Genomic DNA, 121,896 nt, shown 5'->3' with positions numbered 1-121,896 from the left:
AAATTTTGCTATAGCTTAATCTAAGTGTATATGTATGTGAAGCTCCCTCTTAGAGACTTGACCCTGATCGTTGCCCTCCACACCTCACAAGCACTTATACTTGTAGAATGATCATTGCACCAAGGGTGTGCAGTGGTAGCACCTAACTCTTAAATATAAATAGATTTAATTTTTTAAAAATTTTATATATAGTCAATATTTTTTTTTTTTTCATTTATACAAGTGGGAGGCCAATTTTAGGGCTTAGTAGCATCTCTTCTATGTCAAGCATTTGTTGAGGTAACATTGAAGCAACATTTTTGGGTGTTGAAATAGTAAGAGTATTGAGCTTCTACAACACTATGCATTATTACTGAGGTAACAAGGAAAACATTATACGAGTGAGAAAAACATGATACTTAAGGGGTTAAATATTGTGAACCTTTATATGTTTATATTGTACTTACAATATAAATTTACATAGTTGACGAATAAAAAGTGGCAAATGTTGTACACATTTGCTAAAAGTGGTAAATATTATACATTTTTTTGCAAATATGTACAATGCTTGCCACCTTTATTATCTCTATAATGTAAATTTATATTGTACCAGACAATGTAAAATAAGAAATTCTCAAATATTGTTAAAGATACATGGTCCAAGAAGCCCAAACCATTGTCCGTTCATGTGCTTGTAGAACAAACAAACTAATCGTGACTTAGTTTAGGGTTAACCTAGAGTAGTTCTCTAGTATATAAATCCTACTATTGATCTTTGTATATATAGGAGTTTAATAGTGTTAGGGTCATATTATATGTAATTGGCTAATCCTTTGACAAAATGTATGTTACTTGTAATTGGGTAGATATAATATGAGTTTAATATATCAAGAAATATGTTATTCAAGCATATCAAGTGTTCGTATTAAAAGACATGAAGATTGGTCCAAGAAACAAGTAAAGAAAAGATGTTCATTAAGTTTCGACAAATTGCTTGACAGATGCTTGCTATTGAGACTTAATAAGAAGCTTAATAGATAGCTCGACACCAGCATGATCTATTAAGAATTACGATTTTAGAATTTGCAGGTCTGAAATTTGGCCTAAGCTTATGTGTTTGTTTAGGGTTTCTTTTCTCACAACGCTAGACATATATAAGACTTATTTTAAGAGCCGTCTCACACGGATACAAAGACCAAGGGATTTATTTTCTCTACGAGAAGCTACTGTGTTTGTACACCATAAGATTTTATAACTAAGTGCTTCCTGATCTTCATTGTTGATGAAGTGAAGAACCTTGCAGTCAGCAACATCATTTGAGTTGCTGGAGTTAGTTATCAATTGGGTATTGAAGTGAATGTTGAACTGTAGGTTGGTATTTTGGGATAGGTTAGGGTAATGGTAAGATTCCTTGTACTTGTAACCGCTTGATTGTTGATTAGTGGATTCTTGGGAGTGGTGACCTTAAAATCACTCGATAGGGTTTTTGCCTTGCGAGAGGTTTTCCCATTTGTTAACAAATCACCGTGTTAAATTTATTTTCTACTGCATTAAGTACTTTTGGTGATTTGTTGGTGCCTCCATGATTTGCATGTAATTTAACCTAATTAATCAACTTGGTTAATTTAATTAATTAATCGGTGTCAAGTTATCTTAACTTAACAAATTGTAAAGATGTTAGGTTAAAATTTTGCTTTTGCTCTTTTCTTTTTCTATACTGTTAGGTTCTAAAAGTTTAGAACGATTGGCAAATCGTGAGTATAAACTTGTCTAGACATAGATTCCTAAGTCTATAGGTATGATTAGACAATGCTCAAGGTGTTGCAAGTTAGAATAAAAGAATAAGGAAGTTGTAAGTTTAGGAATTCGAAACATGCCAGGTTCGGCTGATCGAGAAGAAGGCTCAACAGATCGAGACACAGATTTGCAGAATTTTAATTAAGCCCATCAGCCTATTAAATCCATTAAGTGATTAGGGTTTCAAATCTAATTCACATAGTATTTAAAGAAAACCCTAAGACATGTTTTAAATAGAGAGAGAAGAGTGCTTCTTGTGCCTCCTATAGTAGATTTAAGGTTTTTGTGCCCAAAACTCTCTCAAATCTTCTACCAGTAATATTCTTTGAAGAAACTCAAGATCTGGTGTTGTAGAAGTTGCTGTCATTACTAGTCATTTAAGGTGCTAGAGATCTAAACCTTCAAAGGTGGTCTTAAAGGCACAAACTGGAGTATTTATGTGCAACAAATTTATAATTGAAGAGTTCGTGGATTCGGAGCTGCAAGTGGTCACGTGAGTAAGTAATACATGAGGTAGTTGTAGATTTAGAGTTAAGTCTAACTTAAAACTTCCATTCTATTAGTGAATTGTTTCCTTGTGGATTGTTTAGGTTAAATCCTCCCTAGGTTTTTTACCTTGAAACTAGATTGTTTCATTGGTTTTTGTGGGTCATCATATCGTTGTATTCTTTACTTTTCTGTTGTTTATGATATGATTGATACATGGTTAACCAAAGTCCGATTAATAAACCTAAGTAACAACTTTATTAATATATTAGGTTAAACATATGGACAAAACTTAGCTACAGTACCTTAGGTGCTGTTCCTTAGGTTCTCATCTTAAGAATCAGCCATGTGGCTACTTAACTAAAAAATACACTTTTATTTTATGAGAAAAAATCTACATGACAGAATTTTAAAAGGAGAATCTAAAGAACAACACCTAAGTACTGTACCTAAGTCTTGCTCTAAATATATTTTGTTTTATAGGGTTCTAAAATCAAACATATACTGTTCTTTTTCAGTTAAATTTGATCTTGACCAAGCCGTGATATACCAAATACCACAACCCAAAATTTTAAAATCTCACAGCCTTCTTAGCCACTGCCATCAACTAGCCCTCAACATGCAAGGCGGCAAGATTGCCTTTGATCACTGTTGCCAAGACATCACCTGCAGCCACCACCAACAACTTTGTTCTCCTCTACATCGGCTGACCCATTAACCTCAGCAAGCGCGCTATTATTCATGTGGAACCTCTCAATAATGTGCCATACATCTACACCGCTCAACTATACTGCTTTATTACTGTTAGAGACATATTAGCCCATTAGCATAGGCCCAAGCCTAATTCTACTTTGTGTGCAAGCCAAGTCTCCTACTTGTACTAGAAGTCTATTAGTCTAGGGTTTAGTCTATTATATATACACATGTTATGATTCATCGTAACACAGGATTTGTACTACACTCTAATATATTATTGATGTAGCCCTTTAGGGTTTCCTTCGTGGATGTAGGTCGTTAGGCTGAACCACGTATCCCTTGTGTGTTATTATGGTCTATATTTTATGCTTTCGCTTCCGCATCCATAGTAGCATATTCAACATGGTGTATCAATGCTAATATTTAACATGGTATCAGAGCCACCTTCCTGTGGCCATGGTTTTTGTCCTTACAGTATATTTAAGAGCAATCTTTATCTTCCTCGGTGTTTTTTTTTTCGCTGCGTTCATCTTCTTTGGCTTCCCACTGCTGCCGTCAAAACTCTCCGGTATATTCAAGCCACCGTTAGAAGTCGCATCAACACTGCAAGACCATTGCCTTCCTCAAACTACCGTCACAGAACCAAACTTCATTCAAGGGATCTTCTCAACCTTATCAAATCTTAAGATTTCATCAAGCTTCCATCTTGAGTTTGAGAGTGGGTGTTAGAGATATATTAGCCCATTAGCATAGGCCCAAGCCTAATTCTACTTTGTGTGCAAGCCAAGTCTCCTACTTGTACTAGAAGTTTATTAGTCTAGGGTTTAGTCTATTATATATACACATGTTATGATTCATCGTAACACATGATTTGTACTACACTCTAATATATTATTGATGTAGCCCTTTAGGGTTTCCTCCGTGGATGTAGGCCGTTAGGCTGAACCACATATCCCTCGTGTGTTATTATGTTCTATACTTTATGCTTTCGCTTCCGCATCCATACTAGCATATTCAACATGGTGTATCAATGCTAATATTTAACATTGGGCCTATGCTAGTGGGCTAATATATCTCTAACAATTACATATATGTGCTAGCAAAACAATGTGAGGTGAGAACACCAGAGCATGTACTGCATTTGAAGTAGAACTTGAATATATTTGAATACCCAAATACGTGTCACCCTTGACATTCTCCTTGTGGGAATTGAACCTTGTGCCTTAGTATATATAGTTCTTGATTAGCTAGTCCTTCCGTAGTCAAGTAATCAAGTTGATGTGAACCATAGGGGGCTGCAAAACACATGGGTTTTTAAAAAGAAAAAACAAATGAAAAGCCAATGGCATCACAAGGTGCTACGTACCATGTTAGCCCCGGACACACATCTACCATGTCAAGCTATGCTACATGTTGATAGTTGACATAGGATCCTATATTGCCACATCAGCAGCCATACGTAAGTCCAACCTACTACATCGCAATTTATATGACTATTTATGTTATTATTTAAACATGTCATATGACTAATTAAAAAAAATCACATGACTAAAATTACACTTGAAAGATCTCTTCAATTGCCACATAAATTGGTGGAAGATAACTCTAAAGTGATATAAATCTAAACTTTTTCCATCCAACTTTTCATGAAATGGTTGACACTTGCTGTTGGTTTGTTATATCGGCAGTTCGTTTGGGTTTTTTTCGATACTATTTGGGTTTGGACTTATGGGTTGCAGTGTGAGTTGCAGCGTTTGTGGGTTGTGGTGTGGTGTGATGGCTAGTCAAGCAAATCAAGTTGTTTTTGTTTTCTGATTGGGCACCATTGGTGGCTTTTTTGCTGAAGATGCTGAGGAACATTGTACTCTAGGAGAGAACCCTATATGATAAAGTTGTTGCTGATGGATAGGAGAGAGTTATGGGTATTAGTTAATTGTGTTTGCTATGTAGATGGATTAGATTACTATTGTTAGGTTCTAAAAACTTAGGATTTTATGTATTTAGAACTCTAATGTGTATTGTTGGCAAATCATGATCAAAACAAGATGTTTAGTCGTGTTTAGACTTGCTCAAAGTTGGTTCATTTATGTAAAGTTGGAACAAGCTAATGCAGAAATTATTATTATTTCTAGGCCTGGTTCGATCGATCGAAGCTTAGGCTCGATCAATCGAAAATCGGGTCAGATGCATTTTCTGCAGAATTCCAACTTAGCCCTAGTTTGTTTTTAAAATGTTTAGGGTTTTGTAATTTGCCCTAGGTATATAAGGCAAACCCTAGCCACGTTTTATTGTTGCTCATATTGCTATTTGTGTAAATCTCTTGTGAGATCTGTGAGGAGCTTTCCTTTACACAAGCTTAGGATTATCAAGAAGGAGATTTCTTCAAGAGCTTGATGATCGTTCAGTTGCTGCCATAAGAACTTAAAGAAACACAAGTGGGTGTGCTTGTACTTGCTGGAGAATCCAAGAAAGAAGGAGTCCGTAGTTTCGGAGCTTGCGTGTGGTCGTGTCAGTAAGTTTCTACTGGTGGGTAGCAATGGGATGTTAGTGGTCTAAGTCCTGTTGAACAACTTCGATTTTTTCATAGTGGATTTAAGTTTATCTTGAGGATAGCTAGGTTAAATCCTCTCCAGGTTTTTTACCGGTTTGGTTTTCCTAGATGATCATATCATTGTGTTATTTATCTTTCCGCTGCTTTGCATGATATGATTGTTTGATTGTGATAACCTAGATTTGGAATTTGGACTAAGAAACAACTTGGCTAATTATCTAAGTTAATCCAATTGTGTTTTTAAGGGGTCTAAAAACTATCAAGTGGTATCAGAGTGGGTAGCTCTTTTGTTTTAGATCTTTTGATCTAAGAGCTAATCCTTGACCCCTGTTATCATGGATAATTTGAAGTGTCTTTCTGATCATGTTTCTGCTCATGCTTCCATTGATTTTATTGATGCTTGTGAAACTCTTTGTAAGGAATTATTGAAATCTATGAAAATTGCTAAGAAATTCAAGGAAGAGTTAAAATTGGCTAATCTTGAAAAAGAGGAATTGATTGTTAGATTAGATGAATCTAATAAAAAGAATGAATTTTTGAGAAATCAAATTTCCTCTCAAGATGAGAAGATGAAAAGCTTGGAACAAGATTTAGTTGAATCTAAAACTAAAATTGAAAATTTGACTAGTACCAAGCTTGCTGTTGATAACAGAACTGTTTTTGTTTCTTTTAAGCCTAAAGCTGAAAAAGTTTATATCCCTCCTTTTAAGAGGAATAATAAAGAAAAGGCTTATTTTGCTAGGTTAGACAAAGGTAAAAGTTTTGATGTTGATGCTGAAGTTTCTAAACCTATGTCTAAACCTACTGTTAGAGAGCATAATAAATCTGTTTTTGTGCCTACCTGTCACCTTTGTGGTGTTGTTGGTCATATTAGACCAAATTGTTTTTTGTTGAGGTAAAAACCAAAATCTGAGACTAGATCTGTTATTAGAAATACTGATGTTCCTAAATTTGTTGATGTTTGTCACTTTTATGGTGTCTCCGGTCACATTCGTCCTAATTGTTATAAATTGAAATAAAGCTTTCTGTGTTTCAGTCTAGGATTTGTGATGATATTTCTCCTGCCATAAGTCCATATAAATTGTTTCATGTTCTTTTGAAAATTTGAGCTTGTTGGCTTGTGAAAGGAATTTGCAGGATTTCAGTCTTTCTCAGAAGATTGGTGTAATTCCTTAAATACACTTTGCTTCTCATGGTTTTTCACCTACAAAGCTGAAGACTTGTGCTAGATGGGTGAGAAAAGATTCTCTAAGGTAAGTGTTGCTGACTTGTCCCTGATTTAATTCTTTCAATTGTTTGTGGACATGTTTTGTTTTTGTTTTTGGTTGTTTTGTTTTTTAAGTTTTTTTAAATAAAAAAAATCCAAAAACATTGAAAAATTTTCAAAAAGACAAAATATTTTATTTTGAGTCTTGTTTTATTTTTCTTGAGGATTACATGAATTATGATATCTCTCTCTTGATTTAGAACATACTTGACATTGTGGAGAAACTTGGATAGTATGTGTTATATAAGTGCTAAACTATTTCTGATTTTGTGTGAGTATGTACTAGTTTGTACATGTACTCAAGGGTTAATTAAGAAATTGATATTTCTTGTTTGTATACCCTCTTTAGCTTAGTTAAGCACTGTCATGCATTACTTTTACATTGTTCATTTAGCATAATGTATGCTTTTTGTTTTTGGTCATAAATTTTTTTAGACCAAAAAGATTTTTGTGTTTTGTATTTCACATCTTGGATTTATAATCAAGGATTGACCATATTATCTTTACATGACAAGTTTATGTACCTTGTTTAACTTTGATGAGCTTACTTATTGCACTTTACTAGTTGAAGCTTTGTAGTGCATGTTGTGTGGGAAAGATGTTTATGGTTTTGATCACTTTGTCTTGATCTTGAAGTCACATGTCTTTGATTGTCAGACTTGAACTTTTAGAGAAAGGCATAAATAACCATCTCACCACTGTTCACTAGCCAATCATGAACACCTTAGTGCATATCGTAAGATTTTGTACTCGAGAAAGTGTAATACATGCACAAAAAGAACATAAGGTGTAGCCTCAGTTTAAATGTTAAAATTGGTGTGTATATTATTGGACTTAATGTTAAATCAATCAAATAAAGTTGGTGTATACATTATCCCGGCTATTTTAATAAGTTTTTGATCAAATAAAATTGGTGTGTATATTATGAGGCAAATCAAGAAACTTACATAATTGCAAGCTTGTTTTCTAGGAGATGTGGGAGTTATATGATGTAATTCTTTAGGTGATAGTCTCTTTCAAATTCTATGTGATGAACTTTGTAGAAATTGATAGTCTCTTTTAAATTCTATGTGATGAACTTTGTAGAAATTGTGATTGATTTCTATTTACATATCACCTCATATGTTTTTCAAGTTTTTGCTAGTTGCACACACTACACAATTTACTCTTTGCTAAACTTGGTACATTATATTGTGTGTGATTTTGTTGTGACCATCCAAGATTAAAAGTTCCTTGATTTTAATGCAAAATGTGTTTAAAGCTTGAGAATTTAAGGTCAAATTGATTGAAAATCTTGTTTTTGGAAGATCTGGGTTGAATTCAAGTGTTTTTGAAAAACTTTTCATTTCATACTCATGTATTTTATTCATAACACAATGTGCTTTGAGGAGTTTCTGCATTAACTTGCACTGTTTTTCAAAATTTCACTTTTCCAGATTTTTGATCGATCGAACCTGTTTCTCGACCGATCGAAACTGAAAAATTTTCAGTTTTTAAGCATTTGACCAATCTATTTTTTCATGCATCATTTATGTTTAGGATTCACATGCATTGCATTGATTTTTTTTTTTTTTTGTGGTATCCATCTTGCAGTTTTGCAATCATATCTCTCATTGTTTTCACACATAACATGCATACACTTTGCTAAATTGGGTACTCAACTTGATTTAAAAATTGATTGATTAATTTTTGAGTTATGTACTTTTTAGTATATGCTATTTTTATGTGTGAATTATAGAAAATATTTTTCTTAAGAGAGATGATGGATAATCAATGTGCAAAAATTTTCTCTACTCATGTAACTGTTTATGGGTCACATAGTGTCAAGTTTGCATATATTGAAAGAGAGAATATTTTTCTTCAAGTGAATCCTCATTTTTTTAGTTTGGTTTGTGTCTTTTTATTTATCCCCACCTCCTAAATTTTTCCCCAAAACTGTTTTTCCCAAATCTTGTTTTGTTTTTCCTATTTTTATAAGGGGAGAAGCTTGTTTTTAATCCTTGTTGTTCATAGGGGGAGTTGTTGCTCTTCATAGGGGGAGTTGTCTCTATTTTCTATAGAGTTGAATTGTTTTGTGTTCCCTTGATATTCTATTTTCTCTTGACCTTTGTTACTCTTTATTTGAGTTATCTTTGTCAATTCGTGACAAAAAGGGGGAGATTTAGATGAAATGTGGGAATATGTGTGGAAAATACATATGTGTGGAAAATACAAGAATGTTCTGTTTAGGGGGAGTTAACATTGTTTTTGATGTATCTAACTTAGGGGGAGAGTTAGTTTGCATATTTGTTGATTTACTGTTTTTGTTTTTCTGTCACACATGATGCATTTTGTTTGAGTGTTTTAGGAAATATACAGGTTGATTCAATTGAGCTGCTGTCTACACTTGCAACTGATGGATAGTAGTGAGGATTGAATTTGTTTTTATGAGCATTATTTTTGTAAAGGACTTTTTGTAAACTTTGAGCTTTCAGTTGTGTTTTGTCACGGATTGCCAAAGGGGGAGTTTGTTAGGTTCTAAATATTTAGGATTTTATGTATTTAGAACTCTATTGTGTATTGTTGGCAAACCATGATCAAAACAAGATGTTTAGTCGTGTTTAGACTTGCTCAAAGTTGGTTCATTTATGTAAAGTTGGAACAAGCTAATGCAGAAATTATTATTGCTTCTCGGCCTGGTTTGATCGATCGAAGCTTATGCTCAATCAATCGAAAATTGGGTCAGATGCATTTTCTGCAGAATTCCAACTCAACCTTAGTTTGTTTTTAAAATGTTTAGGGTTTTGTAATTTGCCTTAGGTATATAAGGCAAACCCTAGCCACGTTTTATTGTTGCTCATATTGCTGTTTGTGTAAATCTCTTGTGAGATTTGTGAGGAGTTTTCCTTTACACAAACTTAGGATTATCAAGAAGGAGATTTCTTCAAGAGCTTGATAATCATTTAGTTGCTGCCATAAAAACTTAAAGAAACACAAGCGGGTGTGCTGGTACTTGCTGGAGAATCCAAGAAAGAAGGAGTCCGTGGTTTCGGAGCTTGCACGTGGTCGTGTCAGTGAGTTTCTACTGGTGGGTAGCAATAGGATGTTAGTGGTCTAAGTCTTGTTGAACAACTTCGATTCTTTCATAGTGGATTTAGGTTTACCTTGGGGATAGTTAAGTTAAATCCTCCCCAGGTTTTTTACCGGTTTGGTTTTCTTGGGTGATCATATCATTGTGTTATTTATCTTTCCACTGCTTTGCATGATATGATTGTTTGATTGTGATAACCTAGATTTGGAATTTGGACTAAGAAACAACTTGGCTAATTACCTAAGTTAATCCAATTGTGTTTTTAAAGGGTCTAAAAACTATCAACTATTACTAATTATTTGTTTTGGTTTTGTGTATAAATTAATCATAATATGACATCATTAATTTAAAATGGATGCATTTCATATTTCAATTTAAATATTATAAACCTAAACTAGTTACAGGTCCATGCATGGCACAGAAGAATTTTTTGGGTTAAGATAGCTTGACCCCAATTAATTAATTCAATTACCCAAGTTGATTAATTACGTTAAATTACATGCAAAACGTGGAGGCACCAACAAATCACCAATTAAACTAAATGTAGCGAAAATTAAATTGACATGGTGATTCGTTGACAAATGGGAAAAACTTCTCACAAGGCAAAAACCCTACTGGGTGAATTTAAGGTCACCATTCCCAAGAATTTATTAATCAATAATCAAGCGGTTACAAGTATGAGGAATCTTACCACTATCCTAGCCTATCCCAAAATACCAACCTATAGTTGAACTATCTCTAATACCCAATTGGACTTGATCTTGTAGTAGCCTTTTTTCCTTCGATGCACAAATCTCCAATCTGTGACTAACTCCTTTGCACAGATCCCAATATAGGACTAACTCCATAGCAACCCTTTTATTGTTGTAGTTGATTTGCAATAGCTTTGCATAGAAACACCAATAAAATCTTCAATGTTGGTGCTAGAAATTTGCTTGGTTGTAGAACCTAAAGGCGTACATAAAAATGCAGCAAGAACTCTTTCTAGGGTTAGGGTTTTCTTTCTCCACCTCCTTATTTAAATAGGAGCTTAATGGGCCTTATAAATAGGCTCTCTTATTCCAATTAGGTTTACACAAACCATGGTCTTTCCTAGTCCCATAAGGATTATAAAAACTCATAAACAACTAGCCTTTTAGAATTAAAACGTTGCAGGCTATATCAAAAATAACTTAAGCTCGATAGATCGAGAGGTATCGAGACAATTATCGAGCTTTAATAAATTTTGATAGATCGATAGGTATTGAGGAGGTATTCGGACCTGCAGATTAAGCTTTTCTTGAGCAGTTCTTGAGTAATTTTCATGTCTTCAATGTAACTACTTGTAATGATCATCTTGAATCTACTTAGATTTACCCAAATACAAGTAAAGTGCATTTTATCATAGGATATGCCAATTACATAAAAATATGAACCTAACAAATTTCATATAATTATGTTTTTGAATTCACAGTGGTTTATATCTAACTTGTTTCTTTTTTTTTTTTCCTGAAAAATGTTTTAAACTTTACTTCTCAATTTCTCATACAACAACTTCAATAAGCGTTTCGATGTAAGAGATCTAGCTATGAATTGTAACAAATATGAGTTGAATATGGTATTGACAAAACATTCATAAGAATCAAATCATAGATAGAACCCCAACCCCATAGGATGAAGTGAGAACAACAAAAAGAGATTGACAAGAATAATATACCACATACCTTAGTAGTAGTTAGATGCCTTTGTAGTTATTGGCTCTAGAAAACCCTTAAATCTAATAAACAACTAAAAAATATTTAGAAATTAGTACCGACCAGATAAGATGAGGTCAATAACATTAGTTCAACCCAAGCATACTTAATTATATGGGTCACACCGTTGACTATTAAAAATTTCCTAATGAGGACAAAGTCAAGATATATACATGGGTCCTTCAATCATTTCAATGTTAAATATATGTACTATGAACGTAAGGTTAATTTGTGGCTTGGAAAAAGCAACACAAAAACTACACAATGGCATTGAAGTGGTCCAATTTGATTGCTTTTCAAATTGTGTATAGACTATTAGTGTTTAAAGAAAGGTTCAGCCATTAAATAAGAAATTAAGAGCGGTTGAAGAACTACTGAGTCTTATATGCTCCATTTTTGAAAAACTTAGACAGGTTCACTGACTCCTCCCTATAAATAGACATATTCCCATATACTTTGTTCCCATCTCTCACCCAAGCAAGAATACGCGGAGTATAAGATATGATAGAGATAACATAACCTCAAATATGATGAAAGGTGTTCCTTTCCTTGTTACTGTGGCCATTTTGGCTTTGACATTTTCCTTTGCTTCTGCCTATGACCCTTGTACGTTTTTAGACCCCTTAAAATACAAGTTGTTTAATCTAGTTAATTAGCCAAGTGATTACTTAGATAAATTATTCAGATCTAGGTTAACACATTCAAATTATATCATGTAAATAATGCGGAAAAGTAAATAATATAACAATATGATAACCTAGGAAAACAAAACTGGTAAAAAACCTGTGGAGGATTTAACCTAGCTATCCACAAGTTAAAATAGATCCACTATGAAAGAACTGAAGTTTTTACAATAAGACTTAGACCACTAACATCCTATTACTGCCTCGAGTAGAAAACTTACTACCACAACCATGTGATAGCTCCGAGTCTATGGACTACTTCTTTCCTTGATCCATTGCAACCACAAGTACTCCCACTTGTGACTTTGAGACTCCACTCAAAGGTTTCAGATCTCCTTTAAATTCTTTATGCAGCAATTGACACGATCACCAAGTTCTTAACATGAATCTTGATAACCCTAAGTGTGTATGAAGGTAAACACCTTTAGATCTCACAAGAGATTCAACACAAAACATATCCACAACATCTATAACGTGGCTAGGGTTTTTCCTTTTATACTTGGAGTAAAATATAAAACCTTACACGTCAAACCGGGCTTGGGCCGAGTTGGAAAAATTTGCAGAAAATTAATCTGGACGAGGTTCGATTGATTGAACCTTGCAGATTTAGCCAATAAACCTTGCAATTCACTCGATTCCAACTTTACAAATAAACACACTTTGAGCAGCCTAAATCTAGACTCTAAGTTTTGATCATGGTTTGCCAGTACATTACACATTGAATTTCTAATACATTTAGTTTCTAAAATCTTAGAACCTAACAAACTACCCCTTTGACAATCCGTGATAAAACACATCACAAAACTGAAATGCTCAAAGTTACAAATAGCCTTTTTAAAAAATAACATGCCCAAAAACAATTCAACCTAACTACTATCTATCAGTTGCCAGTGTAGATAGTAGTATGACTGAATAAACCTGTATATTCCTGAAACACTCAACAAACACATAAACGCATGTGTGGAAAATACAAGTAAAACAAAAATAAATTCTTGATTTTACAATGCAGAAAATAAAAGATATATATCATGAATAACCTCATAATATAAATCAATAACCAATGTATCATATGTGAAACAAGAAACAATAAAACATAAACTATAAAAGAAAAGTGTCTCCCCCTAACATATACAACTCATAAACAATACATCATCACCAAAACAAATACATCATGAGCCAAAATATTAAGCTCCTAGATACAATCTAAAAAAAACTCCCCCTATCTCCTTGCATAAACCAATATGTACTCCCCCTTTTTGTGATGAATTGCTAAAGGGAAATCAGGATTCATCATCAAAATGAGGTGGTGGAGAAGACCGTCGAGCACCAGCCAATTCAGCACGTAAAGCCTGAAGCTCCGTGAGCACATCCAACAAAATCTGTCCATGTGCTGCCTGAACGGTCATTACAGTATCCAACATAGTCCGAAGGGATAAATCACTCGAAGAAGAAGGTGGAGGATTAATAGCGGTGGTGGGATCGACATACTCCTCAGCAGTAGGGTCACCTAAAGAAGGGGGCTGAGATGCATCACTTGTGGAAGACTCTACTCTAAGGCGTTTAGAGCTAGCTTTCATCTGAACCGCTCTTTGCCTAAGGAAGGTGGCACTTATAGGAGCAATAATATGGATAGGCTCGGATACAGGAAAATCCTCTAAACCTAAGTCTAATAAAATCTGATGAATGAAAACAGGAAAGAAAAGACCATGAGATTTAGCACTACTCCTATTGGTTCTAGAAAACCATTAAGGGTCCGTTTGGATACAGCTGAAAACTGAAAACTGAAATTGAAAACTGAAAAACATTGTAGCAAAATAATTTTTAAATGTGTGAATAGTACCGTGTGACTCATTTTTAATGAAAAAGTTGTTGAAAAGTGAAATTTGTGGGTCCTTGAACAGTACACGATGTGCACTGATTGGCTGAAAAAAATTTGAAAAGTCAAACTTTGCGGCTACTGTTCATTGAACAGTGCATGAATAGTAGCCGCAAGTCTAAAAAACGCATGAAAAAAAAAAGGGAAAAATGTAGACGCGCTGGAAATCAGCACAATCCAAACGTACTCTAAATCTAACAAACAACTAAAAAATATTTAGTAATTAATACCCACCGGATAAGATGAGGTCAAAAGATTAGTTCAACCCAAGCATACTTAGTTATATGGGTCACACCATTGACTATTAAACATTCCCTAATGAGGACAAAGTCAAGATATATACATGGGTCCTTCAATCATTTCAATGTTAAATATACGTACTATGAACGTAAGGTTAATTTGGGGCTTGGAAAAAGCAACATAAAAACTGCACAATGGCATTGAAGTGGTCCAATTTGATTGCTTTTTAAATTGTGTACAGACTATTAGTGTTTAAAGAAAGGTTTAGCCATTAAACAAGAAATTGAGAGCGGTTGAAGAATGACCAAGTCTTATATGCTCTGTTTGCGAAAAACTTAGACAGGTTCACTGACTGCTCTCTATAAATAGATATATTCCCCATATGCTATATCCCCATCCCTCACCTAAGCAAGAAAAATACTACACAATAAGAGAAAGAACATAAAAAAATATGATGAAAGTTGTAATTGTGGCCATTTTGGCTTTGGCAACCACCCTTGTTTCAGCTTATGACCCTAGTCCATTGCAAGACTTTTGTGTCGCAATTAACAACACCGATTCTGCTGGTATGCACATGCTCTCTCCTTTTTAATTTTTATTTTGATGAACTGCAAATCTACATGCTCTCTCATTATTAGCAGTACGTAGTAATGTTATCGTCACCTACGTTCTTTCGAGATCATTATAGTGAAGTTCTACACATTAATGAAATTATTATCATCACCTACGTTATATCATCTACATTAGATTTTTTTTCTCCTACATGACATGTTATTGTCCATTGTTACAGAACTATCTACTTTGTGACAATAACAAACTTTTCTTTGTGTAGTATTTGTGAATGGAAAATTTTGTAAGGACCCAGCGACTGTCACAGCCAATGATTTTTTCTTTCCTGGACTCAATATTCCTGGAAACACAGCTGCAAGTAAACTCGGATCAAGTGTCAATCTTGTGAATGTCGATAAATTACCAGGTCTCAACACTCTAGGCATATCTTTGGCTCGTCTCGACTTTGCACCATATGGCCTGAATCCTCCTCACACTCACCCTCGTGGCACTGAGCTTTTGGTAGTCATGGAGGGTACTCTCTTGGTTGGATTTGTCACATCCAACCCAAACAAACTCTTCACCAAAGTTCTAAACAAGGGAGACGTCTTTGTATTCCCAATTGGTCTTATTCACTTCCAATTCAACATTGGGCAGACCAATGCTGTTGCCTTTGCTGGTCTCAGCAGTCAAAATCCTGGGTTGATCACCATAGCAAACGCAGTCTTTGGGTCTAGTCCTCCAATCAATCCTGATGTTCTCGCCAAGGCCTTCCAGTTGGACAAGAATGTAGTTGATTATCTTCAGAAACAATTCTAAGTCAACTACAATTTAAGAAAATATTTGTAATAGGAATAATTTACCGCTATATAGTTTGAATAAAGTTTACATTGTTTCCCTTGATGTAATGCCATAGAAATAATTATTTTCAAATAAAATGATTTATGATTATTTAATTTTTTTAGTGCAAGCCATTGTATAATAGGAAAGGCATAGCAATTAGTGCACGAATAAATCTTGATTCTTCCTTGGATCCACAATGTTTGAAATTACTAGCACCTAACTATTATATATAAAAAGATTTTTTTTTTTTTTTTGGAAAAAATTATACAAGTAAGAAAAAAAATAATACTTAAAGGGTTAAATATTGTGGACCTTCATATATTTATATTATACTTCTTATGTAAATTTACATTGTAGACACACAAAAAGTGTAGTGGTAAATATTGTGTACTTTTTGCAAATGCGTACAATATTTACTACTTTTTGTATCTTTGCAAGGTAAATTTATATTGTACCGGACAATGTAAAATAAGAATTTCTCAAATATTGTTAAAGATGCATGGTCCAAGAAGTCCAAACCATTGTAAGTTCATGTGTTTGTAGAACAAACAAACTAATTGTGAGTTAGTCTAGGGCTAACCTAGAGTAGTTCTCTAGTACATAAACGTACCCTACTTTTGATCAATTGTAAATTAATACAAGAGTTTAATGGTGAAGATCTCAGGTTAAAATATTGCTTTTGCTCTTTCCTTTTTCTATATTGTTGTTTTTCAGTTAAATTTGATCTTGACCAAGCCGTGATATACCAAAATACACAACCCAAAATTTTGAAATCTCACAACCTTCTTAGCGATGCCATCACTAGCCGGCAGCATGCAAGGCTGCAAGATTGCCTCTGATCACAGCCGCCAAGTTCATCACCTATAGCCACCGCCAGCAACTTTTTTCACCTCTGCAAGCACGCTGTTCTTCATGTGGCACCTCTCAATAATGTGCCATACACCTACACCGGTCTACTATACTGCTTCATTACCTGTACGTGCTAGCAAAACAAAACAAGGTGAGAACACCCGAGCATGTGTTGCATCTGAAGTAGAACCTGAATATTTGAATACCCAAATACGTGTCACCCTTGACATTCTCCTTGCCGGAATTGAACCATAGGGGGTTGCGAAACACACGGGTAGTTAAAAAAAAAAAAAAAACGAAATGCCATATGGCATCACAAGGTGCTACCATGTTAGTCCCGACCACATATCTACCATGTCAAGCTATGCTATGCGTTGATAGTTGACACATGATCCTATATATTGCCACATCAACAGCCATACGTCTGTCCAACCCACTACGTCAAAATTTATATGACTATTTATGTTATTATTTAAAAGTCAAGTGATTAAAATTAAAATTGTATGATCTCTTCAATCACCACATAAATTGGTGGAAGATAACTCCAAACCGATATAAAACAAAACTTTTTCCATCCAACTTTTTATGGAATGGTTGATACTTGCTGTTGGTTTGTTATATCGGCGGTTGGTTTGGGTTTTTTTCAATGCAATTTGGGTTTGGACTTGTGGGTTGCAGTGTGAGTTGCGACGTGGGTTGTGGTGTGGTGTGATGGCTAGTCAAGCAGAGCAAGTTGTTATTTTCTGCCTGGACACCATTAGTGGCTTTTTTGGTAAAGATGCTGAGGAACAAATTGCACTCTAGGAGAGAATCCCATAAGTTAAAGCTGTTCCTGATGGATGGGAGAGAGTAATGGGTATTAAATATTAATTGTGTTTGTTATGTACATGGATTAGATTACCACTACTACTACTTATTTGTTTTGGTTTTGTGTATAAATTAATCATATAAAGAATACAAAGATATATGGTATATTTACAACTTGGAGAACTTTATATATATATATATATATATATTCATTAGCTACAATGGGAGAGGAGGAGTTTGAACTACAAATGTCTTTGTTGGAAATATTAAAAAATGTCAACTGAACGAAAAAATTTGTATAGTATGATATAGACAGCTTAAATGGCATAATATGATTATATATGTATAAAATAAAACAAAAACTTATAGTTTATACACTTCCCTAGCATTTATTCTAAATAAAGTTTTCTTTTCTATTGTTTAGTTGACTAATGTAAACAACTCATGTTTTCCTAGGAGCCCCTAATAACTAAGAAAATAATTCTCTCCTTTTGAAATGGACTGATTTCACGGTTCAATTAAAGCCGTACATAATATGATTTTATTTAAAATGGAGGCATTTCATGTTTCAGTTTAAAAGTTATGAACCTAAACTAGTTGTGGATCCATGCATAGCATGGAAGAATTTCATATAATTATTTTTTTTTGAATTCACTATGGTCAATATCTAACCTGTTTCTTTTATTTTTTATTTTTGTAAAATGTTTTTAACTTTACTTCTCTAGTTCTCATACAACAACTTCAATAATCGTTTCGATGTAAGAGATCTTGCCATGAATTGTAACAAATATGAGTTAACTATGGTATTGACAATACATTCATAAAAATTACATCATAGATAGAACACCATAGCATGAAGTGAGGACTGAGAACAACAAAAAGGGATGACAAGAATAATATAACACATTCCTTGGTAGTCAGTTGCCTACGTAGTTATTGGTTCTAGAATACAGAGTCAAGATAAGATGGGGTCAATAAGATTAGTACAGCCCAAGAATTCTAATATGGGTCACACCGTTGACTATATCTTAAACATTCCTTAATGAGGACAGAGTCAAGATATATGCATGGGTTCTTCAATTATTTTAACTAGAAAGTATATTAAAAAACAATTTAGACCTTTCAGTGGTAATAAAGTAATAACATTTTATCTATGTTTGCCAAGGTCAAATACTGATCCGGTTTTGGCTGTCATAGTTACTAAAATAAAAAAAGAGAACCAATATGTGAAAGAGTTATGATATTCTTAGAAGATTTAGTTACTCGTATCCTTTAGAATTTAAAAATTAATAGCTAAAAAGCATCAAATTATTGTAGCAATATTACTTGGTGAACCACTATGTTGAAAACTTGATACTACTGAAAGTTTTAAGATCCTTTACATACTGGAGTTGCTAGAAACCACAACAATGCACATCTTTATAGACACTCTAAGCCAAAGGAATGAAAGAATTGCCTTCTATAAAGAGCATTTGAAGCACTTAGAAGATTCATTATCTTGTGAACCATCAAAAGACCTTTCAAGAGTAACACCAGCTAAATTAGAGCATTCGATGTCTTTAACTATAGAGCCATCAACACAATTAACGCTATTTCTAGTACCTGTATGAAATAGCAAAATCAATATCAGCATACAACATTTTTTTTTATATATAAGTAATATCAGCATCTAACTTTGAGGCATAAATGTGAATAAAATAATATTAAAAAAGGAACACGTTTATACATTACAACAATTTCTGCAAATGCACATTAGTGATAGTCTGGAACCTAATTTGGAGTATATTAGCCACATGATTGTAGTACCTTATGAATAAGGACTATCCTAACCATACATATATAATCGCATTAGATGGCTTCAAGTCTTCCACAACAAACACAATGGCAAAAAATGAATTACAATAATTACAATCTTAGAATTTCACTGTCCTCTTATTATTCATCAAGCTTTAGCTTTAGTAGTCTAAGAGTATAGAGAAAATTGAATTCATTAGAGCAGATTGCTCTATCTAATACCATGTACATTTAAATTAGGATGATCAGTTCATCCAACAATCTGGCCTTGAATCTTAGTCTCACAATTTCAAACTCTATATATGTCCATGACCATGGGTGTCATCTTCTCAGGAGAATAAGGAAGATATGAAGCATTCTTATTAACTTCCTCAAAAAGTAACAAATACCATCCACCATTGTTAAATTTGATCTTCCTCAAAACAGTCTCATAAAGATACTAATGAATGAAATCTCATTAACTCTATAACCCATTGCTCATTCTATAACTCATTGCAAGATACCTTAAAAGTTGAGTCAGTATAATACCAAGATTAAAGGTAAGACATTATTTTATTTCTATAATACCAAGATTGTACCATATATGATTAATTGGCAATAAAAATGAACTCAACAAAATATGACCTATACCCTCTGAATTCATCACCTTATCCTTTCATTCTTTAACAGGATAAAAAAATTGAAGAAATTGAAAAGCCTTCCCTCCACAGAGATTCACGTTACTACTTCTATAGGATTTGCATTAAGGGAAAACTCTCAATTTACTTTTTCCTTTGTCTAGAATAATCTCCTGCTCTATTTCAACATTCAAATTGTCCAAAAGAGACTGAGACTCGAAGTTCTTTAAATCCGTTCCCCTGTGTTTTAACCCAGACAACATAGATAGATAAACATGAACAAATTTAACCCAAATAACTTAATCATAACCAAATATAACATAAAGACCTAAACTGAAACCAATCCAAACAAATTTAAAAAGATTGATCCTATTTAATGCACAAACTGAAAAGCTAATAGAAAAACATAACTTCAAGTTAAAGACCTAAATCAAAACCACTCCAAATAAAATATCAGTTTCTGATCATATTTAATGAACAAACTGGAAAAAAGAAACACATATTAGTATTGGTTCTGGCATGATGATGGCAGGAGGAAATTCATTTAAAAATAAACACCTCATATTGACTTTGATCTTTGGTTTTTTTATTTGTAGTTAGGCAGTAAAAAACAAAAAGGAAATTCATTTAAAAATAAATGCAATAGAGGATAAAGTGGGAATCACAACTTTGCATCAATCCAACATGAGATCAAAACATGCATGAAAGGAAATAAAAATAATACATGAAGAAAAAATAACTATAGTTTCTATTATATGACAAATTGACAATCGTAATCAAAATCAATTCAATTGAGTACCAAAACTTAAGCCTAAATCAAATCAAACGTTTAAAGCAATATTTACTTAAATAATACCTATAAAGGTTTTAGGCGGCCTGACCCAAGATGTCAGATTGCTCTCTTTCCAACTTTTTTCACATGCCCTTACCAACACTCTCTTCGAATAGCAAACGTTAAAGAAACAAAAAATAGAGACTACATCAATGGAGGTACGGTTTGATTGGGGCAAAGGGTGGATGTACTACAGCACAGTTTAACCCAAACAATCAAAACAGAACCACTTATAACTCAAATACCATAATGAGAACCAAATATAACATAAGGACCCAAACAAATCCAAACCAATCCAAACAAAATATCAAAACCTACTCATAATTAATAAACAAACTTAAAGCGAAGATAAAATCTCACCAGTAGTGGTTCCAGCCTCTCTCTATCTTACCCTGCGTGAATAGGAAAAAAAGGGGGGGAGGGGGGGGGGGGGGGGAAGAAGAACCCTAGAAACGTAATTGAATAGGAAAAAAAGGGGAAAAAAAAATCAACATCTAATTTCCTGTTTCTATTGAAATGAATTTGTTATATAAATGGAAAAAAAAAATGGAATAACTTTCAAAAATATGATCTGTTTAAACAATGCAAAGAAATTTAATAGTGATGGTTGTATTTGCACTATACATTTATTTTAATTCCTTTCTAACCTCGATTACCCAAATACTCAAATCAACGTATCTAACAAAAATATGCAAAACCAAACCAATTCTAACCCAAATACCTTAACATATAAACCAAAATCTAAAATCAAACCTGAATTAAAACCAATCTGGCCAAAATACTCAAAGCCAAAACCTAACGAAGAAAGAGAAAACTTTACCAATAGTGACCCTCTGATCTCTCTATTCGCACCTTGTGGAGTTTATGTATAGTGGTTTTGGTCGTCTGATAGGGGCGTTAGGGCGGTATAATCTCTCTTTGAGTAGAATTTGTCATTCCATTTTATTTTCAGTATTTTATTTTTTAAAATAACCTTACCCATAATGGCTCCAGAGGTATGACGGTTAGGGAAAGCCAGTTTTTCGGTGGCTGCAGATGAACGGCGGCACCGGCGGCGGCACCCTGAGATGTCTCTCAATCCCTCTCTGCGCCTTACAAACCCTCAAACTCTCTGTATCTCAAGAACCCTAGAAAATTAAGGGGAACTGCTGGTTTTGAATTAAAAAACATAGAAATATTAAAGATTTAAGATTCTAATTCGAATAGGAAAAGCCATGGTGAGGAGTTTCAATCTTTCAAACTACAAAAACAGTATTTGAAGAGGAAGGAAGTACGCTGACCTTCGGTACAAAAAAAATAGAGACCATACCGGTGGAGGGTACGGTGGTCTGATGGTGGCTAAGCATGACTTTCTTCTCAGATTTTTCTCTCTCCACCATCGATGACAGATTGAAGTTCTTTCTCTATCGTTCTCTTTCTCGGTTCTCCTTTTCTTTCTGCAGCGTATGTCTGTTTTGGGTTTTTATGTTTTTTTTTTTTGTTAATAAGCGCGTTGGGTTTTTATAAGACTCTCCCAAAACATTGCACCGTACGGGTCATTTAATTGTAAAGGTGAGTCTCCAAACGCAACGTACGGTTTTTTAAAGAAAAAATTGTAAACGTGGCAGTATTTTAAGGGGTCATTTTTCCTAACGTGGCAACACCTCCTTAAAGGCTTCTACTATTATATATACTAGTGTTTAACCCGCGCGATGCGCGGGATCATTTAAAATCTCATAAGTAGAAGAAAATACAGGTAATTGCCTTACACATATATTATACATTGTTAAGACTCTTAGTCATTACAACTCTACTATGTATAGCTATAAAAATGGTTTCATTAGAAGTAATAAAGTTGTAAGAATTAGATATTTTTATATTTCTTTTAAAATAAAAAGGAAGAGAGGAAAAGAAATGGAAAGAGAAATTATTTAATTTTTTATATTTCTTAGGTAAAACTCCATAGTGTTTTATTAAGCAATTGAGAAGGAAAAATAGCACAATTGACATTATAAGGGAAATTTTGATGTATTCAAGTAGATATATAACTGATCGAAACAGCCATAGTACAATTACATACACTATATTGACACACGTAACTTTTTACTTTACAATAACAGAACAATAGGGCAAAATCTATTTATTTTAATAAAGCAAATCCTGTTGTCTACATTCTTCATTCAGCTTATACACTTTGAAATCAACCATTTTGGGCCATCACAGTGTCTAACATACCAAATTGTGAAATATAATTACATTTTATAGTAACATTGTTCTAATTTGTCAGCTTTAGTCAGTACATTCAGTTTACTCTTCTAAAGGCAAAAAAATAAAAATTAACAATACTATGAAATACGTAAAGATTCCTAGAGTAAGGTAGTATATACAATAGAGTTCAGTTTTTTTTCTTCTTTGTAGCAATTTGCTTAGTACTTTTTTGACGTTTTTGAAGCATTTGGAGCGGCATTCTTTCAGGTCTTTGAACAGATGTTTCTCCTATTTCTATTTTTTGATTGGCTGTGTACTTGTCCTTCCTTGATTTTCTTACAATTTCCTCCATTGTTTCCTGCAATAATTTGCATTGTTATGTATCAGTTAGATATGTAATGTAGATTATGTGTAGACTAATCTTTGAATCATATAGTAAGCAAGTTGAAGTAAGTTTGTTTTAATCACCTGATGTTCTTCAACTTTACTTGAGTCTTTTTGCTTATGTAAAACTTCCATCTCCAAAATTTTTGAGACCGTGTAATTTTCTTTTCCATACTTCAAATTATATTCATCAAGATGCAGTTGGAACAAATATTCATTGCCAATTATTTTTTGAATCTCTTTTGGTAAAGTATTCTCATTTAATTTCAACATCTGTATAAACAAAGTATCATTCTATTAGCAATATATATAAATATACATGCAACATTGGTAAGAAACACCTTAGGAGGCTTGATGTCAAAGTTTTCATATAGTTCATTGCAGAGAGTTCATCTGCCTCTCAAATCTCTTGTAAACCACTTATGCTAGTGTATGATTCTAATAGAGCCATCTCAATCGACTTGGACATAACTAAGACACTAAAACACTAATCAGCCTTAACATTGCAAGTAAAGTTGTGGCCCACTCTTAGAAGATATTTCTTCAGGGAGTAAGAAAATCAATTATGACTGTTCTGCCTATTAGAGTTTCTCAACAAAGCAACAAAATAAAAGCATGAGATGTTTCAATATTAATGGTTTGAAAGTATATTTACGTTTTTGGTGAGCTAACAATAAAGAATTAGATAAAGGAAACTAAATGTTACATACCTATTTCTACACCCCCTGTTCTGCAAAATGCCAGAATAGCCATTAAGATTGCAAATTGTTCACTTTAAAATGGCTGGCTTTGCAAAGTAACCCACAATTCAACCAATAATAGTCAAATTCACAAATTCTTGGGAGCATATCACACTCTTAAAATACAAATTGACTTTAGAAACCAATAATAGACAAACTAAAAGCCAAATATCTAATGTTGAATTGACTTTACAAATTTACATTAGAAGTCAAATTGATTTTAAAACTGAATAAAGGTTAAAACGATTCAAAAAAAAAATCTAATGTTGGCCTTGCCATTGCCATCTACCCCATCAATCTCTGCTAAGCATTTAAAACAAAAGCACACCCAAACATAACTCTAAATGTTAACAAAAAGAATATATCAAGTATTGAGCACACACTTCACACTTAAATTTTTTTGATGATATTATTCTTTCTTGAAACTTGATTATCCAATCAGTAGCTGTATTTTCTAAATTTGTCATAGTTCTATTTTCTCCTAGGCCTTTCCTAAACACATCTATTTTCAATAGGGCGATACTCCCAGTGCTATTAAAAAAAAAAAAAAAGAAGTAATGATGATATTTTGAGACCAAAGAATTCAAAGAAAAATACTAAAACCCATCTTTTTTTAAACTGCTTTTGTTTAAAGTTTTTTTTAATCAAACATTAACGAATGATAAAGAGATACAAATTAAAAAAAAGCAACAAAGGAAAATTAGGCTGGCCTGACCTTTATATTTAATCAAGTAGCTCTTCTTGAATAGATACCAACTGTCTTATAAGCCAGAGCAGAGATGATAGATCTACATTAGCACGTGAGGGAAAAAAAGTCATTGAAAATACAAAATTACTGAGAAGCAACAATGTAAATGAGGCCCTCGAAAATTTGGCATATTTATGAATTATTAGTACTTGACAGGAAAAACTCAGCGAATCTGAATTTCAACAAAGAATGAAAGGGTAAGAAGGTTTTTTAAACTGACAGAAGAGAAAGATGAAAGATAGACACACACCAAACAAATAACCAAAAAAAACGATGAAGATGTGAAATAAGAACTGAAATTAATGATTACATAATATTCACAAGTAGAAATTCAAATCCTTCAAAACCAACATAATGTAATCATTGAGCTACACTGAATAGTAAAATTTCACAAAAACAAATAAGCCAAAATTAATTGCAAAGGAAGATGAAGAGAGACTATAAAAGAAGCGGATGCAAACATTGTAATATGGTTTGAGTTGCAAAAATTTTAAAGATTGTTTTACTTTTTAATAAGCTATTGCCTATTTCCAATATGATGATGGTAAAGAATTTGGCTTCCATTAGCCAAGGATATATATAAATAAATATTTAAAGCACATCAAACCGTAAAACTTAAAGCAAAATTTACATTATATTTTGTAAATAAAACATAATAGTTCAATGTCATATGACCAGTGACTTTTATGAATAAGTAAACTTAGTATATATTTACACCCATTCAAAATAACAGAAACAACCAGTAGCCTAAGGTAAATTGTAATTGCCAACTTCTAAATTTTAGTATGTATTTACTGCTTCAAATTAATTCCATGAGCTTACAGATAAATATAGTCACTATTTTACTAACAAACGTGCAATTAAACAATTAGGAAGCAAAAACATTAATACATCAAAACAAAGAACCATAAACTTTGCATATGAAAAAGAATCCAACAAATTTAGACAATATTTATACATTTTGGTGAAAACAGATTCAGTACTTCGGAAATATAATCTTGAACAACATTGAACAAACAATTTTAATTTCAATCAAATGTTTGATACCCCTTTGCAGCTTCAGTTTTGTGGTCATGCCACATTGGCTGCTGCACATACAATCTTTGTAAGTATTCTGCACTATGAAACTCAAAGAAAAAGAGGTGTGCTCCAACCAAACATGATCTACTAAATGAATTACAAACAATTTCTGTCAATTTAATAGTAATTACATTCATTGTTTTATAAATGAAAATTCACCTACCAGCAACCATAAAGTTACAACAACAAAAATACATTACACTTTCAGATTTCAAAGTCTTACAATCCAATCTAACCAACAATACAAATATACATCAGAATTGAATCTCACACCAAATCCACAAAACAAAATCAATTATAACCCAAACACCTTAGGTTTTACGAATTAAGTTTGTACCCATATAAAATTATATATATGGCAAGCCACAGTATCTGAAACTTGAATTAATATATCACATTCATCAATCACAGCACACAGATTTATCGAACAATAGTTCTTAAACAAAATTATGCAGGAAAATTCCTGCAGAAATTTGAACAATCAAACCTCACAACAAAGCACCAAAAGGGGAAAAATGAACACAGAGAATTAATGCACTCAGTATTTCGTCCAATTTTCACAACAAAGCACTCAGAAAAGGTAGAATGAACAAACAGAAATGATGCGTACCTTTCGTCAGAATATCGCCAATCTCTAACTCCGTATCTCAAAACGTATGAGGCGTTTGATCGTATTTAGCTTTGACGGATGCCGATTGTGATGCTCTAAGTCCGGCAGAGTATGGCAGTGGCCGGCCGTACGAATATCCACTAGTTCGCAGAGTCTGAAGAGAAGATCGATAGGGTTTTAATCGCTAAACAGATCTACAATATTCCGTAAATTGACGGAAACAGGAGAAACTTATCCCGAAATCACAGAAAAGTTTCAAAACCGAATCAAAACAACAAAAAATCATAGAGAGAAGGAGAGGGAGAGGGAGAGAGAGAAGAACGTACCTGGAAAACTCAAAAGGGGATAGCGATGATCACTCGAATCTCCACTGTGGCGCAAATCTTTTTTTTTTTTTTTCTTTTCTCGTAGCGGAGTTTGATGTGAAAAGATCGCCTCTATCGTAGTATGGCTAGGGTTTTTTTTAGAGAGGAAAAAAGTTAAGAAGACTGATGTGCAGAGAGTAGGTTTTTCCCCTTTTTCCCTTTCTCTTTCTCTGTATCGCAATATTGGCAGGGTTTTTTTATTTTTTTATTTTTTTATTTTAAAGAAAGAGAAAATGTTAAGTAGTCTGAAGAGATAGGCAGATATTTTAAAATTTCTGCGTTTTTTTTTTCTTTTAACAGGTTTTTTTTTTTTTTTGGTTAATATAAAAAAGTACAGCCAAATGGTATTAATATTTTGAAACAATATAATGTATCGCTTTTTAAAGTTACACATGTCTGAATTTTAAGTAGAGACTTTTCCTATTTGTCATTACCTCCTTAATTCTAGGAACTCATTTTCTCTCAGCTTCTGCAATTATATATATATAGATATATAGATATAGATATAGATGTTAAATATACTATGAAAGTAAGGTTATTTTGTGGTTCGGCCCAACACGCAAACTGCACAATGGCATTGAAGTGGTCCAATTTGATTGTTTTCAAATGTGTACAGACAAGTACTGGTTAAAGAATGTTTCAGCCACTAAACAAGAAATTCAGAACTGTGGAAGAATTACCAAGTCTTATATGCTCCGTTTGCGAAAAACTTAGACAGGTTCACTGACTCCGCTCTATAAATAGGCATATCACCGTATACTTTGTTCCCATCTCTCACCCAAGCAAGAATACGAAGAGTACTATACCATACGATAGAGATAACATAACCTCAAACACGATGAAAGGTGTTCCTTACCTCGTTACAGTTGCCATTTTGGCTTTGGCATTTACCCTTGCTTCAGCCTATGACCCTAGTCCTTTGCAAGATTTCTGTGTTGCAATTAACAACACTGATTCTGCTGGTATGTACATGCTCTCTCCTTTCTTTATTTTAATTTTGATGAAACTGCAAATCTACATGCTCTGTCATTATTAGCAGTACGTAGTAGTGTTGTCATCACTTACGTTCTTTCGAGATCATTATAATGAAGTTCTACACATTAATGAAATTATTATCATCACCTACGTTATATCATCGACAATAGATTTTTTTTTTCTCCTACATGACAAATTATTTTCCATTATTACAGAACTGTCTTCTTTTTGACAATAACAAACTTTTCTTTGTGTAGTATTTGTGAATGGAAAATTTTGCAAGGACCCAGCAACTATCACAACTAGCGATTTTTTCTTTCCTGGACTCAATATTCCTGGAAACACAGCTGCAAGTAAACTTGGGTCAAGTGTCAATCTTGTGAACATCGATAAATTACCAGGTCTCAACACTCTAGGCATATCTTTGGCTCGTCTTGACTTTGCACCATATGGCCTGAATCCTCCCCACATTCACCCACGTGGCACTGAGCTTTTGGTAGTTATGGAGGGTACTCTATTGGTTGGATTTGTCACATCCAACCCAAACAAACTCTTTACCAAAGTTCTAAATAAGGGAGATGTCTTTGTATTCCCAATTGCTCTCATTCACTTCCAATTCAACATAGGACAAACCAATGCGGTTGCATTTGCCGGTCTCAGCAGTCAAAATCCTGGGTTGATCACTATAGCAAATGCAGTTTTTGGATCTAAACCTCCAATCAATCCTGATGTTCTCGCCAAGGCCTTACAGTTGGACAAGAATGTAGTTGATTATCTTCAGAAACAATTCTAGTCAAACCACAATTAGTAAAAATATTTGTAACAGGAATGATGAACCATTACAAAGCAGAGTTTGAACAAAGTATGCCATGATTCCTTATATGTAATGCCTTAAAAATAATTATTATCAAATAAAATTTTCATATGATTTTTTTTTATGTGTCATGGTGTCCAAGTAAATGCAGTGCAATTAGTGGATTACTGAATCTTGATTACATGTTGGATCCACAATGATTGAAATCACAAGCACCTAATACAAAAGTTATATTAAAAATAGATAGCTAACCACTGCACACCCTGGGTGTGATGGTCACTCCACAAGTATAAGTACTTGTAGGGTGTAGGGGCCCAGGGCTAGAGTTCAAGTCTTTAGGAGGGAGCTTCACACACATATACACTTAGATTAGGTTAGAATAGAATTTCTATCTTGTATTAAAAAAAAAGAAAAGAAAAAGATGGCTAAATTAAATTGTGGGCTCAATAACACTAAGTTATGTTGAAAAAAAAGTCCTATAGGTAATTAGGGGAAGAAGTTGAGAAACATAATACTTTTTTATCTTTTTATTTTGGATAATTTGACTTTATGGGTGGAGAGATTCGAACCTTAGATGTTTTCGCTGGAAACACTAGAAAGTGACAACCAATTGAGCCATAAAGCTCTTAGTGAGAAATGTAATACTTAAGTGGTTATATATGATTATTTGTGAAATTTCACAAAAGTCCCAAAGTTTATCTCCTATTTCAAATTAGGTATGTTTGGAAAATTTAGACCCTTGATTGATCATTTTACCGCAAAATTAATCAACTTGTTAAATTAACTAGTTTTGAAGCCATTTTGATTTCTAGGTTAGTTACCATAGTAGTAACATAGACCATTTGGAAAACAATAAACAAAAAAATAGCACATCATATGGTGATGCAATGGAAAATTGATGGAAAAATTATTTTGAAGGAAAAACCACCGTGAGATTGCGAAACCCTAAGAAGAAATCCACTAATAGAATTGAAAAACTTACAATTAATTGAAACAAACCCATGTTCCTGATTGCTACCTTCATTAATAATTTACTCATGTCACCACATGTAGCTTGAACTTGATTAGACTCTTATTTTGAATTCCTTCACATGAACCATCCAGTCGGCGACTTCAAGTACCATCTTGAAAATTCTTCAGAACAAGTTGACTATATAGGCTTTGTGGCTTCAAACTTGATATGCACTATTGCAACAACACATCACAAAAAAACTAAATTTGCAATTGTTGATCGACTGACTACTCTAAGGCTTTCATTTGAGCTTATTTCAATTGATCAAAAAGATATCAAGCTTGGTGTCGAGATTCCAGAAATTTCTTTTCCTACAACTGATTTTGGGTCTCTATCTTGGAATTAAAAAAAAAAAAAAAAAACACCTCATAACTATACAAGATTCAAAGCTTCGTTCATAGTTTGCCAACAGTCAATCTATTGATCCTAACAAGATTTAAGTTTCTAATTATGTCAATTAAAGTTCCAAACTTATAGAGCATTTTTTTTTCTTCAATTTGAATCCCCCTGCCCATCCCTGTTATTCATTTATGTTATTCTAGATAGTAATAGAGTAGTAAAAAATTGAAAATTGTTGAAATTTATTTATTTTTTGTTTTATTTTAATCAATTTTGATATTCTAGCAATCATATTCTCCCTTTAAATGAAATTTTCTCAATCTAAACAAAGCGTTTTCTCTTTGTTCAATGATAGAAAAAATCGATTTATAACAATGCCTCAGGTGAAACATAGAGTTTAACTTTAATCAATAGTTTTGTGCTTTTATATGTTCTGTTATTGCTCAGAATTTCAAAAATGAATAAGGAGATTGAATTTAGCCCCTTAAATTGAAACAATTAAAAACTTTTGGTCTTTAATTGAATAAATTAAAAACTTTTGGTCTTTAATTGATTAAATTAAAAACTTTAAATCTAAAATGAAACATGGTAAATTCTATAAGATTAAATACCCTCATCAATTTTTATCTAATTTTCCCTTTTTTATTTTGTATATACTACACTAATTGTTTAATTAAATCGAAAGCTACTTAAAAAAAAGGTTGAAAGTTGAACAAATCATGATGAAAAAGCATTATATACTTCACGTTTCTACCACACATGAGAATGTGATACTAATGATCTGTTTGGACTGAGGTGGAGGAAAGGAAAGTAAAGTAGAACTAGCTAAAAATTAGCGTATTATTGACCAATTCTAAACAACAATTTCAACAAGAGTTTCGATGTAAGAATTCTTGCCATGCATGAATTGTAACAAATATGAGTTAACTATGGTATTGACCAAACATTCTTAAGAAATACGTATCATATGAGTCAAAAAAAAATTTACATCATAGATAGAACACCATAGCATGAAGTGAGAACAACTAAAAGAGACCGACAAGAATAATGTACCACATTCCTCGGTAGTCAGATGCCTTCGAAGTTATTGGTTCTAGAAAACCAATAAGATTATTTCAACCCAAGTATATATACTTAATTATATAGGTCACACCATTGACTATATCTTAAACATTCCCTAATGAGGACAAAGTCAAGATATATGCATGGGTAATGGGTGCTTCAATTAATTCAATGTTTTTTTTTATTATTATTGAGAAACCAATTATTTCAACGTAAGGATAATTTGTGCAACACGAAAACTGCACAATGGTATTGAAATGGTCCAATTTGATTGCTTTTCTAATGTGTACAGACTAGTAGTGGTAGAATAGTTCATCCATTACGCAAGAAATTGAGAATGGTTGAAGAATTACCAAGTCTTATATGCTCCATTTGTGAAAAACAAAGACCAGTTCACTGACTCCTATCCATAAATAGACATATCCCCATATGCTATATTCCCATCCCTCACCCAAGCAAGAATACACAGAGTACTAGTTATACCATAAGATAGAGATAACATAACCTCAAAAAATGATGAAAGGTGTTCCTTACCTTGTTACTATGGCCATTTTGGCTTTGGCATTTTCTCTTGCTTCTGCTTATGACCCTAGTCCTTTGCAAGACTTTTGTGTCGCAATTAACAACACCGATTCTGCTGGTACGTACATGCTCTCTTCATTTTTTTTTTTTTTTTGATGAACTGCAAATCTACATGCCGCTCATTATTAGCTGTACGTAGTAGTGTTATTATCACCTACTTTTTTTTTGAGATCATTTTAATGAAGTTCTACACATTGATGAAATTATTATCATCACCTATATTATATCAAAATTAGATTTTTTTCCCTACATGACATGTTATTGTCCATTGTTACAGAACTGTCTTCTTTGCGACAATAACAAAGTTTTCTTTGTGTAGTATTTGTGAATGGAAAATTTTGCAAGGACCCAGCATATGTCACAGCAAACTATTTTTTCTTTCCCGGACTCAATATTCCTGGAAACACAGCTGCAAATAAACTTGGATCAAGTGTCAATCTTGTGAACGTTGATAAATTACCAGGTCTCAACACTCTTGGCATATCTTTGGCTCGTCTCGACTTTGCCCCATATGGCCTGAATCCTCCTCACATTCACCCACGTGGCACTGAGCTTTTGGTAGTCATGGAGGGTACTCTCCTGGTTGGATTTGTCACATCCAACCCAAACAAACTCTTTACCAAAGTTCTAAACAAGGGAGATGTCTTTGTATTCCCAATTGGTCTCATTCACTTCCAATTCAACATAGGGCAAACCAATGCCGTTGCAATTGCCGGTCTCAGCAGTCAAAATCCTGGGTTGATCACCATAGCAAATGCGGTCTTTGGATCTAATCCTCCAATCAACACTGATGTTCTTGCTAAGGCCTTCCAGTTGGACAAGAATGTTGTTGATTATCTTCAAAAACAATTCTAGTCAAACAGCCATTGGTAAATTATTTGTAATAGGAATGATGACCATTACAAAGCAGAGTTTGAATAAAGTTTACCTTGATTCCTTATATGTAATTTCATAAAAATAATTAGTATCAAATAAAATTGTCTTATGATTCTTTTATTTATTTATTATTTTTTTTTTTTTTAACATGTCATGGTGTCCAAGTAAATGCTGAGGAATTAGTGCATTACTAAATCTTGAATATACATTGGATCCACAACTATTAAAATCACAAGCACCTATTAAAACTAACAAAAATTGTATTAATAGCTACTTAAAAAAAAAAGAAAAAAGGCAAAAACACTATTTTGGTTCTTACGTTTTGGGATCACAGTCAATTTAGTCCCTATATTTTTGTAGCAGTCGATTTAGTCCCTATTATTTTCAACACTTGTGATCAATTTAGTCTTTGTCGTTATCTCGCTAACAAAATATGCTTACATGGCAAACGGATTGTACACTTGACACACTTAAGTTTACGTGGCAAATAAAATAATACTAAAAAAATTTATATCAAATTTAAATAATGCCATGTCACCATTTAAATTAAAAAGAATTTAATTTCTTAATTTTAAAGGAGAAAAGAAAGGAAAATTTGAACAAAAAGGAAAAATCATATTCCATTAAAAAAAATCACAAAAAAAAATAAAGAATAGAAGAACCTGAACCCAAAAGAACAATGAACCCAGAAAAATTAATTTCTTAAATTAAAATTAAAATTAGAATTGAAGATTTGAGGTTAGAAAGTATCAACTTTATTGGGTTTGCTAGTAACTCATAGCTTCTTGGATTGACTTTGCTTACTATTGTGATTGAAAAAATAAGAAGGAAAAAAGCAAAATTATCCAAAAAGGAAATCCGAAGAAACGGAAAAAATCGAAGAGACCACAAGTCAAATAGCTCAAGTGGGTCCTCAAATTTCAGTGGAAATGGTTGATTTTCAAAAAGAAATATTTGCAATCAATGAAAGAAGTAAATCAGAACCAAATACCTATAGCATGTAGCAAAGTGATGCATCTTTGACATACTGAATTTATTTGCTTAACTTTGTGGACCTATGTTTTCCTGTCTCGTAAATTAACAACAACAAAAAGGTAAGGTTTAATCAATTTGATGGACGAAGGGATTCAAAACATTTCATCAAATGGTTTTCTTCTTCCTAGTTTATGGTTCAATTTGGTGAGCTGGCTTCCAAGGTAAAGGTTTTGTTTTGCTCTAAGTGGGTATGGGTGAATCAAAAGAGAGAGAGAGAGAGAGAGAGAGAGAGAGAGAGAGAGCATGTTCTTACAAAGATGATGATTGGTGAATATGATTTTGTGTTTTGGTGTTGGTGTGTTTGGTTGCTACAAAAATGCTAGAAAAGTTGGGAGCATTTTTACAAAATTTTTTCTTTCTTTAAAATTGAAATTTTAATTAATTAAAATTAATTTTTAAATTTTTAAAATTTAATTAATTCATTTTTACAATCCTTTTGCCATGTAGGCATATTTAGTTAGTGAGATAATGACAAGGACTAAATTGACTGCAAGTTAAAAATAACAGGAATCAAATTGACTGCTATAAAAATATGGGACTAAATTGATTGTGACCCCAAAGGGACCAAAATAGTGTTTTCACTTAAAAAAAAAGTTGAAAGTTCAACAATTCATTGCAAAAATGCATTATATCTTTCACGTTTCTACCCTGCATGATCAGTATGTGACAGTAATGGAGAAACAATTGTGCCTAAATTTAAGCTTTATTGATAGTTGAATACTCAGGAAAAACACCTTTTTTTTTGGAGAAACAAACAAACACATATAAGATAGAGTGTTCGAAGTACTTCTAACACAAAGACACACATATGAAATGAACTTATTGTTAGGTTCTATATGTGTATACGATAATTGGTAAACATGTGACCACAAACTTTTCTATGTATAGATCATAATGTCTACAAGATGGATTAATCAATGCTCAAGAAATTGCCAAGATAGTGTACAAGAACATGAAACTGTAAATTCAAGGAATCAAAATATGGCAGTTTCGATTAATTGAAGCTGTTATTCGGCCAATTGAAACTCGATTCTACAAATTTTGTTTTTTAGTCCATTAAGCCAAGTAAGTGATTAGGTTTTCAATCTAGTTTCAATTAATACTTAAGGGAAACCCTATGTTTTCAAGACTTGGAGAGCCACTCTTTTGAGATCTGAAGGGTTTTGTGCCTTCTACTATTTTAAGCTTCTACTAGAGATCACACTCACACACTTAGTATTGGTGGAATCAAGTAGCAACCCAAGCTTCAGCAATCAAGTGTACATGAGATCTAAAGCGTGAATTGGAGGTTCATGTTGAAACAGATCTATATCAAAGAAGTCTGTGGGATTCAAAGCTAAGTTTGTTAACTTTATTTAGGTTTACTATAAATTGATTTTTTGACTGTAAATCTCTATCTAATAATGGATTGTTCTTCTTGGGATTAGTCCCCCCAGGTTTATCCTTTGGAAAAGGTTATTTTATAAGGTTTCCTAGGATTTTTTTAGAAAATAACTATAAAATCTAAACAATATCATTAGTTAGCAAACGTTTCAAACTATTTTGGTTTCTAACAATTCGAGTTTATTGGAGTCGATTTGTGGGTTGTAAAATCGAGTTTAGGATACTCGATTTTCCTTTTTTGCAGTGACTGGCGTGGGAAATGGGCGTACAGAAATCGAGTTAAATAAACTCGATTTCCATGCTTACAAACCGAGTCCAACGAACTCGGTTTTTACACATGGAAATCAAGTTAAATAAACTCGATTTCCATGCATACAAACCGAGTCCAATACACTCGGTTTTTACACATAGAAATCGAGTCCATTGGACTCGATTTCTGTGTTTAAAAAACGAGTCTATTAGACTCGGTTTGTATAAAATCCGAATCTAAGTTGGTTTTTGCCACACGTGTCTCTCAACAAAACTGAAAAAAAAAACTCTCATTCAAAAACAGTCTCAAAAAAACTCAGTCCTCCCCACACTTACAGTACTCTCAAAAAAAACTCTTTAGTTCAAAAAACTCTCTCATTCCCTCCCACACTCACAGTGCATCACTCAAAAAACTCAGTCTCTCTCTCTCTCTCACTCTCAGTCCTCTTCAGCTCCGTCCTTCTCCGTCGCCGTTCCGTCGCACTCATCCCTCTCTTCAGCTCCGTCGCCGTTCCGTCGCACTCATCCCTCTCTCCGTCGCCGTCGGCCCTCCATCTCGCTCCGGTCTCTCACTTCCCGTCGCCGTCGCCGTCTGGTTTTCACAAACAATTTCCATTTAGGTACGTTTCTATTACTTCACCGATTTCTTATTTTCTAACTTTTTAATGTCAAGTATTGGGCTTTCCCTCTGTTTGGCAGCCGAGAAACTGCAGGAAAGCAAAAGAAAATTAGTAAGAAAAGTTTGAGTCTTATGTTAAAGTATTTTTTTTTTTTGGAGTTTTTATCTCAGCGAAAGCATTGGTTGAGTGGTGAGTTTTGCTTTTTGTTGTGTACCAAAATAATGAATAGCCTTGGATCATGTTTCTACTACGATCTATCATCAAATTAATATGGGGTTTCATTATGTTGATTTGTCATGTGTTAGAAACGATTCATGCTTGAGAAAATTATCTGTGTATTCTTGTATAAAGTATGAGTACTATATGTTTGAAGAAATGTTTAAATGAATAGAATCTATTTTATTATGACTTGTACCTCAGAGAGCATGATTTAAGTATTTGTATATGTGTGTACTTTTGCGATTCCTTTATTATGTTTTTATATGGTGGTTGAAGTAATTTGCCTGATAGAGGTGCTGAATGCTGATATTGTCATCCTAAACATTCAAACTGGTTGGCATCTTCTAAGATGGATGTTGGCTCCAAGTATAGCATAATATGTTGTTAAGTTTAAACGTCTTGTAAAATGGAAAATTGGGTTGGAAACATTAGATAGTGTTATGAATGTAGACGTGTTAGATGTTTAATTGGTGTCATGTAGTTACCTTGTGCATCAATTTATTATACTGTTTATAATAGTATTGTTTTGGCTGCTTTGTGCTTTTTGTATGTAGTCTTTTTTTCTATAAAATTATTCTTATAAAAAAAAGGCTCTCCTAAATATTACAATATGAAATTCATCATATATATTAAAATGTCTGTCTAGAAATTTATTTTCCTTTCTTCCTTCTTTATATAAGCATAGAAATGATGTTCATCCATATATATACATATTTGAGGTGCTAATTGCATTTTATACCTTGCAGGAATAGGCTTGAAAAGGCTTCACAACATAAGCTTTTAGAGAGGTAGTTGCATAGTGATATTGCAGGTAATGATTCTACTATGTTGCTGCATTTCAAATCTTGGCTGCCATGTTTGCTTTGTTACCTTTGTTCATTTGCTTTACTATATACATTGCTGTTATTGAAGATTTTTTATTTATTTATTTATTTATTTTTTGTCCTGGTATTTAAATTTTGCATTATATTGTCTTATTTTTAACATCTGGTTCTTCACTTCTTCTGCATAGTTTTCACATGAATCTACACAGGCAATGCTGCAATGTTGAAATGATTTTATGATTTCTTACATTATGTTTGGTAGGATGAAGTGTAGAAATGAGATTTTTCGTACCTACTTGTGTTGGGGTGGTAGGGTAAAGGCTTTGTTCACCATTGTACCCTGGTTTGGATGTTTTGTTGTGAGTTCAGACAATCAATTTTAGAAAGTCTTTTCAGAACTCACCCCACAAACTCCTCCCCCCTTTTTAATTTTTTCAGATCTTTTATGTAGCACGTAACTGTAGGGTCCATTTGGTAGGAGGGAAAATAGTAGGGCCAACTATGTGGGTAGCCCAAATTAATCAACGCGGATATGATTTTCCTTCATTCTTTTTGTCACCTTTTGTAAAACTTCATTGTAGCCCAAATTAATTTTATGAGTAACGAGGACCATCTGCTTGTTGTCAAAATAAACTGAATCATTTTCTTGTTCATCACTTTCCTTGCCAATTTAACATGTGATTATATTACTCTTGACTCCCTAAACTTCGTGCAGTATGGCTGCTGTTCCTGCTCAGCTCCCTGATGAGTTTGGTCCTGGGCCCACTGACGATTCGGTGTTAAGGTTTATAAAAACACATCGAGCGTGCGCTGTTTGGGAAGGCAAGGTAAAAATTAAAACCGACCACCTGCTGAATATTCTCTTCTTATCCTTCTACATTATGTTGATTTTTTTTTCTTCCCATTTCTGAAATTTTAAGTGTCAATGGTATTACTAGCTTTCAATGCATGGTCATGCGCATTAGTTGGGTTAAGTTAGATTGGTTGATTGTTAGTGTGGGTGTACATGAACAAAGCAATCCTAGGTTCATAAGAGTTATTTTTGTTTGAAGCAATGTGACCTGTGATAATTTTATTGTTGCTTGGCAAGAAGTTGTTCAGGTTGTGGTTGTTGCAGTAATTTTTATTGTTATTATTGAGAACGCTAGCCTTTGCCTCTAGTTTCTTTTACTTTCCTCTATTTAGGTTGTTTATTTTCCATATCATGTCAAACAGATATGATCCTTAGGTTCCAAAAGCAAAACATAGAAGTTTATATTTAGGAATCCATTTGGAATTACAACTTGTGTAACAAACCTAGCTTAATGAATCATATTGAAGACAAGCTTTTGTCATAAATCAAATAAAATCCTTAAGGACCCTTTTCACTTGAGTTTCTTACTTGCATTAAAATACTTAGTTAAGTAAATTCAAGGGTTGGACAACAACAGAGCTTAAGGGAAAACAAACACAAATCAGCAACTATGACAACGAAATACAACCAAATTCCAAGATAGTTACTTAAAGCTTCTTAAATTAATGAAATAGCTTTAAGAAGCCTTTTGACTTTTCCTGGTTTAGAGGCAGCAATAGACTGGTCGCATGGGAAGCCTTTCATTACTAGACAAATGTATAAAATGCATTGCATCCTTTTATTTTTCTCCCGTTGTTGCTTTTTTTTTTGTTTTTATTTTTTCTTTTTGGGGTTGATATTTTAAGGTCCCTTCATAACTGCTTTATTTTTGTTTTTTGGGATCAATAACTACAATCATATATACAAAGGTTATGGCATATTGCATCTCATCACCATAGTTCTATCATGTGCAGGATCCAGGGCCACTGAAATGCCACGGTCGTAATGACGAGTTCCGAAAACGACGCCGGATAGTGGTGGATGCTGTTGTGGGGATGCTATTGGATGGGAGTGCTGCTGTTTGATGGAACTGATGCTGGCAGTTTTAAAAGGAAATCAAGTGCAAAGGACTCGGTTCCTAAGCCTGAAAATTAAGTTTGATGAACTCGTTTTCAAAGAGTGGAAATCGAGTCCAATGAACTCGATTTCCAGGCTTTGAAACTGAGTGCAAAGGACTCGGTTTCCATGCTTTAAAACCGAGTCCTTTGAACTCGTTTTCCTTTTAAATTTTAAAATGAGAACAATTTCGTTCTTCCATTTATTTTCTATTTAAAAGAAATTTATTTACACGTTCTGGATCAATTTGATTTATGTATTTCTCTCAAATAGTTTTTATTTCAATTTGGTTGTAGTGAGATAGCTCAACATTTGTTGTTGACTTGTTGACCAACGTAAATAAATTCTGAACAAAAAAATAGATGAAATTATTATATGTTAAACATTAAAAGACAAAGATAGGATAGGATTACATGTCTAAATGGAGTGTGTACGGATTACATGTCAGATTCACGTTTATGTTGCTGCTGTGGGGATGCTGTTGGATGGGAGTGTTGCTGTTTGATGGAACTGATGCTGGCACTTTTAAAAGGAAATCGAGTGCAAAGGACTTGGTTCCTAAGCCTGAAAATTGAGTTTGGTGAACTCGTTTTCAAAGAGTGGAAATCGAGTCCAATGGACTCGATTTCCAGGCTTTGAAACCGAGTGCAAGGGACTCGGTTTCCATGCTTTAAAACCGAGTCCTTTGGACTCGTTTTCCAGGCTCAGAAGTCGACTTCTTTCAACTTGATTTCTCGCAATAATAAAATAAAAAACCCAGGAAATCGTCCCCTCTGAACTCGAGTTGTTATATTCCAAATTAGTTTCAAACGTTTCCTAACTAATGAAATAGTTTGAGTTTTGTAGTTATTTTCTGAAAAATCCCGGTTTCCTAGGTCATCATATCTTTTGTTATTTATTTTTTCACTGTGCATGATATATTTGATTATTTCTTTAACTTAAGGCTCGCATAATTAATCTAATTAACAACTTGGAGCTAAAATTGGTTAAACACTTTTTGTTTAGAGGTCTAAATCTAACAATTACCTGTTAAGATAATGGAAAATTTGATATCAATTTGTTGTGTGGACAGTGGAGTTATTTATAGTGGACTCATGCAAAATAGAAATAGAATATATAACCATCTAGAGAAAACAAAGATATGGAAAATTAACTGCATTGACAACTTTTTTTCTAAAAAAAATAAAAAAATCAATCGCTACAATAGGGGAGTGGGAGTTTGAACTCTAAACATCTCCGTTGGAAACACTAAGAAATGTGAATTGATCTACAAAACTCCTAGGTACAATATGTATATATATATATATATATATATATATAAATTGTTAGCATTTATTCTACATAAACTTGTCTTTTTTATTTTGAGTTTTTTTTTTTTTTTAGAGGATTTTTATTGTTGAGTTGACTAATCTAAAAAATTCATGTTTTCCTAAAAGTTCCTAATAAATAAGAAAATAATTATCTTTATTTGAAATAGACCTATTAGGTTATAAATTGACTTCGGTTAATTATTTCAATTATCCCAGTTGATTAATAATTTAAATTTCATGCAAATAATGTGGAGGCACAATCAAATCAACCAAACTAAATTAGATGCAATGGAAAATAGATTTGATCATGATGAGGAAAATCTTTGCAAAAAAAAACCTCATCGAGTGAATTTTAGGTCACCACTCTAAAAAAAATCCACTAATAAAAAAACAAGTGGTTACAACTTACAAGTAAAATGAATCTTACCCCATTAGTCTATCCAAAATACCAACCTATAGTTGAACCTATTGACCTATACCAGTATCAGCTCCAAACCCAACTGGAATTGTTCTTGTAGAGACTTTCCTTTGCATGGATCCTAGTACGTGACTAACAAAACAACAACTTGATTGTTGTTGTTTGATGCAAAGTTCTTCAATATCCAAACTTATTGATCTGGAAGTAGCTTGGTACATAAACCTAATGTGCACAAAAAGTCGCAGCAGCTCTTGTAAAGCGTGTATCTCAATATGAGTCTCTTTGTCTTTGAAAAAGGCTATAAAATATTGCTTTTATATCCCCTAGAAACCTAGAGCCAAAAACCTGAGAAAAGCCTAGTCATCATGGGATCGAAAACAGATCTAGAATTTTAAAATTAAAGAATCTCGATAGATCGAGATGTATCAAGGTTCATTTAATCTTAATAGATTGAAGGTATCGAGCTAGGTATTGAGATCTTCTGTTCCATCTTTTCTTGTATTGTTTCTTGAGTATTTTTTATGTCTTCAATAATATCACTTGTTACCACTTGTAAAAGTACATCATCATGTTTATGATGTTCTTGAACACGCTAGAACAAATATCCAAATAGAAATAAAATGCATTTTGTCAAAAGACATGCCAATTACATAAAATGTGACCCTAACTGGACCAATTGCATGGTTCAATTAAAGGGATATATACATAATATGATGTCATTTAAAATGAATCCATTTCAAGTTTTCGCTTGAATATTATAAATCTAAACTAGTCGTGGTTCCGTGTTATGCACGGAATAATTTCATATAATTATGTTTTTGAATTCATTGTGGTTTATGCCTAACTTTTTTTTTTTTTTTAACAATGTTTTTTACTTTACTTCTCATGCAAAACTTCAATAAGCGTTTCGATGGAAGAGATCATGCCATGAATTGTAACAAATATCATTTAACTATGGTGTTGACCAAACATTCATAAGAATTACATCATAGAACACCATAGCATGAAATGAGAACAAAAAGGGACCGACAAGAGTATGTATATCTCATGCCTTGGTAGTCAAATGCCATGATAGTTATTGGTTCTAGAAAACCATTAAATCTAAAAAAACAACTAAAACATATTTAGTAATTAGTACCCGCCAAATAAGATGAGGTCAATAAGATTAGTTCAACAAAAGCATACTTAATTATATGGGTCACACCGTTGACAATTACACATTTCCTAATGAGCACAGAGTCAAGAAATATGCATGGGTTCTTCAATTATTTCAATGTTAAATATACTACGAACGTAAGGTTAATTTGTGGTTCGGCCAAAGCAACACGAAAACTGCACAATGGCATTGAAGTGGTCCAATTTGATTGCTTTTCAAATGTGTAAAGAGTAGTAGTGGTTAAAGAATGGTTCAGCCATTATTAAATAATTTTTTTTTTTTTTTGATAGACATTAAAATAAGAACTTGAGAACGGATGAAGTATTACCAAGTCTTATATGCACCGTTTGTGAAAAAATATGACATGTTCACTGACTCCTCTCTATAAGTAGACATATCCCCATATGCTTTGTTCCCATCCCTCACCCAAGCAAGAATACCTAGAGTACTAGTTGTACCATAAGATAGAGATAGCATAACCTCAAATATGATGAAAGGTGTTCCTTACCTTTTTACTGTGGCCATTTTGGCTTTGGCAACCACCCTTGTTTCAGCTTATGACCCAAGTCCTTTGCAAGACTTTTGTGTCGCAATCAACAACACCGATTCTGCTGGTATGGACATGCTCCCTCCTTTTTTCTTTTTCTCTTTTTTTTTTTTTGACGAACTGCAAATCTACATGCCCGCTCATTATTAGCAGAACGTAGAAGTGTCATAATCACCTACGTTCTTTCAAGATCATTTTCATGAAGTTCAACACATTAATTAAATTATTATCATCACCTACGTTATATCATCTACATTAGACTCTTTTCTTTTTTTTTTTGCTGACAAGACATGCTATTGCCCATTGTTAATTACAGAACTTTCTTATTTGTGACAATAACAAACTTTTCTTTGTGTAGTATTTGTGAATGGAAAATTTTGCAAGGACCCAGCAACTGTCACAGCCAACGATTTTTTCTTTCCCGGACTCAATATTCCTGGAAACACAGCTGCAAGTAAACTTGGATCAAGTGTCAATCTTGTGAATGTCGATAAATTACCTGGTCTCAACACTCTAGGCATATCTTTGGCTCGTCTCGACTTTGCCCCAAATGGCCTGAATCCTCCTCACACTCACCCTCGCGGCACTGAGCTTTTGATAGTCATGGAGGGTACTCTCTTGGTTGGATTTGTCACATCCAACCCAAACAAACTCTTCACCAAAGTTCTAAACAAGGGAGATGTCTTTGTCTTCCCAATTGGTCTCATTCACTTCCAATTCAACATAGGGCAGACCAATGCTGTTGCCTTTGCTGGTCTTAGCAGTCAAAATCCTGGGTTGATCACCATAGCAAACGCGGTCTTTGGATCTAATCCTCCAATCAATCCTGATGTTCTTGCCAAGGCCTTCCAGCTGGACAAGAATGTAGTTGATTATCTTCAGAAACAATTTTAAGTCAACTACATTTTGGAAAAATATTTGTAATAGCAATGATGGACCACTATATAGTTTGAATAAAGTTTACATTGTTTCCCTTGATGTAATTCCATTGAAATAATTATTATCAAATTAAATGATTTGTTATTATTATTTTTTTTTTAAGTGCAAATCATTGTGTAATAGGAAATGCAAAGCAAGTCATTTTGTAATAGGAAAGGCAAAGCAATCAGTTCACGAATAAATCTTGATTACACCTTGGATCCACAATGTTTGAGACTATTAGCACCTAACTATTAAATATAAAAAGATCTAAATTTGTATTTAAAATAGGCAGAGAATTTATTTTCGTTTATGCAAATGGGAGGTCAAATTTAATTAGGGCTTAGTAGCATCTACTCTATGTCAAACATTTCTGCATGTAAGATTGAAGCAACATTTTTTGGGTGTTGAAATAGCAAATGTATTGAGCTTTTACAACACTATGTATTGATACCGTTGTAACATGGAAAAATTATAAGAGGAAGAAAAGCATAATACTTAAGGGTTTAAATATTGTTAAAGATATATGGTCTATGTGCTTGTAGAACAAACAAACAAATTATGAGTTAGTTTAGGGCTAACTTAGAGTAGTTCTCTAGTATATATAAACCATACTTTTGTTCATTGCAAACACAAGAGTCCAATAGTAAGGATGTAAAGTCCATATTTTTAGGTTGGCAACCACAAACAAATTGTAATCTTTAGAACTTAGTTTTTGTCTAATTGTTTACTCTAGAAATATTCAGAAACAAGACAAATGAAGTTCTACACAATTGAAGACTCAAGAAAGTAGGAAAAGATAAGTGCAGAAATAGTCCCACTTATCTCGACCGATTGAGATTTGTGCAAATCTGATTTCTCACTTTCTTTCTCAGCCATTGGATCTAGGGTTTTGATGGATCTTAAGGATATTTAAATACAAATCCTAGAGCACGTTTTTACATATTCAAGAGAAGGGCAGTGCACAAAATTGGAGTTCTTCCAAACCCTTTTGAAGCTACGACTGGAAACCTTGTGCAAATAACAGATCTGGCTATAGAGTAAAGTTGATACAATCAAATCAACCACAGTTGATGACATTAACCTTTGAGTGGAGTCTCAAAGTCCCAAACAAGAGCGTTTATGTGCAACAGTTTCACGAAGAGTCCATGGATTCGAAGCTGTGTGTGGTCATGTGAGTAAGTACTACGTGACGTAGCATTAGATTTAGAGCTAAGTCTATTGTATAAACCTCCATTCTATTAGTGAAATATTGCCTTGAGGATTGTTTAGGTTAAATTCTCCCTAGGTCTTTTACTTTGAAACCATAGTTTCAAAAGTTTTCCTAGGTCATCATTCTTGGTATTCTTGTGATTTGTGATTGTGTGATGTTTGTTTTAAGTCAAATCTAATTATATATTTAATCACTTTAATTAATTGATTAGAAATCTGATTGAGTCTAACTCAACTAGGGTCTAAAACCCTAAAAAAAGAGTTTCTACTGTGGACATATGAATCAAGTTAAAATCCTGCTTTTGTGCTTTCTTTTGTGTTTTGTCTTTTGTCTTTTCTCTTTCCTTTCCTTCAAACACTCAACAACTTTTAACTAATATTAGGGATTTTGTTTTTCAAAATAATATTGATTTTCAAACAATTTTGTTAGTTAGCACGTTTTCAAAACTATTTAGGAAACTAACATCTCGAGTGCAATAAACTCGATTTCGGTGTTCTAAATTGAGCACAATGAAGTCGATTTCAACATAGAGCTTGAGCCTATTGGACTCGATTTTGTTATTCAAGCAAAAATCAACTCCAACAAAACCCAGGTCCGATCTGATCTGAGCAAAACCTAGGTGAGCTTTGGTGGGGAACGAGAGCATGGGCGGCGTTACATTAAGGCCAGGGGGTTCAAATGAACCCCATGACCTAGCCCAAACAAAATTTTTATATATAAATTTTTTAAAATTTTTTCATTTTGACCCCGTAAAATAAAAATTTGAACACCCTAATCCTAAATTTTGTTTAATCCTAGTTGAAATAAGCTTGAAGTTAGATTATGATCATCTTAATTTTAATTTCACAATATTTTTACAATAATATGTGGCAAGGTGTAACCGCTTTTTATCTAGACCCACAACTAACAAGATTTTTTTTATCTACCTTTAACAATTGGTTATCGAGATTTTGTTGTGGAAATTTTTTGAAAGTATTGTGTTAGTTCCAAAAATTTTGCTCATTCATTAAAAAATATATATATATATATATATATATATTCTTTCTAGGATTCTAGCTTACTTTGCAATTGACAATGAAATGAAGTTGTTTTTCCTTGCATTTTTCTCCTTCATTAACAAAAAAATTACATCACTGTTATAACCAACAAATCTGTATCCATATCTGTAATTTTTTCCTCATTCTTTCTATCTTTGTTTCTCCCATCTATTTTTTTTTCTAAGTTTTTCTATCTTCAATTCCAAGAGAGTGACTATGTCTATGTGTATGGTTAAGAAGTCATCCACTTCAAAAGCAAAAACTTATATGAGTTACTATTTTTTTCTTTAGTTCACATTTACTCCTAGTCCTACTCCTATGTGTGTTACTAGTCTTCTCCTTCTTTATCATATATTTTTATATAATTTATATTACATATAAATATAATAAGTTATTATTAATTTGACAAAAATTTATGATTAGTAATTTAATTATATTAGTTTATGTATTCTATAGTTGTTGTCTTACCTATTTTATAATGGTTTTAGACTATTGTATAATATAGTTGTATTGTATACTAAATTGTATTTAGAATATTATTTTAGATTATTGTATACAATATGGAAGTTATATCTATAGAAAAAAAAAGATTAATCATTTAATTTTTTTACTTGCCCCTCATGACAAATGACAAATTCTTAGCTCTGTCATTACTGACCCCTCTAGAAAAAATCCTAGAGCCGCCATTGAATGAGAGATATGGAACAAGACAAAGTGAGAGAGAACCACCAATCCGATCCAATCAACTCCAGAAACTCCGATCTGATCTGATCCGATCCTAGCAACTCCAGCAAAACCTGTGCGATCTGATTCGAGCAAAACCCTAGGTGGGTCTTGGGTTTGTTAATTTTGTTGTTTCTCTATGGTTGTTGTGTTTGATTGTTGAAGAAGAAGAGTTTTTGGAAATGGGTTGTGTTTGAATGTTTGAGAAGAAGATTGTTTAATTGTTTGATTGTTTCTCTTTGTTGTTTTCGTTTTTGTTGTGAGTACTGAAATTGAGTCTGAACGGCTCGATTTCAATTTGATGGAAAATGAGTCTGATGGACTCAAGTTTGGTATTCCAAAATTGAGTTTATAACACTCAAGATGTTAGTTTCCTAAATAGTTTTGAAAACGTGCTAATGAAATTGTTTGAAAATCAGTGTTATTTTTGAAAAAAAAAAAAAAAACCCTGATATTAGAGCCAACGAGCCAACGAGTTCATCACTACAGGCATCGCCAACAACTTTGGCACTGGTTGAAATGTTCACCTCAGCAAGCGATAATGTGTCATACACCTACACCGCACAGCTATTCTGCTTCATTGGCTGTACGTGCTAGCAAAACAAAGCAAGATGAGAACACGAGAGCTTGTGCTGCATTTGAAGTGGAACCTGCATATTTGAATACCCAAATACGTGTCACTCATGACATTCTCCTTGCAGGAATTGAACCCTGTGCCTTTGTATCTATAGTTATTGATCAGCTAGTCAAGTAAACAAGTTGATGTGAATCGTAGGGGTTGCAAAACACACGGGTTGTTAAACAAAGTGCCACACACATTACACATAAGTGAATGAAGACTCCATCGATAGGTCAAGTCTCATACAAGCAAATTGTTTAGAAACAAAAGAAAAAAACGAAAAACCATATGGCATCACATGTTGATATATAGTTGACACCGGATCCTATATTAGGCCTGTGCAAAAAATACCCATGACCCGCCTACCTGCCCATATGTATAGATATACTTCGTCATGTTTCTTTTTATTTTAAGTCATTCTTATAAAATAACAATGCAGTGTTTCCTTTTTTTTTTTTTTAAAGAATTTTATTTGAGTGAGCAAACAATTATCCAATTTTATTGAAATAATTTCATTTAGTCAACTGAATTTGCCAACCCATCCAACCCACTCAACTTGTTGAGTTGAAACCATTAAGATTTTTAACCAACTTGTCGAATTTATAGATTGATGGGTTGGTAGAGAATTAGAATTTTCCCGATAGGCTATTGGCGGGTTGGTTAAAAATATTGTCCTCCACTTGCATGCCCAACCCGACCTGTGGACACTCCTATCCTATATTTTGCCACAACAGCAACTAGACCTCAGTTCAACCCATTACGTTGCAATTTATTGTATTATTTATGTGTATTATTTAAACATGTCATATGACTAATTAAAAAAAGTCATGTGATTAAAATTACACATAGATAATCTCTTTAATCACCACATGGACCTCACATGCGCGAGATGCTATGGGATGGCACACATGAATGTGATATAGATAAAACCTTAGTCCTCACTAAGCCCACTTTTTTAGCATATCAATGGTGACTTACAATTGTTTATAAAAAAAATAAATGATCTAACTCCTTAGAACAATGTGGGACTCAAAAAATACTATCTACCAAACACTTCTCTTAAACACCGTAAATGTGAGAGCTTTGTGTATTAAGTACGTTATTAATTTAATTTATTGTAAGAAAGATCTGCATTTTTTTTTTTTGACATGTGAAATTTTTAGGTTCTAAGGATTTAGGATCTAAATGTTTTAGAATTTCAATATGTAATGTTAGAAAACCATAATCAAAACTTAGAGTCTAGATTTAGGCTGCACAAAGTATGTTTTGTGAAGTTGGAATTGAGTAATTGCAGAAAATTACTATTCACTTTTTGCAAGGCTCGATTGATCGAAAATTAGAGTCGATCGATCGAAGCTCATGCAGAATGTTTTTCTACACAATTTTCCAACTCTGCCCAAGCCCATATAACGTGTAGGGTTTTATGTTTTACCTTAAGTATAAAAGGAAAAACCCTAGTCACATTCTCAGGTTGTTGTTTATGCTGTGTGTATGAATCTCTTGTGAGATATAGAGGTGTTTACTTTCATACACACTTAGGATTATCAAGATCAAGATTGATGTCGAGTGCTTGGTGATCGCTTCAGTTGCTGCACAAAGAGCTTAAAGAAAAACACATGTGGGAGTACTTGAGGTTGCTGTGAATCCAAGAAAAAAATAGTCCGTGGACTCGAAGCTGTCACATGATCATGGTAGTAAGTTTTCTACTTGAGGTAGCAATAGGATGTTAGTGGTCTAAGTCACTATTGTAAAACTTCAATTCTTTCATAGTAGATCTGTTTTACTTTGAGGATAGCTAGGTTAAATCCTCCACAGGTTTTTTACCGGTTTGGTTTTCCTAAGTTATCATATCGTTGTATTCTTTATTTTCTGCATTGTTTACATGATATGATTTACTTATTGTTGGTGCAAACACAATAATAATGGAAATAATACACAAAGAGAAATACCTCCACTCTTCACCTCCCCCTTGCGCACGTATCTAGCCCAATATCTGAGACAATTCATGTTAGCCCATTAATCACCACAATTAAAAAGAATAAAAAAGTTTCACTCCTTTTCAATGTGGGATTAAACATTTTTCACAACTCTTCATCTTCCATATTCACTCCACATCTTTACATTTATTTTATAACATTTACTCATTTTAATTATTTAATATTAAAATGTTCCAACACTTGTGTTAACCTAGATTTGAATAATTTACCTAAATAATCATTTGGCTAAATAACTAGCTTAATCAACTTGTGTTTTAAGGGGTCTAAAAATGTATAGAAAAATTACTTGATAATTTTTGAATATTTGATACTATTTCCGAATCTAACTATTTAACGTTGATCCCAACTCTTAAATACCAGCTCTTCCTTGCGGTGTTTGCCACAGAAGTTGAAAATGGCTGTTCCTTTCACAGAAAGATAAATGTTCAGAAAACCGAAGTCATAATAAGGTGGTTCTGATATTTTAATTTGTCGGAAGAGAAACTGGAATACATTCTATGGGAATTCATTAACACGTAACATCAAAAATGGTTGTGTCATTCAGTACTTCTTGTTTACTTTACATCTATAGATAATAGATTAATCCTGAAATGTTGTTCTAGTCCAACAAATTTCACTTTCTATCTCTTTCAAAAAATTATTTTGTAAGATGTAAGCAATGAGAATTCGTCTGTAATATTCTGTTAAAAATCTTCGATTTTAAACGAAATGCACCAAAAATATAGGGTCAACATAAAGAGAGAACAAAAAAGGTAAACGGCAACAATATAAAAACATTAAAAATCTAATTAAACCATTAAGAAGTATTTAGTACCCATCAATCAAGATAAAGTCAATAAAATCATGCAAGATAAGAAAATAAGATAGTAAGTTTAAAATATTCGGCTTAAAGAGTTTACGCCACGCATTGCAATGAGGACACAGTCAACATGCATGGAAGCTTCAGTCATTTCATTTTTAAATATACCATCAACATATATAAGGCGCATTATTGGGTTGGCCAAAAAACAGTATGAAAACTATACAATAGCATTGAAGTGGTCAGGTTTCATTGGTTTTTAAACACGTGCAGACATGGTTAAAGAATGGTTCAATTCATAAATTAAAAATTGATAAAGGTTTAAGAAGTACCAAGCAAGAATGGTTCACCCCATAAACTAAAAAATGATATAAATTCAAATAATTTATATGCCTTTATTTATTTTTTATTTTTATTTTTTTTTGTGAAAAACATGGACCGGTTCACTGACTCCTCTCTATAAATAGACATTTCCACATATGCTAAATTCTCATCCCTCATCCAAGCAAAGAATACTCAGAAGATAGAGATAACAAAACCTCAAACATGATTAAAGGTGTTACTTACCTTATAACTGTGGCCCTTTTGGTTTTGGCATCCTCTCTTGTTTCTGCCTATGACCCTAGTCCTCTGCAAGACTTTTGTGTCGCAATCAACAACACCAATTCTGCTGGTATGTACATACTCTCATTATTATTTGCAGTAGTAGTAATTTTCATCAAGTTCATTTGAAATCATTAGAAGTTTTACACATTAATGAAATTATGCCTTCAATTAAAAAAAAATAATAATAATGAAAACATGCCTTATGGTTGTATCATCATCTACGTCATTTTTTTTTTTTTTTACTTGACTTGTTATTGTCCATTGTTACAGAAGTTTCTTGTTATTTATATATTTATTTATTTATTCTGACAATGAAAAACTTTTCTTTGTGTAGTATTTGTGAATGGAAAATTTTGTAAGGATCCAGCAGCAGTCACAGCCGATGATTTTTTCTTCTCCGGACTCAATATTCCTGCAAACACTGCAAATAAAGTCGGATTCAATGTCACTCTTGTGAACGTCGATATGCTACCAGGTTTGAACACTCTAGGCATATCTTTGGCCCGTCTTGACTTTGCACCATATGGCTTGGATCCTCCACACACTCACCCTCGTGCCTCTGAGATTCTAGTAGTTGCAGAGGGTACTCTCTTAGTTGGATTTGTCACATCCAACCCAAACAAACTCTTCACCAAAGTTTTAAACAAGGGAGACGTCTTTACATTCCCAATTGGTCTCATTCACTTCCAATTCAACATAGGGCAGACCAATGTTGTTGCTTATGCTGGTCTCAATAGCCAAAATCCCGGGGTGATCACCATTGCAAACACAGTCTTTGGATCTAATCCTCCCATCAATTCAGATGTTCTCATCAAAGCCTTCCAAGTTGACAAGAATGTAGTTGATTATCTTCAGAAACAATTCTAGTCAAACCACAATTTGGAAAAATAAATGTAATAGGAATGATGAACAATTAGAAAGTAGAGTTTGAATAAAGTTTTCCTTGATTTTTTATATGTAATGCAATAAAAATAATTATAATAAAATAAAATTACCTTATGATTTTTTTATGTGCCATGGTGTCCAAGCAAATGTAGAGCAATTAATGCATTACTAAACAGACAAAAATTGTATTAAAGATAGAATTTTTACTTCAATGTTACAACATGGCCAAATTGAGGGCTCAGTAGCACTTACCTATGTTGAAGAACATTCCTACAGGTAATTAGGGAAAGAAGTAATACTTTTTATTTGTGAAATTCAACGGTTATATCTTATACCATCTACATTAGATTTTTTTTTTTTTTCTTTCCCCTACATGACATCCTATTGTCCGTTGTTATAGAATTTTCTTATTTGTGACAATAACAAACTTTTCTTTGCGTAGTATTTGTGAATGAAAAATTTTCCAAGGACCCAGCAACTATCATAGCCAATGATTTTTTTCTTTCCTAGACTCCATATTCCTAGAAACACAACTGCAAGTAAACTCGAATCAAGTGTACACTTGACATGTCAATCTTGTGAACATTGATAAATTACCAGGTCTCAATTACACTCTAGGTATATCTTTGGCTCGTCTTGACTTTGCACCATATGGCGTAAATCCTCCTCACACTCACCCTCGTGGCATTGAGCTTTTGGTAGTCATGGAGGGAACTCTCTTTGTTGGATTTGTCACATCAAACCCAAACAAACTCTTCACCAAAGTTCTAAACAAGGGAGACGTCTTTGTATTCCCAATTGGTCTCATTCACTTCCAATCCAACATAGGGCAGACCAACGCTTTTGCCTTTGCTAGTCTTAGCAATCAAAATCTTAGGTTGATCACCATAGCAAACATGGTCTTTGGATAATCCTCCAATCAATCCTGATGTTCTTGCAAGGCCTTCTAGTTGGACAAGAATGTAGTTGATTATCTTAAAAAAAAATTCTATGTCAACCGCAATTTGGAAAAATATTCGTAATAGAAATTGTAAGGACCAAATTGAGTTCTTGGCCCAAAAGATGGATGGACTCAGGTCCAACAAGCTCAAAACTATGAATTTGTAAAGAGTGGGTTGGAAAACTGGGCTTAAATGAGTTGGATTATAAATAAAGTAGGCTCAAATGACAAGAGCAGGAAGATATATTGATTTAAAGTAAAGAAAATCATCCTTGGCACAGTCTGAGGAGATCAGTTTTTATATACTTCTCACAAGTTTGATTACAACTTTGGTTCTTGATTGCTATAGTGTTTCTCTCTTTTTCTTGATCCCCTTCTCTCAGTGCCTCTCTCTCCTTTTATATTCCCTTCCCCTTTCACCTTTACCTTCCACATGCAGGCCAAATAGTTGGTGTTGATACTTGTCCCATCAACGCCTTCTTGAAGTCTATATGTAGTAGCTGTAAGGCTGAAAACCACTGTTCAGGTATCACCTCCACATTAATGCGGTCAGAAGGTTAGCTGCAGAGCATTCAATGCGGTGGTAACAGCTTTCTCCTTATATATTTTAAGACTTCTCTCTGTCCTATGTTTCTATAATGTTTATCCGTATCAACAGAGTTTCCTAGAACATTCCCCTGGACGGCAGACCACCACTTTGAACCTCAGCTTTAGTTAGCTGAAGAGGCATTCATCCTCGGACCACCCTTATGGGTTCTTATAACCAAAACTAACTTCTTCATTTACCAACACGAACTCCCCTAGCAATGTTTACTCCTCCTCGGACAACTTCACGTCCCCGTATTGGGCCTCAGGCCCAATATATACATAGGTGATGAGCTCCTGGGTCCAATACCCCTACAAAAATAATAAACCAATATATAGTTTGAATAAAGTTTGCATTGTTTCCCTTGATGTAATGCCATGGAAATAATTATTATCAAATAAAATGATTTGTTATGATTTTTTTTTTTTTTTTTTTGTGCGAGTCACTATGTCATAGGTGATGTAGGACACAATTTACTATTTAATTATTGTAATTTATTATTTTTGGTATTTTTATGTAAAAAACGTTATTTTAGGTTTAGGTGATTTATTTCCTTGTTTTTAGGTGCATTTAATGCTTTTTAGGTCAAACTTTATTCCTGATATGGTTAGGTATCAATTAGGAGTTATTTTAGAATATATTTTCTTGTCTGTCAAGTTTTATGGAGCCCTTAAATAGTCATCTAAGTCTGTAAACTTTGTTCATATATAAATTATTGAATAAAAATCAGAAAAGGTGAGGCTTTGCTCTTCTTTTGGTTCTTCAAGAACTGTGAACTTATCAGGGATTCTTCCTTGTGGCATTCAAACTTTATACCTTTGGTTCGTGATTCAATTATAATCATTGGGTCAAAGTGTTACTTATACCATTGGTTCGCGTTTCACTTATAAACGTTGGGTCAAGGTTTTCTATCAAAATATGAATTTTAGCTTTCTTGGGCAAGTATTCCAATATTTTTGTTGGGTCTCAAAGCATGTTGATTGAGGTTCGCAACATATTCCGATATTTTTGTTGGGTCTCAAAGCATGTCTATTGAGGTTCGCATCATTTGGTATCAGAGCATAGGTTCTAAAATCAGTTTTCTATCCCTTTTATCTTTTGTTTCCTGTTATCATCCTATCTTGTTCCTTTTGTGTTCTTTATTCCTTGTTCTTATTTTGTGACGTGCACTAGGTCAAAATAGTGCATCAAGCTCAAAAAAAAGTGAAAAAAAAAAGAAAAAAAAGAAGAGATGGTAATTATTGAGAACATTGTGGAAGATTCAATTGAGGTCAAATATGAGGATGAGTCCACAACTCACAATCCTCAAGTCTCAGTTGATTTGTTGAAGATGACTATACAATATGTTGATTTTCTTGGAGTAGAAAATTTTAATTTTATTATCAACCCTTTGTTGATTGATGTTACAAATAAATTGAAAATAGATGAGAAGAAATTTTATGCTACACTTTATGAAGGATTCAAGTTTCAGAACCAGATCAAGTTATTAAAGCATTCGAAGTATTTGTTTATTTGGAGTGGAAGATTTCAAATTTCAAAGATGAACTCGAGGACGAGTTTGTTTCAAGAGGAGGGGTTTGATGTAGGACACAATTTACTATTTAATTATTGTAATTTATTATTTTTGGTATTTTTATGTAAAAAACGTTATTTTAAGTTTAGGTGATTTATTTCCTTGTTTTTAGGTGCATTTAATACTTTTTAAGTCAAACTTTATTCCTGATATGGTTAGGTATCAATTAGGAGTTATTTTAGAATATATTTTCTTGTCTGTCAAGTTTTATGGAGCCCTTAAATAGTCATCTAAGTCTGTAAACGTTTTTCATATATAAATTATTGAATAAAAATCAGAAAATGTGAGGCTTTGCTCTTCTTTTGGTTTTTCAAGAACTGTGAACTTATCAGGGATTCTTCCTTGTGGCGTTCAAACTTTATACCTTTGGTTCGTGATTCAATTATAATCATTGGGTCAAGGTGTTACTTATACCTTTGGTTTGCGTTTCACTTATAAACGTTGGGTCAGGGTTTTCTATCAAAATCTGAATTTTAGCTTTCTTGGGCAAGTATTCCAATATTTTTGTTGGGTCTCAAAGCGTGTCGATTGAGGTTCGCAACATATTCCAATATTTTTGTTGGGTCTCAAAGCGTGTCTATTGAGGTTCGCATCAATAGATAAAACAAACATGACAAATTAGCCAAACAGAATGTTTCGCAAGTATTTCTGCGTGAATGACTTACCTGCGGGACACTTGCGAAAACTCCAAGCTAACATGACTCTTTGCCTTCCAATCATGTGCTCTACACATGGCTATTTTGCGGGATAACTTCTCGCGAGCTTCTCACAAAATCCACTTGTTATTCATTTTAAGCTTGAGTCTTCATACTCTCTCATACTCATCCCTTACAATTAAAACCACATAAATACAGGAAAAAATGATTGACTAAAATTACAATCAAATTTGACACGAAATTAAAGCCAACACAAAATAATTGTAAATCACAACTTTACAAATTATAACACTTTTTGTCATGGAATAAAGCCAACATAAAACATAGTTGTAAATCACAACTTTACACCTTTTATTTTGTTAACATTGAATGAATATTGGTTTTGTTTTTTCTAGTATATTTAGCATGTTTCCATTCTTGAATTTCGAAGTTTAGAATCCTGGTTTTGTCCTGCTTATAGTGGATCAATCTCTTCTCAACCTCATAAACTCTACACTTTCTCCCTTAGAATTTTCACTTGTGATTGGGCAAAGTATTGCTTAAAGAATGTGAAAAATCTTTGAGAGCTAATACTATTAAGGTCTAACATCTTGAAACTAAAGATTGAACTTCATGATATAAAAAAAGAGAGCAATCCAATGGTTATGTACCTACAAAAAATCAAGAAAGTAAGAGATAAACTTGTTGTATCAGTCATGATCGATGATGAGGAACTACTCCATGTTATTCTCCAAGGAATGCGTAGTTAGTATGTCGCTTTTTTGTTCCGCAATGAACGAGGACATATGAAGAACTTCATGTTTTTTACTTGCAAAAAAAACAATCTGCTAAAGATTCTAAAGGTTAAAAGGATCTAAACTCAATGACAATGTCTATAGTAGTTTCCTCAAACAGTAAGTTTGGCTCTCACTCAGTTCATTCTTCATAACATGGGAATCAAACCGTTGGCAGAAGACATGGTAGAGAATTCAAACCACAGAGGAAGAGGCAAAATCAATTACAGTACAGTCATAATTTCCAATAAGTGAACAATTCTCAAGCTAGAACAAACTTTAAACAACGTAGGCAAGACGGTTCAAGTCCTATTTGCCAAATTTGTTACAGTCATAATTTCCAGCAAATGAACAATTCTTAAGCTGGAACAAACTTTGGACAAGATAAGCAAGATGGTTCAAGACCTATTTGCCAGATTTGTTTGCCAGATTTGTGGCTAGAACGGACATTTAGCACTAGATTTCTACCACCATATGGAATTTTCTTACAAAGGAAAGCATTCGCCTTTAAAGTTTGTTGCAATGATCACTTGATCCCCAATCTTTCTATTCTTTTTATCCAAACCAAAGCAAATCCTTGCTAATACTTGGTCACTGTTACTTATGGACAGGAACGTTAGTGAAAATTGTAGATGTTATTCTATTGTGAAACTAAGAAAACTGTAGAAGTCAATTTATTGTGAAGCCATTGTATCAATGTTAAAATACATAAACTTCCATTTAATAAAACTGAGATGTCCTCAAATTCTTCACTTTGTTAGGACATATGTGAATCATGTTAGGAACATATGTCAATATAGAATTAGCTAATCCTTTGACAAAACACACTTTACTTGTAATTGGGTGGATCTAGGATATGTTTAATGCTTCAGAGAACAAGGTTTCAAGTTCAAGTGTTAAAACCATGCAAGTCTGTCAAAGAATCAAGTAAAGAAGTGCTGGATTTTAAAGCTCGATAGCTAGTATCTATTGGGGTTTACAAGGCTATTTAAGCCTGATGCTCGATAGCTGCTTAATAGATAGGGCATCTGTCGAGATTTAAGAAAATCAATTTTTCAGATCTGGTTTCACTCCAATCTGTGAATAGATATTTGGGCTTTCTTTTCTCACAACCCTAAACATATATAAGTATTGTTTTAAGGGCCGTCACAACTGATGCACCTCAATGCAAAAGTTTTTCACAAGCATATTGTGAATCGGAGACATATGCCCTAGTTCATCTTTCTATTTAAAAAGTTGCTGTGTTTGTACACCGTAGGGTTTTGTAACCAAGGAGCTTCGTGATCTTCATCGTGTTGATGAACTAAAGGACTTTGCAGCCAACATCCTTCTCAAATTGGTGAGTAAGCCGCATACTAGGATTTGCTCATCGAATTGGTTAGTCATATATTGGGAGTCGTGCACAGAAATGAGAGATTGTCACTACAGAACAAGTCCAATTAGGTATTAGGGTAAATGTTCAACTATAGGTTGGTATAAGATATTGGGATTCCTTTACTTGTAACCGCTTGTTGTAATAATAGTGAATTCTCAAGAGTGGTAACCTTAAAATCACCCGATAGGTTTTTTGTTGTGTAGGTTTTCCCCATTCAAAAACAAATTACCGTGTCAATTTATTTTCTGCTGCATTTTAACTTAGTTGGTGATTTATTTGTGCTACCATGCCTAATTAATTGGTTAATTCATCACAAAGGGTCAATACATTCTTGGCCTATCACACTTCATATCGATTATAGTGATGTACGTGATCCAGAATTTAGGTATTGCATAAATTTTGTGGATGATTTCACATGTTTTACATGGTTCTCTCTTAAAGAAAAGACCAGAAATTCTAAATGTTTTCATTCATTTCAAAAACATGGTTGAGAATCAGTTATCTCCCAAGATTAAGATTCTTAGGATTGATGGTTGGGGGGGGGGGGGGGGGGGGGGGGGGGGGCGAGAGTGAGGGTGCAGTGACGGTCAGTCTACTCGCGGGCAAGGGGGGGAGGCACTGCAGAGTAAACTAGGAATGAGTTTCCTTAATATTTTTCTTCTATGGCATTATTCACTACTTACCTTGCCCCCACACACCTCAACAAAAAGGTATTTCTAAAAAAAGAAAGCATAGACGTATGGTCAAAAGTGGGTTATCTTTAATTTTAAAAAGCTGGTTTACCTCATTTATGTTGGTCTTATGCCTTTTGCACCTCAATCCACCTTATAAATTGACTACCCTCCTTAGTTTTGCAATTTGTGTCCCCATGGGAAAAATTGTTTCTGCATAAACCAAATCTATCAGCACTAAAGACCTTGGGTTGTACTTGTTATCCTCTTCTATGGCCTTACTCCAAGCACAAACTTCAACCTAGATAGGTAACATATGTATTCATAGGTTATCCTCCTAATTCAAAAGAATACCTTTGCCTCAACAGAACCACAAGCAGAATTTTCTATAATTTTCCATGTTCTTTTTAATGAATCCCTGTTTCCTTTCTATTTTAATTTAAATTATTCTTTATCTTCAAATTCTAATGTCTCACAAAATGGTATATGCCTCTTGGCTCTCCCCAGTTATTTAGTTGCATTCCTATGCTATTCATGGAAAAAAAAATTTTGCCTTCCTATTCTCAGCCATCTATCTTAGGCCCTCTAACATCACTCAATCCAACGTTGCCTTCAATAGCATCTCCTATTCAACCTCACCTTCTGTCCGTCCCTTCCTATTATCTTCCTGTGAATACACAGCCTTCTTCGCTTGTTGCCACATCTCTTCCAACTTCTGATTGTTCTCTTCTGCTATCAACTTATCCTTTGTTCACTATATAGAACACTTCATCTGACATTTTCTCATCAGAAACTCAACCTAAGTTTAATGTTCTTCCACATACTACAGCTCTTCCTTCAAACACTCATTCTATGCAAACACGATCCAAAGGTGGAATTTTCTAGCCAAAATTATGTTTTAAAGCCACCATTTACTATTCTTTCATTGAGCCTCCAACCTATCACATTGCTTCCAAGTATTTTCAATTTAGTGCAGCCATGGATGCTGAATTTCAAACACTTTGAGGCAACAGAACTGGACCTTGGTCCCAGCTTCTACTAACAAGAACGTTGTGGGTTGTAAATGGGTGTATTAGCTCAAGCACAAGATTGATGGGGGTCGATTGCAAGGTACAATTCTCGGTTATTAGTTAAAGGTTATCTTCAACAATATGGCATTGACTAAAATGAAAATTTCAGTCCAGTAGTCAAACTTGCCACTATAAGAATTATACTTGGTCTTGTTTCATAAGTCTGGTCCTTCAAGCAACTGGACACTAGTCAGAACCCCAATAATATGTGTATCCTTCATTTCCTCATAATGTTTGTCACCTCCATAAGTCAATTTATGGCCTTAAACAGACCCCAAGAGCATGGTTCAAACGTTCAACCATCCAACCACTTGACATTTGTTTTGAAGCTTGAGATGCAAAATGCGTACAAATACCTGTTTATCTTTCGAAGCTTCAACCACCTAACTTTCACAAGGCCTGATCTCTCCTTTGCAGTCCATCAAACATGTCAATTCATGAATCAATCTACTCAATACCATTTAATTGCTGCTAAAAGTATCTTCAATAGATTTTGCCTTGGGCTATCCTTTGCCCTGGCTCACTTGCTCTCTCTGCATTTACAGACGCAGATTAACCCAAGAATCCCATTGATCAACTGGCGCTCAACCACAGGCTTTGTCATTTTCTTAGGCAACACTCCTGTTACTTGGTTTGCAAAGAGATAAGCAACCGTAACTCACTCGTTAACAGAAGCTGAATATGGAACTTTGGCAACATTGGCTAAAGATGATACTAAAAGACGTTGGTGACTTTCTTTCTCATATTCCTGCTCTATGGTGCGATAATATCTCCACCTTAGCCATTGCTTCTAATCTTATTTTCACATAAGAACAAACCATATTGAGGTTAATTATCACTTAATGAGGGAAAAGGAAAGTTCATGTCTAGGCTCGATCTGTTAGCAGATCTCTTTACGAAGGCATGCATTCTCCTCGTTTTCAAGACCTGGCATCCAAACTCATGGCTGAATCCCCCATTTGTTTGAGGGCGGGCTAACTTCATCTCTAAGCAGGAAAAAATCTTCAACACTAACTAAATATGAAGAGAGAACAAAAGAGGGGAAATGGCAAGAATATACCAGAAGGTTTGGTAGTCATGGTTCTAGAAAACCATTAAATCAAACTAATCATTAAAATTATTTAGTACTCACCAATTAAGATGAGGTCAATACAAGATAAGTTCAAACCATTCGACTTACGCAATGCATAGTTGTATTGCATTTCCCCAGCTGCAGCCTACAATGGTGGACCACTTCATTGATGAGGACAGAGTCAACATACTTGGGAGCTTCAGTCATTCCATTTCAAAGATACTTTCAACATAAACTTTAGTTGTGGGTTGCCCAAAGCAACGTTAAAACTTCAAAATGGCATTGAAGAGGTCCAATTTGATTGCTTTTAGCAAATACATAGGCTCCTTACTTCTCTTTTCAATATTGTACAAGCTCTTTTTTCTTAAATAAATATCTGCCATTTTTTAATAAACAAAAATATACGACTAGTAGTGGTTAAAGAATGGATAACCCATTAAACAAAAAATTGTGATTAAGGTTGAATAATTGCGAAGTCCTTTATGCTCCGTTTATTAAAAATCAATTGACCAGTTCACTGACTCCTATCAATAAATAGACATATCCCCATATGCTATGCTTCCCACCCCTCACCAAAGCAAGAATACACAGAGTACTCTACTAGAATCTCAAATATGAAGAAAGTTGTTTCTTACCTTGTAACTGTGGCCCTTTTGGCTTTGGCATCCTCCCTTGCTTCTGCCTATGACCCTAGTCCTTTGCAAGACTTTTGTGTTGCAATTAACAACACCAATTCTGCTGGTATGTACATAATCTTGTTATTATTAGCTGTAGTAGTATTATTATCACTTTCTTTTGAAATCATTAAAAGTTCTACTCATTGATGAATTTATGCCCGCCGGTTATATCATCTCTATCACATTTTTCCCCCTACATGACATGTTGTCAATTGTTACAGAACTGTCTAATTTGTGACAATAACAAACTTCTCTTTGTGCAGTTTTCGTGAATGGAAAATTTTGCAAGGACCCAACACTTGTCACAGCCAATGATTTTTTCTTCTCTGGACTCAATATTCCTGGAAACACAGCTGCAAATAAAGTCGGATCAAGTGTCAATCTTGTGAACGTCGATAAAGTACCAGGTCTCAACACTCTAGGCATATCTTTGGCTCGCCTTGACTTTGCACCATATGGTTTGAATCCACCTCACACTCACCCTCGGGGCACTGAGCTTTTGGTAGTCATAGAGGGTACTCTCTTAGTTGGATTTGTCACATCCAATCCAAACAAACTCTTCACCAAAGTTCTAAACAAGGGAGACGTCTTTGTATTCCCAATTGGTCTCATTCACTTCCAATTCAACGTAGGGCAGACCAATGTTGTTGCCTTTGCTGGTCTTAGCAGTCAGAATCCTGGGTTGATCACTATAGCAAACGCTGTCTTTGGATCTAATCCTCCAATCAATCCCGATGTTCTTGCCAAGGCCTTCCAATTGGACAAGAATGTTGTCGAATATCTTCAAAAACAATTCTAGTCAAACCACAATTAGGAAAAATATTTGTAATAGGAATGATTAACCATTACATAGCAGAGTTTGATTAAAATTTGCCTTGTTTCCCAAACTGTATTGCCATTAAAATATTTATTATCAAATAAAATTCTCTTATGATTTTTTTTTTTTTTTTTTGTGTGTGTCATGGTGTCATAGCAAATACAGAGAAATTAGCGTACAACTAAATCTTGATTACACCTTTGATCCACAGTGATTGAAATTACAAGAACTTATATATAAAACTGATCAAAATCGTGTTAAAAATAGACAGAAGTTTATAAATGGCATATCAAATTTAGGGCTCAGTAGTACCTATCTATGTAGAAACAGTCCTAAATGTAACATTTAAGCAACATTTTCGATGTTAAAATAGTGAGAGTATTGAAGTTCTACAACACTACGGTCTATATATATTCATATTGAGGAAACATGGAAAATATTACACTAGGGAAAGAAGTTAACAAATGAAATATTAAAGCATTTAAATACGATTATTTGGGGAAATTACATAACAAGGCTAGAGTTTACATCTTGTTTCAAATAAGGTCTCAAGTTTTTAATTTTGTCAATTAAAGTCCCAAACTTATAAAACATTTTGTCAATTGATTTTCTATTTTACTTTAATCAATTTTGATTTTCTAACAATCATTTTCTCACTTACAAAGAAATTTTCTCTCTAAAGAAAGAGTTTTCTCTCTACACACTCTGTTCAATGACAACCATGTTGATTTATAAGCAAGCCTTAGTTGAACACAAAGTTTAATCCATGGTTTTCTCTTTTTATTTTTTCTCTGATATTGCCCAGAACAACATAAAAAAATAATGGAGACTGAAATGGGCCTTAAATTGAAACAATTTCATAACTTTGGATCTTTAATTGATCAATTTAAAGACTTGAGCCCTAATCTAAAACATGGTATACATTGTGAGTTTTTTATGTAATTTTCCCCTTATTATTTTGTATGTAGAATACTACTAATTCTTTAATTAATTTAAAAGTTGTTTTAAAAAAATTAAGTAGAAAGTTCAACAATTCATTTGTGAAAAAGCATTATATCTTTCACATTTCTACCCCGGCATAAGTATGGTGATGGTAATAGAGAGAATTTTGTATTGCCGAAAGCTATCCATGGCAACCAAATGAGTTTCGGCTAAAATTTTGAGCATGGTGATGGTGATAGAGAAAATTTAATTACATAAAAGACCCAAAATTTACCATATTTCAAATTTGATCCTATATTGCCAATTTTGTGAATTAAAATCTCAAATTCATGAAATTGTTTCAATTTAAGGTCCTTTTCCATCTTAGTTATCCATTTTCGTTATTCAGGGCATTAATAGAGCAAATAAAAGAAAAAACCATTAATTAAACTCTGTGTTTCACATAAGGTTTCCTTATAAATATGTTAGTTCCTTTAGACCTCAGATATGCAATTTAACCAATTTTAAGCCAAGTAGTTAATTAGTCAAATTATGATTTGGCTTTGGCTAAAGACTACACCAATATTGTGCAACAAAACAAATAACAATGAAAATAAATAATGCACAATATGGTGATGTAGGGAAAAACCAATGGGAAATTATCCAAAGGAAAAAAACGACTACGGGGGCTTCTCCACCGACCCGATAACCAAAATAAATCCACTAATTGAATTGAATTTTTTACAATATCAGAATAGCCATATTCTAAATTGATACAACCCATTAGTATTTACTAATGTTACCCACTTGAATAGTAGGCTTTGTTCCACATGAACCTCCCTTCTAAAACTTCAAGTACCCACTTGAAGATTTTGTTCTAGAAACTTGATCTTCTGGAAAGGCAGTATCTTCTACACCACGAAATCTGAAAATACTTTACGCTAGATCACCGGTAGAGGCTTTTAAGAGCAGGGGGTTATAGACACCTCATTTTGTATCCCTTATGACTCGGGCCCCTGTTCCCTAGTGAAGACATTACTCTGAGGCCCAAGGTTGATTTGGGGCCCATTCATGTGAAATCTAGACTTGAGGAAATATTTATGGACAAAATAAAATTATTTTTGGAAAAGAAAAGGCACAGGAAACCCTAAGTGTGCATATGCGCATGCACATACTTACGTATGCGCATGCACACTCAAGCCGTGCGTACGCATGCTTAGGGCATGTGCATGCATACCCTAAGTATGTGTATGCAACTAGGGTTCCAAAATTATATGAAAGGAAAGGTTTTTTTTTTTTTTTTTCATTTAAATTTGTGTGGTACGAATCCCACATCATCTGAGAACCGCCCCACACCCCTATTTTACCACTATATAAATCCATAAAAGGCACTATTCAAAGAGGGGTGAATATACGCAAGATTTACTATAAAATAGTGAATCAAAGAGAGAGTTTTTCACAAAACATCCTCAAGTCAAGTTTTGCTTGCTTGGGTCCTATTTTGATCTCGGCCTTTGAGTTCTAAATTAAGCTTACTAACCTACTCGTTTTCTTGTTGATTAGATTGATTGAAGGGAAGTCAAATCAAGCTCTAAAAAATTCTTGTGTTGAGGTAAAGGTTCTAACTTTGGGTCTCCAATCTCTTTGTTTGTGTGTGTGTGTGTGTGTGTGTGTTGTTTATATGTTTTATTACTTTCATAGTGTTTATGTTAACTTAGGCTTGTTTTGTGTTTATATCCGAAGCATAATAGGTTGCTAGTTTTCGTGTTTTTGTTTAGTTTCTGTTCTATTTGCTGAGGTTTAGGTTTTTGGGTTTGTATGTGTGCGCATGCTTTATGCATGCATACACATACTTGAGGTGTTATGCGCACGCACACCCTTGCCCAAGAACCCAGATCTAGTTTCTTTGTTTTCTTTCACAGGTTTAGTCTCTGTTTAGTCCTGTTTCCTTTGTTTTAGGCTCTATTTTAGGTTTTTAACATGTTTTTTTTTCCTTGTTTATTGCTTAGATCTTGATTATGGTTCTTGTTTGGTTGAATATCATGAACATGCATATGAACATGAACATGCATTGATGCATAAGTGTTGTGGTGCAATGAGGTAAGTCATGCATAGATCACATGAACATGCATTTGTTTGATTGAACATGAGTTGCTTAAATATTTGATAATATGCTTGGTTGAATGTCATCATGCTATGTTTGAATATAATTGCTAAATCTGCCTTGTGATGTTTGCTACCCTTGGTGATATATGTTTAATGTCACGATAGATGAATGCTAGGCTTAAAGGATGATATGCCATGTTTGTTTGCATTAGACGCATGCTAGAGTGTAGGTGATTTTAGAATAACATATTAAATAACCCTTTAATGAGATTAAGATTTGGAACACATTGAGTGGAAGTTGACCCATGGGTCAGGTGGGGTTGGGTGTCTAACACCTTTCCATCCCTATACCTAAACTCCAGACACGTGCTCTGGTAAAGATTAGTCCTTCCACAAGGGTGCTATATTTATGGTTCCTATACCTATTCTAAGTGGCAACTCCATTTACACCATCTGCCATGGTCCACCCGCCAAGGTGTACATCCCATGAAGGATAACCAAAACTCATTGCGTGCACTTGTGCCCATAAGGATACAAGAACCGTAGATATACAATTAGTGGCTCTCCAAGTCTTTTCCACGTTCTCTAGGGTTTTCTATTATTGTTAAGCCTTGGTTGCACAAAATTGTAGAGGCTTGATGGGATGAATTTGGATTATGACTAGTACCTGTCTTCACTTCAAACACATTGAAACTCGATCAATCCAAATTTGTTGAATAGGCTGCAAGTTGAATATGATCTATAGAACCTAGGTAGCTATCTTGACTTCAAAAACAGGCTTCCAAGGGTGCTACATTTATGGTTCCTATACCTAATCTAGGTGGCGACTCCATTTACACCCTCCCACATGGTCCACCCTAGGCCAAGGTGTACTTCCCACAAAGGAGAACCAAAAATTGTCGCGGGCACTTGTGCCCAAAGGGGCACAAGAACCGTAGATATACAATTAGTGGCTCTCTAAGTCTTTTACATGTTCTCTAGGGTTTTCTATTATTGTTAAGCCTTGGTTGCATGAAATTGTAGAGGCTTAACGAGATGAATTTTCATTTTGACTAGTACCTGTCTTCACTTCAAACACATTAAAACTCGATCAATCCAAATTTATTGAATAGGCTACAAGTTGAATATGATCTATAGAACCTAGGTAGCTATCTTGACTTCAAAAACATGCTTCCAAGATACATAGCAGAAACATTTTTGTTTAGGGTTTGCCAACCTAAATTATGGAGCTAAGAAAATCAATTTGACATTCATTGAACAAAGATAGTAGAAAGAGAAAAACCTTTCTAGAGAGAGAAAGTTTTGTTTAGGGGAAAAATATTTGCCAAAAATTGAAAATGGTTACTTAAGTGAAATGCAATATTTTATCATCAATTTTCTCTTTTTTTGTGCTCTATTTCAGCCTAGAAATAGAATAATGTAAATGAATAACAGAGATGGGCATGGGCTTCAAATTGAAATAAAATTCATAAGTCTAGGACTTCAACTAACAAAATCAAAAACTTGAGACTTAATTTAAAATAGGAAATAAACTCTGGTTCTCTTTATGTAATTTCCCTGAATAATTTTTTTAACTGCTTAGGTATTACATTTCCTTACCTTGTATTAATTTTTCTTTCCATGTTTCCTCTATATGTATACATCGAGTTATAGATTCTCAATAGTAAATACTCTTACTATTTCAACACTGTGAAAATTTTACATCGAGTTTAGGACTATTGTTTGACATAGAATATGTGCTATGTACTAAGGAGGTGGTATACATGCATCGGGCGCATTTATCCTCCGTTTCACATAGAAGGGATACATGCACCTGACGCGTGGTAGATTTTCTTGCAACAGAGACCTCAATTTGAAATGTCATTTTGTAAAAATGAGAATAATAATTCTGTCTATTTTTATTACAATTTTGATCACTTTATCAATGTTTGTGTTTTTCTTTTAAAAAAAAAAGTGCTTGTGATTTCAAACATTGTGGATCCATGTTGTAATCAAGATTTAGTCGTGAACTAAATGGTCTGCCTTTGTTATCACACCATGAGTCCATGACACAAAAAAACAATCATAAGAAACCATTTTATTTGATAGTAATTATCTCTGCGGTGTTACAGTGAGGGAAACCAAACAAAATTTATTCAAACAATTTAGTGGTTCACCATCCCAATTTACACATATTTTTCCTATTTGTGGTTTGACTAGAATTGTTTTTGAAGATATTCAACTACATTCTTGTCTAATAGGAAGGCCTTGGCAAGAACATCAAGATTGATTGGAGGATTAGATCCGAAGACAGCATTTGCTATGGTGATCACTCTAGGATTTTGACTACTGAGACCAGCAAAGGCAACAGCATTAGTTTGCCCTATGTTGAATTGGAAGTGAATGAGACCAATTGGGAATACAAAGACGTCGCCCAAATTTAGAACTTTGGTGAAGAGTTTGCTTGTTTGGGTTGGAGGTGACAAATCCAACTAAGATAGTACCCTCTATGACAACCAAAAGCTCAGTGCTGTGAGGGTGAGTGTGAGGAGGATTCAAGCCATATGGAGCAAAGTCAAGGCGAGCCAAAGATACGCCTAGAGTGTTAAGACCTGGTAATTTATCGACGTTCACAAGAGTGACATTTGATTCGACTTTATTTGCAGCTATGTTTTCAGGAATATTAAGTCCAGAGAAGAAAAAATCATTGGCTGTGACAAGCGTTGGGTCCTTGCAAAATTTTCCATTCACAAAAACTGCACAAAGAAAAGTCTGTTATTGACATAAATAAGACACTTCTGTAACAATGGACAAGAACATGTCTTGCAGAAGAAATAAAATAAATCTAAGGTAGGTGGTATAAGTGTTGGACATAATTCAAAGGAATGTGTCAAACTTATAATGATTTCAAAGGAACGTTATGATAATTCTACTAATAAGAATGAGAGTATGTACATACCAGCAGAATCGGTGTTGTTAATTGCTACACAAAAGTCTTGCAAAGGACTAGGGTCATAAGCTGAAACAAGGGTGGTTGCCAAAGCCAAAATGGCCACAATTACAACTTTCATCATATTTGAGGTTCTTTCTCTTGTTGTGTAGTATTTTGCGTATTCTTGCTTTGGGTGAGGGATGGGAAACAATGCATATGGGAATGTCTATATATTGAGAGGAGTCACAGAAGCGGTCTATGTTTTTGCACAAACAGAGAGCATATAAGACTTGGTAATTCTTCAAAGGTTATCACATTGTTTTTATTTAATGAATGAACCATTCTTTAACTACTACTAGTCGCAGACCCATGCATTGCGCGATATAATTTTTTTTTAGGGTGATCTTATTAAATATATTTGGGGTAATAAGTAATAACACTCTCCGATTCTGTTTATATTAATAACAAAATATTTTAACTTTATTTAAGAATCCATTTATAAATGTTTAACCATGGTTAGTAAAGACATTACTCATAATTTTAGAATTAAGATACAAATTTATAAAATACCAAAACATTTGAAATGACAAATCTCTCTATAACTCATTGGAAAAAGAAAAGGAAAAGACATTACTTAATATTTTGAAATACACTTTAATTTAAAATTTTAAAATAAGAGAATTTAATTTTAAAATTAAGGTTAATTTTGGAACCTACCTTAAGCACATGCAAGTTAGTACACAATATTTTAATATTAATTTAACAAAGTTTGGTCAAACAAATGTAAAAGGTGAAAATATTTTTTCCTTTCGAGTTTGAGGTAGAGTGTCATTTCTTCAAACCTCAAGAAAGAGGAATGTAATTACCTCTATATTATTATTATTGTTGTCGTTGTTGTTGTTGTTGTTGCTGCTGTTATTAATAATTGATTTTTCATTTTCTTCTAAGTTAATAAAAACCTTACATATACCTTTTTATTTATTTATAGAATATTCATTTTTTAACCTTTACATATCTTTTTTTTTAATGTCAATCTTTACATATACCTTAAGTAAACTCTATATATTCCACTTCTTTAGATGTGCAAAATCATAGACTACTACTTCATAATGATAGTAGCTAATTAGTTTTATCACTTTTTTTCATAATTTCATTTATAACTTTTTTTACTATTATCATAATTTCATTTCTTATGTAATTTCTATTATTATATGAGAACATCTCCTTTTAGTTATGAATTAGAGTTTGATTAGTTTTAAGTTTAAAAATATTGCTATGATTGTGTTTAATTATTGATTATTGATTCAATTTTTTAAGTGAATGTAACAGTTGATTTTATTGCACTGTAAAGTTTTTAATGTTCTTCATATTGGTCATATTTATTTTTTATTTTTACTTCTTCTTACAACCTCATTGTTTTCCAATTAATAGTTACTAATTGACATTTGATTTTTTTTTTCTTTAACATCTCTCTCTCTCTCTCTCTCTCTCTCTCTCTCTCTCTCTCTCTCTCTCTCTCCATAGGCAACCTATTGTTTTCCAAAACTTGATGATTATTTTATTATTAAATATGCATTGTAGTTTTTTTTTTTTTTTCATTTAATTTTGCTACCCTTAAGTTAGTATATCCATAACTATTAGTTTCTTTATATTATATTTGGTTTGATATCCTCATTATTATTATTATTATTTTAATTTAGTGTTTCCCAATTGGCATTTGTTTTGTATTATATTTTTTCTTTGATGTATTGGGTTTGAGAATGAGTGTGTCCCTAGACCCCCAAATTACAACTTAATCAATTCAAGCAATATGTCAAACAACTAGTGTGCGGAAACTTAACATATGCTATCATATGAAATTGATTAAATACTATCTAAGCCATAACAGATTAAAATCCACAGCAGATAAATAAAAAGGCAAAGATAGAGAGGAAGGAAGATGCAAACACAAAGACAACACGCGATGTGTTATCGAAGAGGAAACCGAAGCCCTCGGCGAAAAACCTCTCCGCCGCCCTCCAAGCGATAATCAATCCACTAGAAAATATAGTTGGGATATAAGGACAGCAATAGACCCTCCAAGCCTAATCTACCCAGTGCACCTAAGCCCTCCAAGCTTCTTGCTCCAACGAGGTTGCGCCGAACCTTTTTCTTTTCTAGCTTCCCGGATTCCGCTACTAGACCGTAGCATCAACCAATGAAGATTGGTTCCTTCCTAACTGCTTCCCAGAAATCCAAACAGCAGTCTCACAATGATGATGATGGTGAGAACCTGGTTTGGTATAAAGCCTCTCAAGGATTTAACAATGGAGAGGAAGAGAGTTGAGGAATTTGAAGAGTCTCTAAGGTATAGATTGTGTGTGAATCAATCTAGTTTTTCTTTAGGGTTTCTCTCTCAAAATTCTCTCTGGAAGCTCTCTTTCAATCGTGGGTAATAGGGGTATTTATACTGGAGTGGAGAGGAATGTGAAACGTCAGAATTCTACAAAACAGGGGTGGCTCGCGGCTTGACTAAGTCGCGAGATCCAGTCGCGAGATAACCGTATGGCCAGTTGTCCTGTTTTGTCCTGTAGTGCTCCAGCTAGCAGACTGTTCACCTTCCAGCATGCTTGGCACGTGAGGTTGCTTCTGGCGGCTTGAAGCCGCGAGTCACCCGCGAGACCCAGCCGCGACACTCTGTTTTCTTGCACACTCTTGAGCAAACTTCACTTTATCTCACTCACTACCCTTACATCAAACCCACCTAAATACAGGGTTACTAAATGCTGAATTACAAGCAAATTTGGCACGGAATAAAGCCAATAAGATGGTTGAATAAATTCAACCTTACAATCTCCCCCTTTGGCTATTCCGTGACAAAACCCTAAAACAGACTCTAGACTTAACATGTGAGTTGGGAACAGTTGAACAAAAACTCACTCACACCTAACTCTAGAAGCTGTGAAGCACTTGAATCATATGAACATAATACTCCTGAAACACAACAATACACCATGATCATTGTAAGCAGAAAATTATACAATGCATATGAAACAGGCAATAAGTGATCAAGCAAAGATGGAGTTATGAAACAAACCATGGCTTGATCAACCAAGTGAACACCACAAGGTAGTGATCACAGTGCTCATTCACACTTGGAATGAACACAAGAACATACAAGTTAACAAGCACAAGGCAAGACACTTGTATGCACAACACTCAACCAATGCATATCACACAAGGCATATGCATCTAGGAACAATCCTACAAGGGCACAAGAGTGACAGTACATAAACCAAAATGCATAACATTTAGATTAAAGTACTGATTTCAACATAGCATAAAGGCTGCACTAGGCAAGGTACAAACCATAAAGCCTACAAACATGCATAAAAACATAACCCTAAAAGCTTACATAAGCACATGGGTACAAACACATTATATTGAATAAAAACTTAAACAATATAAACTAAAAGTGCTTAAAATTTCTCCCCTTCAAAGTGATGAGAAGCTGTGATGCACTTGGAACATATATATACTTGTACCCTGAAACACTTGCACAAAACACATTAGACCCTCAAGGTAAAGCAAGTAATAAATGACAAGTATAATATAACAAGTATAGAAATGACTACAATGATCACATAGCAAAGCAAATGATCATCTGAACATGCATTCAATGAAGCATAATAACATAGGGATATATGCATGTCCAAAGCACAAACATGATGCAATGAGAACACCAAAGCATAACACAAAGCACCATAAAGCCAACAAGAAAACAAACAGAATAAGGTTTTCTAGTTAACACAATGTCTTCTCCCCCTTGGTATATGCATCTCCCCTATGGAATATCTCTCCCCCTACAAATGTGCATGAGAAATAGAATTTCTCCCCCTAAGGATGTGCACAAGAGTCATATAGAAATGACAAAATACTCCGAAACATTCTCTAGAGTATACTCTCCCCCTTTTTGTCAGGAATAGACAAAGGGTCAAGAAGAAACGAGGGCAAGAGATGAAGGTATGAACAGTGCTAATGATGCATGAGGGGTGCAAGATGAATGAGAAAATGAAGCTCAAACCCAAGATAAAGTAACATGCTACAAAACATAAGGTAAGCATGACATGCTAGGATGAAGAAATAAGGTAAAGACCAATGCGTGACAAGGGTAACAAAAGTGTGTGCAAGAGGTGGCTAAGTGCAATGCATGTCCAATGCATGAAAAATGCACATGTGGGGCAAAGTGTGCAAAATACACAACTAATGAACCAAACATGTTCCTAATGAGGAAACATGAGAAACCCCAAAGTTTGGTACTCATCGGAGTCCAAACAAGCGAGAAAATGTCTAAGAGGCATTTTATCAAACACCTAGCATGCACACTATGAACAAAAATGTGAAACAATGCATGAACATCATGAAATCCACCCTTAATACATGTTCTTTCTGCCACAAGGGGCCAACATCCAATGCATATCAACAAAAGAAACCAATCCCATGAAGAAAATTGACAAAAAATAAGTTTTCCCAACCCCTATGATGAAAATCCCAACCAAGAGCACAAAACTCTCCAAAACATAATCTAAGGATCAAAATCAATGAAAAGAGTTTATAATTACCTTAGAGATGTTAATGGATTGAAAAACCATTCAAATTGGTTGGGTTTTGATGTAAAAATATTGAAAGAGAGGTTTTAGAGAGGATGGGAGAGGTTTAAAACAAGTTTCCCACGAAAAAGCTGTTTAAAAAGCTGATTCTGGGCGACTCGCGACTGGCGAGTCGCGAGACAAGTCGCGAGTGAGCCGCGAAACCTCTCTGTCTGAACTCGCGGCTTAGACTCGCGGCTTGCAAGCCGCCAAACCGAGTAGCCAAAACTGGCAGCTTGTTGGCAGCTCGCGCAAGTAGCCAAAATGAGTGGCCAAAAATTCTGATACTTGTTTTTCAAAACAGAACATGTTTAAACATAGAAAAACAAAGTAAGCACTAAACATAAACACAAAAAATGATAAAAATCACTTCCAAAAACATATAAAATGATCAAAAATCTTTTTGGATTAATCCATATAAGATTGAGCACACACACATCACATTTAGACAAGTACACTCTAACAAATGAATAAGACATTCATTGAACATTAGGCAAGTGTGTTATGTGTGTGTATCAAATGTGGAATAGTCCTTAGTCTAGAGTGAAGCTTCAATGATCAATTCAATCAAGTCATACACAACTAGTGCTAAGTCTAGTGGTCTATCTCAATTATAGAAATGAACATATATGACCTCCCACAAGAAAATGATTACATATGATGAAGCTTTTCATTTGGTTTCTTTACAATTCATAACATTTGATCATTTTGAATCAAAGCATCTCATTTTGAGATCGATGCCTGAAATTTGTGATATTTCAATTTGATGAACAAGCCTTTGGCTTTTTGGGCATCATACAATTTCATTTAAGTCGCTTTCCCTTTTTCCTAGTCAAATACTAGTATGTGCGACGGCTTTTGCAGCTCATTATCTCTTTTCATTTTGAGATTTACATTTATTGAGCTCTTTAAGCAATAAAAATAAAAGAGTGGGAAGAGATATAAGTACAAGTCTACGCATGTATCAAAACCAACATGACTATTGACTAATCATTCATGACAAGCTTGAAGATCGATTTACAACAATCACACAAAGATGTCAAGATTTTTCCCACAAAGATATAAGTGCAAAAATAACAAGCTAAGCTCGTAAATGCACAAAGCCATTTGTACAAAGGTACAAGGCCAAACTCACATGAGATATGTGCTCAAACATATACGATCAAACTTTTTGAATTTTTCACTTTTTATGTGGTTTTGGATTTTTTACTCACACAAAACTGAAATATAAAAGAAGGATAAAAAACAAAACAATGCATACAAATAAATGCAAGATGCACAAAATGCATGATGATATGACATTTAATGCATGAAGGGTCCTACAAAGATCGAAAGAATTAGATCAAGGACCAAAAAGAGCAAAAGCTCAACCATAGGAACCCTTCCTCGTCCAAACGGAACGATTGTTTTGAATGAGTGTCTCAAGAGAAGCGAGACGAGGGTTGGAAGAATGAGAACTGGAGATGCACATAGTCAAGGAGTTAAGAGCATTAAACATTTTCTTTAACAACATGCTATTTTCACTCAAATCCAGTTTACTCTTTTTAGCACAACTTCCAAAAAGCTCAAGTTTCTCTTTTATTTTGATTCTTTTAAGAGCTTGAAACTTAGAACAATGAGGTCTTAGATGACCAAAGGCACCACAATGGTGACAAACAATGTGTTTAGGTCCACTAGGCTTTTTGGGAATAGATCTAGCAACATGGTTTTGTTCCCTCTTCAACTTATGACATTGAGGTCTTATATGACCAATCACACCACAATGGTGGCAAGTTGGAACAAACTTAGATCCATTCAAAGCCTTAGGTTGAGACCTAAACGAAGGTTTTGACTTAACAGCCTTTCTCTCCACCTTTTGATTTCTTTTATGTGGAGGAATGTACACCGATTTGTCCTTTAAGGTAGAACACACACTAGGCACAAAATCGGGTACCACAACATGATTGCAACAAATATTATCATCCATTTTATTAATGGGTTCAGCAATCAAACACTTGGCATGCATCTTAAGAGATTCATTTTCACATTTAAGATCATCAACAAGTTTGTTAGACAAAACAAGTTTAGCATCCAAGTCCATATTCAAACATTCAAACTCTTTCAGCTTTTCAAGAGAAATTTCAGCAAATTTTTTATATTTCTCAACCAATTTGTTGGATTCATTGAGCTTAGCAATCAAATCATCCTTTTCACAAAATAACTTGCTCAAATTCTTTTGAAACTTCTTAGCATTTTTCTTCAAGAGTTTGTCAACAACACCCATGGATTCAAATAACATGTCATCACACTTATGAGGATTAACACTCATAGAGGCATTTTCACAAACATGTGGCATGTTACATTCATCACCAACCAAATCATGCAAAGAGGCATACAAAGCACAATCCATGGCAAATAAACACAAGGGGTCAAGGATCACACTTAGGTATTTAAACCACAACAAGTGTACCCGCTCTGATACCAATTGAAAGTTCAAAAACGTGTACAAAAACACCTTTGAACGTTTAGACCCCCAAATTACAACTTAATCAATTCAAGCAATATGTCAAACAACTAGTGTGCAGAAACTTAACATATGCTATCATATGAAATTGATTAAATACTATCTAAGCCATAACAGATTAAAATCCACAGCAGATAAATAAAAAGGCAAAGATAGAGAGGAAGGAAGATGCAAACACAAAGACAACACGCGATGTGTTATCGAAGAGGAAACCGAAGCCCTCGGCGAAAAACCTCTCCGCCGCCCTCCAAGCGGTAATCAATCCACTAGAAAATATAGTTGGGATACAAGGACAGCAATAGACCCTCCAAGCCTAATCTACCCTAGTGCACCTAAGCCCTCCAAGCTTCTTGCTCCAACGAGGTTGCGCCGAACCTTTTTCTTTTCTAGCTTCCCGGATTCCGCTACTAGACCGTAGCATCAACCAATGAAGATTGGTTCCTTCCTAACTGCTTCCCAGAAATCCAAACAGCAGTCTCACAATGATGATGATGGTGAGAACCTGGTTTGGTATAAAGCCTCTCAAGGATTTAACAATGGAGAGGAAGAGAGTTGAGGAATTTGAAGAGTCTCTAAGGTATAGATTGTGTGTGAATCAATCTAATTTTTCTTTAGGGTTTCTCTCTCAAAATTCTCTCTGGAAGCTCTCTTTCAATCGTGGGTAATAGGGGTATTTATACTGGAGTGGAGAGGAATGTGAAACGTCAGAATTCTACAAAACAGGGGTGGCTCACGGCTTGACTAAGTCGCGAGATCCAGTCGCGAGATAACCGTATGGCCAGTTGTCCTGTTTTGTCCTGTAGTGCTCCAGCTAGCAGACTGTTCACCTTCCAGCATGCTTGGCACGTGAGGTTGCTTCTGGCGGCTTGAAGCCGCGAGTCACCCGCGAGACCCAGCCGCGACACTCTGTTTTCTTGCACACTCTTGAGCAAACTTCACTCTATCTCACTCACTACCCTTACATCAAACCCACCTAAATACAGGGTTACTAAATGCTGAATTACAAGCAAATTTGGCACGGAATAAAGCCAATAAGATGATTGAATAAATTCAACCTTACAGAAAGGATTCCCAAAGATTAGTAATTTGGCATAAATAGAAGAATGTATAAAAAAATTCATCGAAAAATTGAGAGAGAGAGAGAGAGAGAGAGAGAGAGAACCTCTTTTTTGTGAGAGAAAACCATACATAGAATGAAATAGATAGTTACAAATTTATAGTAAGAGAATGTGAATAGGAAAAGACAAAATAAAGGAAGATGAAGAGAAAGAAAAAGAAAATATTTATGTGGAGAGTAGTGGAGAGATAAAAAAAGAATAATAATATTTATGTAGAAGGTAGTGGGAAGATGAAAAGGTAAGGGTGGAGAAAGTGTGGAAACTGTAAATATTAAAATAAAATAAAAAGTAAATGTTAAAAACAATTATAGGAAAATTGGAAAAAAAATGATAATAAGGTGGACGATGATGTGGTTCAACTAGAGCGTAGCAACGATAAATGCTACGTTTCAGCTTTTAGATATATATAGAATATAGATTTGTTGTACATTGTTAAAAACCAATCAAATGGGACCTCTTCAATGCCATTGTGCAGTTTTAAAGTTGCTTTGGTCCAATCCTATCTTATCAAAAATAATGTTTCTTTGTCCTATACCCACAAATAAACCTTATGTTGATTGATTGTGTATTAAAAATTGAAATGTCTGAAGCTTCCATGAATGTTGACTCTGTCCGAATCATTAATTAGTGAAAGTTTTACCGTTGTAGGCTGCGTGCAATATAACAATACTTGGCTTAAATTCTCCAAGTCCAGTGGTTTGAAATTATCTCGTTGACCTTATCTTAATTGGTGGGTACTTGCGGGGGCATGTACCAAGCTCCACATCAACTTGAGTACTAGGTTTTTTTTTTTTTTTGAGGAGTACTAGATCAATCTAGATTATATAACCGATTACAATGACCCCCAATTATGATTAGTCCATGAGTCTTACATCAGACGCGTGCTAAGTCAATTTGCGTTATATATAAGCAACTAAAAAAATAAAACTAGTACAATTAGAGCATAATAAAAATGTGGATAATTTTTTTCTCGAGTTGTGACATGGTATCATTCTAATTCTACTCATTGCCTCCAATACCTTTGTAAATTTTTCATCACTTAAATAATAATAATAATAATAATAATAATAATAATATTATTATTATTATTATTATTATTATTATTATTATTTTCTATCAAAAATATTAATATTTTATTTCAACCAACATGTTCTCTCTTTGTTGAAGTTTCAATTTTTGAATATTTTTGCACCCATTTGGATTTTGGACTCCCTTGGACACATCCGATCGAATCCAATTTGGGCAATCCATTGAGTCATAACTTGGTAGCTTTGTCCAAGGAAGATATTCTGCGAAAACAATTTCCATCAGGGTATGAAAGAGACAAAGAACCTTTCACTTTGCCCCTGCATGAAGTGACCAACTCTACGTGAATAAGGGATATTTCGTTTCTAAAACAAAAGGAAACGTGAAAACGTAATGAAAGCTAGGAAGAAAAGGAATAAACTGAATCCAAAGAAAGCACAGAAGCCTGAATTTCCTTCCAAACGTCAATCTCCCACTTCTGTGTATAAAACCAATATACTTCATCCATCATTTCCATCTGGAAATTATAATCACCTAAAACCCAACACACGAAACCAAAACACAAAAAAGAAACAAAAGCTAGAGCTAAGATGGAATCCAAGTCACAATCCGATAATCGTGTTTATGAGGAATTTGAAGCACAATTTGAGTGGGCAATTGAGGAGGGATTGGACACTCTCTTGGTCCATGTACCAGGTTTGTTTCTGATTTAATTTCCTTTGGTGTTTGTTAATTGTCAATATTGGTCTGTCCAGTTGATTTAGTGTCATTTTAGAGCTAGCTAGACAATATGTATTATGGCTTCAATTTTGTTGTTCAGGTTTATTAATTAGAATAGCAGATCATGACGCTTATAGTATGATAATATGGCTTTATAGATATGTATATATGGGTACCAATTGTTAATGAGTTTGCAGATCATCTTTCTTGACATTCTTTAAATAAAAATTTGTAAACAATTTTAAAAAAGCTCTTTAATATCTTAATATAACCAGGATAACAAGCCAATTTTCTTTTCTTTTTTTCTTCTTTTTCTTTTCCCCTCTACCAATATGCAAACTGCAAAACTATCTCACAAAACTCATTCGATTTTAATATTGGTTGAACAAAAAATAAAATTCTAGTTTAATATAGAACTAGTTTAAATTTATTTTTTATTTGTCTGGATTTAGGTTATATGTAAAATTGTCAAATTTTAGGTTATAAGTAAAATTTTCAAAATTTAAAATTGGTTTTGGGTGGAAAATGCAAGTACAAAAAAATAATAATTTACAAACTCAACTTTTAAGGGAATGTGCATTTTGAAAAGAATCAAATTTAATACTTTTTTTAATAGAAATATATATGGTTCGAACTAGTTTTTTAAATAAAAAAATTTACCAACTTGAAAACAATTAAGCCGGTTATATTTTCTTCCTAATTGGCAATGTTTTATGACCTGCCAACCGACCTCTTAAGTTGTCAAATGCCTTGTAGCTGAATTAACACCTCTCCATGCACAAAGTGCTTGAGGGTTTAGAGGAGAAGGGGTTCGAACTGCAAGGTTAGCAGCATGTTGTAATTATTTCTCAAAAGAAAAAACCCTTTAGGTTGTGATTGAAGGACCCATGGATTCCAAAAAAAAAAAAAAAAGGTTAAATTGCATATTTGGTCCTCAAGCATTAACATTTGTTTTCAAAATTATTTTATAGTTTAAAACATTTCACTTTAATTTTTATATTTTCAAAATTGTTTCTATAAAAGTCTTTATTGTTATATGATAAAAGGAAAATTATGATGTGGCAAGTGAAAATCACGCAATATCATAAAGGCATTTGCCTTCTAAAGTATATGACAATAAAGGCATTTTTTTGGAATATTTTAAAGTAAATTGTCAATTTTAAAATAAAGGTCAAAATTTGCAAATTAATCATGAAATTTAATTGTCAAGATAAAAAGTAATAGTTTTGATGAATGGTAAATATGTTTTTCTTGTCAACAATAATAATTATAATACATATATTTTTCTGATTATTGTTTTTTATCATAAGTTCAAAATACTAATAAATTAGTCTTTAATGTAATTTGTATAAACAATAAAAAAAGAAAATTTAAAATCCCATTACCGATTATTTACCTTAAGCAGTCTAGGATGATGGTTTTGAGTCTCTTAAAATCTCTTTAGTGAAAATTACTCCATATATATTTGACAATGTCTTTAAAGATCCATCTAGTCAAAAGCTCATTTCTCTTTTATTTTTTATTTTTTATTTTTTTTTGAAAAAACAAATTCTTCCACATTATGAAACATTGAAAACCCCACAAGATTCTGAGGAAATAATATATATATATATATATATCGTGTTCCTTTTACCATTTTATCTTTCAAAAGAATTGTATAGAACAACTACTTTTTATCCTAAACTGGTCTGTGCCTAGGCAGGCATAGTGCTCAGAAAGGGAATATCTTTATCTTTACCTTTTCTTTTTACATTTTACTTGTTCTTTTCTCCTTTTTTTTTTTTTTTTTTTAATTTTAATTTTTAGTACCAGCTTGAGAAGTGTTTAAGAAAAGCATTATACCTAGATGACTAGGAAAATCCACTAAAAATGGGAAAGGTAACTATTCATAATTAAAACGAAAAAAAAAATTAATAAACAAAATAATAAATAAATTTCTTAATTATATTTTTATTATGTATTTAAAAAATTAACATATAATAAAATTTGTTCAATCTCTTACACTACTCAACTTATTATGAGTTTTATTATAAATTTTTTTTTAGAAGAATTATTATAAAAAACTTATAAATTGACTAAATAATAAATGTGATTAGTCCACACCAACAATATGATAAATAAATTATTTAATTAATTTTCTTTGTAATTTTGAAAGTTAAAACAATAATTAATAAGATTTATATTATAAAATTTGTAGTATTTAGTATTTACATAAGTGTATCTCTTTATAATTGCAGGTTTTAGAAGGGAAGAATTAAAGGTTCAAATAACTTCAGCAGGCAACCTCAGGGTCAGTGGTCAACGTTCGCTTGGTAAAAACAAATGGAAGCGTTTTGACAAAGAATTCACCATCCCACCAAATGCGGACACCGATGCAATCTCTGCAAAATATGATGAACACGTAATCTATGTTAAACTACCCAAAAAAATGATTGCCCCAGCTGAACTACGTGAGGAGCAACATTCAAAACCACATTTATTAGGACATTCAAAGCCTCAACAAAATCCCAAAGTTGGTGATCAGCCAAAATCTCAGAAGTATAATTTTGAAGAACTTGAAAGAAAAAAGGCTGCTGATGCTACTGAAGTTATCCAAGAACAAAAGGAACAGCAGGCTGCTGAAAACAAGGTTCCACCAAAGGCAATTGTGCAAGAAACTGCTAAGTATGTTGCGCCGCAAAAGAGAACCAAGAAGGAGGAAGAAGCAAGCAGTGCAAGAGGGCAGAGTGAAGATGTTTCAAAAAAGACAACAGAGAAGGCAAAGGAAGTAACAAGTTATGCAGATGGAAAGAGTAGTACTAGTACAGCAGCTGATGATACTACTAATTACAAGTTTTCGCAAAGGCCACCAGAGAAGAAGAAGAAGAGCACAGAAACTGATATTGCTAGCAATTATGTTTCCCAAATGGAATTAGAGAAGGAAAGGAGTGGTGGATTGGAGAAAGCAGGAAAAGCTATTACCAGCACAACAAATGAAATGCATGAAACTCTTGACTCATTTAAGGAGGCAGCAGAGAGGAAGTACAAAGAAACAGCTAGAAATGCGGATGGAATTGGTAGATCTGGTCTAAACGGTTATAGGGAAGTGGCAGGTGGTTTGGCCACGGAGATGAAGAAGAAAAATACACTGATGAACTTGGTTGTGGCTTCACTTTTGGTCCTGGTATTTGCGCTTTATCTTAAAAATGCATTAACTAGGTCTGCCTTAATTGAAGAGCAGTAATGTATTTACTATATATGTACAATTGACACTACTTGCATAGACAAGTAAATAAATTGAATAAAGTGGCTTCACAATTATTGATATAGTGAGGGTTTCTTTCAAATTCATTACTATGTGATTCTGCTCCTTTGAAGAAAATAATGGTAAAAATATTAACAGTATAAAGGGGGTACTACTACTTTTTTTACAAAGAACCTGACATAAATCTTAGAGAATGGTGCCAATACCACATCAATGTTTATTCTATAACAAAAAAATAAAAAAATAAAAAAAACTCTGATGTCCGGTAGAAAGAGAGCAAAATTGAATTAGTGAATATAGGAAAATATGAAAAAGAATATAAAGAAGGCAAAGGAAGAAAGAATGAAAAATAGAGAGAAGGCAAGGAAATAACGTGATGCAATCTTAAAGTCCTACATCTATAAGCGGAAAAATTCTTGATGGCTATATCTTTACTGTTAAGTTATCTATTACAAGGAATCCATGGATGGATATGTATAGTAGGCTAAATTTTAAATTAACAACACTTGAACTATAAGTAGGATTAGGATTTCTTTGTTTGCACTCCAAGTAAGTTAAGATTACTTTTCTTGCACTCCAAGTAAGTTAAGATTACTTCTCTTGCATTCCAAGCATTGATATCTTTAATATCCCCCTCAAACTCAAGTTGGAAACTTAAAGACAACTTGAGTTTGTAGAAAAAAATAAGACCTTGAAGGAAATCATGACCGAATTGAATGTGGAGCAGATGTCAAGCTAGAACGAAGGTTAGATGTACGTAATGATTGAGGACAATGGCAATTAGGGTTTTTTGGTTTGGTTTTGGGTAATTTGAATGGTGGTTGAACTAGGCTTAATCTTGGATTGTTTGGGTTTGATGATTTGGGTGTAGTGATTTTGAGGTTCTCTGTGTTGGTCGTCAAGTGTGGTGTAGGGGACTAATCAATTAAATCTAAAACTATTTTCTACTCTCTCTCTCAGCAAACACTAATCTAACATATTTTACAGAACTATTTATATAAGATATATCACACTGAATTATATACACCACTTATAAAATATATGGAAGACAGTACCAAAAAGTCCACCCACTTAATCACACTAAAACCACTTGCAAAGGAATAATGCTATTTGCTACTACATCAGTGATATCATCTGTAACTAGGAGCATGTTCCTACAATCACTTAATATGTAGCTCAGCTGGTGCAATCCAAACCAGCTGCATCAATTAAAAATCCAACTCAACTCTCTGTTAGCTCTCATCCCGCCTACTCTGTACAACAATCTTTTCTGGGAAAAACAACGATGAGTAATTGCATATTAACTAAATGCAAGGGATATGCTACCACTATTTCTAAGAAATGTCAGGCCTTTCGGACTGTGGGGTCGCTTATGCAAAAGGAAAGACAAAATGTAACTAGAACATGATATTTGAGGAACATGTTTAGACTACTTGCTGGCCCCCCCTAATAGTTGTGAGAAACGAGTTCAAACTGTTCAAAAACCGGGTCAGTTCTATCCTCTTGGCCATCAAATTTTTTTTTCTTCTCCAAATCAATAATAAAGAGGTGACTTCGTTTAATGACAAAGTACTTCTTATAACCCTTATTAATCACTCTCTCTAATTAGCCATTTTCATTCACCAAGCCTTTTTATGTACTCTTGTTTCTTCATTTGCAACTGCTTCGCAATTCTATCCATCACCATTTTCTTCTTTTTCTGCTTCTCCATAATTGTGCATTGTGTACCACCATCATTTTCCGAGCTCAAAAGTGACATGGCTGACGTCTCAATGAAGGATTGGATCTATAACAAATTTAAGACATATATGTGGTCAACAACTTTGTGAAAGAGAACTAGTTCACAAAAGTACCTAAAACTAATTGTGATTCAATGGAAGAAAAGGATGAGTATTGTGGTTCATGCAATGAGAAATCAATAGGAGGTTGCCACTTGCCAGTGACAAGATCTATTTTAAGAGGATAAGGTTTAAAAAATTTTAATTTTACAACTTCGATTTTCCTTTGGTTTCTTGGTTCTCAAACAAAGGTTGTTCAATGCTTTTGTTAATTTAAAAGCAGTTTCTAATCTTTGCTATTTAGTTCCTAGCATAGGATGCATTAGGATTTATGCATTTGGATGTTTGTCTGCACCTTCCCATATGTCCAGGAAGTTTCTATTTCCTGTTCTTTTATTTCTCAACGTAATGCACCATCTACGTTTTTAGTATTATTGTGTGCCTGCTGAACACACTCCAGAATCAAATACACCGGATGGAATTGTATAAAACGCATTGCATGAGGATTGATCTGCTCTAAACTAAAAACAAAAGGGAGGAGGGGGGGAAGCCAACTCTTTAAATATTCCATATCTTTAGAGTGTGTTTGTATTTAGAGTAAAACCTAAAATTTTTAATCATCCGTTGAAATTAACCGTACATTATTATATCCCAAGCCAGTTATTTGAAAATATGCTACTATCTTAACTATTGGATAGGGCTCTTACTTTATTCCTAACACAGAAAATTCTTCAGGAAAGCTACTTCTACAATCTGCTAATATGTGCTTGCTTCAGCACTTTTTTATTAGCAGCCTTCCCAATAAAATCCCGAAAGCCACCAAACTTTTCTGCCACATTAATGAAGCAGAAGCCAGAATATTCATGGAAATGGAGGGACTTTGACAACTACTTTTGGTTTTCGAGTAAAATGGTGGTGTAGCAAGAAAACTATGATATGGTGCAATGCTATTGATAATTCATGTCAGGATTTTAGTCAATAGTATTTCTTCCATAGAAGACTTGATGACAGATGAGCTGTAACCTCAAGGCTTCATTTAAGAATGATGAATATATAAGGAAGGTTCACAAGTAGCCATGCTTGATTGTATTAGGATTCAAGAAAGCATCATAAAAGATAATAAAGTGTCAATTGCTTTGACACCTGATTACATGTAACTTGCAAGACAAGTAATACAATTTAAACATAATAAAACTTCTAGTTAACTTTTAGCATATAAGGTCGTTTGGTTGAAGATGTAACATGTCTCAGTGAAAGTAGACCCTAACAAAGAGCAACTTAGCAGAGAAATTGATAAAAGCGACTCCACCAGATCAGTTACCTTCTTCATTTGGGAACTCCAAGCTCACAGCCACCCACTTGTTGTCACCAATTTGAAGCACTGTAATGCCCTTGGGGAATTCAATATTCGGTAAGCTTGTATACACCCTTACTCTGTTGCATAGTAAGTAACTCATTGTTCCTACATTCTTCATGCTTGAGTCTGAATTTGAGAGAGCAGAAAAATTGGGATGTGCCAAATTAGGAGAAGACAATTGGCCTTGTTTGGGTGACGAAGGTACTGAGTCAGGACAAGAAAATGAGTTCCCACTCTCAGTATTCTGGTCTAGTTGCAGCACTGCGGGAGACGAACGTATATTGAATGATCAGCATTTTGGGCTGATACAACTTGGGAAAGTTCTATAACTATGGAAGAAGTGCTATTTTTTTTTTTTTTTTTTTATTGTATTAGGAGTTACTTATCAGAAACATTAGAAAAGGGAAAGGGAAAAAGTATTAAGCACTGGGTCAATATGTAACCTGTACTTTCTTCTTTAAAAGTTTCTTTGTACTTAATGATTGGAGATGGAAGCAGATGATTCTCATCTTCAAGGTTCTGCTGTGATTTCATGGTCTTGGTCAATGTTAAGCTTGTAGTTAGGAGAGCTTCATCCTCACCAAGATTAGGAGAAGCAGCCTCAGAACTCCGACTCAATCCACCTGAACAGGAAATGAACATTCTCAAAGTACAATCATGGACTTATTTCTTTCATGCCAATGCACGAGCAAAGAAGTAAGCATATTACAATGAAGTTTCATACACAACATAGCAGTATGGAATGGTGCATCCCAGTGAGAGAAGTAGGTAACTTTCTACTTTGCAACAAATCATTATTCATTTACCAAGGAAACGTTTTTAATGCCATTAATCATGTGCTAGAGGATAGCATTATAACTTTAAAAATGATGACCATAGCCTATAAGTAGAACTACTTTAACACCCCCCCCCCCCCCACACACCCCAAAATTCAAAATTCAAAATTCAAAAAAAAAATCCTATAAGTATGACACTGAACTACAATGAACTATTTCTAGATCCCATTAGCACAATGGTAGATATTTTATCACCCCTCCCAATTGGCTAAACAGGTGGATAACCTAAAGATAGACCAAGCAGATGCAATGAATATGCATTATTTAACAATTGTGGGACACAAATTTCCAGAAAAAAAAAAAAAAAAAAAAAAAATGGAACATATGGAGGGACAGAGAAAGAAAAAAGGAAATCTAGAGAGTTAAAAAAAAAAATTTGAAATGAAGAGTAGAAAATAGTACAAATATTTCATTTTCTCTGGAAGTGATAGGGTATAAATAGAATTTGTTTAATAATCCAAGTGAAGAAACAAATTTTTTATGAATTTGTTAAAAATTGTACATATATGAGTCCAATCAGTCATTGTGGAACAATATAGACTGCAAATTAAACTAGACCACGGAAGAAAGTCTATATTACGTGTTTGAAAGAAGTTTCTCTAGAACGTATGTGAATGGATGGACACAAATCTATAATTAGTATTATTTTTTTTTTGGATAATTAGTCTTACTTTTTTTTCTTTTTTTTTTGCTAAACATAATTAGTCTTACTTAATGTACACTGTACATGATGTTTTATAATCGCAGTTACAGTACATATTGAAGTAAGAAATGAGTTAAGAGCCACTTATACAATGTTTCAGCAACTTTTTGGAATGATTTATCTCCAACCTAAATTTTCATTTTTCTTTTCTGAATGGCTAACGTTCCAGACATATAGTATCTAAATAATGAATAGATTAGAATCACAATCGATGCCCCGAAGAGAACATATTTAATCAATTCTAGTTGCTCTTCATGCAATATGACCAGAAGAACTTCCTTATGCCTAACATTGAAACCAATGGCATAAATACCATCACAAACAGGAACAAGAGACTTACGCTCTTTTAGAATAGAGTAAGCAACCTTTGCAGCATTCAACTCTGCCTGTTTCTTGGATTTCCCTTCTTTCCCACGAAATATCTCTCCTTCTACTTCCACATTGGAATAGAATGTCGGCAAGTGTAATTCACCAGATTTTGTAGTTTTATATATTGGTATAGAGAAACCTTCCTGCTGAGCTAACTCCTGCAAGAGATTCTTGTATAGACCAAAGTCACCCTGAAAGGGATAAAGGGGTGGAAAATCAATGAAATTGACATCAACATATTATGTGAATTACAACAAGTACTAAGGCTTAGTCCCAAAATTTTGGAGTCGGCTATGGATCATTAACAAATTAATTAGGTTGGCCACATGTATTATTTTCCGTTATTCTATTCTATCCAAAGTCATACTCTCTGATACTTCCTTAATTGGTGTCAACATATTATGTGAATTAGCAACTGTTAATCATCTTCACCTTCATGAAAAAAAAATGGTGCGAGTATTATGGAAGGTATAAGTTCAAGAAACTTGCCTTCTGAAAGCCATCAGGTGACAATGACATTAAAGCAGCCTTTGCAGCAGCCTGCTCTGCCCCCTTTAATGTTTTGAAGAACATTGGGCTCTCAAAGGTTTGACCACCAACTGTAACTGTAGCCTTGAAGCGAATGGCGTGGGATGGGCCATCACTTTCACTCATGTATAATGGCGGATCAAGATTTTTCTGCTGCGCATATTTCTGCAGCAGGCCCTTGTATTGACTTTGAAAATCTATGAGAACAAATCAACTGTTAGACATATGTTCAACAAAAAAAAAAAAAAGAATGCAAGAAGAGCATGTGTAAATAGTCAGGGAGATGAAATATAGATTAAAGATGCTGGCTAATCTTTTTTCACTAGAAAGAAAAGATGAGAAATCCGAAAATTGCATTTTTCGCACAAACATTCTTACATACATTATGTAATTTACATATTAAAACACACACACACACAGAGTCGTATACAAGTCGAATCTAGGATCTAAGATAATCCACGGCCTAAAAGTACAAACTATCATATTTTTAGCATCTCTTGAATGGAGAAAACTTATGTCCATTGAATTGTTAATTGGAAACATAGGTTAAATACTGCCGATGATTTGGAACCAAACCAACTTAATGAATAGGGAAGAAACCGTACAATTTGTCAATTTAAAGAACTTTGCCGTCTTACAATTGAATGGTGGAATCTATAAAGACAGCTGCACCAATAGGCAATAGTTTCTTTTTCTTTTTTTTTAATTTTTTATTATTATTATTATTATGTAAAAAGGGGCGCAATCCAAGTACACGGTAAGTATACAAAGGAACAATAGGTGAAAGCATTTTGCTTGAAATTATTTACTTCAACATTGATCGATTGTCCCATCAAAAAATAAAAAATTGATCGACTGCGTATCATTTACCATTGACTGAGTTACAAATAAAAAAAGGGTCATGCTAATGAGTGCCTTTAGAGCACTTATTAACAATCAATTTTAGGAAAATTTTGACATCATTTTTATGAGAAATGAAAAAAGCTGTCAAAACATTAATTGTTTTTTTTTTCTTTTCCTATAAAAACTTTCTTTAACTGGATTCTTAAGATGCAAAGAATGCCTTTTGCCAGTTGGTCCATTTATTAAGACATGTAATTTCTTCTTTATAACTACAATTACTCTCTCTCTCCTCCCATGTGTGTGTTAAAAATACATAGTATTCTAAAAAGAAAAGAAAAAAATCTCTCTCTCTCTCTTGTTAATTACTCACAGTCTTCTCACTCTAAAAAAAAAAAGAAAAAAAACTCAGTCTGCTTAAAAAACATTTATTATTATAATTATTATCAATTTTGCATGAACACTGTTTCTTTCCCCAAAAAAATAAAAATTCCAAAAACCATGCAGAAATAGGATCTGGGTCAGCTATAATTAACAAAACTTTATTTTGTTCTAACACAATAAAAATAACCATGTTTATAAAGAAAGCAACTACTTCAACAACACAAAAAAAAAAACAGCCATTTTGGAAAGATATAGAAGCATTAGAAATTTATAGAAAAAGTACACAACTTTGGCAAGAAATGTTAATTGTTTAGCTTTGTGAAAACAAACAGTGAAGAAATTGTAGGCCTTGAAATCCCTTACCGTCTGTGAGTGTGACATGTAAGGCGTCTGACTGAATCTGGGGATCATCATCATCATCATGATACGTTTCTGTGGTAGTGTTTGACTCTACATCAATCGGTTCAGTACTAGGCAATGTGGCAGAGGAACCTGATCAAACCATTTTAAAAAAATCAAAATAGTTACATGTTGTAGAATTATACAATCTGTACACACAACACAAGTACATAATGTCACGCGTCACATAATTACATTAAATATGTAAATATTAATTAAACAAAATTATCTAGTACTAATCAAATTTAATATAACACATTAAATATATAATTTGATGACTAATACCGATTAAACTAATGTTAATTTCATATAGAGAACTGAATTTCATAGTTGAACCATAAATTTTAATTAAAAAAAAATATAGGATATCTTTTTTTTTTTTTTTTGAGAAACAAAAAATATAGGATATCGGTTTACAAAAATTAAAGTATCAAGCTATTAGGGGTTATTCATCTATAATTAATGATGTAACTCATTTTCAACATTTTAAAGGTTTCAATTGGGTTAAGTTTCTATTGATCTCGTACTTTGGGAGTCTCGATAGAAATGAGAATGAAAAATGCACTAAAATCACTAATTGATGAGTTTCATCAATCTAATTATTGAATGTTTAAATTACTTTTATTTTATTTTATGAATGGTAATATGTCAATTTGTAGGTTTATAATAAAATTTGTGATATCCTTACCATCACTAATAAAAAAAATGCACAATTATTAATATATATAATTTTATAAAATTTTGGTCCTTTGAGGCCCTATTTTCCTAAAAAAAAAAAAAAAGTGGTAGGGGCTTAGGCCTTGGGCCGGCCCTGTGAATAGTGAAGAGTACCGGTGAAGTGGAGGAAGGCGAGTTTGGCGGCGGCGTTTTGGGCATCCTTGGAGGATTTGGAGGGAAAGGGAGAGTGAAAGAACAGGCCATTGACAGAAACAGAGGAGTTGAAGCGAGGGTGGTGATCAGGTCCGTCTTTCATGGTGGAGTACATGGGTGGCCTCCATTGCTTCTTCTGGCATAACTCCTGCACCTTTGTTTTGTACATTCTCTCTCTCTCTCTCTCTCTCTCTCTCTCTCTCTCTCTCTCTCTCAACTATGAAATGAAATTTGGATTTGAAAGAGGCTGTGACTGTGAGTGTGAGCTTTTATATATATATATATAGATGCTTTTGGCTCTGATTCTGTGACAAGACACACAAATGCAATGCTTCCCGCGTGAGTGTAGTAGTAGTAGTAGTGCACTCCTTTTTGTGAATTTCCAACGGCATGGTTTTTTTTCATGCCGTTGGAAAAAGTACTTAGGAAAATTTTAATGCGGAAAATAAAGAAAAGATATTAAACATTAATTGTTTTATTTCTTTTCCTTTAAATTTTTTTAAAAAAAAAATTATTCACTAATAAATGTCTTTAGCACATCTTAAATTTTCCTAAGAAAAATATTAGAGCAATAAACTTTTTTACCAACTTCTTACCTGGTAATTGGTAATTGATAAGTAAAAAAAAATTATGTCAGTTGTGAGTTCATGCGTGTGAGAATTTGGAAAAATTTGAGGTGTAGCATTGGTTTTTTGTCTCTAGGATAAATCCTGCATGAAATTATTAATTAATTGTAGGGAGGGCGTTAAAAAAGCGTGAGTGAGTATGAATATGGGAAACGGATCCTCTCCATTTCCTTTGAAATGGAGAGGCCTCCAGTACACGGTCAGGATTTTTCTGAAAATGATCCACGCTCAAAAACTGGACACGTCATAAACTTAACCCACATAAACTTAACCCAAACCACATGAACTTAACCCAAGGTTAGATCAGCCTATTCTTTTCTCTCACCAACCCATCTGAAATTTCAAAGTTCAAACTCTCATCTCCAACTCTCATCTCCGAGGATTTTCTCTCATCTCCAACCCAAGGCCTTGCGCAATCTTTTTGAGAGTTGAGGCACAGAGTAACACAGAGATTTTGGAAAGAGAAAAGAGAAGAAAAAAATGAATACCCCTCACGGCACCGATCCAAGCAGAGATTTTGTCGTATCATCCGATCCAAGCAGGAAGCATTGACGGCACTGATATTCTCCCTCACGACAACGCCATTTACAGAGCCCACCTCTGCGCCTCTGCTGGACTCTGTATATATACCCCTCTCTCTCTCCTCCAATTCTCACAATTCCAATTCTACCCATCACTTTTCGCTCTTTTTGCAGATGACCCCTTTGGCGATCGCAAGGTCATCGGAGACCCTTACTGCACCGTCTTCGTCGGCCGCCTCTCTCGCCACACCTCCGAAGACACTCTTCGCGAGGTCTCTTCTCTTTTCAACCCTCTCACACTCTCTTTTTGGTTGCCGAGATAGCTTAAAGGAAAATAAAAAATAAAAAATTTAATAACTGAATTTGAATTTTTTTTGGTGTACTTAGGCGCTGAAGTGTCAATATCATTTCAATTTCATGTTTGTTTGGTTGCTGAGAAAATTTAATGCTCGTATAGAAATTTTAGTTTCTTTTCCTTTGGTTCCGTATATAGTCCGTATCAACTTTCCAAATTCAATTTATTTTCTTTTGCTTCCGTATTATTACTTTACTGATATGTCTAATTTTTCATTATATATATATATATATTTATATATATATATTAAAAAAATTATGTTCTTTTAATGAATTGTTATTTGTTAATGGAAAATATGGTTATTGGTGTTTTAGGCTATGAGCGAGTATGGGCGGGTGAAGAACTTGCACTTGGTCAGGCATATTGGTAATGATTTCATACGTCACTTTCTTAACTGTTGATTTCTGTTATCTATTTTGCAGTTGTCTTAACTTTCTTATTGTAGGTATTGCTGTTTGAGAATTTGGATTGAAATTCGCTTAATTGATGCAAATTATAATTTCTTGGGGTTTTTGATTTTTTTTTTTTTTTTGAATTGGGATTAGATTTTTGGACAGGTTCTGTTATTGGTTTCTTTGTAATTTTGAAGGATTGAGATTTGTTAATATTGCTTGTAGGTTTCATTGATCCTAATCATCAGTAATTTGGAAGGACCTTTGGAGCTATGATACATCCCAAAGCTTTGATACCAAAGCATCATACATTCATACCAAGAGATGGGGCAAGTTGGATGGAATGTATAATTAGCTATTTCTGAAAGCTGGAGTCATGTGATGGTAAAGGGCGACTCAAAAATTTGCTTCGACTCAATTGCGGGCAAGTACCAGTCCGTGGATTGGTCCATTTCTACTTTGACTGATAATATTCGTAGTTTAGCTATGTTGTTTGCTGTTTGCTCGTTTAGCTGGATCAATAGGAGTTGTAATGGCGCAGCTCATGCTGCTGCCAAGTTAGCTTTAGGTTCTTCCTCTCCTTTTTGTTGTAATAATGGCAATCTTCCGGCTGCTTTGCAGTCAGCTTGTAAGGTTGATTGCCCCTCTCTTGTTTTTCCTGTTTTGGTTTAATACTACTATAGCTGATTATCAAAAAAGAAGCAAGAGGTAGAATTCTTGTTAGGGCTCTTGTTCTAATAGTCTTGTAATCAAAGTGTACATTTCAATAAAGTTTTGTTCATTATTAGCTTTATTTATTATTGGATCAAACTCGTGCATCAATTCATGACCATATAGGCAACATCAAAATTGTTCAATTTGAAGCATTACAAGAAATTAGAAATAAAAAGGCGCACAATCAATTACATTGCGTTACACACTCAAACCAATGTAACTAAATTTTGTTACATTTTTCTTGGTTTGTATTCTAAATCCTTGTTAAAGTTTTTGTAAATGAACAATGAAACTACCTAGTATCAAAATAGAAAATACATTTAAAGTTTCAGTTATACTGAAAATAATTAGCCTATTGACAACAAGATATGGTTTCAATACATCATGGAGTGCTTGTAACAGGTTCTATGTTATGACTGGGTTTAATTTCTAACTGAATGGATAGTTATTTGGTCGTATTCAAGATGACCGGTCTCCTGAATAAGAGAATAGAGAAGGAAATTGGGATAATAATTCTCTGCTGCTTTATTAATTGCATTCTACGTTAAATACAAGTCTTAGGAATCCAAATAACAATAGATACTCCTATGAATATTCAGAATACTAACAGATAATCCAAAAGGGACTCAACTTCCTAGAAACTCAAATACAAGTACCAAATCAGGTATAACTTTATCTAAATAACATAATTCAAATATGAATGCAACAGCAACTCCTTAGTAATCCAAATATGAATTTCAAATGCAATAGCTATCCACCCACGGCAATAGCTATCCACAATGCCAAGTCTTCCACGTAATCTTCTCCCTTTCAGCAGTGCACTTCTTTCTTTAGACATCACATTCTACTTTGAAAAAATTCAGTTACAAGTTACAACCAAAGGCCATCTTTGATAGAGCTACTATTTTCCTGGCAGAGTACCAACACTTCATATTCTTAGCAATTTTTATGTCAAGCTTTTCTTTATGTAGCACTGTCATGTAATGTGTCTTAGCTGCTATGCTCTTTTCTGAATGTGTCTTAGATCATGGAATGCTTCAAAACATTTTATCCTGTTAACAACAAGAGACATATAGCTATTAATCCATCTAAAAGCTTTGGCCACAATAAATGGGGAAAATTCATAAAACAAACTCTTGTTCATAAGCTCAATTGTGCCTAAATTTAAATGCAATTTCTGCTTTATTGTATAGATCAGTACCATATTTGTATAACTTAGAAATGCCCAATTAGAATTAGAGTTCATAAATCAGTAACATATCTGTATAACATTGAAATGCCCAAGAATTAAAGTTCATCTAGAAATATTTGAAGATTTATTAAAAGAAAAAACACATCACCAAATTTTCAAACATTCTTTTGAACCAAAAACCCAGAATATTTGAGGGAGGCCTTAACATATAAAAATCTAAATTGACTACTTAAAATTTGGGCTAAACTTGTTAAGTATGATTGGTAACAATTCAAGCAAGCAAAGATTTTCCCCTCAAGTTAGCCTATCAAGAGCCACAGTTTATACCTTTAAAATGAACTACAACACGCAAAATACCCATCTGCAATTTAGGAAAATAACAGGTACCTAAGAAAAATTAGGACAAAAAGAGAAATTTCATAATGATTTTTTTAGCATAGACCAAGCAACACAATTACTTTACTGATGTCAAAGACAATAGCACATTTGGCTGTACCCAAAAACCTCCATTGTTTTATGCAAAAGGAAACTTAGCCACTAATAAAAACTGAAACAAAATGGGGGTTTCGGTCATATCTAAAAAGCAAATAAAAAGAGAATAGACAATAGAGAGAAAAAGAAGGGTACCAGCGGCCACCAATGGTGTAAACACCGTCTATATGCACCGCCGCCGGCAGTAGTGTGGTTACAAGATGAAGCTCGGCCAAGAACAATCTGTATCCAATTACACAAATTCCACATTATTTTTTTCCCATGTACAACAGGGAATTCAATTTCTTTATCAAAAGAAAACGAAATCCTAATACAATACTACAAATTAAAAGATCTTTTTTTTTGTTGAGAAAATTAAAAGAAGGAAAAATCAAAGAGGGAGACAGAGAACTTTACCAGAACCACGGTCGGAATTGGTGGAGCGGAACACGGCGGCTGCTAGCGGTAGCCATGGAGATTGAGCATCAACTTCTCTCTTTCCCGATTTTCCCCAAACCCAAACCCTAACCTTCTCTGATTTGGGTCTGAACCAAATCGGCAAGGCTGGCTCACCGCAACCACCACCTCCGATGGTGGCTTCTTCTCTCCTTCGACCAAAATCTCTTTCTCTGTCTCTCAATCTCATTTCCCTTCATAGATCAAACCTGAAAGATCATCAACTTCTCTCTTTCCCCATTTTCTCCAAACCCAAACCCTAACCTTCTCCGATTTGGGTCTGAAAAGCATCAATGTCTCTCTTTACACCCAATTCTCTCCAAACCCCAACCCTTACTCTCTCTCTGATCTGAGTCTAAAAAGGATGCGTGTATGGGTGTCGGGATCTCTGGTGAGCTAAGGTTTTTTCTTTGTTTTTGCTGATGGGTTTGAGTTGAGTATGCTAGAAATGGAGGTTGAGAGAGTTTGAACTTCGAAATTTGAGAGAGAGAGTTTGAACAGCTGGTGAGAGTTAAGAGTTTAACTTGAGTTTTTTTTTGCCCGGTTGAGTTAAACCCCAGTTAAGTGCGTTGAACTCTAGTTAAGTGTGGTGTTAAAATTTTAAATGACGTGTCCAGTTTTTGAGCGTGGATCATTTTGGACGAAATCCTGACCGTGTACTGGAGCCTCTCCATTTCAAAGGAAATGGAGAGGATCCGTTTCCATGAATATGATATCTTGTTCTTTTGGATAGCATGGACTTTGTACTTCACTGAAATGATATCTTTTTGATCCTTTTAGACTGCGGTATTATTTTATTTTGGTTCCTTAATTTTAAAAAATTTCATTATGGTCAATTAAGATTGATTGATACCATTTTCAAAATTGACCATCCATCCATTTTTGTGACTGATCTAATCGTTAAGTGCCAACAAACGACATTAACCGAAATGAACCGAATGGACCGAACAGTAACTATAAATATTTTTAATGTTTTATATTTAAAAAAATAAAATAGGAAAAAATACTCATACACCCTCTAAACTTTCAACTATTGGCCAAAAGACCCCCTCAATTTTTTTATTGGCCAATTTACACCTTAAATTATTCACAACTGTCAAATCAATACTTCAGTTAGTCACACATTAAAACACTAACAGAATAAGCACGTGTCACTCGCGTGACTTTCAAATACAAACATTAAAAAAAAAAAAAAAACCAAACGTCCAAAACCCAACGGAAAGAGGAGAAGAGAACCAAGTCCGGCAGAGAGAACCTTGTCCCGGCGGCGCCTTGGTGGTTCCGCCGCACAATTCAATCTGGAAACCACCGCACAACCGCAACGCCATCATTATGACCAAAACCCATCAAGAACCAGTGAAGAAGAACAAAAAAAATTGAGCAGAAAAACCAGAAAAAACGAGCAGAAATATGAGCAAAACCCAGATCAGAAAAACAAAAAAAAAAACAAAAAAAAAGTAGAAATATGAACAACCTAAATCAAAACCAACAGATTGAGAACAACCAGCAAAAACCCAGCCCGAAACGCAGAGAGAGGCTAAAACCAACGCCCGAAACACAAACCCAAAATGCAAACAAAGCCCCAAACCCAGCCTGAAATCCACGCCGAAACACAAACACAAACGCCAAAACCCATACCAAAACACAAACACAGCCCGAAATCCACTTTGAAACACAAACATAAACGCCGAAACCCATACCGAAACACAAACACCAACGCCGAAACCCATACCGAAACACAAACACAGCCCGAAATCCACTCTGAAACACAAACATAAATGGCGAAACCCATACCGAAACATAAATACAAACGCCGAAATGGGTCAGCGATGGAGGCTTGGGGCTTGGGGCTTGGGTCGGCGATGAATTGAGGAAGAAAGATGGTTGGAGCTTGGCAGGGGAGAGACATACCCAGATTGAACAGTGCGGCGGAACCACCAAGGCACCGCCGGGACAAGGGCGGCGAGATGGCAGAGAGAAGCTCAGCAATGGCTCTGAACGGCGTGGATTCTCCCTCTGCCGGACCTGGTTCTCTTCTCCTCTTTCCGTTGGGTTTTGGACGTTTGGGTTTTTTTTTTTATGTTTGTATTTGAAAGTCACGTGAGTGACATGTGCTTATTCCGTTAGTGTTTTAACGTGTGACTAACTGAAGTATTGATTTGGCAGTTGTGAATAGTTTAAGGAGTAAATTGGTCAATAAAAAAGTTGAGAGGGTCTTTTGGCCAATAGTTGAAAGTTTAGGGGGTGTATGGGCATTTTTCCCAATAAAATATCCCTAAGTAATCTTCTATTCATTATTCTCACCCTCTCCGTCTCTCTCACTCACAGTTGGCTAGATTATGTTGAATTTATGTTAAGATATAATACACTAATCTTCTATTAGATCAATCCCTTCCCACCCGAATACATATTGCAGTTTGAATGCAAATGAGAAATAACATAATCAAGAGGAAATAATAAATCACAAAATCTACATAATATGTGCAAAACCATCTTAGCAAGCATGTGTGCACATTAATTGCTCTTTCTGTACATGTGTTGCAATCCTTTTTATGTTTGATTGTTGTGTGTTGGACTTTATATTGGTTGGTTATTGATAATAGTGTTATATTTAATTATCAATGATGACTCTTGCAAAGCAACTTTGCTTTTAATTTTCAAGAAAATCACCAAAAAAGCAAGCTGACAATTCAACTTTCCATATTTGCATGATGAGTGCAGCCCTCAGATTATACATTGTGACATCAAGCCTAAAAATATACTAGGGGATGTCTCATATCATATACAACAAGGATTTCTGACTTTGGATTAGCTAAGCTTTAGAAGATACTACAACTGTGATAAGGGAACCAAAGGTTTCATGGCCCTTGAGTGGTTCAGGAACAAACCTATCATACCAAAGGTGGACATTTACAATTTTGGTGTCTTGGTGCTTGAGTTCATTTGCTGTAGGAAGAATGTCGAACCGAGTATAGAGGATGAAAATAAAATAATATTGACTGGTTGGGCTTATGATAAGTACAAAGAAGGGAGCTTGGATCTGCTAATAGAAAATGATAAGGAGGCAAGGAATGACATGAAAAGGGTGGAGAAGTTTGCGATGACTGCTATCTGGTGTATTTGGTAGCATCCATTGCTAAGACCTTCCATAGAGAAGGTCTGCAAATGTTGGAAGGTGCCACTGAAGTTTCAGTGCCCCCATATCCGTTTTCAACTATTTCAGTATAATCAATTACCAATACCAATAGGTATGCATTTTCATCCTTAGTACTTGAACCATGTTTGGCTATAATGCTAGGTTGTACTGATTTAGATACTAGCTTGTCTGTTTTAATGTAGAGATTATGTTAACATGTAATCTCTTCTCAATTCAGTATTTTCTTCATACAGTTGAATAAAAAATTGAGTCCTACTTATGGTTCAAAACAACATTTTCCCTTCTTAATTCTGTTCTAATTTCGTTTTGGAATTTATGTGTAGCACTTAATAAAAAAAATGTCCCCCCGAAAAAAAAAAAAAAAAATCAATCGATAGCTTCTACTAATACACGTGTGTAAAAAAATTCACCTTTGGAGTTATTGAGTTTAGCCGGGAAGATTTAAACTAGTGATCTCCATTTTATAAGGCATAATTTCTTGCAGATTGCACTATGTCTCAGTGTTGCACCCTTTTTTTGGGGGGGTCCATTAAAGAGAAACAAAGATGCTTGCAGAATTTGTGTTACCTTCATATTTTAAAACAAAACAAAATATCATTTTACTAGTATAAATGATGACCAGGAACAAAGACGGCATGATTGTAATTCCATTTCACCATACCATTTTTTCCCTCAATTTTTGTACCTTTTATCCTTCTATACCCCATTTCAGATCCTTATATGGCACTAATGAATACTTACAAATGTCCAGATCATCTCTGTATAACATTTGTCATAAGGCAGTTTTACAAAGGTGTAGGACAGTAGTTTAGGCCTTTGCTAAGTCTAGCTAGATTTCATCTAAGAAGACCTACCTGAAAATAATCTGCATAGAAAAATATGTCAAACATTTCAGCTCCAATTAGTTCTAGAGTCTAGTAGACACTAGTCTTTGTCCTGATCTTGTCGATTGGAGTTTGCTAAAATTGGTGGAGGGATTCTGCAGGTGAGGCAAATTTCTGCCCATAACATGCTACTTGGTTTTCAATCCTTATTTGTGATGGCATTAGCTGTTGAGTTTTGCATTAGTGTTATGGTGGCTCAATACTCAGTAGAAAAGAAACATTTTTTGCAGTACTAAAGGAAAACTTTATCTAGCAAAATACAAATTTCATATAAAGAATTACTTGACAAAGAAAAGTTGTCATTTTATTGAGTCTCGGGACACTGATAATTATCGTACATTCATGAGTATACCATTCCTGAAAGTATTGATTGTTAAACATGAATAATGACTTAATAAAGCTAGAAACTTAATTATATTAAAGGATTTAGATTGAACTAATAAATGAGGATGGATTTGGAGGAACTGAGACTTCAACAGCTCCTTCCATCATCTGTACCACTTTCTTCATTGTTGGCCTTAGCAATGGATCTTCCTAAATGCACCATATTGCAATCATCACATATTTCTTCACTGTCTTCAGGTCATGAATTGCCTCCTCATCATTCTCCACTAACAAATCCAGTTTCCTGTCTGTATAGCAATCATATGCCCAATCAGCCAGTATCATCAAATTCTCATCCTGTTCCTCTGCTTCAAAATGCTTCCTAACACAAACAAGCTCTAGCAACAAAATGCCAAAGCTATAAACATCCACCTTGACGGTAACAGGAATTTTTCTAAACCATTCAGGGGCTACATACCCTTTAGTTCCCCTAATCCCAGTAGTAGTTCGAGTCTGGTCCTTTTTCAAAAGCTTGGCTAATCCAAAGTCAGAAATTCTAGCTGCAAAAGAGTCATCTAGGAGGATGTTCTGTGGCTTGATATCACAATCTATGATTTGGGTGCTGCATTCTTCATGCAAGTAAAAGAGCCCTCTTGCAGTTCCTAATGCTATTTGAATTCTTTGGTACCAATTTGGCCGTGAACCCCCAAAGAGGAAGCTCGCTAAAGAACCATTGCTCATGAATTCATATACGAGAAGCCGGTGCTGCCCCTCGTTGCAGAATCCTAGCAGTTGGACCAAATTTCTGTGGTTTGTTCTGCCGATAGCACTCACTTCAGCATTGAACTCCAAATCACCTTCTCTCACCATATTATTTAACCTTTTAACAGCAATTAATTTTCTATCCTCAAATCCTAGAACCCCTTTATAAACTTTTGCAAAGGCACCCTTCCCCAACTCTTCCTTGAACCCATATGTGGCTTCTGTTAGTTCCTCATAAGTGTAACTTCGCAAATTCATGCCTGGCATGATTGGGTATGGTTGAAGGGCCTTTGGTTTCCAATATTTGAAACGAAAAACGGGCAAAAAGGCAGCCATTATGAAGAGTAAGTTCAGAAACACTGAGCTGCTAAGGAGCACTGACACAATGAGTATCACAGTTGAGTTATCTTTCTTCTTCAATAATGCAGTTGGAGGCTTCAAAGTAGAATTTTCCTTTCTTATTTTGATCAGAGTTGTTCCTTTAAAATTGGAATCTATCCTCCCATTTGAGAGAGGAAATTTCTTCTTCCAACAGTACTGACCATCATAAACTGCAGCAACACAAAAGCAATCACCCAAGCAAGGTATTCTGCACGAATCCTCAGTTTGGCCTGAAAAGTATTCATAATCAGTCCAGCCAGGCCAATCTGTATTCAGCATGGACTTAAAATAAAAAAGATCCGATTCTGGAAATGCTTCATCACAACTTTGTGAAAGAAAGTTCTGTTTGCAACCCTTCAAAACATCATCTGGATCAATGAAGGAGTATCCATCTGGGCATAGGCATTTTGGTCTTAGATCATCTCCTTGTCTGCAGTAGCTATTATACCCACAAGCTCCACCACCATGTTCTGTGATCACAAAATTGCATAAATTTGAAGGTATGAAGCTTGACGGAAAAAGAGACCAAGTCATAGGCCAACTCGCCGAGCTGCTTTTTGGGTAGATATAATGCCTTAAAACACCATCATATTCCATGAGTGCTCTTTGATAGAAGTCCTGCGTAGAAACAGGACTTGACGATATCGTTTTAACTATGCTTCCATTTCTTGCTATAAAGTTTATAGAGCCAGACTTGTTAAAGACCACCTGAAAGCCGCTGCCTACAAATTCTTCTGGCCTGGGCCAATAATCAACATAAGGATGCTCCATGGGGTAAGCTCTAGTTTGAAGCGCAAGATTTCCGTCTGATTTCAGCGTGAACTGGAACCTTCCATTGGAGTAATTCCCTTCCAAGTAACGAGCAACAAGCTTGCTGCCCAGACTCATCTTCTGTGTAGGTAACATTGTGTCAGTTGGATGATCAAAACTCTGCCACAAATGCACAGTGTCCTGGCTTGCCAGCACAAAGTTTCCAGTGTCAAGCATGGCTGCATAAGCAACTCCTAAACGGTCTAACGGAGGCTTCCATATCTCTTTTCCTGTTGGGTCACTGAGTACAAATTGGCCATCTTTGGTAAGTTCAACTTTGGATCCTGTTGGCACAAGATTATCTCTATTGGCTGACCAAACAATGGTTTTTTCAGGTATTTTGTTGAACCAAATGGCTAGTAGATAGCCTCCTTTTCCAATTTGTTGGAAACCAAAAGCAAAGTCACCAGAAGGCGATGCCCAGTAAGAATCTTTTTCTTGTGTAGTAAGAGATGATCCTAGAGATTGGTTTCTGGAAATTTGAGCAGTGGTGGAATATGGTAGCAACAGAACAAGAAGCAGAAAGAAAAGATTTGATAGTGCTAAAGCCATTGTATGAAGAGTGTATAAAATGAATATATCCAATGACACTATATAATGAAAAATCTACTAGTAGGAAGAAATGTGGAACATTTAATTCATGGAAGATTCAAAGTCTACAGGCACGAAAGTTGCATCCAAAACAGACGGTCAAAAACGTTGGCATACTACTGTTTCGGGCAAAAGTTGTATTCACTCATTAAGATTTGTTTTATCAAATTTTTTTTGATATATGTCAAGTATAAGTTATGTAGGATGTAGATTATGTTCCTAATCACTCTGCGAAATAGAATCTTGTAGTAGATGGATCCTTCGTTTTGGCAAAAGTATGAATTAACTTTATTTAGGGATGATTATTCTGTCCCTACGTTTTCAGCACCAGGGTTGCTTGTGGTTAATTCTTGCAATTAGACAGGTCAGACCGATCAGATTCAAGTTCAGTCCAGTCAAACTTGGTCGTTCTATACGGGTTGCAAAATTTCGTCTTTTGCGGTCGAGTCAACCCAACAGAACTCTTATTCTTTTTTTTTTTGAAAATGGACTTGGTTTTCATTAAACCACAAAGAAGGTACAACCATACAAAGATCTGCAGAAGCAGAACCAGACAGATTACATATTAAGCAGCATCCAATTGAATTAACAAAGAAATAAAAGGGGGAGTTACACCCCTCCAAAGTTGGGAATTTCCAGTCCTGCGCGCATAGTGGGCCAGTTCATGTGCCACTTGATTGAAGTCTCGGCTTATGTGCTGAAAGGAGCAGGACTCAAAGGAGCTGCGAATATGCAGAATTTCCAGGATAAGGTGACCCGAGCTGCTGCCTATATACTTGTTATTTATGGCCTGGATTGCTACCAGCGCATCTGACTCCAAAATAACCCGAGGGAGGTGTAAGTCTTGGGCAAGCAAAATGCCTTGAAGCAGGGCCATAATCTCCACCAGTTCTGCAGAATAGCATGCTTTTAGGAGCTTGCAACTAGCTACAACTGTCTGGCCAGTGCAGTCCCTGACTATTACTCCAACGCTTGAATTCCCCCCATGGTCCGAGGTTGCCCCATCAACATTAACTTTGAAGATTCCTAGAGGTGGGGGGGTCCATTTGATAGGTAGAGCCCTTGGTTGAGAGAAGTCCCAATCAACTACATTATTGAAGTCCTCCACCACACTCTTAGCCAATTGCCATACTTGGTGAGAAAGGCAGCCATCCTCATGGACTACCTTATTTCTGTTATACCATATTGCCCAGGCAATTCCAAAGAACAGTTCCAGATCTTGCTGAGAATGGTGGGAGAGGATGAACATGGCTGAGTCAATAAAAGACCACCGAACCTCTTGTGTGCCTAAGGGGTTTTCCGACCATTGATTCCAGACGAGGGTGGGGAAGTCACAACTGAGAAGGGCGTGGTTAATACATTCAGGATCCTTTTTACAGATTGGGCAGCCCCTATTACTGCTGATTCCTCTGTTGCAAATAGCTTCCATGGTGGGGAGACCATTGATACAAGCTCTCCAGGCAAAGATCTTGACCTTGGCAGGAAGATTAAGATGCCAAAGTTTCTTCCAAAGTGATTTATATGGGTCTCCTGAAGAACATTCCCCAACCTTCTTTGTTTCAAATAGATTGAAAGCAATGTGATAAGCACTTTTCACCGTAAATTCTCCTCGGTTATTACCCAACCAGATTAGCTTATCTTCAGGCATGCTATGAGACAAAGGAATCCTTAGAATAGAGTCCGCCTCAAAGGGGAGAAACGTTGCTCTGACCAAGGTGACATTCCACCACTTTGTGAGAGGGTCAATGAGGGCAGAAACCATGGGAAATTCAGGATTATTGTTTCGAGGAGAAATAACCTTGTAAGTGGATGGGGTAGGCAGCCACCTATCCTCCCAAATGTGAATCAGCTTCCCATTGCCAACTCTCCACCTAGAACCCCTCCTTATGACTTCAAGGCTGCTGTGAATACTTCTTCATGAGTATGAAGGCAAACTCCCAAGCTTGGCATTAAGTACATCACCTGTGGGAAAGTATTTTGATTTAAGGACCCGGGTAACTAAGGAAGATGGGTTGGATAGAATTCTCCACGCCTGCTTTGCAAGCATGGCTTGATTAAAGGCTCTCAAATTCCGGAACCCCATGCCTCCATCAGCTTTCGAAAAACACATCCTTTTCCAGCTGACCCAACTCAATTTTGCTTCGTTTTGCTTTTGACCCCACCAGAAATTTCTCATCATACTCTCCAAATCATCGCATAAGCTTTGTGGGAGTTGGAAGCAGCTCATAGTGTATGTCGGGATCGCCTGGGCCACTGCTTTGATGAGAATTTCTTTCCCTCCCATTGAAAGGAGTTTTCCTTTCCAACCAGCTAACTTCTGACCAATCCTCTCTTTTAATATGGAGAAAACCTGTGTTTTAGACCTTCCAATGAAGGAAGGAAGCCCTAAGTATTTAGTATGCTTTGAGTCTTGCATTGGCCCCAGAATGCTAAAAATCTCATTCTTAATACCATGGCTTGTGTTTGGGCTAAAAAACACTGAGGATTTGTCGGTGTTAATTTTTTGGCCCGAGGCTTCTTCATATCTACGGAGGATCAGCTTTAACACTTGGCATTCAGTAGGGTTTGCTTTGCAGAAGAGGATGCTGTCATCCGCAAAGAAGAGATGGGTCACTCTAGGGCAGCCACGAGCAATTGAGATACCAGTTAGGCACTGATTTTGGGCTGCTTCATGGATGAGGGCAGAGAGACCTTCAGCACAAAGGAGGAAGATACTAGGGGAGAGGGGATCACCTTGTCGGATCCCGCGAGTTGGTTTGATATTTCCATATGCAGCACCATTAATAAGGACTGAATATGAAACTGAGCAGATACATTCCATAACCAAATTTATCCACCTAGTACTGAAACCCATTCTTTCCATCACTCTTTGAATGAAACACCATTCAACCCTATCAAAGGCCTTACTCATGTCAAGTTTGGCTGCCATGAAGCCGTCCTTTCCGTCGGGGCCGGGAGCTTTGGTGGGGTGAATCTGTTTAAGAGCAGCAACAACCTCTTCTCTGGTGAAAACCCGGTCTAAGCTCTCATTCATGTCATCCGTTACCCTTGAAGGAATGGCTGCGGTTATTTCCTCAACTTGTGCTGGATGGGTTGTTGTGTAAATGTTCTCAAAATAATTAATGGCTGCATGGGCTATACTTTCCTTTTCATCACACCAGTTACCAACTTCATCCCAAATTCCAGCAATAGTGTTCTGCTTACGCCTCTCCGAAGCCTGAGCATGGAAGAATTTTGTATTCTTGTCCCCTTCCTTGAGCCAATGTGCTTTAGCTCGTTGACCCCAATAGAGTTCCTCATTCTTTTCACATATCAAGAACATAATAAAATCAAAATAAGAAACTTGATAATATTTTCTTTATTGTTCTTTTAATACAAATAAGATAATAAATAAATGTAAAACACTAAAATATAAAATTAAAATATTTACATGGTTCAAGGATTACTAAACTAAAACCTTCAACCTCACAAATACTATGGGAGTGTCTTGTTTTATATATATATATATATATATATTAGAAAAGAGTAAAGAGTGAAAATGTGACAAATTTGGCCGAGTTTGAGTGGTTAATAAACAATTTGGTTTATTTATAGTCCTAAGACCTGAGACAAGTTGTCCTAAACCTTTATCAAACAACAACAACCTGATAATATTGTGTTTCCCCTTCTTTCAATACAAATAAAGAGAATAAATAAATAAAAGCACTCAAAAGTTAAATAATATATAAATTTTTAAGTTTACGTTGTCCAAAGTTCACTAAATTGAAACTTCCAGTCCAGATCAGTGAAGAAAAAAAATCCAAACCATCCCATATTTTTCCTTTGGGTCAGGGTCCAGATCTCTCTATAAGCAACGGTCATTTCAATCTTGCTAAATCTTGCCAGATTTTGACTTAGGAATGCTTGAAAATAACTTCAACTGAAAAAATATCCCACATCGCCCAATTGTATGTTTAATGCCTTCACACAGCATTCAAGAGTTACCAGCTTTTGTATGTTGTGAGTTGTGTGATATTAAACCTTGGTCCCCACTCCCCTGTGTGTGTGATAGTCTAAGTCTTTCTCAAAAAAAGAAAAAGAAAAAATGAATTCCTAAAATCAATAAAAAGAAATTCCCAGGGGTTTTGTTGGCATTAACTGTTGGGTTTGTTTTAGTTTTGTTGTGGACTTGTGGTTCAATACTCTAATAAAAAAGAAAAAAAAATTCAGTACTAAATGAAAAAATTTTGTCTATCACTCCATTTCTGTGAGATACAAATTTTATATAAAGAATTAATTGACCTACAATAGTTGCCATTTTATTGAGATAGTCTTGAGATATACAGAAACTTATTTGACATTCATGAGCACACCATTCCTAGATATTTCTTGACTTACCAATCTGATAATGTCAACAATTTAACGTGCACAAGGCCTTAAACAACCAGAAGAGTACTTTATATTAAAGGATTTACATTGAACTGATAAATGAGGATGGATCTGGAGGAACCGAGACCTCAACAGCTCCTTCCATCATTTGTACCACTTTTTTCATTGTTGGCCTTAGTGATGGATCCTCCTGGATGCACCATAGTGCAATCATCACATATTTCTCCATTCTCTTCTTTTCATTTAATGCCTCCTCATCATTCTCCACTAACAGCTCCAATTTCCTATCTTTAAAGCAATCATAAGCCCAGTCAGCTAGTATCATCTGATCCTCATCCTGTGCCTCTGCTTCGAAACTCCTCCTGCAGCAAATGAGCTCTAGGAACAAAATGCCAAAGCTGTAAACATCTACCTTAACTGTAACAGGCATGTTTCTGAACCATTCTGGGGCAACATACCCTTTAGTGCCCCTGATTCTAGTAGTAGTTCGAGTCTGGTCTGTTTTCAAAAGCTTGGCTAATCCAAAGTCAGAAATTCTAGCTGTAAAAGAGTCGTCCAGGAGGATGTTTTGTGGCTTGATGTCGCAATGTATGGTCTGGGTGCTGCACTCTTCATGCAAGTAACAGAGGCCTCTTGCAGTTCCTAAAGCAATTCTCATTCTTTGATACCAATTCGGCTGTGAACCGCCAAAGAGGAAGCTTGCTAGAGAAGCATTACTCATGAATTCATATACAAGAAGCCGGTGCTGCCCCTCATTGCAGAATCCTAGCAGTTGGACCAAATTTCTGTGGTTTGTTCTGCCAATAGCCCTCACTTCAGCTGTGAACTCTATGTCGCTTTCTCTCACCATATTATTCAATTTTTTAACTGCAACAGGGTACCTATCCTCAGATTTTAGAACCCCCTTATATACTGTTGCAAAGGAACCACTCCCCAGCTCTTCCTTGAATCCATTTGTGGCTTCTCTTAGCTCCTCATAAGTGAAGCTTTGCAAGTTCATGCCTGGCATAACTGGGTTCAATGGCTTCGAATTATTGAAACGAAAAACAAGCAAAAAGGCTGCCAAAAACAAGAGTAAGTTAAGAAACACTGAGCTGCTTAAGAGCACTGATCCAATGAGTATCAGTGTTGAATGATCTTTCTTCTTTGAATCTGCACATGAAGGCTTCAAAGTAGAATTGTCTTTTCTTATTTTGATCAGAGCTTTTCCTCCAACACTGGAATCCATCCTCCCATTTGAGACAGGGAATTTCTTCTTCCAACACTCCCCATTTCTGAAAATAGCAACAGCGCAGAAACAATCATCCAAGCAAGCTTTCCTGCACCAATCCTCAGTTTGGCCTTGAAAGTGCTCATAATCAGACAGGGGCCAATCTGTATTCAGCATGGGCTGAAAATAGAAAAGATCAGTTTCTGGCAATGCTTTATCACAACTTTGTTGAAGAAAGTTTGGTTTGCATCCCTTCATAACATCATCTGGATCAACAAAGGTGTATCCATCTGGACATTGGCAATTTGGTCTTTGATCATCTCCTAGTTTGCAGTAGCTGTTGAATCCACAAGCTCCACCACCTGTGCCTTCAACAATATCCTTGCAGATGTTAGAAGGTATGAAGGTTGACAAAGAAGACCAGGCCATAGGCCACCTTCTGATAATTGAACTATTAGTGCTGATTTTTGGGTATACATAATGCCTTAAAACACCATCATATTCAAGAATTGCTCTCTGATAGAAGTCCTGTGTGGAACCAGCATTTGATGTTATATAATTAACCGTGCTTCCATTTTTTGCTATAAGGTATATGGAGCCAGACCGATTGAAGACCACCTGATAGCCACTGCCTACAGTTTTACTTGACCAATAAGCTGAATTAGAAGAATCCAAGGGGAAAGCTCTAGTTTCAAGCACAAGATTTCCATCTGATTGCAGTGTAAACTGGAACCTTCCATTGGAGTAATTCCTTTCTGAGTAACGAGCTACAAGTTTGCTGCCCTGATTCATTGTCTGTGAAGGTAATATTGTATCAGTTGGATGATCAAAACTCTCCCACCAAAGGCTAGAATCCTGGCTTGCTAGCACGAAGTTTCCACTATCAAGCATGGCTGCATAGGCAACTCTTGAACCGACTGAGTCAACTTTCCATATCTCATTGCCTGTTGGGTCATTGAGAACAAATCTGCCATCTTTGGTAAGCTCAACTTTGGATCCTCCTGGCACAAGATTATCTCCATTGGCTGACCAGACAATGGTTTTTTCAGGGATTTTGTTGAACCAGATGGCAAGTAGATAGCCTCCCTTTCCAATTTGTTGGAAACCAAAAGCAAATTCACCTTTAGGCGCTGCCCAGTAAGAGTCCTTGTTGTCTGCAGTGAGGGATGAGCCTAAAGATTGGTTTTTGGATGTTTGAGCTCTGGTGAAATATGGCAGCAATAGAACAAGAAACAAGAAGGAGAGAGGATGTGGTAGTGCTAAAGACATGGGTTGAAGTGTATTTCCAGGAAATTGGGTAGTATAAATGATAAAATGAAACTATGATAAATCTTATGGACTAATCCTGTTGCTGTCAGCCATAGGAGGAGCCAAGGAACATTTTGTTATAGCAAAAGCTGGCCTTGTGCCCAATATTTGCTATGAAGATTGTGAAGAGTGACTTTACTGTGCTCTACTAATAAGGTTTTCTTCATTGAATAATTCTTGATGATTCATCGTTCTTGAACTGTCTGCCATCCTAGATTCTTAGAAAAAATCTTCTCAAAAAAAGAAAAAGGAAAAGAAGACAACTGAAAAATCAACTGTGGTCCAAATGCATTACTTTTCAGCATTAGATTACTTTAAGTTCAGTGTATATACCCCTTACAGTCAAACTGCATGACCTCTAGAGAGCAGATATATGGTCCTACGGGGATAGTATTGTAAAAAAGTGTAACTTGGTACCATGTTTGTCGCTGGGAATGGGATTGTTGAATATTAATTTGGTAGTTGGCAATCATCCATGAAAGCAAGCTTGCATTACGGGCAAATGTTACCCTCTTATCATGGTGTTTGTCACAAGTCATTTGATGGGACCTAGATTTCTATACACGGGTAATTGATACCTCTTGCATCCAATATATGCATCATTCTTCACACGGTGTGTGGGTTTTACAATTGTGTCTAATAACTGGTCAAACCAATCAGATTCAAATTCAGTCTAGTCAAACTTGGTCGTTCTAAATGGGTTACAAAATCTATAATTCTTATTGTCTTTTGCGGGTCGAGTCAACCCAACAAAACCCATATTCTTTTCACATATATATAAAAAATAAATAAAATCTAAATAAGAAACTTGATAATATTTTCTTTATCGTTCTTTTAATTCAAATAAGATAATAAGTAAACAAAAACACTAATATAAAAAATATGAAATATGTATAAATTCTTAAGTTTACATAGTTCAAGGATTACTAAACTAAAACCTTCAATCTCACAAACACTATTGACGTGTATTGTTATGACCCGTTATCTATATATTAGAAAAGAGTAAGGAGTGAAAATGTGAAACAAATTTGGCAAAAAATAAAAATTGGAAACCTTCCCATAAGATCTGGTACGAATTGACCCATTTTTTCATGGGTCTAAAAATCATTACCCGTATTATATTTCTATTTTAGATTTGGATAGGTTATTGGTAAGCATCCAATTTTGCCAAATCTAATTAAGTAAATAAAATCCATGCGTAATTTGTCTAAGAAGTTTATATTTTATAAAAAATATCTCATATGATTCATTAAAAAAATAAAAATAAATCCTTGTTATGTTTCACCACAAAAGAATGGATCCTTTAGAAATTCTTTTAAACTAATTAAGTGAATAAAAAACCCAAGAGGACTGGGTTCAGTCAAGAAGACTTAATTCAAATTGTATCTTATTAACTCTTGTGGATTCAAACCAAAAAGAAAAGTCTAAAAAATTGAATTTGATTAAAAGCTTCTAAAATAAAGTATGAATATGAATTTGAATCAACTTTATTTAAGGAATGATTATTCTGTCCCTGCAATTTGAGTAGTAGAGTTGCCCGTTGATAGACAAATAGGTGGAGTTAATCGGATTTAGGTTCAGTCCATTCGATTTTGTGTTAGATAGGGCTGTAACCAAGTTGAGTTTTAAAAGTAACTTGGTCATTTAATTTTATTTCCAATGTGACAATATTATTAATAAATTATGAATAATGTGGATTCCAATTAATTCAACAGGTAAATAGTTTTTCAATGTGAATAGTTTTTCAATGTTGTTATCGAACAAGAGATCTAGGATTCGAACCATACTTACACCAAAAACCAATTAGTGTCTTACCTTAATAGTAAAGAAAAATTACGATGAAGTGAACACATGTTGAAATTCTATCCTCTCTAACAAAAATAAAGAAATTACAAATAATAATTTGGCACCTATGAACCACTTTCAACAATCCAATTTCACACTACACACCCTTGGTGCGGTGGTCACTCCACAAGTATAAGGGTGTGTTGTTTGGAGGTGAAATAAGGTGGATGGAAAACTTTGGAGAAAAAATAGAAAGGAAAACCTTTTTAGAGTGTGTTTAGCTGGGTAGGGAAGAAGGAAAATAAATGGTGGGGCTCTGGTATTTTCTCCCTTAGACCCATCAAAATGTTTTCTCTCCAAAATGTAGAAAAAACTGAGTGGGGATGAATTTTTTCTTGATTGACAAAAATTCTTCATGTGCACATGGGCTTCTTCAAGTTGCTTTTTTTTTTTTCCCTGGGCAGTATCATCCCCCCCCCCCCCCCAAACCTTTTTTTTTTCTTGGCAATAACGTTTGCTAGTTGCCCTTTTTTTTTTTTTGCATTGACGTTGCCTCTTTTTTTTTTTTTTTTTTTTTTTTTCTAGAGCTTTTGTGTGATAGATGTTTTTTTTTTTTTTTAAACTAGACGTGATTTTTTTTAAGGATATGATTTTTATTTTTATAATAAATTTGGGTGATTGTTATGTGTTTATTTGTCACTTCTTTGTTTTAATTGGGCATCATTCTTTAAGAAGAGTATATGAGTAAATTTATTCAAACTCATTTTTTTCATCACTCCACTTTTCCACTCTTCACCAAACAAAAAGAAGAGAAAATAAAATCTTTTTTGTTCTCCCTCTTTTCCATCCTCCCACTACTTTTTATCCTCCTACTTTTCCGCCCCTCCAACCAAACAAAATCTAAGTGCTTGTAGGGTGTTGGGGCAGGGGGGGAAAGGCCGGGGTTTAAGTCTCTAAGAGGGAGTTTTACACACATATACACTTAGATTATGTTAGAGTAGAATTTATATCTTGTATATTAAAAAAAAATCAAATCTCAAGTCTAAAAGTATATTTTTAGACAAAAACATATAAAAACATAATATTATATATAATTAAATAGAAACTCATATTTGCAACTTTGTTCACAAACACATTATTATGTTTGAGTTTAGTGCATTTAATAGTTGAGTCTAAACTTAGGCTTGAGTTTGGGTTATTTGCTAAATAAAAGAACATAAAAAAAATCTTTTCTCGAACTGAGTTTGAGTTGTTCATAAACAACTTGGTTTATTTATAGTCCTATGGCCAGAAACAAGTCATCCTAAACCTTTACTTAGGTTTTTTGAAGGCACATTCAACTCAGTATGACCTGTATTTTTTCATATGCAAAAAAAAAAAAAAAAAAAAAAAAAAAAAAATCATATTTTATGAGTTGTTTGGAACAATTACTTTTAATCAAACTAACAAATGAGCACAATTTTTAAACAATTTTGTTAGTTAGCATGTTTTTAAAACTATTTACGAAACTAACATCTTGAGTGCAATAGACTTGATTTTGGTATGCTAAATCAAGTACAATGAACTCGATTTCAAGATTGGCCAACAGTTGACGTCATAGAACTTGAGTTCTGTCATATACAAATCGAGTCCTACGGATTCGATTTCGTCTAAATTTCAAAATTCAACTTCAATTCTTACCTTCAACCAACTCTAGCAAAACTCAACTCTAGCAACTTAACTCCAGCAAAACCTTCCTTATAGGTCCGATTGGACCTAATCAACTCTAGCAAAACTTCCTCAAAATTCCAATCTGATTCAAGCAACTCCAGCAAAACCCAGGTTCGATCCAAGCAAAACCCAGGGGAGCTTTAGTGGGGAACAAGACAAAGTGAGAGAACCTTCCTCATCGTTCCAATCCGATCTGAGCAACCTCAGCAAAACCCAAGGTTCGATCCAATCCAAGCAAAACCCAAGTGAGCTTTGGTGGGGAACGAGACAAAGTGAGAGAAAACCACCTCAGTGATAAGCTTCGGCCTTAGAGGCCAACAGCAGGAGAAGGTTCAATGACGTTAGCTGCTCACTGATGTTAAAATTGAGTTCATTATACTCGATTTAGCATACCATAATCGAGTCTATTGCGTTCGAGATATTATTTTCCTAAATAGTTTTTAAAATGCGCTAACTAACAAAATTATTTGAAAATTATGTTATTTAAAAAAAAAAAAATCCGAGTGGAACTAGAGATCTTTAAGATGAAACAAAACCAACGATAATAAAGTTGTAAGAACGAAATGGGAAAATAGGCATAATTTCGCAACTATCTAGTTAATAGGTCCGGTTTTGAAAGAAATTGGGGTAGTAACATCTCGAGTTTATGACAGTCGATTTTGGGGTGTGTAAATCGACTCTCACAGAGTCAGTTTTGATGGTCGGTGACATTTGATGTGGCGTTATTGCCAGGTGGCAGCCATCTGAAAATCGACTATCAGAGACTCGATTTCCATGTTGGTGTCACGTGCCATTGACGTGGACTGACGTGGACCCACGTGGAAGCCACCTGGAAACCGAGTCTATGAAAGTCGATTTCTAATAGCATATTTTTGAATTTAACGCTCTCTCTTTCAGTCACCCACCCACTCACTCTCCCTCATCAGTCAAACGCCTCTCTGTCTCAGCAAACGGACACTCTCACTCACCCTCTCCTTCTCTCACTCTCTCAGCGTCACCGTCGCCGACACTGGCCCCAACCCAATCACCCACCCACTCACTCTCCCTCATCAGTCAAATGCCTCTCTATCTCAGCAAACCAACACTCTCACTCACCCTCTCCTCCTCTCACTCTCTCAGCGTCACTGTCGCCGACGCCGGCCCCAACCCACTCACCCTCTCAGGCTCAGTGTCAGCAAACTGACGCTCTCACTCACCCTCTCCTTCTCTCACTCTCTCAGCGTCACCGTCACCGACGCCGGCCCCAACCCACTCACCCTTTCAGCCTCACCGACCCAGTCTCAGTCACCCTCTCACTCTCTCGCTCACCTACGCGGTATCTGAAAGAAATAGAAGAAAAAAAGGTGAGTCTCTTTATGCATTTTGCAATGTAATCAGTTCGTTTTGTTTGTTTGTTTGTTTGTTTTTTTTTTTTTTTTTTTTTTTTTTTTGTATAAGGAGCATTCTTCTTCATTCCCAGATTGTTGCTTCAATTCCTTCCCATTTTTCAAGTATGCCATTTCTCACTTACTTACTTTTTTAGATTCGAATTTTATGTTCGAATTAAGACAAATTTCGAAGACCCATTTTAGATAACATCAGTATTTTTTATTTTTTTTTTGTTTGAGTATATTATTGTGATGAAGGAGGACAAAAAAATGGCATGACATGTGGTGTAGCTTTGAAGGGGATGAATTTGGGTATTTGATTGCAGATAACACAGATGCTTCAGATTCATCTTTGGTAGGTTTTAGAAAGACCATAAGAAATGTAGAATGTACTGCTGTGCAGATAAACACTTAGAAATGAAATAAGACAAATTAATAAGCAAAGCACTTAAAAATCCAAATTTCTCTTTGACAGACCAATATATAAGATGCTGGTGTGTTCGTGTGTGTGCGTGTGTGAGAGAGGGAGAGAGAGATGCATTTGGCTTAGAAATTGAACTGCAACATGATGAAAAATCAATAATTGTGTCTATGCTATGTTATAGATAGTACCTCAAGAACCCCATCATGGGCAACTAATCTCCCTGCTGCTGATGTAGCACCTCCCGATAGAAAACTTGAGTGCTGAAAAACACCTTTCTTCTTCTGACCCACATAAAAAGCCCTTGATGTGCTGAGCACAAAAATCCACTTAGAACCCTCAACTGTGTTAATAAGCATCCCTGTTTGCCTGTATAAAAGCTTTCCACTCTCTACAATTACTTCATATGCTTCCCTCTCTTTCTGTAAAACCAAACGACAGAGAATGTAAAGTTATAACAGTGAAATAGTGAAATATATGCACTTATCCACATTCATAAGAAGCCACTTAGTTATCTATCTAGGCACTTATCTAGGTTGCAAAGATGCTTATGGGAGTGTGTGCATGTAAATTCAACACAACAAATTTGATGAAGAAACAAGATTGGAGGGGGTCCATTTCACAGTTAAGATATTATTTTTTGGATCTAATGTATAAAGAGCCATGTTACTTAAAATTTTAAATGATGTTGCATTGGATACACTTAAATTTGTAATATTTAATCTAAACCATGAAATGAACACATTTAAAATGGAGAGGGGGTGTATTATTGGAATGCAGTAACAAATGGTATGATTAGTAATACTTACTGGTCCAAGATACGCGATGCATTGACTTTGTAGAACAGTCCTTAGGCACCTTTCAAGATTTAGGTCTTTACCATCACCAACATCCAACCTTCAATTTCAGAGGAGGAGAAAAATAAAGTTAGAAATGAGTGATAAAGAAGGATAAGGCTAAATCAAAAGCAATTATACCAAGAAAGAAAAAGTTAATTTTCATGAGTACCAATAGAAGAAAGGTTGGGTGCTCTTGCTATCAGACCAGACATCATAGTAGAAGTGCAAATTGTGTCCATAACGATGGCGTGGATCAATCTAAAAAAAAACAAAGATTAACAAAGCCCATTAGTCCAGTGATTCTACTTCCTTACCTATTAATTGGGGACTAACAACATGGAACCTATTAATATCCAAAAATATAAATCCATAGAAGATATGTACTTAGCTAGACCACTATTCAAAAGCCCAAAACTTGAGCTCAATTTGAAATTTCATCCAAAAAAAAAGTCACCAATTCCTATATAGGAAGCATACATTGGCCAAGTTTGACTCTCTTTTTTAAGTCTTATTATGAGAAGTGACTAGGAATACATGTCCCCTAAATTCCTAATATCTAATACAGCAATCGTTTTTGAAACCATCACTTGACCAAAATTAGATTGTTTTGAGGAAAATATTACTTTCTCCATTTTTAGATGGAAACATAAAAAAAAGCAGAAAGAACAAAACTGCATCAAATTTAGAAAGAAGCATGTCTGGTATAAGCATATGAACTTACAGCTTCAAGCCAGTGTTGTAGTGCTGTTGATGATTCTAGGGAATAACAAGCTTTAGCATTTTGAATATTGAATTCTTTTAGATAACTAAACTAAATTATTTTTCATATTGAATTCTTTTTTAAAATTATTTCTCGTATTTTGAATATTGTAATAAATAAAAAATCTAATGCCATATAATTGTCAATAATCAGTTATTCAAATTATTGAACTCTCTCTCTCTCTCTCTCTCTCTCTCTCTCTCTCTCTCTCTCTCTCTCTCATATGCACTCTGCAAACCATGCAATACATACACAACAACAAGTTGCTTAATTAAAGCTTTGGGACAGAGATTGTTCCTTTGTGCTCTATTTTTGACCTATTAGATGGATGCAGCTTGAAAGTAATAATTATTTGTATTTTGTGGTTTTGTTAGAGGTTTGTTCAAATAACCTATATAAAAGAAAAAGTTAGATGTAACATCAAATGCATACCTTGTTTCATTATGTATTATTGTTGACAATATTTTTTAGGTTGTTTTTGTTTTTGTTTTCAATAATGTCTAGTATGTGCTAATTGCTTATCATTTTTGTGCAGTATGGCTGCTGCAAATGCTGGACAGATTAACCATGCGCAGCCTGGCCCCATTGACACGTCAGTGTTGACGTTGCAGCCCAACCATCGATCAGAAGCCATTTGGAATGGGCAGGTAAAACACACCACTAAAGATTTCACTTTTTTTTGTGTGTGGTGAATTTCGTTTTTTGAACCTGGACTTTAGTTTGGTTTTAATTAAATGAATTTAAAATTTAAAATTATTTTTTTTAGTCGAAAATAGGTTATTTGTATTTTAATTAGGGGGATCCTTCTAATATCTATCTCTTTTTTTTTTCTTTTGGGTTTATAAATCATATTTTTAGGAAGGCTAGTGTTTTTGCCCATAAAATGGAGCCAAATGAGAGATTTAACACTATCTCTTCCTCACTAAATTTTTGTTTTAAATCACAAGATAGAGAAGGGATTAATTCCCTCCCCCTGTGATTTGTTTCTAAGTCTTTTCTTTCTATGAATATTACATGTTTATTTAGAAAAAACGAATGTTTAACATTGATGCCAATAAGAGATTTTATGACCTAAATATTTTTAAAGTGTAATTTTCTTAGTTAGCATCAAGTCATTAACTAGCTTTTAGAAATTAATAATAAATAAATAGAAAAAGATACATAAAAATCATCTTCCAAACTACTTTTTATGCTAAAGCAACATAGATTGAACTAATACATATTGGGAATTTTGCTAATTTAGTACTTTTGCAATTCAACTGGTAATGCCATGACAAAAACTGATATTTATTGGAATAAGTATTCATAAAAAAAATTTATCAAGATTGAAAAACAATTTTTTTGGTTGAAACTGTGGTCTCATAAACAAGATACTCCGATAATTGATATTTAGCTCACTTTCAATACAAGTCCATCACATGCGTAAATATATAAATATAAATATAAATATATTTATATAAATATATAGTTGTATAAATATATAAATATATTTCTATAAATATATAAATATAAATAAAATATATATATATAAATATTTAAACATATAGTTGTATAAATATAAATATATATACATATTTAAACAACCAACTAATATACATAAGGAGCCCTGCTTGGGCTTCCAGGCCGGTTACTCAAAAAAAAAAAAAACTAATATTATGAAACAAATATACATATTTAATACAAACAAATATCTTATCAGGAAACAAATATAAATATTTAATACAAACAAATATCTTATTAGGAAACAAATATAAATATTTAATACAAACAAATATTTTATTAAGAAATGGCATGACAAATTCAATGCAAGCAACACTTTTTAAAGCAGCTATATACACTAAACAACCAACTAGATAGTGAGGAGGAGACCCTTACTTGACATGAGGATGAGCAAATATACTGCTGAGATTGTATGAGAGTGAGAGGAGCAATGTTTTGCTGCTGATGTATGAGAGTTTATGAGAGTTGTATGATGTTTTGTGAGAGTTGTTGAGAGATGTTTTGTGATAGAAGTTGCTGAAGGTGTGAGTTGTGTGAGGCAGTCAAAATATTTTCTGAGAGTTGTGTGAGAGGTTGTGTGAGAGTTTTTTATTACTGACCAATCACCCAAAAATAAAACACGGATATGACCAATGCCAAAACAGTGCTGGTCAGACTTTTCTTTATAAGCTTTGCACATTCAAAATAAACACAGTAGGCTGGTCAGATATTCTCTGCACGCCCAAAAGAGACCAAAAACAAAACACTGTAGGCTGGTCAGCTTTGCACATTCAAAATAAACATTTGACATGACCAATCACTCAAAAACACAGCCCAAAAGAGACCAAAAACAAAACAGTAGCCTGGTCAGCTTTGCACATTCAAAATAAACATTTGACATGACCAATCACTCAAAAACATAGACATGATGGCATAGTCAGATATTCTCTGCACGCAAAAGAGACAAAAAACATGGACACGACCAAGACGTGAGTGGGGGGTCTGAATGCGTAAAAATCGAGTCTCAGAGACTCGATTTTACTTTGAGTAAATCGAGTCTATGAGACTCGATTTCTACGTGTTCTCCACGTAGAAATCGAGTGTCTGAGACTCGATTTCTACGTGGAGTACACGTGGAAATCGAGTCTCAAACACTCGATTTCCGCATGTACACGTGGACTTTTGGCATGGAAAACCAGGTAAACCGAGCCTTAGAGGCTCGATTTAGAGGCCCTAAATCGACCCTCTAAGGCTCGAGTTGTTACAATCACAAATTATTTACAAACGGGGCCAACTAACTGAATAGTTAGTTTTTTAATGCTAGTTTCCTACAATCTCCAAAGTTGTAAGAAAGGAAATGTTTAGGCAGAAAGAGAGAGAAAGAAAACCATGTAATAGAGGGAACCTCCATTGAAGAGAGGGCGAATCAACTAATCGATGGATGAGGCAAGCTTGCGAAGCACCATTGCCATTGCCATATCTCTCTCTCTCTCTCTCTCTCTCTCTCTCTCTAAAAGCTCTCTATCTATGTTCCTGCCCAAGACCCTTTAAAGCTCAAGCCTGAAACAGACTTGGAGGATCTTTTAGACCCAGGGACTGCTAGGTCCAAAAACTATGTTCGTGCCCTAATAATAGTCCTACTTCAGTTTATCATCCATCGCGGGTTATGATCAACAACCCTCCTCGACCAAAGATGTTCAAATGAAGGTGGGCGATCACCAAATCATGAAAGCAAAGCACGGGAAATTCTTAGCTAGTCCGAGACTACAAGGTCAGCAAGCTAAGAATTTCCCTCTCTCTCTCTCTCACTCTTGTGCAACAAAAGGGTCTATGCTTGGCTGAAATTCGATCTAGTGTGTCCCATCTTCTTATTATCTTTGGATTTGTTCTTATGCTTGTTTGGTCACTTGGGTCATTATTAATCTGTCATTTGTTTTTCTTTTTTCAATGATCAATCATTTAATTGAATGCTTTTAATGGTAATATATTCTCATATTCACACGGAATAACAGATAAGTACAAAGATGGCATGATTGTAATTCCATTTCACTGTACCATTCCTTCTATACCCCATTTCGGATCCTTATATGGCACTAATGAATACTTATAAATGTCTAGATGATCTCTTTATAACATTTGTCATAAGGCAGTTTTACAAAGGTGTAGGACAGTAGTTTAGGTCTTTGCTAAGTCTAGCCAGATTTCATCTAAGAAGGCCTACCTAAAAATAATTTGCATAGAAAAATATGTCAAACATTGTGGCTCCGATTAGTTCTAGAGTCTAGTAGACACTAGTCATTGTCCTGATCTTGTCAATTGGAGTTTGCTAAAATTGGTGGTGGGATTCTGCAGGTGAGGCAAATTTTTGCCCATAATATGATACTTGGTTTTTCAATCCTTATTAGTTATGGCATTAACTGTTGGGTTTTTTATTAGTTTTATGGTGGCTCAATACTCAACATAAAAGAAACATTTTTTTTTTGCAATACTAAGGGAAACTTTATCAAGGAAAATACAAATTTCATATAAAGAATTATTTGACAAAGAAAAGTGGTCATTTTATTGAGAGTCTTGGGACAGATATCATCATACATTCATGAGTATACTATTCCTGATAGTATTGATTATTAAACATGACTAATGACTTAATAAAGCTAGAAAATTAATTATATTAAAGGATTTAGATTGAACTAATAAATGAGGATGGACTTGTAGGCACTGAGACTTCAACAACTCCTTCCATCATCTGTACCACTTTCTTCATTGTTGGCCTTAGCGATGGGTCCTCCTAAATGCACCATATTGCAATCATTACATATTGTTTCACTCTCTTCATGTCATCAGTTGCCTCCTCATCATTCTCCACTAACAGATTCAGTTTCTTGTCTGCATAGCAATCATATGCCCAGTCAGCTAGTATCATAAGATTCTCATCCTGTTCCTCTGCTTCAAAATTCTTCTGGCAACAAATGATCTCTAGCAACAAAATGCCAAAGCAATAAACATCCACCTTGGCGATAACAGGAATTTTTCTAAACCATTTAGGGATAAATACCATTTAGTTCCCCAAATCCCAGTAGTAGTTCGAGTCTGGTCCGTTTTCAAAAGCCTGGCTAATCCAAAGTCAGAAATTCTAGCTGTAAAAGAGTCATCTAGGAGGATGTTCTGTGGCTTGATATCACAATGTATGATTTGGGTGCTACATTCTTATTGCAAGTAAAAGAGCCCTTTTGCAGTTCCTAATGCAATTTGAATTCTTCGGTACCAATTTGGCCGTGAACCCCCAAAGAGGAAGCTTGCTACAGAACCATTGCTCATGAATTCATATACAAGCAGCCAGTGCTACCCCTCATTGTAGAATCCTAGCAGTTGGACCAAATTTCTGTGGTTTGTTCTGCCAATAGCACTTACTTCAGTTTTGAACTCCAAATCACCTTCTCTCACCATATCATTCAACCTTTTAACTGCATCTAATTTTCTATCCTCAGAACCTAGTACCCTTTTGTAAACTTTTGCAAAGGCACCCTTTCCAAACTCTTCCCTGAACCCATTTGTGGCTTCTGTTAGTTCCCCATAAGTGTAACTTCGCAAATTCATGCATGACATGACTAGGCCTAGTTGAAGGGCCTTTAGTTTCCAATATTTGAAACGAAAAACAAGTAGAAAGGCAGCCAACAGAAAGAGTAAGTTTAGAAACACTGAGCTGCTAAGTAGCACCGACACAATGAGTATCACATAAGAGTGATCTTTATTCTTCTTTTCTGCACTTGGACCCTTCAAAGTAGAATTTTCCTTTCTTATTTTGATTAGAGTTGTTCCTTTATAAGTGGAATCTAACCTCCCATTTGCGAGAGGAAATTTCTTCTTCCAACAGTCCCCATTTCTATAAACTGCAACAACGCAGAAGCAATCACCCAAGCAAGATGCTCTGCACGAATCCTCAGTTTTGCCTCCAAAGCGTTCATAATCAGTCTAGCTGGGCCAGTCTATATTCGGCATGGGCTTAAAATAAAAAAGATCTGATTTTGGCAATGCTTCATCACAACTTTGTGAAAAAAAGTTCTGTTTGCAACCTGTCAAAACATCATTTGGATCAATGAAGGAGTATCCATCAGGACATAAGCAATTTGGTCATTCATCATCTCCTAATCTGTAGTAGCTGTTATACCCACAAGCACCACCACCAAGTTCTATGTCCACAAAATTGCATATATTTGAAGGTATGAAGCTTGACAAAGAAGACCAAGTCATAGGCCAACTCCAAGAGCTGCTTTTTGGGTAGACATAATGCCTTAAGATACCATCATATTCCATGAGTGCTCTTTGATAGAAGTCCTGCGTAGAACTAGGACTTGATGATATCGTTTTAACTACACTTCCATTTCTTGTTGTAAAGTTTATAGAGCCAGACTTGTTAAAGACCACCTGAAAGCCGCTGCCTACAAATTATTCTGGCCTAGGCCAATAATCAACATAATTATTATCCATGGGGTAAGCTCTTGTTTGAAGCACAAGATTTCCATCTAATTTTAGTGTGAACTGGAACCTTCCATTGGAGTAATTCATTTCTAAGTAATGAGCAACAAGCTTGCTGCCCAAACTCTTCTTTTGTGTAGGTAACATTGCAGTTGGATGATCAAAACTCTGCCACAAATGCGCAGTGTCCTGGCTTGCCAGCACAAAGTTTCCAGTGTCAAGCATATCTCTTTGCCTGTTGGGTCACTGAGTACAAATTGGCCATCTTTGGTAAGTTCAACTTTGGATCCTGTTGGCACAAGATTATCTCCATTGGCTGACCAAACAATGGATTTTTCAGGTATTTTGTTGAACCAAATGGCTGGTAGATAGCCTCCTTTCACAATTTGTTGGAAACCAAAAGCAAAGTCACCAGAAGGCGGTGCCCTGTAAGTATCTTTTTCTTGTGTTGTAAGAGATGATCCTGGAGATTGGTTTCTGGAAGTTTGAGCAATGGTGGAATATGGTAGCAACAGAACAAGATGCAAAGAGAGAAGATGTGATAGTGCTAAAGCCATGGTATGAAGTGTGTATAAAATTAATATATTCAATGACACTGTATAATGACAAATCTACTAGTAGGAAGAAATGTGTAACATTTTGTTAAAGTAAAGATGAAGTTGACCCCTTTATTATTATGTTTTCTTTGCAAACTATGAAGATTGACTTTATTCTCTATTCTATTGCTGAAAACAAGACTTCGGGTTTTCTTCAATGACTTTGTGATGATTCAATGTTCTTAACCTGTTGTTGATATTTACCGTTTCAATTAATTCATGGAAGATTCAAATGTACAGGCATGAAAATCGCATCCAAAACAAATGGTCAAAAATGTTGGCATACTTCTGTTTGGGGCAAAAGTTGTCCTCTCGTCAATCTACAGTTGTATTTACTCATTAAGATTTATTTTATCATTTTTTTTTATATGTCAAGTCATGTAGCATGTAGATTATGTTCCTGATCACTCTGCGAAATAGAATCTTGTAGTAGATGGATCCTTTGTTTTGGCAAAAGTATGAATTAATTTTATTTAGGGATGATTATTCTATGATGTCCCTACGTTTTAAGCACCAGGGTTGCTTGTGGTTAATCCTCATAATTAAACTGGTCAAACCAATTAGATTCAATTTTATAAACCATATTGCATAACCTAATTGGACAATAGTGATTGAAAGCTTCAAGGTTCTTGCATTTGGGAATAAGGGTGATGATCGTCTGGTTCAGGTACTCAGGTATCTTCCCGGAGGTAAAAATATTTTTCACTTTGTCTCTTACTGAGTCACCCACCAACAACAAAAAGCGATGGAAAAATCCCGCGTGAAGGCCATCGAAACTCGAGGCCTTGAAAGCCTTAAGAAACCAAAGACCAGCCTTGATATCTTCATCAGAGACTGGGAGAGTAAGCTTTTCAGCTTCTGAATCAACAAGATAACTATGCCAAAAGGGCGAATCCCAGTTAGAGCGGATAGCATGGCTGTGACTAGATGAAAATAATTCAACATATCCATTTCTAATAAACTCCGCTATCTCTCTTTCCCCCTTGATCCAATTACCAGCTCTATCTTTCATACAAGTGATTCGTTTTCTCCTTCGATGGACTAAGGCCAAACTATGATAGAAGCCTGTGTTCCTATCCCCTTCCACCAACTAGGTTATTCGGGATTTCATGGCCCAGTACTCCTCAAGCTTGGAGACTTCCTGAAATCCAGCTCGTAAATTTTTTTCTAGACCCACTAGGAAGTCATTAGGATTAATGGACAAAGCTATTTGAATACCCCGCAGCCTAGCTAGAACTCTTTTCTACAAACTTTGAAGTGGCAGTACAGAGTGTTGTAGGACTAGACCAAGTCTCTCTCACAACAGTCGGGAACTCAGGATGGGACAGCCACATTGGTTGAAATCTAAATGGATGAGGGAGCTTCATATCCTAGTTTCGATCCAAACTTAACAACATAGGACAGTGGTCGGAATGGGACCTTTCAAGGTATTGAACCGAGGCATCAGGAAATAGACCATTCCACTCTGCATTGACAAAAGCTCGATCAATTCTCTCTTGGACAATGTGAGATAGAGGTATATGATTGGACCAGGTAAAGCG

The 121,896-nt window shown here is 34.7% G+C and overlaps 10 protein-coding genes, 5 long non-coding RNA genes and 4 pseudogenes across 18 annotated transcripts; 10 read left to right on the top strand and 9 right to left on the bottom strand.

Annotated features, from left to right (window-relative positions):
• The first annotated feature begins 5,844 nt into the window (after positions 1 to 5,844).
• LOC115984137 (germin-like protein subfamily 1 member 7) lies at positions 5,845 to 15,746 on the top strand. 4 transcript variants are annotated; one of them, XM_031107301.1, is made up of 3 exons: positions 5,845 to 5,860; positions 14,840 to 14,944; positions 15,211 to 15,746. In XM_031107301.1, the coding sequence occupies exons 1-3, from the start codon at positions 5,845 to 5,847 to the stop codon at positions 15,744 to 15,746; spliced, it is 657 nt and encodes a 218-aa protein (XP_030963161.1). The 4 variants fall into 4 exon arrangements, with proteins under 4 accessions (XP_030963161.1, XP_030963032.1, XP_030962950.1 ...); XM_031107172.1 differs by lacking the exon at positions 5,845 to 5,860 and adding an exon at positions 12,107 to 12,135 and having other exon boundaries at positions 14,847 to 14,944; XM_031107090.1 differs by lacking the exon at positions 5,845 to 5,860 and adding an exon at positions 12,107 to 12,185 and having other exon boundaries at positions 14,885 to 14,944.
• Positions 15,747 to 18,694: 2,948 nt separating this feature from the next.
• LOC115981940 lies at positions 18,695 to 22,160 on the bottom strand. The gene is made up of 2 exons (XR_004089482.1): positions 20,694 to 22,160; positions 18,695 to 19,028 (listed from the first exon to the last, which is right to left on the bottom strand). It is a non-coding gene; the product is annotated as an uncharacterized LOC115981940 (long non-coding RNA).
• Positions 22,161 to 23,047: 887 nt separating this feature from the next.
• LOC115984091 lies at positions 23,048 to 23,494 on the bottom strand. Its single transcript, XR_004090378.1, has 2 exons — positions 23,325 to 23,494; positions 23,048 to 23,214 (listed from the first exon to the last, which is right to left on the bottom strand). It is a non-coding gene; the product is annotated as an uncharacterized LOC115984091 (long non-coding RNA).
• Positions 23,495 to 27,621: 4,127 nt separating this feature from the next.
• On the top strand, positions 27,622 to 28,693 carry LOC115984014 (germin-like protein subfamily 1 member 7). Its single transcript, XM_031106921.1, has 2 exons — positions 27,622 to 27,745; positions 28,016 to 28,693. Exons 1-2 carry the CDS (start codon positions 27,622 to 27,624, stop codon positions 28,549 to 28,551), a joined length of 660 nt encoding a protein of 219 aa, XP_030962781.1. The 3' UTR covers positions 28,552 to 28,693.
• A 2,805-nt stretch (positions 28,694 to 31,498) lies between these two features.
• LOC115981925 (germin-like protein subfamily 1 member 7) lies at positions 31,499 to 32,422 on the top strand. The gene is made up of 2 exons (XM_031104367.1): positions 31,499 to 31,625; positions 31,887 to 32,422. Exons 1-2 carry the CDS (start codon positions 31,499 to 31,501, stop codon positions 32,420 to 32,422), a joined length of 663 nt encoding a protein of 220 aa, XP_030960227.1.
• Positions 32,423 to 36,735: 4,313 nt separating this feature from the next.
• On the top strand, positions 36,736 to 38,641 carry LOC115981935. Its single transcript, XR_004089479.1, has 3 exons — positions 36,736 to 36,760; positions 37,489 to 37,600; positions 38,580 to 38,641. It is a non-coding gene; the product is annotated as an uncharacterized LOC115981935 (long non-coding RNA).
• Positions 38,642 to 42,049: 3,408 nt separating this feature from the next.
• LOC115981918 (germin-like protein subfamily 1 member 7) lies at positions 42,050 to 43,081 on the top strand. The gene is made up of 2 exons (XM_031104356.1): positions 42,050 to 42,219; positions 42,511 to 43,081. The coding sequence occupies exons 1-2, from the start codon at positions 42,093 to 42,095 to the stop codon at positions 43,044 to 43,046; spliced, it is 663 nt and encodes a 220-aa protein (XP_030960216.1). The 5' UTR covers positions 42,050 to 42,092; the 3' UTR covers positions 43,047 to 43,081.
• Positions 43,082 to 50,004: 6,923 nt separating this feature from the next.
• Positions 50,005 to 50,931, top strand: LOC115983930 (germin-like protein subfamily 1 member 7). Its single transcript, XM_031106821.1, has 2 exons — positions 50,005 to 50,131; positions 50,399 to 50,931. The coding sequence occupies exons 1-2, from the start codon at positions 50,005 to 50,007 to the stop codon at positions 50,929 to 50,931; spliced, it is 660 nt and encodes a 219-aa protein (XP_030962681.1).
• A 272-nt stretch (positions 50,932 to 51,203) lies between these two features.
• On the top strand, positions 51,204 to 51,971 carry LOC115950308 (annotated as a pseudogene).
• Positions 51,972 to 60,244: 8,273 nt separating this feature from the next.
• LOC115983853 (germin-like protein subfamily 1 member 7) lies at positions 60,245 to 61,234 on the top strand. Its single transcript, XM_031106723.1, has 2 exons — positions 60,245 to 60,406; positions 60,606 to 61,234. The coding sequence occupies exons 1-2, from the start codon at positions 60,280 to 60,282 to the stop codon at positions 61,139 to 61,141; spliced, it is 663 nt and encodes a 220-aa protein (XP_030962583.1). The 5' UTR covers positions 60,245 to 60,279; the 3' UTR covers positions 61,142 to 61,234.
• Positions 61,235 to 66,381: 5,147 nt separating this feature from the next.
• On the bottom strand, positions 66,382 to 67,239 carry LOC115983799 (annotated as a pseudogene).
• Positions 67,240 to 76,807: 9,568 nt separating this feature from the next.
• On the top strand, positions 76,808 to 80,400 carry LOC115983723 (inactive protein RESTRICTED TEV MOVEMENT 2-like). Its single transcript, XM_031106513.1, has 2 exons — positions 76,808 to 77,068; positions 79,330 to 80,400. The coding sequence occupies exons 1-2, from the start codon at positions 76,963 to 76,965 to the stop codon at positions 80,313 to 80,315; spliced, it is 1,092 nt and encodes a 363-aa protein (XP_030962373.1). The 5' UTR covers positions 76,808 to 76,962; the 3' UTR covers positions 80,316 to 80,400.
• Positions 80,401 to 83,849: 3,449 nt separating this feature from the next.
• On the bottom strand, positions 83,850 to 88,594 carry LOC115950299 (double-stranded RNA-binding protein 1-like). Its single transcript, XM_031067522.1, has 5 exons — positions 88,362 to 88,594; positions 87,495 to 87,623; positions 85,869 to 86,104; positions 85,351 to 85,570; positions 83,850 to 84,094 (listed from the first exon to the last, which is right to left on the bottom strand). The coding sequence occupies exons 1-5, from the start codon at positions 88,567 to 88,569 to the stop codon at positions 83,850 to 83,852; spliced, it is 1,038 nt and encodes a 345-aa protein (XP_030923382.1). The 5' UTR covers positions 88,570 to 88,594.
• Positions 88,595 to 89,195: 601 nt separating this feature from the next.
• Positions 89,196 to 91,065, top strand: LOC115981913. Its single transcript, XR_004089471.1, has 4 exons — positions 89,196 to 89,646; positions 89,722 to 89,819; positions 90,217 to 90,268; positions 90,520 to 91,065. It is a non-coding gene; the product is annotated as an uncharacterized LOC115981913 (long non-coding RNA).
• A 444-nt stretch (positions 91,066 to 91,509) lies between these two features.
• LOC115981907 lies at positions 91,510 to 93,620 on the bottom strand. Its single transcript, XR_004089470.1, has 3 exons — positions 93,089 to 93,620; positions 92,828 to 92,914; positions 91,510 to 92,060 (listed from the first exon to the last, which is right to left on the bottom strand). It is a non-coding gene; the product is annotated as an uncharacterized LOC115981907 (long non-coding RNA).
• A 3,974-nt stretch (positions 93,621 to 97,594) lies between these two features.
• On the bottom strand, positions 97,595 to 99,997 carry LOC115950288 (annotated as a pseudogene).
• Positions 99,998 to 104,323: 4,326 nt separating this feature from the next.
• Positions 104,324 to 107,285, bottom strand: LOC115981870 (G-type lectin S-receptor-like serine/threonine-protein kinase LECRK3). Its single transcript, XM_031104290.1, has one exon. The coding sequence runs from the start codon at positions 106,881 to 106,883 to the stop codon at positions 104,487 to 104,489; it is 2,397 nt and encodes a 798-aa protein (XP_030960150.1). The 5' UTR covers positions 106,884 to 107,285; the 3' UTR covers positions 104,324 to 104,486.
• A 9,479-nt stretch (positions 107,286 to 116,764) lies between these two features.
• On the bottom strand, positions 116,765 to 120,574 carry LOC115981879 (annotated as a pseudogene).
• Positions 120,575 to 120,884: 310 nt separating this feature from the next.
• On the bottom strand, positions 120,885 to 121,367 carry LOC115950270. The gene has a single exon (XM_031067496.1). The coding sequence runs from the start codon at positions 121,365 to 121,367 to the stop codon at positions 120,885 to 120,887; it is 483 nt and encodes a 160-aa protein (XP_030923356.1).
• Positions 121,368 to 121,896: the final 529 nt, after the last annotated feature.

The sequence above is a fragment of the Quercus lobata genome, chromosome 1 (genome assembly GCF_001633185.2).
Source record: "Quercus lobata isolate SW786 chromosome 1, ValleyOak3.0 Primary Assembly, whole genome shotgun sequence".
Classification (NCBI taxonomy): domain Eukaryota; kingdom Viridiplantae; phylum Streptophyta; class Magnoliopsida; order Fagales; family Fagaceae; genus Quercus; species Quercus lobata.
This window is presented reverse-complemented; position numbering and strand designations above follow the sequence as displayed.

Excerpts from the sequence above, each read along its gene's own strand:
- LOC115984137 (XM_031107090.1), top strand. The coding sequence starts at position 12,107 with ATGATGAAAGGTGTTCCTTTCCTTGTTACTGTGGCCATTTTGGCTTTG. Across the intron at positions 12,186-14,884 it reads TGCTTCTGCCTATGACCCTT|CTTATGACCCTAGTCCATTG; the intron begins GTACGTTTTTAG and ends CCCTTGTTTCAG. Across the intron at positions 14,945-15,210 it reads TAACAACACCGATTCTGCTG|TATTTGTGAATGGAAAATTT; the intron begins GTATGCACATGC and ends TTCTTTGTGTAG.
- LOC115984014 (XM_031106921.1), top strand. The coding sequence starts at position 27,622 with ATGAAAGGTGTTCCTTACCTCGTTACAGTTGCCATTTTGGCTTTGGCA. Across the intron at positions 27,746-28,015 it reads TAACAACACTGATTCTGCTG|TATTTGTGAATGGAAAATTT; the intron begins GTATGTACATGC and ends TTCTTTGTGTAG.
- LOC115981925 (XM_031104367.1), top strand. The coding sequence starts at position 31,499 with ATGATGAAAGGTGTTCCTTACCTTGTTACTATGGCCATTTTGGCTTTG. Across the intron at positions 31,626-31,886 it reads TAACAACACCGATTCTGCTG|TATTTGTGAATGGAAAATTT; the intron begins GTACGTACATGC and ends TTCTTTGTGTAG.
- LOC115981918 (XM_031104356.1), top strand. The coding sequence starts at position 42,093 with ATGATGAAAGGTGTTCCTTACCTTTTTACTGTGGCCATTTTGGCTTTG. Across the intron at positions 42,220-42,510 it reads CAACAACACCGATTCTGCTG|TATTTGTGAATGGAAAATTT; the intron begins GTATGGACATGC and ends TTCTTTGTGTAG.
- LOC115983930 (XM_031106821.1), top strand. The coding sequence starts at position 50,005 with ATGATTAAAGGTGTTACTTACCTTATAACTGTGGCCCTTTTGGTTTTG. Across the intron at positions 50,132-50,398 it reads CAACAACACCAATTCTGCTG|TATTTGTGAATGGAAAATTT; the intron begins GTATGTACATAC and ends TTCTTTGTGTAG.
- LOC115983853 (XM_031106723.1), top strand. The coding sequence starts at position 60,280 with ATGAAGAAAGTTGTTTCTTACCTTGTAACTGTGGCCCTTTTGGCTTTG. Across the intron at positions 60,407-60,605 it reads TAACAACACCAATTCTGCTG|TTTTCGTGAATGGAAAATTT; the intron begins GTATGTACATAA and ends CTCTTTGTGCAG.
- LOC115983723 (XM_031106513.1), top strand. The coding sequence starts at position 76,963 with ATGGAATCCAAGTCACAATCCGATAATCGTGTTTATGAGGAATTTGAA. Across the intron at positions 77,069-79,329 it reads TCTCTTGGTCCATGTACCAG|GTTTTAGAAGGGAAGAATTA; the intron begins GTTTGTTTCTGA and ends TTATAATTGCAG.
- LOC115950299 (XM_031067522.1), bottom strand. The coding sequence starts at position 88,569 with ATGTACAAAACAAAGGTGCAGGAGTTATGCCAGAAGAAGCAATGGAGG. Across the intron at positions 87,624-88,361 it reads CGCCTTCCTCCACTTCACCG|GTTCCTCTGCCACATTGCCT; the intron begins GTACTCTTCACT and ends TGGTTTGATCAG. Across the intron at positions 86,105-87,494 it reads ACATGTCACACTCACAGACG|ATTTTCAAAGTCAATACAAG; the intron begins GTAAGGGATTTC and ends TTGTTCTCATAG.
- LOC115981870 (XM_031104290.1), bottom strand. The coding sequence starts at position 106,883 with ATGTCTTTAGCACTACCACATCCTCTCTCCTTCTTGTTTCTTGTTCTA.
- LOC115950270 (XM_031067496.1), bottom strand. The coding sequence starts at position 121,367 with ATGAAAGATAGAGCTGGTAATTGGATCAAGGGGGAAAGAGAGATAGCG.